The 144179-nt window shown below is 35.4% G+C and overlaps 1 protein-coding gene and 1 pseudogene across 1 annotated transcript; one reads left to right on the forward strand and one right to left on the reverse strand.

Annotated features, from left to right (window-relative positions):
* Positions 1–907: 907 nt before the first annotated feature.
* Positions 908–3412, reverse strand: LOC100733324 (oxidative stress-induced growth inhibitor 2-like; annotated as a pseudogene).
* Positions 3413–42163: 38751 nt separating this feature from the next.
* Sh3bgrl (SH3 domain binding glutamate rich protein like) lies at positions 42164–104104 on the forward strand. The gene is made up of 4 exons (XM_063246137.1): positions 42164–42403; positions 77193–77378; positions 92935–93015; positions 102460–104104. The coding sequence occupies exons 1-4, from the start codon at positions 42359–42361 to the stop codon at positions 102490–102492; spliced, it is 345 nt and encodes a 114-aa protein (XP_063102207.1). The 5' UTR covers positions 42164–42358; the 3' UTR covers positions 102493–104104.
* Positions 104105–144179: the final 40075 nt, after the last annotated feature.

The raw sequence follows: 144179 nt of genomic DNA on the forward strand, positions 1-144179 counted from the left end.
TGATTTTTACTATGTGCAAAGGTATCTGCAGCTATTTTAAAGACAACAAAAGGCATTATGGTAACTATTACTGATTTTGAAAAGTTTTGAAGTCCTGCATCACTTATACTAGTTTATTTTGATTGGTTTTATTCTGTTTCATTTTCCTTGTTTTTATCCTCTTTACAATAAAAGAAAGAAATGTTTAAATGATTAGAAGCTAAGAATATGAAGTAACTGTCAAGGTTTTGACAATAAAAATACTTTTAAAAGGCCATCATATTTGATAATAAATTAGATTTATACAAGTGATAATTTCAAAATAAATAAAACCTGAGTTGAAAATGACTCTTACCCTTATCCCACCCAAGTATATTTCATATTCCATTATCATTTAGATCACTGTGTCCCTAAAATTTTAAAGAGCAAACATAACCCTTGGGGATTTTTAAAGAATGAGTTTCTGATATTGTGGGGCCTGCAAAGTGTCTGCATTACTAACAAACTATGGATGAAATTGATGCTGCTGGTCTTTAGGTCACTTTTTGAGAAGTAAGGTGGCCTAATATGAAATAAGGACAATTTTGGCCCACTACCTATATTGTTATTATAGATTTCACACTTACTATTTTAGAATCAAAAATAATAGCAAAAAATAATCACAAAAGTAAGTCTTGGAAGAAAAAGTATGCGTAAGAGAAAGCTTAAAGTATACAGAGTTGGCAGTGTTTCTATTTGTCTGATACTGACACTTTTGATGCAAAATAAATCAGGAAAAGTTCTGATAACCTAAAGATTTGAAGTCACTATATTTTGAGACTCTCCTCCAGTTAATTCAAGTCCAGAAAATTTAAGCCAGTACACAGCAAAGCCACTATTAAAAATGTTTAATGGTAAACTGTTCATTTAAATTACTTGTAAACTTGCTTTACACTGTTCTATCTCCTCCTCCTCTTTCAACAAATAAATGCTGTTTTTTTCTTTTGTCTGATAGTTAAACAGCATGTGACACCCAATGTCCCATCCTTTGAACATCAAACAAAATCATCTCTGACCACAGGACCCAATGCAAAAAGGTTTGCTTCTTTAACACATTCATAAGTATATGCACCTATTTCCACAGGATTACTTTTTTGGGTCTTTTTGAGACAGGGTCTCTTTATGCATTTCAGGCTGGCCTTGATCTCACTTTCTAGCCTAGCTGGTCTCAAACTCACAATGACCCTCCTGCCTCAGCCTCCTGAGTGCTGTGATTATAGGTATGAGCCACCAAGCCTAGCTTCCACAGGAATACTTTTACAAGTGATTAATGGGCTTTAGTTATGGATGAGGTAGCACCCTTATTCTTTCAGAAAAGACAGATTAGGCTGAGAACCTATCAGTACTGCTCTTGCAGATAGTTTAAATATTTTCTTCAATCCAGAGACACCTTGAAGACATGTTTCATGCCCAACGTAAAGGAAAGCACATGGTGCTCAGGAAAACTGGTATAATCAGATAAAAGTTTGGAATTTGTAGAATATGACTCAGTACATATCATATGACAGACTTTATGATAATCAGGATAAAGCTTTTTTAGAAGTTGTTTTAAAATTGTTTGTATCAGTTACTCAACTGAAAAATATCTGGATCACAGGAATATTATTGCTCTAAGCACACAGTACTGCATCAGCTACAGTAAGCCCAGAACTCATAATTAACTCTGGATCCAGTTTGCCGTGAAATTTTTCTTTGCTTATAGCAGCTTCAAATTCAGGTATTGAGTGAAACACAAAAGAAAAATCCCCTTTATGTGGGAGGCCCTGTAATTGGCTGCCACCTTATACCTGCAGGCCAATCCCCTCTAGGAGTTAAGTTTGATAGTTAAGCAACTCCTTGCCTAGCTTGTTTGGCTCATTAAGGGATTGTGCTAATCAGCCCACCTTACGATCAAGCATGGGAAATTTGAAAATTTGAATTAACCTATAACCCTCGGTCTTGCCACTGTTGCTAAGTTACCTGCTGTCTCAGAACCCAACTCCCTCCTCTCCCAATACTCTGTGTATTTGTTACTTTTTCCTTGAATAAATGACTTGATTGGATTTCTGACGTCTCCATTCTTCGCATCTCTTGTCTCCTTTCATCCCCACTCCTCCTCTAGAGTCTCCGTGGACTTACCCACAGGCCAGGACACCTTTAACTTCCAGATGGGCAGGCAAATCCAATGTTACAGTTGCTAGAGCTACAGTCTCAGCAAAGAGACAAAATGTAACAGGAGAACCATCCACTATTTGCTGGTAACCTCTGATTTCCCAGTGTTTCTTGACAAATTTTGACTTCTTGATCTGTAAATGTTGTGTTGAAATATCCTTGACCATCACTGTCTCTTGCTCTTTGTAGAGTTTTGATACAGAAGTTACGTAAGTATTTTCTCTGAAATTCTTCTGAAGATTCATGACTTTTACATAATTTTTCTTCTGGCATAACTCAATCACCTTTTAGGTTCCTTCATTTGCTGGACACCCAAACTTTAAATTTCAGTCCAGGAAGCTCCATCCAATTTCCAAAGATGATTGTTCACATGGAGTCTTCCATATTACGCCAAGCCCCACCAGGTGGACTAAGTAAGGGATATGATAATATTGTTCTAATTTACAATGCAAAATGCATGGATAATCATACCCAAAGTCAGTATCTGAATAAAGAAGTGTATCAAAAAGGGCTATAACTGGATTGGATCATTGGCTCTCAAGGCCCTCAGGCAGGTATTCTAAGTCCTGATCAACAATGGAGAGACGTCTTGTTTCTTCTAATTTATTATGCAAGACACACTGTATTTGGGTGTTGTCTTAGTCACCTTTTACTCATTGCAGGGACAAAATATCCAACACTCAAAATGAAGGAAGGAAAAGTTTATTTCTTACAATTCTTGGAAGTTTCAATCCATACTCAGTTGGCTCCAAGGCAACATGGCATAGTGAGGCAGCCATTTATGGCTGCTACAAACAGCAAGGCATGAACTGGAAAGGGAGAGAGACACCTTTTCCCCACCCTTACATCGTATCCTGGCTCTACCCCTAGGTGGGTGTAACACTTACACCACCAATTCAAGAGCTAAACCATGAACCAGTAACAGATACTAGCATGAATCTTCAGGGCCACTGACATAAACCATCACAAGTGTATTGTTTTTGATGATAAATATGGTATTTAGCCTGATAACATGTATGAAAGGCTTATTCCTGAGGATCTGTTTCCTATTATCACCACAGACAGTCACTAGTGAATCTTCAAGTAAAGAATTTTCTTCAACTAATGGTATTCCTTTAATTTTTTGCACCAAATTATCATCAAAATATTGCCCTGAGGAATTAAAAATCTTTCCTTCAATTTCAGTCTCATGATAATTTCTGAGATTCTTGGCCAGGGAGCAATGGCAGCACCACACCGGCATTGGGTATGGTGTGAGGGACACTCCAGCATGGCTGCCATCATCTCTTTCTGCAGGGCTGCTTGCCCTGGGACCCTGTTCACTACAGGCAATAAGGTCTGCCAGCTGTCCCCTCTACACATCTCACCCTGGGGGCTGGGGATTTAGCTCAGTGGCATAAGTGCCTGCCTTGCAAGCAGGCAGTCATGAGTTTGATCCCTGGTACTGGTAAAAACGAAAAAGACAAAACAACAACAACAACAACAACAACAACAATATCTCACCCTGGCCACAGGGCCCAATGGAGCTCACAGCACTGCAATCCTGCTCAGCACAGCAGCTTCCGCTCCTTGCCTGTGAGTAACCCCGACCATTAAATTATTCAATGTTATAGTTTGTGTCTGGATATCCCCAAAATGCCTCATGTGGTCATGGGGAGAGGTGGGCTTTTTGGAAGCAGTTGAATAAAGAGTTTGTAATTGGTTCATTGTCTAGTGCTAGGATTGGTCATGTAACTGTTACACCCACTCTAGGTTGGGTAGACTGCAAACAATATAATGGAGGAAAAGAGGGTGCCTTCTCACCTTTTACTTTCTTTGCTTTTACAATCTACTGCTACCATGAACTGTTGCCTCCATGCCTCCATGTGCCATCATGCCTTAAAGCCAGAAGATTATGCACTGACATCTCTATAAACTGTGAGCTAAACCACATCTTTCCTCTTTTGGCTTTGGACGTCAGATATTTTATCTCAGGAATGAGAGAAAAGTAACCAAGATGCTTACCAATGTGGGATTATGTTCTTTTGTGGGTTCATATGTATATTAGGTTGGTATTTTTTAAATTTGTTCTTGCATTGGCTCTGATTCAGTAGGTGTCTATTGCCTCCTGCATCTCAGCTTTTTATGTAGTTTCTTCATGCCAAACCGTTGAACCAAAATTACTGGTATGCATCTTTTTCCAAACACATAAACTGCATGTCCAAAATTTTTAAATTTAACATACTTACCCCACATAGTCACTTCTACCTTTAATGGCATAATTTCTTGATCCTTAGCCCTTGGCTCTTCCAAAATGTCATCTCTATTGGCAAACTATAATTTCCACATAGTTTTTCTCAATCACAAGTTGAATCCCTGTTTCTCCATATCCCCCTCCCCTCCCATAAAATGTCCTGTGAAAACTCTCAGTACTAAACCTTCAACTCAACTAAAAGTACTCCAATAAAATCAAAACACACATCAGTCATTTCTTCTCATATATCACTAGTCTTCCTTTCATTTCTACCCTTAGAGTCTAACACAACTCATCCAAACAATCTTCATTATCCCCACGACACCTCACCTCCCTCACTGCAGACCAATTACAAATAAATAATTGCTGTAGGTATAGAGAACAGACAAAGGAGGGAAAATAACTTCTAGGACTATCATATAGAAGTATTGTAAGAGTGAATTGGTGGATGCTGCTATAAATAAAAGCAATTCTTTTGGCAAAACATAGAGACAGAGTCAAATCAATTAAAATAAATAAAAGAAGGAAGAAACATTAGCACTGGGCATAAAACCCTGAAAATTATTTACAGAAAGTTAACATCTTAGTATAAAGCTCCATAGAAGAAACAAAGTCGATCCTCCCTCCAGTAACCAGCATGGATGAGGAGATGAACACAGCCACAATTCTGCACATCTGCCAAATGCCATGTGGACTCTCCTGCTGGTGGCCAGTGTGGGTCAGCAGAAGCAGCCAGTTATGCCTTTATGAGCCCATCATTGGGGACCTTACATCTGGTAAGCAGTGAGGGCTGGGAGAAACATCCAGCCATGATTCTGCATGCTGTATTGCAAATATCATTGACCCTCTCACTGCTAGCCAGTGTGGGCTGGGAGAAATTACAACCCTGCGCTCCCATTGGTTGCCATCAGGAGCCTTCCCACCAGTAGCAAACACAGACCAGAAGAACTAGCTCAAACTCCACACACTCACGGCCATTGGGGAAGCCTTGGTGTAGCCTTGAGGGTCTGAAGAAGCCTGCCCCATTCCCCACTTCGTCTACAAGAAACTGGGTTCTGAGAAATCTAGATGCTTGACCCATTCCCCTACACCTTGGAGGAACACCCAAGGCAGGATGCACCTGGAACCCCACAACCAGCTGGCCTGGAAGAACCCAGGAAAATGTAAAGACTAAGGAGAAAAATGTAATCTCAGACCTCTTGGCCACACAGAACAAGTCCAGAAGACATATAAGGAAGTCATACACCTGAAATTTCTGAAGTGATAGGAACTGAAGCCAAGAAATAATTTCATTTGGCAGTAAAAGAAATCAGATCAGAAGTAATATCTCAGGCAAAAGAAGAAGTGGCAACCATAGTGACAGAATTGCTGAACATATCTAATGGAGTCACACATTTAAAAAAGAGGAGCAAAGGACAAAGATGGGAACTTTGAATGAAAATATAAAAAAATTAGAATTCATGAAACAAAGGAGCAAAAGAAAAAGATGGGAACCTTGAATGAAAATATAAAATAAATTAGAATGCATGAAACAGATTCAAAGATATAACCAAGAAATTAAAAACTTCATTGAAATCTGGCAAAACCACATGTACACAACTGAAGATAGACTTTCAGATCTTGAAGACAGCATTTCAGCTAGTGAGCATGAAAGGAAATATCTCTTATAAATAATATCTCATAAATAATAAGGTATCAAGAAATAAAAATTCAAAGATTGCAATAATACACAAAGAAAAATAATTTAAAACTGCCATGTGTCAGTAAGAAAGCAATAGTCAACAAAAATGACATAAAAGTCTATTTACAGAAACAATAGCTGAAAATTTTCCAAGCATGGGACAAAGACCTGACATTCAGATAAGCAAGGCATATAGAACTCCAAGTAACCATTACCAAAATAAATCTACACCCAGACATATAATGATCAAGATTCTAGAAATTCAGCACAGTAACAGAATATTAAAAATGGTTAGATGAAAGAAATAGATCATCTATATAGAAAAACCCATCAGAAACATGACAGACTTCTCAGTATAAATCATCAAGTCAAGAAAGCTTTGGTGTGAAATATTTCAAGTCCTGAAGGCAAACAACTTCCAACCTAGATTGATGTATGCTGCAAAACTCTTTCAAAATTAATGGAGAATTAAGATACTTCCACAAGAAGAGAAATTGACCACCAAACCAACCATAAAATAAATACTGAAGAATACTCTAGAGGGAGATAAAGATGATATAGATATATCAATGCACAAGTTAGATAATTATATTCCTCATCTCTGTTCGTTCAACAAAAAGAATGTTTCATGCTTTCATTGTTTGATCATTTTTTCATACATACGTCTGGAAATTCAAACAACCACCTTGAAAACAACAGTATGCAACACAATAACCATTGTTTATCACCAAATATTCTGTTTTGAAATTCTATATGATTGTTTCTACTGTTTTTTCTTTCTCTGCTTTAAAATAAAAGAAAAAACACAAACTCTCCTCATTTCTTTAGTTTTCAACTGGCAGTAACTGTCCCTCATAAAAGAGAGTAAAACACAGAGAAGAATGCATACACTCAAAAGATATAGATTACAGATATAGAGGTAGAGATAGAGATAGAGAGATACATAGATATGGACACAGAACAAAGTAGGAGAATGTGGAAACAAAGAAATAGGAGACCTCTAGAACCCTCCCAAACTTGCCCAAGTCAGAGCAAGGTGTCACAGAATAAGAAGAAAACAAAAACCAGATTTAATTCTATGAAAAGTTCTTAGAAAGGATGAAGAAAAGAAATGAGTTGCAAAAGGAATATTTTTTCTTTTTTTTTTATTTAAAGAAAAGGAAACAAAAAAAATACATGGAGATTAAAAAAAGGGTAGAAATAATACAAAATTACAGAAAAACAAATGGTAAGAAATTGCTGGTTGATAAGTTACATATTGTCATCTTAGAAATAGCTGCTCAGGTTACAGAAATAAAGTATTTAAAATGACATTCAAAAAGTGACACTACAAACAGTTCTGCTCAATGATCAAACAAAAGCTCAGTAATATGGTTATCAGTCCTACACATTTGTTTTACATCTCAAAGAGGATAAAATTAAACATATGAAAAAAGAACAAAACAGTTAAAAGAACAATTTAAAGAAATACAGTTTTCAAAGCAAGTCCACTGGAGATCTTCACTGTCTATCTAACTGTCTCCAGTTTCTTACAAATAGTTGTCCCCATCTTCACCCACTTTCTATACTAATTCATATTATAGAACTAATCAAATCATTACAGGATGATGAAGGCTTTTTAGGTCTTCAAGATCTAACATTAGGGAAGACAATGACAACCACCATTGCATCTCTCATTTTCTTTGTGATAGCTGTCCCCATCTCTACATATGCTGAAATTGAACTCAAGAAACCAGTCCAATGTCATTCTAATCAGTGAACAATAGTATTGCTAGAATTTATATCATAATGCTACAAAATTAGCCTCGGGTTTCTTAGCGTCTCTTTCTCAGAGTATCTGTTCATTACATCTTGCATTATATAATCTGTTCCCGTAAATAATTAAAAAAAAAACTCATGTGTGAATTTCTACATATATATCTATCCACTCTGTATTATAGGGAAAACCAAGTCGTAGCAAGACAGCAAAACAATTTCCTAGAAAAACACGCAATGGGTAAGACATATAAGACCACAATATAGATGATCTTCCCTAGTTACTATGTTTTCTCTTGTTATTTTCAATAGATTTGTCCACAACACCGGCTTATTATAGTTAAACATAGTATCACCTATTTTTATAAAAACTTAACTTTGACAGCATTGTATTTGAGAGCTGTTAATAGTTAATACCAGTATGGATATCTTTTACATCTTGTCATGTTCAGAATAGTTGCCTCTAGTTTTAGGGTTGATACTAACAAGCATACCAAATTCAAATAAAATCAGCCAAGGCCAACCCATAGTCTTATGATTCAGATTCAATTAAAATCAGTCATAGTAAGACAATGTAAGTAATACAGGATTTCAGTTTAAGTTAATAGGAAAGTAAGGATAGTTACCATGGTATAACCTGCTATTTTTGGGTCAAGATGTCTGTGCCCTCAAATCTGACATGAGTGGACAGACCAGAACAAATTAAATTCAAACTAAATATGGCGATAAGACTACTGTGTCTTTTAAATACTTATACACCATTAACAATGACTTCTGCCTTTTTTATAGTGTTTCAGAGCTGTCTATACTAAAGACTATAGCTTATCGTCTCTGCCTCATGTCTGCTACTCCACTTTTCTGCTATAATTTGTCCACCTTATTCCCTCATTCCACTGTCTGCCCTGTTCATTGACGCCTCTCTGCCACTGTTGCTGGAATCCTGGTATCCCTTCCTCTCTTTCTCTGTAATGTCCTTCAGCACTCTCTGTAGGGTTGGATTGGTGGACACAAACTCCCACAGTTCCTCCTTGTCTTGGAAGCATCTTATTTCTCCATTAATTTTGAGAAAGAGTTTTGATGGGTATATGAGCTTTGGTTGCATATTATTTTCTTTCAGGACTTGGAATATTTCTCCCCACTCCCTTCTTGACTTAAGAGTTTGTGTTGATAAGTCTGCTGTTATTTTGATAATTTTCCCATTGTAGGTAATCTGCATCTTTTCTCTGGCTGCTTTTCATATTCTGTTCTTTTGGTGGATTTCTGGAATCTTGATTATTGTATGTCTAGGTGTAAATCTGTTTTGGTTGTAGGTAGCTGGTGTTTGTAGCTGGTGTAGGTAGCTGTTTTATTTGGATATCATTTCTTTTTGCTCTACATGGGAAATTTTGCTTTAATATATCTGTGAATATTCTTTGTATTTCATTTTTGGTTGCTCCTGCTTCCTCACTCACATTCTTTATTCTTAAGTTATGTATCTTTTTGTCATCTTCTAGCATTTGAATTGTTTCTTTCTGGTTCCTTGTTATTTTTAAGAGGCTTTTTCTTTCACGATCATATGCCATAAATCTCTCTTCAAGTTTCAGAAGGTTGTCTTTAGTTTCTGTCAAGGCATTTTTCCAGTGTTCAATGGAGTTTTAGTTTCCAGGTAATCTCTTTGGATGTGTTTCATGTATTCTGAGTTATGCTTAAATTCTTCTTCAGAAGTTTCTCTTTCTTTTCTGATTTCCTCAGTTCTTCCATCTGTGTTCTCTTGGGTGGGGTTTATTTCTTTAATTAATCTCTTTATATCTTGCCTCACTTGGATCAGGAGTACAGCTTTAAATTCATCTATGAGGTCATGAAGGTATTTTTTAATTTCAGCTGATGCTGTGTCGAGCAATGGATGGTTACTGTGCTTGTTCTCTTCAGTGTTTACTTCTCCTGGGCTTACTTTCTCATGTTGGGCAGCTGGAGATTTTTTTTAAATTTTTATCTCTTGTCATGTTTCTGGTTTCTTTCAGACTGGAGTGTCCTGGGGGTCTCTGGCCCTCTCCATATTGCTTAGGGCCTTTCAGAAGCATGCTGACTTGAGTTTTTGCCATCCTCCCCAATTTGCTGTTATCTAGGTTAGGCTGGGATGCAGGGGTGGTACAGGCTAGCCTCCAACCTCTGTGCCAGTCAATCCGTAAATTAGGCTGTACTTTCTGGATGTCACTGAGTTGTGACTATTTTGTATCTGCTTATTGTGCCCCAAGCAGAGGCTTGGTTTAGCCCCAGTAGCTCCTGCCAGTTCTCTCTGTACCAGAAGCAGCTAACTAATGTCACTATGGCACAGGTTTCTGCCCAAATCCCAGCTGTTCTCTTCCAGACCTCTCTGTGACAGGAGCACCAGGACAGCAGGTCTGCCCAAATCCAAGATGCCTTCCACTAGTTCTCTGTATGTCACTGAAGCCAGCATGGCATCAGGCTCTGCCCAATTTCAAGATGTCTTCCACCAGACCTCCCTACAGGGGGACTCGGTGATGTCACCTAGCTGTAGGTTCTGCCCAACTCTAAGATGTCTGCCACAAGACTCTCTGTGTTATTGATGTCCCCGTGGTGGCGGGTACTGCCCCGTTCCAAGATGTTCTCTGGCCAACCCCAGCAGCTGCGAGGTCCCCAGTACTCACCAGGGTTCGGTTCAGGTCCTCCTCTTGGGTCTACTGCACACCATGCCACTCACCTCCCTGCGCTCTCAGCTCAGCGTGGAATGGTCAGAAAACTGCACAGCATTCGGCTTTGGAGCTCCAGAGCTTTTCAAAATCTCCTCTGGTGCAGCGGGGCAGTCCTGGCTGCTTCTCTGGGTCCCAAGTCACAGTTTCCAGCAGTCACCAAAAGCCAACACAGCTTTTCCTGTTGGGTCCATGGGTCAGTTTGCTGATTTAAAGGCGGGGGATTTGCAGCCTCCCGTTATCAGCCTTCAAAGTGTCAGCATTACTTTAAATCCTCCAGCTGCACTGTCTTGGTTAATAAGAATCATTTTCCATTTGTCTGGCCCTCTCCATGTTGTCATATTGTAGCTTCTAATATGATTTCTCCGGAGAGACTCTCTGCCCGATCCCCTAGCAAGCCGCCATTTTTCCCTCCTCCAAAAGGAATTGAATCAAACGTTTATGATGATTACACAAAATTTTCCCAAAGTGAGTTTTTGGGGAGATATAAAAACCTAGATGAGCTGAGCAAAACAGTTTAAATTTTGAATGACAGATTCAACCAGGAAATGGAATCCTTGAAAAGACGTCAGACAAAATACCTGAAATAGAAAAAAGAATAGAATTCATATGGTGCAGAAATGAACAATGTGAAGATACAGTTTGTAATATAGGGACAGGAGAGCTCAAAGAAGAAAAAAAAGATAAGAAAAGAAAGAAAATAAGAAACATATCCAGCAGCTACTAAATAACAACAAAAAAAATTGTAAGAGTAGTTGGATGTAGAAAAGTTCTAGAATATTGCACATATGAAATCAGTAACATGCTTATATAGATTGTATGAGAAATTTTACAAATATAAGAAAAGCTTTTAAAATACAGGTATGCAATTCTTATAGAACACCAATTATGATGCGAGAAGTTCACTAAGGTATTGCCTCATGAAATTCAGATATCCAACAGATAAAAAAAAACATAATTTTAAAGGTTTCCAGGTAAAATAAAAAATAATATTTAAAAACAAACCAATTAGAAACACAATAGACTTCAGAACAAACCCTGAAGGCAAGACCTTGAAGTCAAACATTTCAAGCCCCAAGAGCAAATAACATCCAATTTAGATTAACTTGACCAGCAAAATATCATTCAAAATAGATGGAGAAATAAGTTACTTCCAAGAAAAAGACCTGATTAAAAGATACAGGAATACTAGCAGATCGAGAGAAAGCACAGAATAACATTCCAGACAGAAAGAATGAAGTGGACACATCTGAAAATACAGAGGAAACTAGTAAGGATAGTGCATAAGCAGCAACAAAAATCATGAAAACTGAAACAAATGATAAAGAATGTAATGATAGTACATAACCAAAAGTGTCTTAGTAGTATTTCCTCAATGTTACTGGCCTCCACTCTCCAATCAAAAGGCACAGACTGGCATGCTGGATAAAAAAACAAAATTCAACAATCTGTTGCATTCAACAATCTCAACTAAACCAAAAAAAATATTCACAGACTAAAAAATAAAGAATGAAAAATAACATTTCATGAAGGAGCCAGAAAAAAAGAAGCAGCAGCAATCTACTACCAGACATGATAAACCTCAACTTAAAACTTTTTAAAACAGATGAATAAGGTCAATACATACTTGCTAAAAGAAAAAAATCAAACAAGAAAAGAACATTGATAAATATATGTGCACCAAATTTGGGAGCATATATCTTCATAGAGTTAAAAACTGCTGAAATTAAAAAGTTAAATGAACATTAATGACATCATGGTAAAAGATTTTAAAAATTCACTTTTGTAAAGAGACAGACCAACTGTGCAAAAACAAAGAAATTTCAGGTCTGGACCACACCTTTGAACATACTGACTTGATGTATATATACAGAGTATTCCAGCCCTATACAACAGTGTATACATTATTTTGAGCAATACAAAGTACTTTTTCCAAAATAGACCACATACTATTTCACATAACCCGCTTATTTAAGTATAAAAGAATTTAAATAACCCCATCCATACTATCTAACAACTGTGAAAATGTGCAACTGTGCAGTGGTCATCAGCAGACTGGGCAGGGCAGCAACCACGTGCCAGCACACTTCAGAGTAATTGTAGCCAATACAAGAAGTGTAGGGGACCCTCATAATCCACTTGTCTGGAAAAAAACCAGAAACATGACAAGAGGGAGAAACAAAAGGAAGTCTCCAGCCCCCAACACAAACAGCACTGACCTAGGAGAGGTAAACACAGAAAAGATCGGGAGATGCACTCTGTGGTTCCTGAAAAAGCAGCGCCTGACATAAAGAATTATCTTCATGACATTATAAAAGTACTCAAAACAAAAATACTAGTACAAGTAAAGGAAGATATAAGAAAAAATAATAAAACAAATGCTAAGTACCTCTCAAGAACCACAGATAGAAGAAGGGAGGAGCATAGAAAAAGGAGAGAAACCTTCGATGAAGAATATAAAAAAAATCTAGAATACATGAAACAGATTTAAAAGAGATTACCCAGAAATTAAAAATTCCATTGAAAGCTGGCAAAACTGCTTGAAAGAAACTGAAGATTATCAAACACTGAAGAGAGGTTTGCAATGTGTGATCATGAAAGAAAGATCTCTTAAAAATAGCAAGAAACCAGGAAGTAACAATACAAAGGCTAGAAGATGACAAGAGGATCTATAATTTAAGAATAAAAAATGTGAGTGAAGAAGCAGGGATAAACACAAATGAAATGAAGGCTATTTACAGAAATAATTAAAGAAAACTTCCCAAGCATAAGAAGAGAAAACGCTGTTCAGATAAGTGAGTCATACAGAACTCCAACTCACTATAATCAAAATGCATCTACACCCAGAAATATAATAATCAAGATCCCAGAAATTCAACACAAGAACAGAATATTAAATGTTGTCAGAGAAAAGAAACAGATCACCTATAAAGGAAAACCCATCAGAATCATGACAGACTTCTCAACACAAACCATCAAATCAAGAAGAGCTTGTAGTGAAGTAATCCAAACCCTGAAGGAAAATAACCTCCAACCCAGATTGATGTACCCTAAAAAACTATCTCTCAAAATTATTGGACAAACAAGATGCTTTCATGAAAAAGGGAAACTGAGGGAGTTCGTGACCACCAAGCCAACTCTACAAAAAATACTGAAAGACATTCGAGAGAGAGAAAAAAAATATCATGGCTTCAAGAACAGTGACAGAGTGGGATCATTGAATGGGGCAATGGAATGAAGAGAACAAGTAGACAACCAATGGCAGAAAAATAGCATGGCAGAGATGAGGCAGAGAAGTTTGGCCATAATCACTAACAAGGATGACCTTGATACACTAATAAAAAGAAACACAGGCAGAGTGGATCAGGAGATAAGGTCCATCAAGATGTTCTATGTATAAAAAAATATTTAACCTGAAAGAGGGTTTATTGACTGAAAGTCAAAGATTAGAAAATAATGCTTTATGTGACAGGGAACCAGAAAAAAGTGAGGCTAGCCCACCCATCAGCTACAGATTGACTGCAAAGATGTAACACTTGTATACAATGGAGAACTATCCAGCTATAAGTACAGAAAACCTTGAGGTTCTTGTAGGTAAATGGATACACCTTGAGACCAAGCTCAAGGGTAAAAAAGGTTCAGAACCATTTAGGTAAGTAGAAGGTTGCCTCCCTAATCTGAAAACTAAAGGAGTTAGTGGGATACAAAATGTACAATATACCCTGGGAAAGTGAAAGAGGAGGAGTTGTCTAAATAGGGAAGGTGGAGGGCATTGTTAGTTTTGTATCATGATTTGAAACCCATATTGTTTCATCACTCTGATTAGTTTGGTTATATTCTGTTCCATTTTGTCTACTTGTACTAAATTTGAGGGCATAGACAGCTATTCCAAAGGTAGCAGGATATACTATGGTAACCATCTTTAATTTCCTATCAACTTAATTGAAACCCTATATTCCTTTTTCATTTCCTTATTTTGACTGATTTTATTTGAATCTGTTTTGATTGCTATCTTGTCTTGACTGATTTTATTTGAATCTGTTATGTTTGATAGTATCAAGTCTGAGAGTATAGGCAACCACTCTGAAGACAGTAAGATTAACTATGATACCCCTTCTAATTTGACTATTACCTTCTTTTGAAGTCCTATAATGTCTCCAATGTTTTGTTTTTATTGACTTTGTTCTGTACTGCTATTTTCAATTGCATTGTACCTGATGATACGGGCAATTATATTGAAGATAACATGAGACATCATGGTAACCATTGTTGATCACTTTGTATTGTGGCTTTAAATCATGTACTACGTCCATCCTTTTGTTTTGAATGACCCCATTTTGGCTTTTTGTTTGTTTGTTTTTCTCATTTGGTTTTATTCATTTCAAAATAAAAATAAAGAAAGAAATTGAGACTAAATAGAGCTGTAAAAAGAAAAACAAATCAAAGATGTGGTTCTTCAAAAGAATAAATAAAATAGATATGCTCTGAGCCAGATTCACAGACTCACAGAAATAAAAAGACATTATTGCAGTTACAAATGCAAAGGATGGAATCACAACAGACATTTAAAATTAAGAATAGAGTATTTTTAAAAAAGATATATTCCAACAAATTAGTAAATTTTGAAGTAATGGACAGATTCCTAGACACACACAAAATGTGAAAACTAATCCAAGAAGACATAAGTATGGTAAACTATTGGAAACCCAAATATTGTAATCCTCACAATATTCCTCACAATCCAAACAGTTATATTTGTAATCCCATTGAGACATTATTAGAATCCCAGCTAGTCAATTCCAATCTATCACCACCAGTGCAATTCACGTCAAGAGTAAAATCACAAAGTTAGGGGCAGCTAAGGGGTCCTAAGTGCATTTACCATGAGGACATGTGGACAAAGGCCTTGATCCTAGGCCTCTCCCAGCATTTATTCTCTCGTGAAGAAAGTGGGGGGGACGGTCCCTCAGGGATGAGTGATAGTCAGGATATCGGGGATTACTGAGTAACTTGAGCTAGCTGGCTAGGTGCAAGGATGGCATCTCTTTAGTTTGCAGAGATAAAGACATGCAAAAGGATCAATTTACATAACCTGATTAAGGTAGCAGTGGAATTGTTTTGGAGGGTTATTGCTTTGGTTTTTGATATGCAAACCCTTGTGCCCTGAGGAGTCATAGTCTCCTATCTTGAGGCTCCTACCCAGTTGACATTCTCAGAGCTATTTGCTGTGCATCTCACCAGCTAAATCCTGTAATGTGAGGAGCATCATGCATGGAAACAGGACTGTCTGATGGCTAGACTGCACATTAACACCTCAGCTAGTCTTATTTGCAATGCTTAGAGCTAATTGAAGAGAGAAGGAAATATACTTTTCATGCCAGCCTTTCACGTAACAGTATAAGGAAATGAGTCATCAAGTAATCAAAGTTACAGCTATTGTTCTGGATCCAAAGGGAGTCACTGGAATTGTCTCCCACATCTCTGTGTTGGCTATAGACTTTGCACATTAGCACCTGGGTTGGCCTTGTTTGCCATGTTTGGAGGTAATTGAAGAGAAGGAAATACCCTAGCCACCCTTTTACATATCAGTATAAGGATAAGTCTCCAAATACTCAAAGTCACAGCAATTGTTTTGGATTCAAAGGGAGACCCTGGAGTTGCTTCCCACAGTAAACAACCTAATTGGAAACAGTGACATTAATACAGTAATAAAGAATATACCAACAAAAAAGCCTAGGGCCTGATGGATTGATGGCTGAATTGTACAAAATATTTTTAAAGGATGTTAAATCACCAATGCTCTTCAAACTTTTCGGAGAAATTGAGTGGGAGTGATTATTCCCAATTTCATTCATGGAAACTAATATAACTCTTATACCAACACTGGATAAAGGGACATTAAAAGGAGAACTGTAAGTGTGATAACTCGGACCCCGGTATAAAATCCAAGGAAGCAAGAGACTGAAATTTGGGGAGCAAAGGCTTTATTAGGCCAGGCCTGGTGACAAGTCTCCGGGAGCCAATTTGGAGACTGCTTACTTGACAGCTAAAAGTCAGGGCTTTTATCTTGTAAATCCACAAACAGCTGCTGGTCACACAATGGAAGGAGGGGGATGGGGGTGTGTGCACTACAAAACAGAAACTACGATTACTGGATTACTCATCTTGGGAAGAGTAAGATCAGGTAAGGGTTGTGCTAACAAGCAAGTCTCCCTGCATACAAGCAAGTTTAGATAAGAAGAAATCTTGTTTTTCTTAGCAAAGAATAGAGAAGTCTAACAGCAATTGACAACCTTAGTTACCTTACTTTAGCACCACAACTGTTATTTGTAGAAGGCAACAATGGTTATCAATTATTTAAGATTTTACAATTCTTTACAGAGGAGAGCATTGATTAACATATCAATTAGGTCACCCAAAGGGAAAAGGAAAACACACACAGTAAGCCTGCGTTACAGGTTTGCTATGATACAAATATAACGAAGCTATTTTTGTTAAGAATAGTACAATCTAATGCAATTAACACAGTTTGTGGTGCGCCACCAAGTAGGGAAGGGGACTGTCAGGTGCTATTACCTCAGGCCTTTGTTTTATGACCTTTCAGGAAGTTAAAACTTAACCTAGTTAGATGTGAAGGGGGAAGGGGAGGGGAAGCAGCAGGCGGCACTTATACAGAACAGGCTTCACGGCGCGATAGGGGGTCTTAGGTTATAACATAGGGAAATCTCCTTAGTAAACATAGATATGAAACTCCTCAAGAAGATATTAGCAAACACAGTGCTGCATATTATCAAAAATATAAAACATGATCAAGTAGCTTTCATCCCAGAGATGGTTCAACATATGTGTGTCAATAAATGTAACATGTAATACATTGCTTAAATAGGAGCAAGATTTAAAACCACATGATTATATCAATAGATGCAGAAAAGGTTTTGACAAAATACAACACATTTCATAGGGGCTGGGGATTTAGCTCAGCGGCATAAGTGCCTGCGTTGCAAGCAGGCAGTCGTGAGTTCAATCCCCAGTACCGGTAAAAAGGAAAAAGACAAAAAAAAAAAAAAAAAAAAAAAAATACAACACATTTCTTGATGAAAATGCTTGAAGAAAACAGATATAAATATCATACTTGAATATGATGAGGGCTGTTTATATTTATGGCAAAACAATAGCACATACAAATGGGGAAAACTAAAAGCATTCCCCATAAAATCAGAAACTACATAAGTATGTCCACCAATACCTCTACTACTCAGCATAGTACTTGAAACCTTAATCAAAGCATTTAGACAAGAGGAAGAAATAAAAGGGATACATACACAAAGGATAAAACTCAAATTACCAAGATTTGTATATTACATGATAGTCTATGTATAAGAATGGAATAACTCGACGAAAAACCATTTAGAATTACTAATCAAGTTCAACAAAGTATGAGTACACAATATCAACACACAGAAATCATTAGTATTTGTGTATATCAACAATGAACAGGATGAAAGGAAAATTTCAAAAACAATATCATTCACACTACCAGAAAAATTAAATATTTGGGAACTAACCTCACCAAAGAAATGAAAGACCTCTACAAAGAAAACTGCAATGCTCTGAAGAAGAAAATTGAAGAGGATATGAGGAAATGGAATGATATTTCTTACTCCTGGATAAGCAGCATCAATACTGCCAAAATGTCCATACTTTCAAAATTTTTGTACACATTCAATGCAATCCAAATAAAAACAGCATATTTTACAGACCCACAGCAAATAATTCTAATAGCATGCAACAGAGCAAAAGAAGACTATAAGCTATACTACAAGCAACAGTGATAAAAATGGTATGGTGTTGTAATAAAGCTGACAAGTTTATCAATGGAACAGAATTGAGGATACAGATACTCCCCAGACATATTAAACTATTTTAAATCTTTGACAAATGGACCAAAAACATATGTTGGAAGAAAGATAGACTATTCAACAACTGGTAGTGAGAAAACTGATTATGTATTTGTTGCAGAAAGAAATTGGACCTTATCTCTCAACATATACTAAACAAAAATAAAATGGATCAAAGATCCAACATTAAAGCAGAAACATTAAACTTTCTGGGAGAAAAAAATTGGTAACACATGATGATATGGTTGTAGGAAACGTTTTTCTAAAAAGTCTCAATAAAATAAATACCAGTAAAATTCAACAAATGGGATTGTATCAGACTAAAATAATACTGTGCATCAAAAGAATCAACCAGTAGGGGAAGAGACAACCTACAGAATAGTCAAAATTTTTGTGACCCACTCCTCCAGTAAAGGACTGAAATCAAGAATATATAAAAAACCTCCAAACCCAAACCACTTAAAATTAAAGACCTCAATAGGAAATAGAGTGGAGAAATGAACAGACACTTGACAGAGGAAGAAATAAAAATGGTCAACAAATACATGAAAAAATGTTCCACATCTCTAGTTATTAGAAAAATGGAAATTAAAACAATTCTAAGGTTCTATCTTATTCCAGAAAGAATGTAATTTATTAGGACATCAAACAATAGCAAGTATTGCCATGACTGTATGGAAAAATGAACTCTCTTGCATTGTTTGAGTGAAGTCAAACTAGTATTATCATAATGGAAATCAGTATGGAGACTTCTCAAAGAACTGAATTCACAAATTCTATGTGACCTAGATATCTTCTCCCATATATCTTCACCAAAGAGCTTAAGTCATCATATTACAGTGATGCATGCATATCAATGTTTATAGCAACACATTTTGTAATAACTAAATCTTGGAAGAAGCCTCTGTACCCATTAGCAGATAACTGGATAAAGAAGATGTGCTATGTACATAAAATGAATTACTACTTGGCTATAAGGAATGATGTACTTGAGACATTTGTGGGAAGATGGGTTCACGTGGAAAATAAAATACTGGATTACACAAATGAGACAAAGAACTTAGATACCATATGGCATTTCTCATTTGAGTAAGGCAATGTACAAAAGATGGAAAAGATAAAAGACAGAAAGAATTGAGGGGGTGGGTTTCCTGAAATAGGAAAACTATCCAAGGAACAAGGACTAAGTATGATGAAGAGGAGGAGGGAAAGTGCAAGAAATAAAAATATACAACAAACAGGAACCAAATAACCCAATTAATTTAGACACCACATGGTGTAACGTGAGCTAAGACAAATAATATCAGAATGCACCCAAAAAGGTGATAGAGAAATTCAGGAGTGGGTAGGTGTAGTGAATGGGAAAAGGATTTTTAAAAAGCTGTGGTATTGAGCTTGTTTGGGACCCTAGCACCTTCTGGTTGCAGTGGAACAGCTAGGCGGGTCTGGGGCGCCTGCATCTGCCGCCCCTTGTGCTTGGAGGACTGTGGAGTTCTAAGCAAGCAGGCGAGCACTAGTGGTTCCAGAGGCCCAGCGGCCTGGGGGAACTGGGTGCCAGAGTTCCAGGAGCTTTGGGCATAGAAGTCGATTTCCAACAGACCCTGAGGAAACTTTCGAAAAACACTTGAAACATTTGAAACACAGAAATATAGGAAAATGACAAAACGAAAGACCGAATTACAACCTCAAACATCCAGCCCACCCCAAGAAAACTTAGGAGTTTTATAGAAGAAAATATATGCCATACACCTGAAATATCAGACATAATAGCAACTGAAATAAACAAGCAAATCCGGGAAGCTTTGAAGGAACTCAAACTAGAAAGAATCTCACAGGTAAAAGAAGAAATGATACAATAAATGAAAGAGATGCTGAACATATCTAAGGAAAATACAGTAAAAAAATTGGAGGAATTAAACAAAAAGATAGAATGCCTAGATGAGCAATATAAGAAACAAACAAACAAACAAAAAACACATAAATCAGATGCACAGAGACATGCAGGAAATCCAAAACTCCACTGAAAGATGTAAAAGGGGCCTCAATGAAAGTGAGGATAGAATTTCAGACATTGAAGACAAGATTGCAACTAATGAACAGGAAAGTAAAGATCTTTTAAAAATAAAGAATCAGGAAATAACAATTCAACAACTACAAGATGACACAAAGAAAAACAACATGAGATTGATAGGGATTAATGAAAAAGAAGGGGACAACATAAAGGATGTCAAGAGGATATTTAGAGAAGTAATAGCTGAAAATTTCCCATGCATGAGATTGGAAACCGACATCAGGTTCAGGGAAGCATAAAATAGTCATAACCAAAATAAAACTACATCCAGACATATAATAATCACCATCCCAGAAACCCAACACAAGAATATATTATGAAAAGCTGTCAGAGAGAAAAGACAGATCACCTATAAAGGAAAACCTATCAGAATCACAGCAGTCTTCTCAGCACAAACAATAAAGTCAACAAGAGCACAGACTGAAGTATTTCAGATCCTAAAGGAAAATAATTTCCAACCTAGACTGATACACCCTGAAAAACTATCCTTCAAAATCACTGGTGAAATAAGATACTTGCATGAAAAAGAACAGCTGAAGAATTTCATGATCTCCAAGCCAACCCTGCAAAAATATTGAAAGACAGTTTAGATACACTTGGGGAAAAATCACTAAGCAAAGCAGATAATTAAATAGAACAGAAAGATAAAGATGCAACAGCAGAAAGATAACACATCAACAATAAACCAGCACATAACATTTATAACCATTAATGTAAATGGTCTCATTGCACAAATTAAAAGAAACAGACTCGCAGAATGGGTCAAGAAACAGAATCCAACCATATGCTCTCTACAAGAAACCCATCTAACCCAAAAGGATAGTCACAGACTGAAAGTCAAAGAATTGAAAACAATACTTCATGCAAAAGGAACCCCACCAAAAAAGTAGCAGTAGCCATTCTGTGTGCAGACACTGTGAACTTTAAACCAATAATGATCAGAAGAGACAAATACAGTCACTACATACTCATTAGGGGAAAACTTCAAGAGGAAGAGATAAGTACCTTAAATATATATGCACCAAATTCCAGAGCACCCATTTATATAAAACAAGTATTAACAGAAATGAAAAATCAAATTATCAGTAACACAGTTATAACAGGAGACCTTAACACACCATGGACACCAAGGGACAGATCAACCAGACAGAAAAGCAGAAAAGAAATAACAGAACTGAACCACATATATGAACAAATAGACTTGATAGACATATACAGAGTGTTCCATCCAACAACATCAGAATACACATTCTTCTAAGTAGTTTGTGGGTTATTCTCTAAAACAGAACATATATTAGCTCACATCACATATTTAAATAAATGCAAAAGGATTGAAATTATCCTTTGCATGTTATCGGATCGTAGCACTTTGAAATTAGAAATTAATGATAAAAGATAACAGCAAAAATCCCACAAACACATGGAAACCAAATAATACACTCGAAAAATCAGTGAGTCACAGGGGAAATTAAAGAAGAAATTAAACAATAACTACTAGAAAATGCAAATGCAAATGCAACTTACCAGAATCTGTGGGATGTAATGAAAGCCGTCCTGAGAGGAAAATTTATTGCACTGAGTTCCCACATCAGGAAAACAGAGTGAATACAAATAAATAACCTGATGCTACACCTCAAACAGCTAGAAAAAGAAGAGCTAGTCAAGCCCAAAGCCAAAAGGGAGGAAATTGTAAAAGTCAGAGCAGAAATTAATGCAATAAAGACTAAGAAAACAATCCAAAGAATCAATGAATCAAAGAGATGGTTCTTTGAAAGAATAAATAAAATTGATAAGCCCCTAGCCAACCTTATTTTAAAAAGGGAAGGAAAAGCTCAAATTCATGCAATAAGAAATGAAAAAGGTGAAATCACTACAGACTCTAGAGAAATACAGAAGTTTATCAACAACTATTTTGAAAACCTCTACTCACAAAGGTTTGATAATACAGATGAAATAGTTTCCTACAAACATATGAAGTATCAAAGCTAGGTCAAGAGGATGTAAAACTGCTGAATAACCCACTTTCTATTAAAGAGATTGAAAATGTAATTAAGCCCTTACCTACAAAGAAGAACCCAGGCCCAGACGGATTCACTGCAGAATTCTACAAGAAATATAAAGAAGACCTAATGCCGTCACTTCTCAAACTGTTCAATGAAATTGAAAGGGAAGCAATCCTTCCTAAGTCATTCCTGGAAGCAAATATTACTCTAGGACAAAAACCCGTGAAAGGCCCAACAAAGAAGAGAACTATAGACTAATCTCCCTAATGAACACAGATGCAAAAACCCTCAATAAAATATTGGTAAATAGGATGCAGCAAATCATCAAGAATATTTTACACCATGACCAAGTGGAATTCATCCCAGTCATGCAGGGATGGTTCAACATATATAAATCAATAAATGTAATCCACCATATCAATAAAGCCAAAAGTAAGAATAACATGATCATTTGTATTGATTCAGAAAAAGCTCTCAATAATGTCCAACATTCATTCATGATAAGAACTTTACAGAAAAATCAAATAGATAGTCTTTACCTCAATATAATAAAGGCCATCTACAACAATCCAACACCCAGTGTCACACTAAATGGCCAAAAATTGAAGGCTTTTACTTTAAAATTTGGCACAAGACAAAGATGTCCTTTTTCACCACTCCTATTTAATATAGTACTGGAAATACTAGCCAGAGCAGTTAGACAAGAGAGAAATAAAAGGCATAAAGATAGGAAAAGAAGTTAAATTATCATTGTTTACAGATGACGTGATGCTCTACATATTAGACCCTCTAAACTCCATTGAAAGACTCTTATATATAATAGATTCAGTAATGTAGCTGGATACAAAATCAATACTCAATAATCAATAGCATACCTATGCACTAACAACAAAATCACAGAGAGAGAAATAAGAGAAGACACAACCTTCACACTAACAACCAAAAAAGTGAAATATTTAGGAATTACTCTTACAAAAGAAGTGAAAGACCTATGCAGAGAATATTACACTGCACTGAAAAAAGAAATTGAAGATGATCTCAGAAAGTGGAAAGACATCCCTTGCTCATAGATACGAAGAATAAATATTTTGAAAATGGCCATTCTCCCAAAACTCTTATAAAGATTCAATGCAATCCCAATAAAAATACCATTCACCTACCTCATAGATTTAAAGAAACCACTCATAAAATTCATCTGGTTTGAGAAGAGACCTAGAATAACAAAGACAGCTCTAAGTAACAAAGGCAAAGTAGGCAGTATCACAATCCCTGACTTGAAGTTATACTACAAAGCAACCGTAGTAAAATCAACATGGTACTGGAATCAAAACAGAGCTGAAGATCATTGGAATAGATTAGAATATACAGCCATAACTACCAACACTCAACCACTTTATCTTTAATAAAGGGGCCAAACATGATCATCTTTAATAAAGGGGCCAAACATGTCTATAATAAATAGTGCTGGAAAAACTGGCTCTCCATAGGCCGAAAACTAAAACTAGACCCATGCCTATCACCATGTGCTAAATTAAAATCTAAGTGGATCAAAAATCTGAATATGAAAACAGAAATACTAAATCTATTAGAAGACAATTTTGGTTAAAACCTTGAAGACATAGGGGTAGGTAGAGACTTCATGAACAGGACTCAAACCACATGGGAAATACTTCCCAAAAATGTTTCTGCATGTCAAACGAAATCTCCAGCACAATGAAAAGAAAACCCACAAACTGGGAAAAATCTTAGTGAACTGTCCCTCAGACAAAGGACTTCTGTCTAAAACATATAAAGAATTAAAAAAAATGAGACCCCCAAAATTCAATGGTCCAATCCAAAAATGGGCATCTGAGATTAATAAACACTTCTTAGATGAAGATATACAAATGGCAAATAAATACGTGAAAAAATGTTCATCATCATTACTCACTAGAGAAATGCAAATTAAAACCACAGAGAGATTCCATCTCACTCCTGAAAGAATGGCCAGGATCAAGAAACCCATCACCAACCAATGCTGGAGATGCTGTGGGGGAAAAGGAACTTTCCTGCACAGTTGTTGGGAGTGTAGACTGGTGCAACCATTGTGGAGGTCAGTGGAGATTTCTCAAAAAGCTGGGATTGGAAGTCCCATTTGTTACAGCTATTCCACTTCTAGGCATATTCCCAGAATAACTGAAAGCATCATACCACAAATATATATGTGCACCTATGTTTACAGCAGCACCGTTTGTAATTGCCAGATCTTGGAAACAACCCAAGTGTCCATCAGCTGAGAAATGGATAAAAAAGCTGTGGTATTTTTATACAATGGAGTACTATTCAGCTATAAAGAAGGATCACATTGAGGGATATTTATATTTCACTAGCTATTATGTCTGATATTTGAAGTGTATGGCATATATTTTCTTCTATATACATCGCTCCTAGGGTTTCTTGAGATGGGCTGGAACTTTGAGTTTGTAATTGTGTCTTTTGTTTTGTCATTTTCCTATATTTCTGTGTTTTAAGTGTTATTGGAAAGCTTCCTCAGGGTCTGTTGGAAAGCTACTTCTATGTTCGCAGCTCCTGGGACTCTGGCACCCAGTTCCCCCAGCTGCTTGGCCTCTAGAACCAGTGGTCCTCTTCTGCCTGTTTAGAACTCCATAGTTCCAGATAACCTAGATTCCAGGGATACTGTGCGCCCGCCTGCTTGCTGGAAACTCCACAGTTCTCCAAGCACAGCCGGAATGGGGAGGTAGATGCTTGAAACCCACTTAGCTACTTCACTGCATCCGGAAGCGTAGAGGGTCCTGAACAGTCTGGGCTTGGGGCAGAGTACACTGGGCACTTACTGCAGGTTGCGGGGCCTCTGGAACTGGTGATGCTCGTCTACTTGCTGAGAAATCCACAGTCCTCCAGACACCCAGGGAGATGGATGCAGGCACCCCAGACCCTTCCAGCCCTTACTCTACACCCAGACGGTGCAAGAGTACCAAATGGGCTGGGCTCCATGGATAGTGCGGGCCCGCCCGCCTGCTTGCTGGAAACTCCACATTTCTGTGAGTGCAGCTGGAATCAAGATATTTATAAATAAATGGACGCAGCTTGAGCCATACTCATAAGTGAAATAAATCAAACACACATGTATGAATACCCAATAGTTTTCCTGTTGTAAGAAATGATTCAAATATATAAAAGTATGTGGTAATCATGATTCCCCATTATGTGGCTTTGTAGCCTTACAAAGTTTTCACTCATTAACTGCAATGGGTTTGTTTTGGGCTGTTTGATATTATTGCCTGTGATGAAATGAACAGCTATTTTGACGAAAACAAGACATCATAATAGCTAGTGTTGGTTTAATACCATCTTGTTTTGAAGTCCCACCAAACTGTTGCTCTTCTGTCTCCATTGGTTTTATCATGTTGTACTATTACTGGATTTTATTATATGTGATAGTATAAACAAAAATTTTTATAGGCAAAGAGATTATATAGAAACCATTTCTTTTTCCGTTAACTGGTTTTAAATACTGTCTAATATTTTCATCCACCTGAATGGTTTCACACTGTCTTGATATGTTTGATGCTATGGTATACAACGTTGTATTCAAATATTTCAAGGAAAGAGACAATGTGGTGAGTATTATTAAGTTGAATTATCTTGTGGTGAAGCATTAGGTTGCTGAAATTGTCATGCTTTTATCTGTATTTTTATGTTGCTATGTCCTCTTTTATCTCAATCTCCCCCTTATTGATAAAAATTTATTTTTTAATTAAGGGAAAAAAATCAAAAAATTTAGCAGGATATATTATAGTAACTTTTTTGATTTCCTATGAAATTGATCTGAAGCCCTGTATTACTCCCACTATCTTGTTTTGACTGATTTTAGTCTGTTCCATTCTGTTTGATAGCATCAAGTTTGACAGTATAGGTAACTACTTTGAAGGCAATATGATTCACTATGATGCCCATTCTGGTTTGCCTATTTTCTTCTTTTGAAGTCCTGTAATGTTTCCAGTGTTTAGGTTTTATTGGTCTTGTTCTGTACTGTTTTGTTCATTTTTGTTATACCTAATGATATAGGCAATTCTTTTTAAGGAAGCAAGAGGCATTATGGTAACCATTGTTGATAACCTTGTATTTTATTTTTACATCATGTGCTATGTCTATCCTTTGTTTTGACTGACTGCTTTGTTTTGCCATATTTGTTTTTATTCTCTTCCAAAAAAGTAATAAAAACTATGGGAGTAATAAAACCCAAAATGTGTACATTTTGTTGTAAAAAAGAGAAGAAAAAAAAGTGTTCTAAAGTATACAACTGCAAGTGTGTTTAGGTGTGTTGGGATAGATGACCATATTACTGAGTTTTTGTTGGATCATTGAGCACAACTGTTTTCAGTCTCACTGTTTGAATGTCCACTTTGTATGCTTTAATACTGTAACTTGAACAACAATTTATAAGATGACAATATGTAATCTATTAACTAGTGATTTCTTACCTTTTATTGGTAATTCTGTATTACTTGTACCCTTATACTGTTTTGTTTTTTTTTTCCTTTAAATAAAAAAGCTGTGGTATTTACATGCAAGTACTCCCCAAGATGACTCTAAATGGCATGAATTGCAAACATGTACTAAGAAAATAAGTAAAAACAAAAATATCTAATTAAAAAAGACACAATGACAAATCAAGAATGAATGACAATATTTTATCTAATAGCAACTCGCAAAAATACCAGGAATAACTATCTTAATTTCAAGCAATAACTGATTAAAAGAGTAAAAGTCACTGTCTTGGTTACTTTTCTCTCGTTGCTGGGACAAAATACTCAACAACCAATATGAAGGAAGTAGAAGTTTATTTAGCTCAATATTTGTGCAGGTTTCAATCCGGAATCTATTTGTTTCAAGACAGGATGGTGTGGCACCAGGGCAATGCTTAAAGGCAGCAGCCAGTAAAAACAACCAGAACAAAATGGGGGAGAACAAGTGTCTTCTCCTCCCTTATATTGTAAGCAGGCTACCTATCCCAACCAGGATGGGTGTAGCACTCACCCTACCTCGGTGCACTCCTGTTGTACAAACTGAGGATATTTACAAATTAAGGATTCTGGCTCCCCTGCTGAGTCTCTTAGTTAAATTTCTAAACTCCTCAAGTTAATACAATGTTTCATGCATAATAGTAACTTTATATTATTTAAAGGAAAAATTCAACAGGAAGAGTTAGCAATTATAAACATATTTACACCAAGTAAAGGCATAAAACACTTTCATAAATCACTAATAGACATGAAAAATCAGATAAACACAAACACAATTTTAATGGGGAGCTCAATATACTAGTGTCACAAATGGATAAGTCAACTAGGAAAAAATAAAAAAAAAACAATTGAGTCAAGACTGCACATAACTGGACTTAATAGATGAGTTTTCCATCTGACACCAACCAAATATACCTTCTCATAAGCACATAAAATCTTCTACAGAATAGACCATATACTAGTACATATAGCATGCTTAAGAAAATCCAAAAAACACCAAAATTATCCCCTTTATATTTGTACTATAGTGCAATTTAACTAGAAGTCAGTGATAAAAGAAACCACACAAACTATTCAAACACATGGGAATTATTATTTTCTTGAAAAATCAGTGGGTCAGAGATGAAATTAAAGAAGAAATTAAACAGTATTTTTTTTATTTTATGGAAACAATAAATCAAAATTTCAAAACAAAATAATAGCAGAATAATAATAGTTAATGCATTGCATATTGTTAACTTCAAATTAGTTACTCAGAGTATAAAATATGGTCATAAAAAATTCTCCAAATAATATAAGCACAAATCTTTCATTTTAATGAACTAAGAAAAACTAACAGTATAGCTAACTTGTGCTTCTTTGCCTTTTCCTTCTTTCCTTTTCCATTCCCCAACATAGCTCCTTTCTTTAACTTTTAATTTTGTATTGTAAAGAGGATAAAATAGAATAAAACAAATCAAAACAAATCAGTGCAAAAGATACAGGACTTCAAAACATTATGAAATCAACAACAGTTACCATAATGCCTTTTGTTGCCTTCAAAATAGCTGCAGATAACTTTCAATATGGTGAAAATCAAACAGAACAAAATAAAATAGAAACAATAAAAACAAAACAATGCGTGCAATAAAGGACTTCAAAACAAGTCTATAGTAAATCCAAAATGGCTACCATAATATATCTTGCTATCTTTGACAGAGACACTCCTGCCATTGGATTTGACATAATCAAACAAAACAAAAGAGGATCAAACCCAGTCCAACAAAACAGTGGAAATGATATAGGACTTCCAAAACAAGACCAAAGGGAATCAACAATGGTTGCAACCCTCAGAAGTAGATCCCCCTAGATGTCACACTGTGTATCACTATCTTCTGAACCTATGATCAGACCACTGTCCATAGATCTACAATGTTAGTATAATAGCAAAGCACCACAGGCATCCAGTTGCATTTCACCTCCATAATAATCATCACAGCTTGTGTTTCTCTGGATAAACTGGTCACTTATGGTGGGGGAGGGATGGGGATTGTTTCCAAGATTTAACTATTACAAATTGTGCTGCTACAAACATGGGTGAATGTATTTTACCATGGTATGATACTTTTAATTCTTCATTGCAAAATACCTAGAAGGGGAATAGCTGAGTTGAATGGGACCTCTAATCCTAGTTTTCTGAGGAATCTCCACACTGATTTCTGAAGTTGTTGCACCAGTATAAACTCCCACCAATGATGCCTCTAATATTTGTTTTTAGTTGATTTCATCACGATAGCCATCTCTGGGATGAGATGGAATCTCAGTGTTGTTTTAATTTGTTTCTCTTGAATGACCAATGATGTTTGGACATTTTTTCATATATTTATCTGTTGGCCATTTTTAAATTGGGTCTTTGAATTGGGGGGCTTATTTTTTTCAGTTCTTTGTATGTTCTAGGTATAATTCCTCTGGTCTGAGGAACAGTTGATGAAAATATTTTTCCCATCTGTGGGTTGTGTTTTCACTCTGTTGGTTATTTCTTTTGATGTGCAAAATCTCTTTAATAAGATAAGATCACAGTTGTTCATTCTGGGAAGGATTTCCAGTACAGACTTGGTTTGGTTGATGAACTCTCTACCTACACCTATATCTTCAAGATTTCTACCTACTTTCTCTTCCAGTGGATTTATTATTTATATTTTTAAATATTTAGATATTTGATCCTTTTAGACTTTAGTGCATGATGATAGCCATGGGTCTAGTTTTAATCTTTGGCTTGTGGAAAGCCAGTTTTTCCATCACAATTTATTAAAGGGGTGATATTTCTTCTAGTTAACATGTTTGGCCCCTTTGTCAAAGATAAGGTGGCTGTGTGTGATTGTAGTTGTGTCTGCATCTTATAATCTGTTACCCTGATCTTGATGCCTGTCTTTTTGCCCACACCATGGTGTTTTTTAAAAATCACAGTAGCTTTGCAGTATAGTTTCAGGTTAGGGATTGTGATGCTTCCAGTCTTGACTTTGGTGTCCAGAATTGCATTTATTATTCTAGTTCTCTTCTGGTTCCAAATGAATTTTAGGATTATTTTCTCTAGTTTTTTGAGGTACACTAACGCCAATGATAATTTTTTCAGGATTGCCCTAAATCTGCATAACACTTCTGAGAGTATGGACAGTTTACAATGTTGGCTCTTCCTATACATAAGCAAGGAACATATTTCCATTTCCTGATATCATCTTCAATCTCTTTTTTTCAGAATAATGTAATATTCAACTTGTAGATATTTTGTTTTCTTTGTTACATTCATTCCTAAGAATTTCATTATTTTGAATGCCATTGTGAAGAGTGTTGTTTCCCTAACCTCTCTATCAGTGATTTTGTTGTTTGTGTACAGAAATATTATTTATCTTTGAGTGCTGATTTTGTATCCAGATTTACTACTGAATTTGGTTATTAATTGTAAAAGTCTTTTGGTGGAGGTTTTTTTTTTTTTTTTTTTTTAATTTGGGATTGAACTCACAACTTCATGCTTGCAAAGCAGACACTTATGGTGCTAAGCTAAATCCCCAGCCCCGGTTTTGAGTTTTTCTATATAGACTGTCATGTGATCTACAAATATGATAATTTAACTTCTTTCTTTTATTTTCCTCATTTGTCTAGTTGCTCTGGCTAATGCTTCCAGATCTGTATTAAATAGGAAGAGTGATAATTTACATCTATGTTTTGTTCTTTATTTTAGAGTGAAATATTTCAATTTTTGTCCATTTGGTATGATGTTCACAGTTGTTTTATCATAGATGGCTTTTATCAAACTAAGGTAAAAGCCACATATTTAATTTTTCTGTAGGACTTTTATCATTACTGAACAATTCTGGGAAGCAAAGGTAAGCCAGGAGGCATGGCAATCCTGGACTTCAAGTTATATTATAAAGCTACAATGATAAAAAAGCATAGTAATGGGAAAAATCATACTCATTGATCAATGGAACAGAATAGAATATATGGAAATAACTCTAGGCACACTCAGATATGTTATTTTTGACAAAGCTTTCAAGTCCCTTTCCTGAAGAGCAGATATCCTCTTTTACTGATCTTGCTGGGAACATTAGCTATCCACATGCCAAATGTAGAACTCAGAACCAGATCTTTCATCATGCATTAAACTAAAACCAAAGTGGATCAACGATTTAAACATTTCAACAGATACACCTAGTCTGCTGGAAGACAAAATGGGTAACAATCTTAATGGCTTAGGTGTATGCAGTGACTTTCTGAATGAAATCCCAGTTGCATAAGATGTAATGCTAAGAATCAACAAATGGGATCCCATTAAAATAAAACCTTTCTTTCTTTTTTTTTTTTTATTTAAGAGGAAAAAGAGAAAAACACAAAACAAACCAAAGCGGTGTAAGGGTACACGCAATACAGAACTACAAAACAAAACAAAACAAAACAAAACAAAACAAAACAAAACAAAACAAAAAAACATAACAGTAAGAAATCACCTGCTAGTAGATTACACACTATCTTCTTGAAAATAGTTCCTCAAATCACAGTATCAAAGAACACAAGGTGGACATTCAAACAGGGAGACTGCAAACAGCTGTGTTCAATGTTCCAAAAACATTGATAAAGTCAGCTATTTAACACCCCCAAACACACTTGCTGTTATATCCGTTAGAGCTCTTTTTCTTTTTTTTTTTTCCCTCTCTTTTTTACAACAAAATTTACACATCTTGGATTTTATTACTCCTTAGTGCTTATTACTTTCTTTGGGGGGGGGGGAAGAATACAGTCAAATATGGCAAAACAAAGCTGTCAGTCAATACCAAGGATAGACATAGCACATGGTGTAGAACAGAGTACAAGTTTATCAACAATGGTTATCAGCGTTGTCCCTTGTTTCCTTAAAAAGAATTGTCTATCTTATTAGATATTATAAAGTTGGACAAAACAGTATAGAACAAGACTAATAAAACTTAGGCATTGTAAACATTACAGGACTTCCAAAGAAGACAATAGTCAAACCAGAATGGGTATCTTAGTGAATCTTATTGTCTTCAAAGTAGTTGCCTATGTCTTCAAACTTGATACTATCATATAGAATGGAACAGAGTCTAATCAGTCAAAACAAGATCGTGGGAGTACTACAGGACTTCAAAACAAGTTAATAGGAAATCGAAAAGAGTTACTATTTATATATCCTAATTTTTTTGAATTTTTTCTTTAATTAAGACAAACATGAGAAATGACTAAATAATTTTTTTGAAACAATAAGGGGGAGATTGAAATAAAACAGGACATAACAATATAACAATAGAGGTCACAGCATGACTGTTTCTTGCCTTCTTGTTAAAGGCCTCCCTCAGTGCAAGCCAGGAGGAGAGCCAGTCAGCAGCCCCAGGGATCCTGCCATGGCCATGGTGAAATCCAGGTGGCTGCACAAAGAAGCAATTTACCCACCCTCTTGCTAAGCACCTCCGGACCTAGTAAGCATCTCCTGTGAGCCTACCAGTTTGGGGGTTGGGAATTAAACATCCCAACCCTCCCTCCACCATTGGAAACTGGAGCAGATGTCTGAGCATCTTTTGGGAGGATTACTGTATGCAATACAGCAAATGTGGGGGATCTCCTTCTATCTTCTGTTTGAAAGCAAATGTTGTTTTCACTGTTTTGTTTCATTACGCTTAATTGTTTAACTGTATTCAATATTCTCTTTTGATTGGTTTTATAATGTTCTGTCTTTGGTTTGATTTCACTATACTTAATTGGCTAGACAACTATTGTGAAGATAACGAGATATACTATGGTACCTGTTACTGTTATCCCAAACCTGCTGTGAAGTTATGTACCAATTTCACTCCATGGTCTCAACTGGCTTTGTTCTGTCTTGTTCTGTTGTATTCCTACTACCTTCAAGATAAAAAAATAAAACCTTTCTGCACAGTAAAATGTGAAAAGACAGTATACATTATGGGAAAAAATTTGTCAGCTGTTCTTCAGGCAAAGTATTAATATCCAGAATAAAAATCATCATACCTCCAAAACTCAAAGATCCATTTAAAAATGGGCATCTATACTGAATAGGCTCTTCTCAGTTGAAGAATTTCACATGGATGATGAAGACAAGAAAAATGTTCAGCTTTGTTGACCAATTGAGAAATGCAAATCAAAACAACACTGAAATTCCATCCCACTCCAGAAAGTATGGCTACCATCAAGAAATGGACCAATACCAGATTCTGGAGAGGATACAGGGAGAAAGGAACACTTCTCCACTGTTGATGAAACTATAAACTGATACAACCACTATGGAAATAAGTCTGGAGAGAACTCAAAAAACTAAAACTATGAATTCCATTTGACTGAATTATTTCCATTTGACATTTTTGCAAAAGTGGTAAAGTCATTTTACCATAATAATGTATGCATACACGTTTATAGCAGTATAATCAATAATTTTTAAGATTTGGAAAGAGACAATATGTCCTTCATCAAATGAATGCACAAAAATTGTGGCATTTATACACAATGTAGTGCTACTCTGCATATAAAAAAGATAAATTTGAGTCATTTTTAAAATGTAATTATGTCTTTACCTACAAAGAAGAGCTCAGGCCCAGACGGATTTACTGCAGAATTCTACAAGAAATACAAAGAAGACCTAATGCCGACAGTCCTCAAACGCTTCAGTGAAACTGAAAGGGAAGTGATCCTTCCTAAGTCATTCCTGGAAGCAAATATTACTCTAGTACCAAAACCTGAGAAAGGCCCAACAAAAAAGAGTACTATAGACCAATCTCCCTAGTGAACACAGATATAAAAATCCTCAATAAAATATTCGCAAATAGGATGCAGCAAATCATCAAGAAGATTATACACCATGACCAAGTGGGATTCATCCCAGGCATGCAGGAATGGTTCAACATACGTAAATCAATAAATGTAATCCACCATATCAATAAAGCCAAAAGTAAGAATCACATGATCACTTCTATAGATTCAGAAAAAGCTTTTGATAAGGTACAACATTCATTCATGATAAGAACTTTACAGAAAATTTGAATAGATAGTCTCTACCTCAATATAATAAAGGCCATCTATGACAAATCAACACCCAGTATCATACAAAATGACCAAAAATTGAAGACCTATACTTTAAAATCAGGCACAAGACAAGTATGTCCTTTATCACCACTCCTATTTAATATAGTACTGGAAATACTAGCCAGAGCAATTAGACAAGAGAGAGAAATAAAAGGGGTAAAGATAGGAAAAGAAGAAGTTAAATTATCATTGTTTGCAGATGACATGCTACTCTACATAGAAGACCCCCTAAACTCAATTGAAAGACTCTTAGATATAATAAATAGATTCAGTAATGTAGCTGGATACAAAATCAGTACTCAAAAATCAATAGCATTCCTATACATTGACAACAAAATCACAGAGAGAGAAATGAGAGAAGCCACAATCTTCACACCAGCAACAAAAATTGAAATATTTAGGAATTACTATCATGCAGGAAGTGAAAGACCCATACAGGGAAAATTATAAAACATTGAAAAAAGAAATTGAAGACAATCTCAGAAAATGGAAAGACATCCCTTGCTCATGGATACGAAGAATAAATATTGTGAAAACGGCTGTTCTTCCAAAACTGTTATACAGATTCAGTGCAATTCCAATAAAAATACCATAAACATACCTCATAGATCTCGAGAAATCACTCCTAAAATTAATCTGGAGTGAGAAGAGACCTAGAATAGCAAAGACATTTCTAAGCAACAAAGACAAGGCAGGAGGCATTACAATCCCTGACTTGAAGTTATACTACAAAGCAACCGTACTAAAATCAACATGCTAGTGGAATCAAAACAGAGCCGAAGATCAATGGAATAGCTTAGAAGATACAACCACAACTACCAACACACTCAACCACCTTATCTTTGATAAAGGGGCCAAATAGGTTCACTGGAAGAAAGTCTCTTAAATAAATGGTATTGGAAAAACTGGCTCTCCATATGCCGAAGACTAAAACTAGACCCATGCCTATCACCATGTACTAAATTAAAATCTAAATGGATCAAAGATGTGAATACTAAAACAGAAACACTAAATCTATTGGAATACAAATTGGGTAAAATTCTTGAAGACATAGAGGTAGGTAGAGAATTCATGAACAGGACTCAAACCGCACGGGAAATACTTCCCAGAATCAATCACTGGGATCACATCTTATTAAAAAGCTTCTGCATGTCAAAAGAAATCTCCAGCATAGTGAAAAGAAGACCCACAAACTGGGAAAAAAATCTTAGTGAACTGTCCCTCAGACAAAGGACTCATGTCTAAAAAATATGACGAATTTAAAAAAATCAGACCCCTAAAATTCAAAGATCCAATCCAAAAATGGACATATGAGGTGAATATGTACTTCTCAGATGAAGAAATACAAATGGCAAATAAATACATGAAAAATGTTCATCATCATTACTCATTAGAGAAATGCAAATGAAAACCACATTGAGATTCCATCTCACTCCTGGGAGAATGGCAAGGATCAAGAAAACCAACAACAACACATGCTGGAGAGGCTGTGGGGGAAAAAGGAACTCTCCTGCACTGTGGTGGGAGTGTAGATTGGTGCAACCATTGTGGAGGTCAGTCTGGAGATTTCTCAAAAAGCTGGAATTGGAAGTCTCATTTTTCTAGCTATTCCTCTTCTAGGCATATTCTCAGAAGAGCTGAAAGCATCATACCACAGTGATATATGTGCACCCATCTTTATAGCAACACAATTTGTAATAGCCAGATCTTGGAAACAACCTAAGTGTTCATCAACTGAGGAATGGATAAAAAAGCTTTGGTATTTTTATACAATGGAATACTACTTAGATTTGAAGAAGTATCTAATTGAGATATTTATAAGTAAATGGGTACAGCTTGAGACCATACTCATAAGTGAAATAAATCAAACTTACCTGTATCAATACCAAATAGATTCCCTAGTGTAAGAAATGATATGAATACTTAAAATATGAGGTAATCATGATTCCCCATTATATGGCTTTAAAGCCTTATAAAGTTTTCACTCATTAATTGGAATGGTTTTATTCTGAGCTGTTTGATATTATTGTCTGTGATGATATGAATAGCTATTTTGAAGAAAACAAGACCTCATAATAGCTAGTGCTGATTTAATGTCATCTTGTTTTGAAGTTCCATCACACTGTTGTTCTTCTGTCTCCATTGCGTTTATCATGTTTTATCTTATTGGATTTTATTATATGACAGTATAAACAAAATTTTTATAGGCAAAGCGATAATATAGAAACCATTGTTCGTTTTCTGTTAGCTGGTTCTACCCTGTAATACTTTCATCCTCTTGAATGGTTTCACACTGTATTGGTATATTTGATGCTATAGTATATGAAGTTATACACAAATGTTTCAAGGAAAGGGACGCTACGGTAACTACTATTAATTCGGGTTATCTTGTGGTGAAATACTATGTTGCTTAAATTGTTCTGTTTTGACCTGTATTGTTATGTTGTTATGTCCTCTTTTATCTCTATCTCCCTCTTTTTAAGAAAATTTATTTATTTACTTATTATTACTTCTTTAATTAATGGAATTTTTTTAAATAGCAGGATATATTATAGTACCTTTTTGATTTCCTATTAACTTGATTTGAAGCCCTGTATTGCTCTCACCATCTTGTTTTGACTGATTTTACTCTATTCTGTTTTGTTTGATACTATCAAGTTTTGAGGGTATAGGCAACTGCTTTGAAGGCAATAAGATTCACTATGAGGCCCATTGTGGTTTGACTATTATTTTCTTTTGAAGTCCAGTAGTGTCTCCAATGTTTAGGTTTTATTGGTTTTGTTCTGTACTGTTTTGTTCAATTTTATTATACCTGATGACATAGGCAATTCTTTTTAAGGTAGCAAGAGACATTATGGTAACCATTGTTGATTTCCTTATATAGTGTTTTTACATCATGTACTATGTCCATCCTTTGTTTTCACTGACTGCTTTGTTTTGTCACATTTGTTTTTATTCTCTTCCAAAAAAAGCAATAAAAACTGTCAGTAATAAAAACCAAAATGTCTAAATGTTATTGTAAAAAAGAGAGGAAATGAAAGCAGGATACAACTGCAAGTGTGTTTAGGTGTGTAAGATAGATGACCATATTACTAGGTTTTTGTTGGATCATTGAACACAATTGTTTGCAGTCTCACTGTTTGAATGTCAACTTTGTTGCTTTAATTTTGTAACTTGAACAACTATTTCTAAGATGACAATATGTAATCTATTAACTAGTAATTTCTTGCTGTTTACTTTTTTTGAAATTCTGTATTACTTGTACCCTTTTACTGTTTTGATTTTTTTCTTTCTTTAAATAAAATTTTTAAAAAAATAGAGTAATGGGTGTAATTTGAGACCACAAATTTAAATGAAATAATTTAGACACGCAAGTTTAAATGTTATATGTTTTTTAAATTCCCAGTGGGGTGGGACTTTAGCTCAGTGGCACAAGTGTCGGCCTGGCAAGTGTGAGGTTGTGAGTTTGATCCCTGGTACCAAGAAAAAAATGTAAAATATAAATGAAAATTACATATATAAGTACGTGATAAAATAGAAACAATAGGAAAAACGAAAGAAAAAAACATATTGTAGTGCAGAACAGACAATGTATCTACAGGTGTTCTTTGTCTTAGTTTAGTTGTCTTACATAATTTATATATTTTTGAACTACCAGTCTGATTTTCAGTCTATGTATATGATAACTAACTTTTAAGTTCTTATACATAAATAAATCAGATGCTGAAAAGTGAAAGAGAGGTAGAGATAAAGTGAAGAAGAAGGGAGTTAAAATATGTTAGGTAAATATACCAATTCTCTGCAGTGAATATATACATTATGTACTGTAAACCTGTACTAGTAAAATTAAAAAAAAAAAGCAGGAACTTTTAAAAGAAAGTGATTCATGCCTTCTAGTGGCCATAAAAATTAACAGCATTTTTTTATGTGATCTGAATTCTGAACCCAATAATTCCAAGGTACCTGCTGGCACAGGGTTCTAAAATTCTTACTGTTTATGTCTATCACCATTTAGCAACTGGCTGAGATAGACTGAACATTCCTAAGCATATTGGTGTTATTTCTTCTATACTAACTCCACTGCATACTTCTGCTGACTGTTTAGGAAAGCAAAAAGAAGTCCTTCAAAATGCAGTATTTGTGTTTCTGGTTGTGATTTTTATATTTACATGATGGTGTGTTGTGTATGTTGATTGTCTTTGATCTTCCAGATCAGGTATAAATTTAAAATTATTGAGTCAGAAGCCATTCATTAAATTATGCTTAGCACTGATTTTTTCAGTAGCTACTATGTATACTTGGGAATTCTTTTGATGTGGAAAAAATCTAAACTATGAATTGTTTTCAAATGAAATGAAATTTTATGAATACTAAATTTAATATCAAATGAAGTTGATAAGTACTATTTTGTAATTATTTCATTAAACATTTCTTAATTGTAGCTTTCTAGTCTTTTTGTATCATGGAATAGATAATATTTTGACTTTCTCAAAATTTAAAACAGGAAAATTTTCTGCTTGTGACAGTGGTGTACTAGATGACCTGGAACTACTCCCTTACTGAAGGCAATTTAAAATGTTCAAAGGTAATTTACAAAGTCTTCTTCAAACTAGCAAAGATCTAAACAGGGAAGTGAGAAATTACCCAGTAAAGAAATGGGGAAAAATTGAAATTTCAAAGAACTGAGTGATGATTTAGAGCTGCTTCTGCCCAAGAGGGTATGAAATTTTTCTGTAGAGCAAGAGTATACAGCTTCTTTTGGCATGGAGATGAAGATTGTGGTTAACCCTGATTAGAATGTGAGAGCATGAGGGATCTTCATTTGAGAAAAGGAAATTTCCTCTGAGGAAACAATGATCAGTTAAGTTAATGAGGTGTAAAGAACATTTAGAGAGAAGGTTGAAGATAAAAGTTGAGTTTTCTTATCATGAAAGGAACTCCAAGCACAAGGTTGTGAGTTCTATTCCCAGTACAAAAAAAAAAAAAAAAAAAAAAAAAAAAAAGTAACTGCAAGCAAGTGTAGGAAAAACACTTATGGGTATGATGGAGATCAAAGCCTGAGGCAGCCGAGCATGGTGAATGCCTGTAATCTCAGCAATCTGGAGCATGAGGAAGGAGGATCACCTCAGTTTGTGGCTAGTTCATGGTACATAGTGAATTGAAGGCCAGCTTGAACTTCAAAATGAGACCCTGTTTCAGAAAACAAAAACAGAAACAAAAACAAAACCTCCAAACTCAAAGCAAAACAAAAGACCCCCACAAAAACTGCAGGTAACAGATGGTGTCTTCTAGTTCTTATTCTCAGCCTTGTGTATGAGTCATGTCTGCTAGAGGTTATTTGGATTCTATACAGTTCCATTCCAGAGACAGCCTCAGTTCTGCAGTCTCCATGTTGTCTGTTTACCTATGTCCATGCCATACACACCAATCCTAACACTGTAAGTCTAGCTTGCTGAAACTGTCTTATACCCTCTAACTCAACAACAGGTCCAACAATCCAAGACAGATAACCAAAATATGACTTTGGAGAATTTTGGAGAAGCATGAATATGCATTCCATTATAGGGGAAACAGGACAGAGAAATGCCACTTTCCACTTCTGAAAGTTGCAGAAAGTCTAACATCAAGAAATATGAGGAAGAGAACTAGCTTCACATTGTTCTCAAACATAGTGGACATAAACCATCAACCAAAACTATTATAAGCCAATTTTTGTGATTAGGATAACATCAACAGATCCTTCAATGAAATCAACATGCTTTTTCCATTCTAGATAAAGACGATAGTGAGCTTAACATATAGCATTTTAATAAAATATTAGAATTTGCCAGCAATTCCACATCAAAATTTTATTTCTAAGAAATAAGAAATTATTAGAGGTGTGTGCATAGAGAATGCTTTTATCTTGTAACTTTAAAATGTATTAATGTTGGAGAATAATTAAGGTTTTTTCATGGGAATAGGTCACAGTGCTGCACTTTGATCTATTTTACTTCATTCAGGCCTTATCCTTTCCAGCCAAAAACATATAAGCCCCAGAGGACTATTCTGTTAAAATTAAAGTGAAGAAACTACATTATCTTTTCTAGTAATGGTTGAATGTAGTGAGAAGTAAGAATGATACTATCTACATGGACATTCCTTGTTCAACACCCCAGTTCAGTTCCTGCAACTAGAGTGTTAAACGTATTTGTCACTAAATGAGGAATTGTATATAGTATGCACATGGCAATATTCAAGAAGAAATGGTCAAAGGAAATTCCAACTGGAAGACTTTCGTATTTATTTGTGTAACTCTTACATCAGAACTGTAATGTTTAACAGAACATGAAACCACAATATTGTACTGTACAGTACAATCAGAAAAAGTTATAGTATTATGTAAACAAGGTATACTGCACAAAAATCGAGCCTCTATAACAAGATCTACAGAAATGCACAAAAACAAGACAGGTTGCAAGTCTGAGTGGCAGGTCATAAGTCAGAACAGCATGACTCAGTCCTAAGTCTAAACAGTTGTTAAACAGGTGAGTCACCAAACAAGGAATATCTGTAATGTTAATGTCTAGGACAGAAATATTGATAAAGTTCCCTCCCTCAAAATCTATTCCAAATTCTGTCATTAAGGACCAGTAGACTTTATTTATAAATCAACTTATTGAGGACATTTTACACTTATATTTAAAACAAGTAAAATCAGAAATCACCCTTTTATTCCTCAAAGTTCCTGAAAAAGCCCTACTGACTCACTGCTAATTCTGTCACTCAGCTGTCTGGGGATAATTAATTTTATCTGGTATGTGTGTACAAAAAATGGAAGCATTTTTTTTTTCCTTCTGTTTATTTTTTCATCATTTTGAAAGAGGTCTATGATGGCTATGTGGAGAATCATGTACGGTGTAGGACCGGATCATATGACGTCTGGTGAGAAACATAATTTAGGTTTAGTTTGATAGTGAATACAGAACTATCATAAGTATTTCAGCCCATATTGTCTTACATAAAATCATTATTTTAGAACAAAATGTAGGTAACATTTTTATTATAATAATGATAGACAATAGAGTGGTCTTCGGAGAAGGAGGAACTTGAGGTCAAGCCCCAACTCTGGCGTTTGGTAGTTACTATAAAGGACTGAGGAAATTATTTTGCTAAGTTTCAGTTTCTTTTCTGTGAAAAATAGCGTACTATTACCTACCTCTCAAGATTGTTGCATAGATCACATATAATTTGGAGTTAGTATAAAAAGTAGTTTAGAGGAAACAGAATCTGAGTATGGGACACTTTTAGGAAACTGCTGTAATTTTCAAACCTCAATTTTTGTCCCTCCCTTGTACATTACCAACTGTTTGTTCATTTACCTAAACTATAAAGTCACCTGCTCTCTCTGTATCATTTCAACATCTCCTACAATTTATGCTCCAAATTCTTTTCTCAATCTGATAAAAAGTAAAGCAAAGCGCTTTGGTACGCATGGTTTTCAAGTTCAGTTTGCAATTTTCTCCTCCATTCTTGCGTTTGGCAATCAGGCCAGCTGCAAAATGCTTGCAAAAGATTTCCTATTTTAATAAAGAGCAAAACTCAAAAAGAAAACTAATTCAGTCTTTGCAGGGTTTAGGGAAACCTGAAACTTCTCCTGAACCCTGGCCGAGTACTTCAGTTCACTATTCCTGCAAACAGCAAACATCATAAAAATCATTATAGAAGTCTTACGATGTTAAAGTGCTGAGAACTTGAGACTTTTCTTAGTAGTGTCTGGATTTAGCACAGAATTTGCCGTTTCTAGGAAGGGGTATGTTCTAATTTATGTACATTTCTGAGCAGTAAGTTACAGGATTTTTTTTTTTTTTGGAAATAAAAGGTCCTTTCTTCCTTCAAATCTAGTTCAATTCATTGTTTGTTTTTTTCTTTTCTTTTTTTTTTTTCTCCTCCTCCCCCTCTTCTCGAAAAAGGAAGTCAAAAGGAATTGTTTCAACAGATCTCGCGGTGCTATTCGAGATTCTCTATTAAAAAAAAAAAAAAGAAATGATGCAAATGAGCCTGTGCCTTCCGGGGTTTGGGGCTGGACTGCAGTCTTCTGAGCCGGTTGAAAGCAGCTAAGGGCTGAGGCGGGGCCCTGGAGGGCTCCTTTTTTCCCTCCCCCAACCTGCTAATCTCTTTTGGGCCCCTAGCTCCTTTCCAGCCTTGCTGCAGCTGTTTTGCAGCCGTGTTCAGCATCCAAACAGCCGCAAGCCACTGTTCCCAGGATGGTGATCCGTGTATATATTGCATCTTCTTCTGGCTCCACGGCGGTAAGGATAGTGGGAGTCCACGTTTGTTATTCTTCTTACCTACTGGTCTCTTCTGCTCCAGAACCGTTAAATTACTGTTCAGTTGGTAGCTTTTTCTTCGGAACAGTACGCGTCCCTCACACTACTACCTTTCTACCTTTCTTTCTTTGTTGTATCGATTTTATTTTTCCAAGGAGTTTTAAGTGTGTTTGCCTTATGACACTGGGGCCACGTTTCTCCTAAGAAGGAAAAAGAAAGCTACAACGCTGTGGGAAATGGGAGCTGGTGTTACTGGTACTTTAGGTTTAGGTGAAGAAGTCAAATAAAATCCCACGCTGGTGAGTTTCAAGAATGAGGCATTTAGCAAATACGCTTTAAATAATGATGCAAGCAAAAGGAGAGAATTTCTGCAAAGGATGGAAGTACATGTGCTATGACTGATGGAGATTGAGTGGAGGCCTAACGACTGAGGTTCTAGTATTATGTTAAAAGATAAGACCCCTGTAATAAGATTTATTTTTAAGAGTACATAGGAAAAGGGTGTGTAACTTCAGTTTAAAAGCATGTTACAACTGAATAAAATGACAGAGGACACCATTTTTTTTAACTTTTTAACGTGACACATTGTTTCATTTTGAATTTTTCTTTCAAAAGGTTTTACACCTACCATTTCTTAACTGCTTTAAATATTTTGAGAACAGGAAAAGAAGCTAACAAGTAGCTTTTTCTGAAAAGGCAGGCTGAGTTGCTGTTTCTTCAAAAGGTAGGATTTCTTCCTGGATCCGTTTGCTAATTGTTAACTAAGGATAACACTTTTTCAGCAGTTCTGAGGAGGAAGAGAGGATGAACGGTGTGAAAGCTGAATATATCTGCTTTAAAGAAACTGCCTCTGTTCTTCACAACTGAAGAGAAGAGCAGGAGCAGATGTTTGGAGTTCAAGATGGAAGCTATAGGAAAATCTTTCCTTGAGTTTTACAGCAGTAATGATTATGGGTTCTTGGTTTCTTTTCTTTCTTTTTTATGTTTATAGCTATGAAGATTTTCAATAGAATTGAAGGTTATGTGGAATTTCAAGAATTTTGCATCTTGAGTTTTTGACTTTAGCTACTATGTGTGGGCATGTTTGGACAGTTTTGAGACAACCAAAAACTTAAATCTTTGGAGCAAGTTTCAGCTGCAAAAAGGAAAATTTTAAATTTCCTTTGAAATACCACAATATAAGTTATTTATTTTTCATATACATTCTGATATATGAAGGTAAAATTTGAGTTGCTCCGTTTCAATCTAATATAATAATTGTAGTATTTCAAAAACTAGCTCAGTGTATGTAATTATACTCCTAATGAGACTGCACAAGTAAGGTGGTTAGCTATTTTGGGGGGCCCTGAGGTTTCAGTACTGCTATTTATTATTTGCTTTCTCTCTCTTTTACTGCCCTTCCTCACTCGAAAATCATTCCTTTCAAATAGAACAAATGTACCTCTTTCTTTGTTAACATTTAAATTTTTAAAAGTCTTAAAAATTATTGAAACTTCTTTTAACTTCTTTATTGGACTTTGTTGTTAAAAATTACAAAAGGCAGATGTTTATTTTTAATTTTTTTCTTGTGGTTAAAGATTTGTCCACTGTTTCTGTTACTACAGTTAATATGAATGTGTTGTCAGTATTTATTGCTTATTACAGAGATAAATCCTTGCTTTATTATAATTTTCCAATACTTTTAAATGCTAAAACAGTACAAAATAAGCACAATTTAGAGATATCTCCTATATAACATACATAAATTGGGTAGTGATTATTTACTTCAGAAGGGACTCCTCAGTTTGTAATAATAAAATTCTACCTTAAAGTTGGACCAACATTGTTTTCAACAAATGACTTAGAACTTTGGCCTAAGATACCTGACAGAACACAACAATTGCACAAAAGAAGACATTTCTGTAAGTGACAAATTGTATTTGGTATAAAAATCTTTAAAAGTAGCTTTGAATTGGTGTAATATCTGAATGCTTTCAACTCAGTATTGGATGACATAAAAATAACCAGTGTTATATGTTTCACTAAGCAGAGGAGGGTCTGGTAAATAGTCTCTTTTATAACTGCTAAAATTGGAGATAGTTGTAGTATGAATTGTCCACATATTACAGTAAAAATAAATAACTTTTCTTTTTGGTGGTACTCAGTGCACATTACAAAAACAAATGAATAAAATGAAAACTTTTAATTGCCAAATTATGAGTTGCTAGTCACAGCATTTTCTTCATTTAGCTAATGTGGATATAGAATAGCAAACCACAATTCTTCATTTTGTGGTTCTCAACTAATTATATTTTAAGTGATAGAATATTTTGCTACTCTGCTTCTGTATTTATAAATTGAAATTTTATTTGATGTAGGTTTTAGTCCTTGTCATAGCTGCCAATCTTTATTTCAATGCTATTTAAAACTATTCATAAACTACTTGAAAGATCAAAATCAAAAACTATTCACCAAATGAATGGACATACTTTTTGGATGCCCCAAACAGTGAAAAATGGCAAGTTTAACATGACAAATGTAGAGACTGATCAATGTCTTCATTTTAGTGCCCAGCATTTGATGGGCAATTTCCTAAATTCCACAGCAATTAGGGCAAAGATACTGGAATTATTTAGCCCAGTTTAAAGAGGCTTGAGAAGCACATATCTCAATGCAAGTGATTCTTGAGTATTTAAAAATATTTAAAAGTTGCTTAATTATGAGGAAGAATGTATTGTGGATATTTATGAAAGTTTTATAATGTGACAAGAGAGCAGAGTATGTGGATTCATCTCAATACAGGGACTGTTGATAAAGGGTAATGTTCAATAAACCTTAAGATTAATCCTCCTTTGGGATTAGCTTGTGGAAAAATAAAACTCAGACATAATCAGGTTGAGTGTTTTAATACCCTGCAGCTAATATTGAATTTTTTTCTAAAGTACATATTACACAATCAACTATGCATCTTTATAGGGATATTCTTTTGCTTTAACTGAATTATCTAAGGTGAATTTTATGTTTCATTTTTTTACTGATAAAATTAAACACACCAAGAATCTATTGTGATTATCTGATAATCTGTTTGCTTTCAGTTCTACTGCCCTGCTGCCTATGAGATGTCGTAAACCTAGAAGTTAGTTATTTCCTGTAGTCCAGACCAAAATTAAACAAAAAAAACTGTTAGACTGAAGAGCAGATCGTTTATATTAGCTTTTTTTATTAATATGAGAGATAAATCAGAAATTTTACTCTTGGGAAGCAAAGAATGATTTTAAATACAAGAATTTCTTTTTAGCCCAAGTGGCTCACATTTGGGATGTATTAGTTTGGTTATAACTTTGTAGATTGCTCAGATATCTGGCCAAACTTCTTATAAGTTGAAAATGCAGTGTTCAAAAACTGTATAAGTGTTCAGTGCTGCTAGTTTTTTTGTTTGGTTAAACTATTTTATCTGCATGCCTAATCATGGTTTAACTGTAATAATAGTAAAGACTAACACTTGTTTATGCTTCATATACTGTATATCAGGCAGCATGTTCAATGCTTTATTTAAATTATTTAATATAATTCTTACAATAACACTTTGAGGTAAGTGCTACTATTAGTCCTATTTTATGGTATTAGAAAAAGACGCCTCTGAGATCCACAAGAAACGATAGGTATGATGCTTAAAATCAAAGAGCTAGAAATGGCAAACTTGGGAGTAAAATCCAGGTTGTTCTGACTTCAGAACTTGCTTATAAATGCTGTTATTTATAAATCTTCTGTATACAGGCTTTGGATAGATATTATGTCAAAAGAACATTAACACAATTACTGTTATTATTTGAATCTGGAATGTACCCCAAAACTCATATATTGAAGGCCTGATCTTCAGTGTACCAGTCTTGGAGTGGAGTTTTTGGGAAGTGATTAGATTATACTCTAACTTCCTCAATGAATTAACTACTGAAGAACTCATAGTTTGATGCACTACTTAAAAGTGTTAGAAACTATAAAAAGTTAACCTAATTGGAGGAATTATGTCATTGAGGGTGTGCCCTGAAAGGGTATTTATTTTTTCCCCTGCCCCTGATCTGCTTTCTTTGCTTCCTGACCTCCATGAGTTGAGCACCTTTATCTTGTCACATCCTCTCTGGCATGATAGTATGTGTCACTACAGGTCAACAAACAAGCAATGAATCCCCAAAAACTGAGCCAAAATAAATTTTTCTTACTTTAAGTTGAATGTATTTTGCTATAGTTATAGAAAATGCAATTGTCATTTAACTTGGGATGATGCTTGACTAGGCAAATGTTCTCATCCATAATCTGTACTTGAGTGTGAGTTGGGGGTGAATATGGAGAACAAAAAGGGAAGATAGTAGCACCATTTTAAACTTGTTTTTTGCATATAAAGTAGCATAATCAAGACCATATTTTTATTAGTGCCACATCTTACTATTTTTTACATTTAAAAAAGTTATGAGTACATGTTGACAGCACATAATTCCACTTCTAGGTACATTTCCAAGGCAACATTTTAAAATAATTCTTGTCTTTTGCATAATATCCTGTGCTGCATGTTGAATTTTTGTGACTTTCTCTTTTCTCAAAAGTGTCTTTGCAAGGGTATATATATATATATATATATATATATATATACCATCATGATTAAAGGGGGGCTTTTCATGATTTTATTAGTGCATGTTTGCAGTACATAATTCTACTTCTAGCTGTCTTCCCAAGACATTTTAAAATAATGCATGTCTTTTTTTATGATGGCCTGTGCTACATGTGGAACTTTTATGTATTCTCGTCTCTGGAAAGTGTCTTCGTGAAGCTATATACCATCATGATTAAAAGATGGCTTTTCATGAATCTTTAAACCTTCTAAATTGAGAGGCTTATTGCTATAATTTATAAACTCTGGTTTTAGACTCTATAGTTTTTGAGTTTTGTTCCTTCTTCTTAGTCTTTTCTGGAAATTAGTTCCACAAATGGTGGAACAACCATTTCTGCTTGGAGAATTTTCAACAATTAGTCAAGGCAAATAGAACTTCACCTTTTAAACACCAGAGGATAGTCATTTGAGGTAATAGCCACTACATGAGAAAATTTTACATGTTTATTTATGCATCACCGCTCAGGCAGTTAATTCTCAATATTAAAATGTTAACAGTAAACATGAATTATACTAGTGTGGTTTTCGGCACCATTCTCTAGTTTTATACTTGAAAGTTGATTTTGAAGGAAGACAAAGATAGGAAGTCATTTAATTTGTTAAAATATGATAAATTGTCTCACTTTAATCTCTCATGCAAGTATCAGGTTTAGGTGACAGTAATATTAAAGACTAATATTCATAGGGAATTTACAGTGTGCCAAGCATAGTGATAAGAACCTTATATGCATTTTAGCATATAATTCGTGTGTGACAGTTTGGTGAAGTCAATATACCTATTACCCACATTTTTAAAGAAGAAAATTAGCTAAGACAGTTATCAATGTCATAGATGTAGCAAAGCACCCCCAGATTTATCTGACAAACTTCATTATGGAAAAAATTGACTCTAGAAAATTTTGTTTGTACACATTAGTTTCATACTATGAAATGGATTTTTTTTAGTCATAAGAAAGTCATAACCGAAGTTTTTATAACTTATGGCAATAATACTTGGAGTAAACATGTTTGAAAGAAGAGCTATACTTCTGTTTTATAGTTAACTGGGTAATGCTTTTCAAATCCCCTAATTTCTATAAGGTCAAATTGGGAAGGAATATTTTTATGGTCAGTAGCCTACTCTGTCTTCATATTCATTAGGTGAATTAATTGAATGAATACCTGTGCACAATTGCAGTGGATTCATTATTAATATTAGAGCCAATTGTGGTAGAATGAATAATGGCCTTCTAAAGATATACACATACTAATCATTAGAATTTGTGATTGTATTGGCTTATAACAAGAGAGATTTTGCAGACGTTAATAATTTTGAGGTGAGAGAACATATCTGACTACCCAAGAAAGCCCAGTGTCATCCCAATTCATTATGAGTGAACAACAGAGTCAAGAGAGTCAGTATTACAGTGCTACTACATGAGAATGATTCCATCGGCATTTCTGGTCTGAAGATGGAAAAAGGAGATAAGTCAAGTAATTCAAGCACCTGCTAAAAGTTGGAAAAATCAACAACAACCCAAATTCTCCTTGGAGCCTCTGCAACGGAATCCAACCTTGTCAGTACCTTGATTTTGTCCTAAAGAGACCTGTATGCAATTTTTAAACTCCAGAAATTGAAGATAATAAATTTGGGTTGGTTTAAGCCATTAGGTTTGTGGTAACTTGTTCCAGAAATAACAGGGAATGAATATACCAGGGTTCACACAGTCTAAGTGCTCCCTGACATACTATAGGGAATTTAAGACAAGAAGTTCTAGAATATTACCACTAATGAAGAGGCAGTATGAGATTTCTATAGGAAACAATTGGGTATTTTTTTCCAGTGATTTCATTTCGAAGAATCTTGAGTGTTATGGATATCAAAGCTCTGAAATACCTAATCTGGCAAAAAATAATTACTCTTGTCTGCCTGTTTTTGTGACATATAACTTAGTAGAGTCAGCATTTTATGGATTTCCAGTATAATTTATGTCCTTATGAACAATTTCTGACAGTGCAATGTAAATAGCTGAAGAAACAGCTTGACAGAAGGAAAACCATTGCAAGTCTGTCTTGAATGTTTTTTACTTCAAGAAATTTTAAACAAGACTTATTTTTCTATACCTAATATCTTTGTGAGTAAGCTAGTGTTTCACATTTGACCTATGGCAATTAGCATTTTACATAGTATTTGTTTTATTAGCTCCTCTCACAGCTTATGAAGAGGGCAGTCCATAGGAAATTTAGTTTACATGGTGATAGTCATCAATGATAGGCAATCCTTTTGGAAGACATAGTATTAATTACTACTGAAATTTGGGAATCTTGAGTGTTATGGATAGAATTTGTAGTCATATTTTAAAAAATAAAACAACCAAATTGGTAACTCTTTTAGGGGAAGTTTGTGGTTTGTATTCATTTCTGCTGTCTAAAATTCATTTCTAAGAGCTATGGAGAAAGTGTCAGCAATTTGTTAACAAAGATTTACTAGTAATTAAGGAGTTTCTAGTACTGCGGTGTAGCACAAAGAATATTGGACTGGAAGTAAAACGTTCAGTTCCTAAGTTTCAGTTCCATAATTCGTAGCTGTGCTAGATTCTGCTAATCTCCATGATCTCAACTCAAAAAATGAGTGTACTGACCCTGATAACTACCTGTGCCATGAAATCATTGGAATGCTCAATACATATACACATATATGTATGTATATGCATGTGTATATATGTAAATGAAAATTATGTATAAATATTCACTTATTTATCAAGTATATTTTGAGCATTTTCTCTTTTCTTGGCTTTGTGCTAATCTCTGGGAATTTAGGAGTGAACTACATTTGACACAAGTTTTTTTTCTAGTATGTGTTTTTTTCCCTCCATGCTCATTAAAAACATTTAAAACAATGGTGTAGACTATACTTTCAAATAATTGTTTACTTTTCCACTTTAGATTTGTGGGACTTTTGTCAGAGGTTGAATAACTTATATTTTATGTCTTACCTGATTTCATCTGTACAAATTATTTCTTGTGAATTCAGAACAATTCTGTGCTTAATCGTTGTGAAGTGGAGGGTGAAGCAGGAGGATCACAAGTTTAAGCCCAACCTGAACTACTTAGCAACTTAGGATGACCCTGTCTCCAAAAATATAAAACAGAGTATGGAACTGGTGATGTAGACCAGTGAGAAAGCTCGGGGTTAAATGGGAGGAGGGTAAGAGAGAGAGAGAGAGAGGACATGAAGTTCTAGGTATGTTAAAACTCATCAATAAGAAACAATATCCTGCAGAAATCTACTCTTCTTTTAAAGAAATAAACTAGACAAAAAGGGGGAAATGACAGTAAATCTTGTGTTTTCTTTTATTTTCTTTATTTTGAAGGTACAAAGCCAATCGAGACAATGCAGTGAAATTGGTATAGAATTTTAGAGCAGGATACCAGGACAACAGTAATAGATACCATAGTATATCTTGTTATCTTCCCAGTAGTTGTCCATTCAATCAGGTATAGCAAAATCAAACCAAAAACAGAACATTATAAAACCTATCAAGACAGAATATTGAATAGAGAATGACAATTCATCAGAACAAAGCAAAACAGTGAAAACAATATTTGCCTTTGCAATATAGCAAATCCCCCGTATTTGCTTTATTGCAGAATCTACCCAAGAGATGCTCAGACTAGCCCCAGGTCAGCACAATCAACCCCACAATACAAGCATTTAGTTGCTTTATGTGCCTTAGTTGCTATCAAATCTGGCTGTCCTGGACACCATCCAGTTGCTAACTAGGGAAGGGAGACATGGACATTTGATTTTCAACCCACGCGCCAGTAGGCTCACTGGAGACACTGACTTGTTCTTTCCCTGGGTTGCCCGCGGCTCTATCGCGGCACTGTTTACCAGGAAGGAGGGCTTGTTGCTTCCTTGCCCTGTCCCCCAAGTTCAAACATGGCGGGATCTTGGGAGACACTGACTTGTTCTCTTGCTGGTGCACCCCTGCTCCATTGCACTGCCACCGTTTGACTAGAAAGAGGGCTTGTTGCTTTCTTGCTCTGCCTCCCAACATTGTTGAATCTCGGGAGATGCTGACATCTTATTTACATAGTTTCTTTTAATTAAACATGCATCGTAAAGAAAGTACGGACACTGAGTAAATGCATAAATAAATATACAATTTCTTCTTTTTTATGGTATGGAAAAAAGTAAAACAGACTGTCATAACAATATAGTAGGAGAATAACAATATTTAATATTTAATATATTGTTTAGTGTTATCTCTAAAGTAATTACTACGAGTACAACATATGGGCATAAAAAATTCTCCAAATGATAATAGCACAAACCTTTCTTTTAATTAAATGTAAGAAACTAGTAGTATAGCTATCTTGTATTTTTTCCTTTTCCCTTCCTTTCCCTTTTCTTCCATCCTAGTTCTTTTTTTTTCTTCTAAACAGCTTCTTCCCATTTCAATATCTATTGTGCACTTTGATCCTTATTTACACTTTTAGTTTCTCATACCTGAGAGACAATAAGATGTTTACATGTGTAAGTCTGATTTATTTCACTTATGGGTATGGTCTCAAGTTGTATGCATTTACCTGTAAAAATCTCAGGTTTATAGTTGAATAATACTCCATTGTGCAAGGAAACCACATCTTTTTTATCCATTCCTGGGTTGATGGACATCCGAATTGTTTCCAAGATTTAGCTACGGTGCTACACATGTATGAATGAGTGCTACAAAGGATGAGTACAAGGTTTAGTGTGAGAGTATAAAAAAGATTTACTTTACATAGTTTTGTCAAGGAAGGTCCATTATAGAGGTGATATTTTAGCCCAGTCCTGAGGGAAAGAAGAAAAAATCAGCTAAGTAATATACAAACAAAAGGACATGTGAGTAGAGGAGTAACAACTATAAAGAACTATGGGAGGAAATGAACTTGGTATATTTGAGGAATATAGGTATGGCTGGAGCTGATATAAAAATATGCAAGAGAATTTAAGTTGTAGTCATATAGAAGATGAGTAGAGCCTTGAAAACACGATTATAAACTTCACAAGTTCTAAAGCCCTCTACAAGTTTAAAGCAGAGATGTTATAATTGTCTCTGCTGTCATCAGTATAATATACATGCATTCTTTCATCTTTGCAATTTGTGGCCCTAACTCTTGAAAAATGGTGATAAATCTTTGGTTTCCTATATATCTATTTTGATTCTGAGGGAAAACTGAGTTTCCCTCACTTATTATGAGATCAGAAATATCCTAGGTTTCTTCCGTAGTTACTTTCTTCCAGAGGATGTTATTGACATTTCAGTATTTCTAACTAGGTCACCGAAGCTCAGTGCTCATTAGAACCAAATGGTGATTTGTTGAAGGCCAGAATATGTAGTAGTTGGTGGTCTGCAGCTCTTCAGGGAAAAAAGTCAGAAAAACCATGTTGAAGCACCCTTGGAAAATTCATGCAGAAATAGTCTGTCTCTGTCGTTCATCCTGTCTCCTTTTTCTATCTCCCTTTCTCTTTCTCTCCCTCCCTTCCTTTTCCTCTCTCAATGCTTTCACTCTTACTTTTTCTTGCAAATGGAAGCCTTTTTGAAAAAATGCCCGTGCAATGGATTAGCTCACTTTTCAGAAGCCCAGCTGCACATGCCAGTGAACGTTTCTTGTATTGTGAAATATGGTTCAGTCTTTCCTTCTGTTTAGGCTTGGGAGATTAAATCCTCAATATACTTATAAATTAGGATACAACCTTGCCCTATATGACTGATTTCTTACTTCATCTTAATTCTGGTTCTGTCAAAGCATATCTTTATTTAAAATTTTGTTGTTTTTTTCTCCATAATTTTTGCTTTAATGTGTAGTTTAAAAATACTTCTGCTATGGTTTATTTATCCTCTCCTGAACTCATGTTGAAATATAATTGCCATTGTGACACTATTGAGAGATATGACTTTTAGGAGGCCTTGGAGACTCTCCCCTCATGAATAGACTAATGCCATTGTTACTACAGTAGTGACTTCATTACTGTAGTAGTGAGTGCTTCATAAAAGATTGTTTGTCTGTCTGTGTCTCTCTTTTCTTCCATTCAGTAATTCCTGCCATGTGAGATGCTGAAATAATGAGAAGGCCTGCACCGGATTCCAGTACCTTGATCTTGTCCTTATCCACCAGAACTGTGGGGAAATAAATTTCTATTCCTCACTAATTATTCAGTTTGCCATATTTTGTTACAGGAGCAAAAAGATGATTATTCAAAATATTTAAAAATCTTTATGGCTAATGTTTCTGGTGCCTTTTTAAATTTTGTGCTCAAGTTGACTATCTTACTCCTCTCACTGGAGAATATCATAATCATGTGACCCACTTGTGGTAGTGAGATACAGTTTCTATGAGAGTGTGAATATAGAAATCTCCCATAGTAGTAGAATTTTTATTATATATTGAGACAATAAATAATAAAAAGTTATCATGCACTTGGTATACTTCAAAATCTCATATTAGAAAACTGGTTTTATGATCGATTACAAAAAGGTATTTATTCTGTGGACGATGTTTTGTATACAGAGAGCTTTGAGGGCTCCCTACAGTAACTTTGTTGCATACTCTGTATCATAGACTAGATATTGCTGCTAGAAGAATTCAGATAGTATAAAGAAAATTAGTGTGTCTAGAATATGGAAAGGTAAGACTGGTTTGGGTTAAAAGAATGAGTAGGATAAAGGAGTAGATGATGTGGAAAGGCACTGAATCCCAGCCTGAAAGCCAAGAATGATTTATTTTTTTCTCTTGTTTTATGCTTATATCTCTATGAAGTGCATATATTATAACCATTTTACATATAAAAATCTTAGGGGGGTTGATTAAATTGCCCAAAGTCTGATAGCCCAGCAAGAGTAGAGCTAAGATCTATATCCAAGATTTGACATTGCCATTATTCTAATATAAAAAGCAAAATTCAACTACCCTTAATGCTGATAATTAAACTGTAAGTTTACACTGGTAAGCCTGGAGTGCACAGAAACTATTGATGTTTGCTTTTGTGCTTCCTTATTTGGCGGGTTCCTAATGCTTAGAAGCTTTTGAATATCCTTTTGAAAAATTTTTTGTTTTCTCTAACCTATCAATCATTCAAACCATTATTTCATCTTTCACTCATTTTACTATTAATGTGTCTTCTTTACTCTCTTATAATTGTCCAGAATAATCTATTTTTCATAAGTCAGTCATCTCAAGCAAGTCACAAAAATGTAGGTCATCCATTGATTGGCCTTTTGAAATTCATCAGATTACATTTCCCATTACAATTGTGTTGAACCAATGTAGAAATAACTTAAATTTTTCACTTACGCAGAATAAGAAAATGAACATAAGATCAATTCTGCACTGTGTATTGAAAAAATACAGGTTAAGAATATTTTCCTCATTTACTGTTTTTTTTTTTTTTTTTTGGTACCAGGGATCAAACTCATGACCACATGCTTGCAAGGCAGGCACTTATGCCACTGAGCTAAATCCCCAGTCCTTTATTTACTCTTTAGTTTTCCCTCTTGCAAACTGCATGTATTACCAGTTTAGTATTTTCATTTTTAAGATTTAACTTATTAATTTTCATTGTTATTCTGAGTAGTTTGCACCTATATATTACCATTATATGTGATTGCTAATTATACTGCTTTATGATTTATGTTATAGTAAAATAGTCTCTATTGTGACAAGATATGTGATAATAAATAGCAATCATTCTTACAGAAGTTTCAAAGTTCTTAGATGAAGCATCATTGGAACTATACATCTTTTTAAATTTTATTTCCCTCTAAAATAAAGGTCCCTAAGTCTGTAGGCATATGATCACTTTATGAAGAATGCATGTGTCTGATCATACAGGTTTACCAGATATATTCAAATATCATGAAAGAATGTGATTCTGGGTTTTGGGCTCTGTCTCTTTTCTTTGTCATTTGGATTTTTGTGGTGATAAGTTAGACTCATGCTAGCAGTTGTGAATATTTATGAGCTGGCAAATCATCTTGAGACATCTAGGTTTCGAAAGACTATAGAGTAATTAATAGCAGAGACTTTGAACCAGTGATCACACTACAATTTACTGGTGCTTATCTTGAGTAGGTTACTTAACTTTTCCCTCTGATACTATTTCTTTACTTGTCAAATGAGGTTACTAATACCTTTTCTAGAGCTGGATGTGGTGGTGCATACCTTTAATGCCAGCACTCTAGAAGACTCACATGGGAGGATCTTAAGTACAAACCCAGCTAGGCAGTTTAGATTTACAGAAAGACCCTATCTTAAAAAATAAAGTTCTGGGAATGTAGCTCAATGTGAAGGCCTTGGTTTCAATCCTCAGTATTGCAAGTAGCAGTAATAATGAAAATACTAACCTTTCAAAATTTTTTGAAGAATAGGAGTTATTGTGATATGCTTCATGTTGTTTTTAGTGGTAACTCACTAAGTGGAAAAGTAACATCGTTATGATAATGATTATGTCTAACTTTAGCAAAGGAAAGTTCAAAACACCTTGAGAGTTTAGGATCTAGAATGAATGGCAGAAACTGCTAGTACCAAATTCAGAAAGGTAGTCACTTTACTCTCTTGGCAAGTTTTACAGGTATTCCTAGTTTTCAGAATCCAGATCCTGGAAAGGTATAAGAAAAAAGACAGAGGTTAGAGACTTAGAGACTTAGAGTTTAGAGACTTTTTAATGGTGGGCCTTGTTAAATTAAAGTAAATGGATGCTTCTGAAAGGCTGACATGAAAACTTGCCTAGTTGACAGAATTTACAGTGTAAACAAGGGGTACAAAATAGTGCATCAAGTGAATGGTGAATGGTGAATGGTGAAGTAATTCACTGTTTCTCAGTATGATTTACATACCGCTCTCTTTTACTTAGAGCTTTAAAAATACAAAGCCCAAGTGCTAGATTTATACTCCTAAATTATATTCCTTGTCATACTAAGTTTTAGACAACTTTTTGTGTGACAAAAACAGGTCAATTTGGATTTAAATCTTTGTTTTGCCACTTATCTGGCCCATAGTTGTCATTCTTATATTTTACTTCAAACTCAGTACTTGCTTTTTTAAGATAATTATATAACCCACAACAACTGTATATATCCAGTGAAGTAATTGCAATCACTCATTGTTTGCTTTTAGACTTTTAATTATCATTGACTCTCCGTTTCTATATTTGTATAGTTTTCTAGTGGATGACTATTTTTTATTCCTTTTCTTCTCCTCAATCTCTGGTCTTGTCTGACTACCAGTTTTATCCAGCTTCTATGTGGTCTAATTTACTATCCAAGTAACCAGATACTCAGTGCTATTTAATTTTTATTAGTATATCCAATGTAGGGCCTTTATGTTACACTTAACACCAGGTACAGACTAGAATACAAAACTTCATTTACTAAATCCTAGAGAATATTGACTTGTACCTTAGTGCTGATTATGTCCTATCTTTGTGTAGCATGAAACAGCACATGTGGCTGAGCATGGAAAAATTAGACACGAGGCTACATTTAAGGTAGAAATCTGGCAGTGATTTTCATAATCAAATAGGAAGGGACAGGGGATTTCTGAAAGCAGAACAGTAATAACAAATATATGACTGGGGAGCATCAAACAACTCAAGTAAGATGTATGGTAGTAAAGGAAAAATCAAAGGATTTTTATTCAGTTAATTTTTATTTGATTATAAAGCTGATTTAAACCTATTATATGTTTACACACTAATGGTCGTAAAAATCTGTGAAGGGAACTAGACTTCTAAATGTCTTTTGAACATTTAAAAACTGTTGCACAATTTAATGTCACACATATGACCAAATGTTTCATAAGTGGCATAGACAATTTTGAATGAAACTTACTGATTTGAAGACCACTACTGGCAATACACAATATAGCCTTTTTCACATATAGGATTCATAGTAATAGTAATGGCAACAACTAACATTGGATGATTCTATGTTTTAGATATTGTTTTAAGCATTAAACAACATCCATTAATTAATGGATTATTAATTAATTTAATCCATTCAGTTTTTTTTGTTGAAGTTTTTTATACTGCCAACAGTTGATTTTTCATCTGGACTTCTAAAATCCTTGCATCTAACATACTTGTTTCTTCTATACACATCTTCACAATTCATTATAGAATATGGACTGCTCCAACACACCCTTCTGCCATGGCCTTTCACCCTGATATTCATGCCTTAGATACTGCCAATCATGTACTGCATCCCCTGTAATGGTTAGCTAAATGAAACCTTACCTCAAGTTCTAGGAAAGCTGATGAATACTTGGGTAGTAGATCTCATAGGTACCAGAGATAGTCTGCTTTGTTTGAATTCTCTGTTGCACCATTTTTTAACTGTGTTCCCTTGGGCAAGAGATTTAATAGTTATGCATACTGTTTCCTCATCAATTAAAATGTTATGACACGTAAAATGCTTAGTGTGATGTAAAACATATTGTTTAAGTATTAAAAATATATAATTTCTATAAGTATTGTGTAAAATTAAGTTTAGAGTCCTACTGAAATGTTTTCAAAAAAGCAATGGCATACTCTTAAACTCCCTGAAGTCTTAGAGTATGAAATAAGAACTAAACTTGCAAGATTTGGAGGGTGGCTTTTTTTTTTTTGCTGGATATTTCATATAACATTAACTGAAGAAAACTTCAAAAACTATTAGTTTTGAATTTCTGTTTTAAATACCTATAGTAGTATAACCACAAATTTCTAAATTAGTTTTCAAAACTCACCTGTTTTTCCTCCAAGAACAATAGAATTTTTTTTTATAAATAATTCCCCACATTCTGAAAGGCTGTGAATATGTATTGGCTTCTCTATGTTCCCAAATAAATTTGGTCACTGAAGCGCTGGTGTTAAAAAGGCGTAGTATTCTTCAATGAGGAATTACTAATAAATATGCATCATGCATATCTTTATTCATAACTGTTAAAGAAAGCAAATAAATATTTTGCAACAAACATTCCTGAGATATTAATGTCTTGGTGGATATCAAAAAATTTATCAGTGATTTGTTTTTGTGCCTGGAGCTAGAATAATTCAGTCTGAGTTGATTAATTTTTGAAGAATCCAGGATTTAAATGTGTGATGGATTTGCTGTACAAGTTCTATAATATTTTGTTCAGCCGGGTGATGAAATACATATTTACATTACTCAGCACTACATTTGATGCTCAGATTAGCTTCCCTTTCAGAAAACTCTTAAGACAGGAATGGAGAGCTCTATAATAGCCAAAGTAAGTTGTAGATGATAGATGTTGGTAGAAGATTGTTTACGAACTCTTGCATTTGTGCACATCTTATGAGCAAAGGGACTGACTACCTTTGTTCTGTATCTTTTTTTTTTTTTTTGTCTTTTTTTGTGCTTATCGGTACCGGGGATCGAACTCACGACTGCCTGCTTGCAAGGCAGGTGCTTATGCCGCTGAGCTAAATCCCCAGCCCCAGTTCAGTATCTTTTTAAAAGATGCAAAAAACTTTTAAAGATATACCATTTTTCTCCAAAGCAAAGCACAAGTTTGGTCACTGTATACAGTATAAGTTTATGTTACCTAGCCTTAGCCTTCTGTCATCCTATAGAAATTGAGGATCAGGGAACAAATACATGAAAATACTGATACTCTCGCTACTGCTATGTCTGTAGCCTGAGAGTTTCATGTTTTCTGCCAGTATCCTTAGTATTATGACAGGCTTGCTTGTTAGTTTGGAAGTAATATAAAATCTCAAAATTCCTCAATATTTTTATTGTAGTTCTTTTTAAAAACTTTGGTGATCCTGGTTGTACTGTTTCTCAGATTGGCCTTGGACTCATTTTGTAGCCCAGGATGGCCTCAAACTAATGATGCTCCTGCCTCAACCTCCCATGTTGAGATTGCAGGCATGTCTTACCAATCCAGCTTTGTCCATAGTCTCATTTCTGGGCATTCTGTTGTTCTTGATAGGCATAGTCCAAATAACCATGATGGCAATTAAATTACACAGGAATTCGAATTATGTGAGCCAGATTTCAAAAACAATCTTTGTTTACTTCTTGCACCATTTGACTCTAATTTTTATTAGGTAATAAGTGGCAGTTGTCCTGAACGGGACTGTTCCCAGCATGCTTTATTGGCTTATACGTTCACAGTGTACTTTCAAACTGCTTTGGGGCACACTGCTTAGGTAACATTTCCAACCAGATTTTTTTTTTCAAGAGTTAAATGAATTTGTTTATACCAGGATGCAGTGTTTTTTGAGTTGTGGCATTTCCTTTAAAGCATAGTGTTAATTTTTTGTTCATGAAATATCACCTCACCAATATAAAGGATAAACAAAACAGAGCTACCTATAACTAAGGTAGTCAAAATACAGTATTTGTCTTTTGGTTTTGTGTGTTTTCTGCAGTAACTATAAGGTTTATGATACGAGCCCACTATTAGCTGAATATCTTTAACTGTTATTTTTCCAAAAAAGTTTAGGCACATGCAGGATTTTTTTTTTGTATAGGTAAAAGCAACAAATAAAGAATTATTTTCAACAAATTTGAAGAAGCACTGAAATAAACACATTTTCAGATTGTTAATGTTTATTACTATGCATTTCTTTCTGAAAATTTCTTATAAATTGCATTAAAAAGCATACAAATTGCAATCATATGCCTGCATTAAGTAACTTAAACTCATTATTTTGAATAGACTGCCTGAAGATTAGTTTTTAATTAGGTGGCTGTTTAACTTTTTAAGTATGCAATGTTAAAACTATGCCTATTATCTCTTCATATGTAGTTCATAAAACGTGTCTTTTTAGATAAGGTTTCCATTGTATATAGTGCTAACCTATCTAAAAATCTGAAAGAATTTTTTTGAAAATTAGCCACTTATACAATGTGTGTAAAGATTTGATATCACCTGCTATTGGGCATTTAATAGAATGATAATTATTCAAGATAAATTGAATTTACTTACGTTGAACTGAGACATGCAACATTTCTACAAATTTGTTCACTATGCCAAAATGTTCTAATCCTTGCTATATTTGATGATTTCCTTCGTAATAGTGGCTAGGTTGAGATTTTCTCTTGATCATTAGCTATAGGTCATGTTTTCCTGAATCTGTCTCTGTTTTGATTCCTTCCTGTTGCTAACATAAAGCCACTTTTGAATTTTAAAAAGCTATTGATTTAAATTATTTTTATTGTGAGAGAATTTGGTACTGAAAATGAGACATTTTACTAGACTAAAAATGCAGCAAGACATATGTAAAAACAGCTTCATCTCTCTCTCTCTCTTTGCAAAAATAGAGTGGATAATTTTCTCTCAACTTAAAAGCATTAGGAATTTGATTTTGAGAATGTGTGTCCTCTGTTATCAGCTTTCATAGAATGATAAGAGTGGCTTTCAAAGGTTAAATCAATGACTGACTCCTTATTGTTTTACAATACTTTTTGGTTTTCCTTTTTTTTCTCAAAAATAATTGGTGCTCACACAGAAGAAAAAATTTTAGCCAACTGTCCCTCAGACAAAGGAGTTATATCTAGAACACAAAAAGAATTGAAAAAAATCAAGCCCCCAAATTTAAAGATCCAATCCAAAAATGAACATCTGTGATGAATACACACTTCTCAGATGAAAAAATACAAATGGCAAATAAAATAAAACATGAAAAAATGTTCAGCATCGTCGGTCATCTGAGAAATGCAAATTAAAACTACACTGGATAAATAAATCAATAAGGAAAAAAGGAACCCTCTCCATTGTTGGTAGAAGCATAGACTTGTACAACACTGAAAATCAGTGTGGAGGAACCTTTGAAAACTAGAATTAGAGGTTCAGTTCGACCTAGCAGTTCCCCTTCTGGATATTTTCCCAGAACAGTTGAAAACATTGTGCCACAGTGATGTATGCATACCCATGTGTATACCTGCACAATTTGTAATAGTCAGAACTTGGAAACAAGCCAAATGGTTTTAAAAAAAGATGTGCTATTTTTATACATGGAGTATTACTCAGCTATAAAGAAGGAAAAACTAGAGGCTTTTATAGACAAATAGATGCAACTAGAGACCATACTCATAAGTGAAATAAATCAGATTCACATGTGTAAATATCATGCTGTCTTTCTAGTGTAAAAAAAGACTGAATAAGATCCAAAATGTACAATAGATATTGTGAAAATGAAAGAGAAACTGTTCAAAAGGAAATAACAAATGGAGTAGAGGAAAAGAGAAAAGAAAGAAGGGAAAAGATTATATATAAATATATGTGTATGTGTGTGTGCATAATTATATGAAAAATAAATAAGTATGCTAATAATCTCTGTTCATCAAAAAGAACAGTTGTGCTTTCATTATCTGATTTTTTGATCAATTTTTATGCCTAAATCTTGTAATCTGAACAACTATTTTCAAGGTAACAATATATAATATATTAACTAGCGTTAATTTCTTGTTTTTGAAATTCTGTACCATTTTTATCTTTTTTTGTTTGCTTGTTTTAAAAATGAAAACATAAAATTTAAAATTGATAGATTTTTACAATAAACATAAGTGGACTACTTGAATAGGAGTTGCTATTAAGATTGACTTAACTTTAAAACTTTTCTTCTGCTTCAGACTTATATGGATGCTGAGAACAACAATTCTTATGCTTTTGGAACAACTTAATAAGTGCCAGTTTAAGGAATATGATTCATGAAAGGGGGCAGTTTTGATGGAAGAAGCTCTGGCAGTCCCTGTGGTGGTGGTTATGAATTTGGTGGTGGAAGTAGTGAATGTAGTAGCTGACGGTTTTAAAAAACAACAGAAAAGGACTACAATTCTTAGCAAGAGAAAGGAGAGAGCGAGAGTGCAGATCTCAGGAAATCTGCAGGTTACTTTGAGATTGTCCAAAATGCATTAGAGGAATCATAAAAATCTCCCATAGAAGGAACAATGATCCATAGTCAGAAAAGTTTATATAGCTTAAGAAAGAAACCCTTCTGGTTCAACACTGTCAAAGTCACAGTTTGCAAAATGTTTTGCTATTGATTAATGCAATGTAGTGTCAATTAGATGTACATTCTTGAGGTCTCAGTTGCAACTTTGATGTTTTCTTTCTTTTCATTGCATAAGGTATATTGCACTCTACATTGTGGTAGTAGTACCAGGAATAAAAAATTAAGGGATTTTTAACTTTAAAAAAGTAAATATAACCATTTTAAAATGTGGCCAGATTTTTTTTTTTTTTTGGATGAGAATTATCTTTGCAGAGCAAAAAAATACATTGTTTAACAATAATATTTAACTGACAGACAACTTTCTAGTAGAATGTCTTGCATTTCAAGTAACATTATTATGGACCATTATAGAGATACAATTTTTTACTTAGGTCATATTTCTGAACACAACACTTTTGGAGTTTTATTGTAATATGATAGTTTCGTCTTCCTAAGTTTCTCAGGGAGAAATTTACAGTTTCCTGTTGATCCCTCAGACATTTTCTGGGCACACTAAGCATGTTTTGTTTCATTTTCAGAGTCCCATATATGTATTTGAAGACATTCACTCTCCTTTGTGAATACTCAGGCATCAGTCCAGCATATTACAAACTACTTGCTTTACGGCAACTGTCTCATGACTATATTGCTTTCTTTAAAGACCTCATCACCCTCATGTAGAGTTTTTTTGATACTGATAGCTGATTAAGAAAGGTTATATTGCTTTGTGCAGTTACAATTTTATTATATTTGATTTCAGAGTCTGATTCCTCACCTTCACTCTTAAATTGCTTCAGAGAGATTTTCCTTTATTCTAGTTGATGAACTTTAGTGTTATTCAACAGTTTTAATAACTTGAGGACAGGAATTCTATGTCATTTCTGTGTATTTATAGTTTGTTATGTATATTTACTGCAACAGAGCTTATATGCATGTATTCATTCACTACATATTTAATCTGTGTTATGAGAGCTTAATCACTTTGCTCAGTCACACATAATAAGTGAAGGATTTGAGAATCAATTTTGTTTTGTTTCAGTTTTCCTTGCTGTGTAATAGACTAATAGATGGTGACTAAAAAAAAAAAAAAATCCATGTACTATATTGCAGAGTCTGTGGGTAAGGAGTCTTGGTGTAACTTAGCTGAATTATTTGCAAAACCACAATGTAGATGTCCATTAAAACTGACTTATAATCTGCAGCTTTCACTACCACCATATCTACTTTCAAGTTAACCATATCTACTTTCAAGTTGATGTTTTATTTCATTTTGTTTTGTTCTGTTTGTATAGTTTTATTTTGTTTTCAGTAGAATTCGTTTTCTGGAATCTTTAGTTCTTGGGGCAGCTTACATCTTAATAGTAATCAAAGGAAAATCATATAGGAAGAAAATCCTGTATAATATAACATTATCACTAAAGTGACATTTCATGTTCTTTGTCATATTCAGTTCAGAACAACCAACACATCTTACATACACTCAAAATGAGTGAATTGTACAAGGAACTGACTATGAGGAGTTGGTGTTCATGGGGAGAGGTCACATTGTAGAGTGTCTGCGACAGATTCAACAGTCTATAGTCTTTCCACTATATCTTGAATTGATTAATTGTGTATAGCAATGTAACAGTACTGAAAAAGTTTGGGGTGACATTCCCACTTGATTTGGTTGCTTTCTTGAGCAAAGTAAGTACTAGTCCTTCTGTTGTCTCTCTGTTTGAATCTCTGCTGATCTTTTAAAAATACTGAAATTCTCCATTTCACAGTTGAAGTTAGAGAACATACAAGTTTGTGCCTGTTTCTCTAGATTTCATTTTTCACTTTCAATGTCATAAACATTTTTTCTTGTTACTACATAATCATATAGCAGTCACTTCCAGTATATGTGTAATATACTTACAGCTGGCCACATCACGAACTTTTACTTAACTAAGTTGGAATGATTAGATATGTAGGCAACTTTCAATCCTCCATTATTGAAAAAAATATCGCCAACAACACAACAAAATGTTGTATAACTTCCTCAAGCATTTACTGCTGATCTTTTTTGAATTACTTACTTGTCTAAAAAAACATGTGAAATTACTGGGATCAAGGACCTTGAAGACTTCCATCACTCTTAATGCATGGTATGAAAAATGTTCCTGATTATATTTGATTTTGACTCAATTTAGCAACCTTCAAAATTGCCAACATATATGATAATACAAATAAGAACTGATTAATGAAAATAAACACAGTGTCTTTACTTGTTTATAAATCTAAGCTTTTGACAAAACTCATGTAAATTATCTTCTCATGATGGCCGTGGGCCAGCTTTCAGGTTCTAGTTTAAGTAGTTCAATTAAGAGGGCATGGATACCCTCAGGACTTACTTGTTTTACCAAATGATGTCATATATGTGGATATTTTTCCTGGACACAGTGTGCTTTCCCTATATTGGAACAGAAATTATTCTCAGGGGGTGTTTTGAAAATTTGTACAGTATTTCCTATAGTACAAGATTACTGGACTAATTTAAATTACTCAAATAACAGTACTCTGTTTTACATATTCTCATTAGCAGCACATTTCACAATACTTTGTCTTGCAGAAGAAAGTGAGAAGGATTTATTCCTGATACCAAAATAAGAAAGAAAAAAAGAAAACACAAATAAAAAGGAGAAAAAGAGAGCTACAGTAACACAGTAGACTGTCTCATATTTATCTTCTGGTTAACATTAATTAAACAATAAATTATTTTTAATTCAAGAACTAATAGTTTAGAGTTAGTAGTTACAGCCCCCCCCCCCGTGCTTTTTTTTTTTTTTAAGATTCTGCTGTGAGCTGGAGAATCTAGTTACCATATTTAGTTCGCATATGCCTGCCCTGTGACCTCACATCAGCCTGTTTGAAGATTTGTGTTTTTGCTTATCCTTATATGGGAAAGCTGCCTGCAGAAGCTATCTGACCAGAATTAGAGGCCCCGTAGCACTTGCAGGAAGTGTGGCTTAGGGATGTGATCTGTGCAATTGAGAGTTTTCTTAATATGAAAATGTGTTGCACAGAGAAGGTGGTGGATTGCAGAACATTTTTATTGCCTATAAAATCAACATCAGGTTGTAGTGTTCAGTGGTCCATATAACAAATCTAAACAAGATTGAAATCTGTACAGGAACTCATTGCATTAAGTTTATAACAAGAGTGGTTGAGGCAATAAGGTGAGTGCTGGAGTGAATTAATTTATTTTTAAATTCTTAGTGGAACATTAGTCTCAAATTATTGAAAGAGAATGTTGACATATGTTAAGCAGCACTTGTCAGAATACTTACTTGTGGTACTTGTTTATGACCACATGATTTGTTTCAAGGAAGTTGTTTTATTTAAGGGTACTCTTAGTGCTGCCAACACAACATAAGGCACTTGTTAATGCTGTTTTCCTGTTATCTCTGTTTTCTCTAGCTACCTATAATCACATATCACTGACGCTGTGGCCACACTTTGCAGTATTCTTAATTTTGCACTTTTATTTGTTCAAATACATGAAAATAGTTTCAAAAGGATGTAATGTAACTGTTTTCTTAAAAGTCAGTGTAATTCATATGAGTCATTGCTTATTCATATGACCTTTACTTACCATATGGTAAACTTCTGGGGGCCTTTTTTGCTTCTAGAATGTTTATTATCAGAAGTCAGGTGCTCAAAAGAGAGGAATCATCTAGAAAATTTTCTCCCTCATATATAAAACTCATTAAGTAATAAACAGGTTTTCTTGTTCTAACTTTAAGCCAGATTTTGGAATTTAAAAAGGGAAAATCTGTTATGGGCCACATCTGTACTTAACAAGACTTCATGGTAGTACATTATTTTGTTATTTGCTGTGCGTAGTGTTGAAGTGTTGCTTTTTACTCTGGTAGAGCCTGAACAAATACGTGATTTGAAGCATGTTCCTTAATCCATATGAACGTTAATTACTTTTCATCTGGGATAAAGATACTAACAGGTGTCTCGTAAGATTCTCATAAGAATTAAATAACATAAGCAGCTTGGATAATTTAAGACAAAATTGTAAAATCAATCAGTATTTCATATCTATTTTGTATCCGACGTTCTTGAATAATATATGAGAGAGAAGCAAAATATATTGCCCCTACATCCAGGTGGCTCATTAATTGTCTAATGAAATGTAACTTTGAATGTGGAACAAATTAACAAGCACTATTATTAATAGTTCTCCTTTATTCATGGTTTCAGTTATCTGTGGTCACCTGTGGTCCAAAAATATAATGGAAATTTCCAGAAGTAAATGAGTTTTAAATTGCTATTCTGAGTGGTAGTGTGATAAAATCTCATGGCATCCTGTTCGTCCCATGAGGGATGTGAGTCATCCCTTTTTCCAGCATATACAGTGAATCTTTTCTGTGTACTATGTGCCCTATGGCAGGAGGTAGAGAAAGAATATTCACATAAATTTTATTATAGAATATTGTTGCTATTGTTTCATTACTATTGTTATTCATCTTTTACTGTTCCTAATTTATAAGTTAAAATTTATGGGATGTGTGTACAGAAACAAAACATGTAGGATTTTATACTGCCCATGATTTCAGTCATCTACAGGGGGCCTTGAAACTTGCCTAGTGGATAAACTGTTGTATTATTTGATTGACATGTTTTTGCCAGCCTATACTGCATGACTGCCATCTGGTGGCTTGTATGACTGGTGGTAAAAACAGATACAATCACATTTTAAAAAATTCGTTTTATTGGTATGCTTTTGATATACACGGTGATCACATTCATCATAGGGAATTTATATCTGTACATAATATATATTGATTATTTTTCATTTCCCTAATCTTCTCCCTTCTCTTCAACCCTTCTTTCTCTCCTGATCTACAAAAGCTTTATTTCCATTTTTTCTTATATTTTCTTCTTCTCCTTTTCTTTTTCGTCTCTCTTTTCCCCTTATTCCCATTTAAGCATTTTCTTCCTACTTCACAATATCTGTTACCGTTTTGGCCCTTACTTATGCTTTCAGTTTCTCACACAAGAGAAACAATGTGATATTTAAGCTTGTGTGTTCAGTTTATTTCACTTAAAAGCATGGTCTCAAGGCTTGCCCATTTACCTAAAAATGTCTCAAACTTATCCTTCTTAACAGTGTAGTAATACTTTGTTATAAATAAAACCTCATTTTCTTTACCTGTTCATGTGTCCATAGGCATTTGGGTTTTTCCAACCTGAATCTATTACAAACTGCTGCTATAAACATGGGTGGTCATATATCACTGTGAAATGATACTTGTAACTCTTTTGGAGTGATACCACGAAAGGGAATAGCTGGGTCAAATGAAACCTTTAGGTTTTTGAAGGTTTTTGTTTTTAGGTTTTTGAAGAATCTCCATTTTGATTTCCATACAAATGTACACTCCTACCAACAGTGGAAAAAAAATCTTTTTTCCCCATAGCTCTGCCAGCATTTGTTATTGGTTGATTTATTGATGATAGCCATTTTTTTCGGGAGTGAGACAGAATCTCATTGTCGTTTTAATTTGTACCTCTTGAATGACCTCAATGTTGAACAATTTTTCATATATTTATTTGCTGTTTGTACTTTGAATGAGAAGCATGTATTCATTTTAGGTGCTCATTTTTAAATTGGGCGGATCTGAGTTTTTTCAGTTCTTTACTAATAAAATTAATAAAAAACCACCAGATGGGACAGACATGCAGGCACCACAAACAGTTCATGCCACCAGGCTTCAAGGCATACAAATTATGGCCCTATTGTGAATATGTTAAATTTTAACTAGATAACAGACTGCAGATAGTCAGAGGGAAAGGATAAAGTACGGGACAGAGGACTTCACAGTACTAATCTCCCTTTATCTATACATGTCTTTTTTTCTTTCACTTACTGTTAATCTTTTTTTACCAGTACATGTTTGCAGTATACTGTGATTGCACTGATTATGGGGTGTTGATACATATACATGATGCATTATAATTCTTTTTTTTTATCCCTTTCTCTTCCTCTTTAGGTTGGCTGCCATTTGCAAAAGATCTTTTTCCTTGTTTCTTGCTATCTTTTATTTTTCTCTTTAAATTATTTATCTTTCGAGTTTCTTATATAAGAGAAATATTTGCTATTTAAACTTGTGTGTCTGATTTATTTTACTTAATATTATGATATCAAAATGCATCCATTTTTCTACAAATGACTAAAGTTCTAAAAATCTTCTTGAAAGAGTTATCACATTAGTGATACACAAATACCTATGTTTATAGCAGCACAAATTGTAATAGCTAAAACTTGAAAGCGGCCTATATGTTCATAAACAGAGAACGGGTAAAGAAAATGTATTACTTACTCAGAATGTACACTACTCTGTCATAAAGAATAAATTTTAGTCACCTTACACATCTCTACTCTGTGCAAAGCTTAACTCAGCACTAACATGAGAAGGTTGGAAATTTTCTCTTGTGATTACCTGAGGAGGTCTGTCCCTGTCAGTGTATCAAGATGATTTTCTTATCATCTCACAGAATACATACAGGACAACTCTAGGTAAAATTCCAAAGCTTACAAAGTGACTCCATTCTCTTTCTTACCTGCTTCTCTCTAGGCAGTGCCACATTTTACTACAAATATCTATGCTGTCTACCTACCATTTATGTAAAGATTAAAATCATGAATCAACGATTGTAGTTTTTCAGGCATCAAGAGAAAAACTGTTTTATGATAAATTTATTCTCCCAGTTTTCTTTACAGTTCCCTTCATCTACAGATTAAGCCACTTGTACAGAATTTATAACTACACTAACTTTTTATGTTACTGGAAAAATGTATGGACAGGTTAGCTTCATGTAAGAAATGGCTAGTTGGGTGAGATAGTTTAGGACTGATATCTCATAATTAAAAAAGCCTTTTAACCAGAAACTGGGCATGAGTTGTACTTTCTTTACTGTGACCACCTTATGAACACAGCCTGCTTCTTTTTCTATTTTTTTAGAAAAGGAAAATATTTTAAATTCATGCTTTTTCTTTTTTCTTTTTTTTTAATTTTGAAGAGAGTAATATCAAATAAGACGAAACAGAGAGTCAATCAAAACAAAAGGATGAACATGATACATGACTTAAAAACAAAATACAAAGAGATCAATAATGGTTACCATAATGCCTCTTGTTATCTACAAAAGAATTGCCCATATCATCAGGCACAATAAATTTGAACAAAACAGTACAGAACAAAACCAATAAAAAAACAAAGGAGACATTACAGGACTTCAAAAGAAGATAATAGTCAAACCACGATGGGTATCATAGTGCATCTTATTGTCTTCAAAGTAGTTACGTGTACCATCAGACTTGATACTATAAAACAAAACAGAAGAGAATAAAATCAGTTAAAACAATACATTGAAAGCAATACAGAGCAAAATCCAACTAAACCGAACAATGCAAACAATATGGTTTTCAAATCAGGATAATAGATTAACAATGACCACTGCCTTTCTTTTTTAGACAATTCCACCCCTTTCACTTTCACAGGATGTATTCTACATTTTGGATCCCACTAACTCCTTTAGTTTTTATATTAGGGAGGCAACCTGCTATTCACCTATGTGACTCTGAAACTTTTTACCCATGATCATGATCTCAAGTTGTATCCATTTATCTACAAGAGCCTCAAGGTTATTTTTCTTTATAGCTGAATAATTTTCCATTGAATAAAAGTGTCATGCCTTCCTCACCAATCTGCAGCTGATGGGCAAGTTACCCCATCAGCTGGTTCCCTGTCAAATATAGCATTGTTTTCTCATCTTTGACTTACAGTTTATAAACCCCCTTTCAGGTTAAATGTATTTTTTATATATAGTGTATTCATGGACCCTATCTCCTGATCCACTCTGCCTCTGTTTCTTTTTATTGGTGAAATGAGGTCATATATATTAGTGATTATGGTCAATCTTCTCTGCCTCATCTCTGCCATGCTATTTTTCTGCCATTGGTTGTCTAGTTTTCCCCTTCATTCCACTGTCAGTGAGCCCCCTCTTCCTCTGTTCCGGAAACCATGGTCTTTTTTTGTTTCTCTCTAGAATGTCCTTCAGTACTTTGTATAGGTTTGCTGTGCTGGTCATGAATTCCTTCACTTGGTCTTTGTCATGGAAGTATTTTGTTTCTCCACTAATTCTGAAAGATAGTTTTGGCAGGATACATCAAACTGGGTTGAGGTTATTTTCTTTCAGAACTTGGAATACCTCACTGTAAGCTCTTCTTGATTTGCTGGTTTGTGTCGAGAAGTCTGTCCTGATTCTGATGGGTTTTCTTTTATAGATGACCTGTTTATTTTCTCTGACAGCTTTTAATACTCTATTCTTGTGCTGAATTTCTAGAATCTTGATTATTATATGTCTGGTTGCAGATCTATTTTGGTTATAGCTGGCTGGAGTTCTGTATGCCTCACTTATCTGAACATCATTTCTTTTTCCTATTCTTGGGAAGTTTTCTTTAACTATTTTTGTAAATAGCCTTTGTATTTCACTTGTTTACCCCTGCTTTTTCACTCACATTTTTAATTCTTAAATTGTACTTCCTCATGTCATCTTGTAGCCTTTGTCTTGTTACTTCCTGGTTCCTTGTTATTTTTAAGAGATCTTTCCTTTCATGATTCCAAGCTGCAAACCTATCTGTGAAGTCTGATAGTCTATCTTTAGTTTCTATCAAGCAGTTTTGCCTGCTTTCAATAGAGTTTTTCATTTCCTAGTAATCTTTTTGAATCTGTTTCATGTACTCAGCATTCATTCTTATATTCTTCATTGAAGGTTTTCCTCATTTTTCTATGCTCCTCTATTCATCCATCTGTGTCTTCTTTAGAGGTGCTTAGCAATTCTTTTATGTTTATCATTTCTTCTCTTACCTGAGATAGCATTTCTGTCCTAAGTTCTTTTATAGCCTCTTGATGTTGTTTCTTTATTTCAGTTGCTGTTGCTTCAGAAACTTCAGGTTTGCGACTCCAGATCTCTTCTGTGTTTACATTTCCTGAACCAGTACTGCTTGTGTTGGAGGTCAGAGACTGCCTTTTGCTTCTTCTTCTTGTCATGTTCCTTGTTTCTTCCAGACAAGTGGGTAGTGGGGTCCCTGACACTTCCTGTGTTGGTTACAATTTCTCTGAATAGAGACTTTTTGCTTTTTCTAGCCCATGCTGGCTAGGGATATCTGACGGTGACCACTGGATGTGTTAGTGTAGAGCTACTAGGGGCTCCTGAAGTGCATGCAGGGGCAGGTCAAGCTGCCACCTCCCTCCTGGGACTGGTTAACTGCAGGGAGCCCTCACCACACAGTATGCACTGGTTGGGGATAGGTTTAGGGAAATGGTTGTGGCTGTTGAAATGCCTACAGGTTTGGACTCAGCCCAAGCAAATTCCACCCGTCTGCTCCAAGCTAGGAGAGGCTGAATAAAACCAGCTGCAGTTCTGTATCCAGGCTTATCCTGCCCAACTCAAAAATTTTCCTGAGCCAATTGCCCACTCCAACGGGAGGACTGAGTCCCCCACACTCATTGCCAGTCAGTGCAGTTCTCCAGTCTGGTGTTCCCGTCTGCCACTGCATCTCCCAACAGAGGCCTTTGGGCTTGCCAGCCACTACACCACCTTCACTGTGACCATGCGTCCCCAGATTTCAACAACTTTTCTCACACAGTGGTCCTCCTAGTGAAAGCACTGCCAGCTACTGCCTTCTTCTGTTTAAGTTTTCTTTTTTTTTAGTCTCCCTGAGGGCTTTAATTCTTACTTTAGGTTCTTCCTTGGTCAAGGGGACCCACTTCCTTCTTTCTTGTGTTCCCCATAATGCTATATTTCAGCTTCTGGGCTGTTTCTCTCAAAGAGGCTGCTTATTCTGCTGCTTATTCTTCTGCCATCTTTGTTGGACTCTTTATTTATTTGTTTATTTATTTGGTACTGGAGATTGAACTCATAACTGCATGCTTGCAAGGCTGGCGCTTATGCCACTGAGCTAAATCTTCAGCCTGTGGTTTTTTTTTTTCATAGTAGTAATATAGGGGAATAAAACTCCTTGACTTACTATATGTCTGATGTAAGTTTGTGTTCTCTAAAATTGAAGAATGAATTTTAGGAACAATTGTGGTTAAGAATGGAATATATTAATTGAGAAAAAGAAAACTTCTTTCTGAGCAACAGAAGGGGTCCCAAGTGAGTTTCCAGGGACTGTGTCTTTTTTAGGGACTTTTACAGAGTAAAATCATAGGGTTAGATAGATGAGTCAAAGTTGGGGAAAAATGGGAATTTGCAAGGTGGGCATAATGCAGGCCAGAACTGATGTCAACCAAGAAGATTAATTATTCAGGTAAAATTGATTAAATTAGGGACAAATAAGGGAGCCAGTCACATAGAAGAAGGCATGGTTAATAGCAGTGACTCTTCCTGTAGGGGTGTGGGATGTTGACTCTTTACTTCCTCAGGGTGATAGAGAACTATTTGGACTGTGGATCCTTAGGAGGTGATTGTATTTGCTTTGCCTTTTGTCTTGAGATCTGGCCCACAGCAGGAGGTGATTGTCTCTTCCAAGGCTGCAAGGTGTCTGAACTTTTGTCCTGGCTCTTTTGAGAGCCCAGCCCTTTCTGGCTGCTTATATTTCTAACTCAGCTGCCTATAACAGTAGAGCCTATTTTTGAAGTTATGCAGACCTTAACATCACTTTAGAAGTGGTACTGCTGATATAATTATGGCAGATTTGTAATTAAATAGACAATAATAATGACGGAGGTTTTCTTTTTTTTCTTTTGAGAGTAGTAGAATTAGCAACTGAGTTCTCACACTATCACAATTTGGCATATTAGGATAACTCGGGAGAGCCAGGAGCCAAGAGAAGAGAGAAGAGATGAATAGAAAAATTCTTAATGGCCCTCTTAACTAAAACTTGTTAGTAAAGAAATACAAAGTACAGGTTTTACATGGTTGAAAACCATTTTGTAAGATATTAACAAGGGCCTCTTATTATGGTTATGCTTAGATTAGCAATGGGAAGTTGGTGGTTTAACAACTCATGACAATATTTATTTGAAAATGTGCGTGTGAGAGAGAATCCTTATGGTGGTCTAGAGGCACTCAGGAGACGGTTGGAAGATGTTCATCAAGAGCCACAGGTGCAAGGAAATGGGGCAAGCTAGAGACACACAAAAACCCAAATGCAGGAAAGCTATTCAAAGTGTAACTCAACAGTCTAGTTCCAGATTAATTTCAGTATCAGTTTTTTTTTTTTAGGAGCCAAGGTCAACTCAATCCCAGCACTGGTTACACCCTGGGCCTGGTGAACATTCCATTTTGAGAAAAAAAATCTAACCCTCTGAGGGAAGAATACATGTGTAGCACAGCTGCCAGGCTGTGATTGCCACTGGTCTAGCCAGCACCTCCCAGTACCTACTTGTCCTAACTCTCGTCCCACTGGGAGACAGAGACAACCAGGGAGATGTTTAAAAGACAGCACTTCCTCAGATCAGAACACTAAGCAAAATATAAGCCAGAGAATCACAGGGCAGTGACTGAATTAAGACTAGTGAGCCCCTAACTAAGAAGAATAAAGGGTATGGTGTGAGGCAGTGAGAGAGACTCAGGGGTATACAGTGGCCATGACAGGTGTGGAGAAAAGATGCAAGCTGTGCCAGAATAGGCATCCTTCACAGCTCCCCCAAATGTTACCAAGTTCTGTGCTTGTGTGGGATTCCTTCTGCCATTTGCCCTCCAAATATCAAAGAATTTAGCACCCAACACAGGATCTCTCCCACTCTCCACCAAAAGCTCGTGAGCTCTTCTCTAATAAAGAAACACCTCAGAAATATAATGCTAAGTCCAATTTCTGATTATCTTTTAGATTTCAGTGTTTTGTAGCCATAAACTCTATCAATGTTCATTAGAATGTCAGTTAAAAAAGTGTGACAAGAGTTGACTATGAAACAAAGCAAAACCCTCACCTTGATTAAGTGGGTGGGTTGGCACTCTTCTTTCATGATGATCTTGTGTTTTTCCACTTGAATTACTATTAGTCAAATTTTGTACTTCCTTTAATATTGGAACATTCATACGGATACTTTCTAAAGTAGAAATCATGTTAATCTCTTTTCTTAAAAACAAACGACTCTTGCCCTGAATCTAAGAACTGTACTGAAACTTATTTCATCCAGGCAACACTTGTTCAATATTCCTCCTCTCTATCTTTAGTGGGAATAATACTTTGAGTCTCCAACTTTTGACATAAATGCAGAAGTGACTCGACACTTTTTGGTTTAAGGTAGAGGGTGTGGTTTATTCTTTGAAAATAATGAGTTAGATTCTCATACCATGCCATTGTCATACGTAAATGAATTTTTGTGGCAAAAGAGTTTTCAGAATTTTTTTTTCTTTTTTGGTACCAGAGATTGAACTCATGATCTCATACTTGCCAGGAGGCACTTGTGCCACTGAGCTAAATTCCTTGTCCCTTTAGTAATTTTTAACTCCATCATTTTTGTAGGAATTTTAAATTATATCCTTTAGTGAACAATTAGAACATGAATTTTTTATTTATTCATTGGATGTTTTTAGTTATGTCTGCTCATTATTTTGCTTCACTTTAAGTTCCAGTAGGGCAACTGAAAAATTAATACAATCACATGCCTCCTGTCAGGGTGAATCGTAGAGAACTTGTGCCTGTAGACATGTAAGTGGAGCAATATATATATATATATATATATATATATATATATTACTCTATTTTTGAAATAAACTTCATACTGAAGTTTGGGACTTAGATACATGATCAAATTAGGAAACAACTTTTTACATTTCCAGAATATTCAAAGCTGAACATTATCTTTGACTGACTGAATCGAACATGTTAGATGAATATTATTATAACACATAGTATATAGTCTGAAAAACTGTAGAGCACTATAGGAAGCATGTGATTTTTCTCAGACAGTTCTTAGAGCAAGGAAAAAGTACTTGTGGTCCAGAACTGAAGGCTGGAGGGTAAAATTATCAGTAAAAGTAAACACTATTTTGCTTAAATGGTTATGCTTTGACCTGCGCTGTTTTGTTGTTATGCTCTCTTTTATCTCAATCTCCTTTTTAAAAATTATTTACTTTTTTATTTTTATCTTTTTAATTAAGGGAAAAATAAAAATAGCAGGATACATTATAGTAACCCATTTTGATTTCTTATTAACTTGATTTGAAACCCTGTATTGACCTTACCATCTTGTTTTGACTGATTTTCCTCTGTTCTGCTTTGCTTGATAGTACCAAGTTCGAAAGTATAGGCAAAACCGTGAAGACAATAAGATTCACTATAGTGCCCATTCTGGTTGACTATTATCTTCTTTTAAAGTCCTTTAATGTCTCCAATGTTTTGATTTTATTACTTACTATTTTGCTCAATTTTATTATAACTGATGATATAGGCAATTCTTTTTTTAAGTTAGCAAGAGGCAGTATGGTAACCATTGTTGATCACCTTGTATTTTGTTTTTACATTATCTATTATGTCCATCCTTTTGATATGACTGACTCTGTTATGTCACATTTGGTTTTACTCTCTTCAAAAAAAAGTAATAAGAACTGTGGGAGTAATAAAACCCAAAATGTGTAATTGTCATTGTACAAAAGAAAGGAAAAGAGGCTGGGGATTTAGCTCAACGGCATAAGCACGTGCCTTGCAAGCAGACGGTTGTGAGTTCGATCCCTGGTACCGATTTAAAAAAAAAAAAAAAAACAAAAGAAAGGAAAAGAAAGAGCTCTAAAGAATATAACTGCGGGGTTGGAGGTTTAGCTCAGTGGCATAAGCACCTGCCTTGCAAGCAGGTGGTCGTGAGTTCGATCCCCCGTACCGATAAAAATGAAAAAGACCAAAAAAAAAAAAAAAAAAAAAAAGAATATAACTGCATGTATATTTAAGTGTATAAGATAGATAACCATATTACTGAGTTTTGTTGGATCATTGAACAAAACTGTTTGCAGTCCCACTGTTTGAAAGTCCACTTTACATGCTTTAATTTTGTAACTTGAACAACTATTTCTAAGATAACAATATGTAATCTAGTGATTTCCTACTGTTTATTCTTTCTGAAATTCTGTATAACTTATACCCTTTTTCTGTTTTTTTTCTTTTTCTCCTTAAATAAAATTTAAAAAAAATATACTATCGTGCCCAGTGATACCAGTCCAGGCATTTTAACTCGCCATAGTGTTCTCAATGTAACAAACTTTGCATTCAATAATGTGGAAAAGACTGCAATTTGCCATTTCTTATAAAAGTCCTCTGCCCTTTGTTGACACAAATGTAACAGATGATATTCTCCCAAGATCATGTGTAATTCTTGTTGTATTAGATTTGTTAACTCTTAATTCATTTAAATCTGTTGGAATGCTTGGTTTCAGAAAGTCCCATATTAATAGAACATCTGTCTGTATATCTACTCAGATTTGTGTGTTAATGATTAATAAATTACTTGCCATACTTCACATTACCTTACTCTGTTACAAATGTTGAAAATCACTGATTTAATTGAACCTTCTATCATTTGCATTACAAACTTCTATGTATTGAGTTTTACAAGGGTACTCCACTTGTTAAGGACTAATTAATGAATGGTATAGGTATATTCTAAGTTTAGTATACAGGTAAGCTTGTCTTCTCATTCAGTTTGTCTTAACAATGAAAACAGATTAGAATGATTTTGAGCTTTGTTTCACTCTCAAGTAAAAGTACATTTCTGGTGACTATAAGCTGCTTGTTAAGATGATAAGTCATTTGGAAAGACTTTGAACAAGGTTTGAAACTGAGGTTTATAAATCATCATAGCTTCCTATACACATCCTTTTGAATTACTATATTTCTTTGTGTTATTGCATGCATCAGGTAATCTTGCTTCAGCATTACTAGACATGGGTCTTTTCAGTGAAAAAAATGATAAAAACGAATTATAAGCCATTCTTCAACTCACTTATGAAACATCATTAGCAAGACAATTATAAAGAATTAAAGTAATATCTGTTTTAAAACCATACATTTTTACCCATTCATTTCTGTTGCCTCACAAACACTGAATTTTGTTGGATTTAAAAAATACAAAAGCTGCTTGCTCAGCTATATTATTTCTTGTCATTTGGGTCCTACTTAGATTAAGAAGAAACAGCAAGATGTGCTTGGTTTCTTAGAAGCCAACAAAATAGGATTTGAAGAAAAAGATATTGCAGCCAATGAAGAGAATCGGAAGTGGATGAGAGAAAATGTACCTGAAAACAGTCGACCAGCCACAGGATATCCCTTGCCACCTCAGATTTTCAATGAAAGCCAGTACCGTGGGGTAAGGAAAGAATTTTCATTCTTGTTTCTTGTTTTGTTTTGTTTTAATAGATTGTTCTAAATCTGTCCTATTTTTTTGCCTGACCTACAAACTTGCACATAGTCATTTTTCCTCTGTACTGTAATTTGATCTCTGCTCTTACCCTAAGGAGCTGGAATATTTTACTTCTACTAGGAAGCAAATGGATGAGTCATTGGTAAAAAGAGTATTCATAAATGTGTAAGTACAAACCTAAACAGAAAGTCAACTTTCCATTTCATCTTGATGTCAACCAGAACAATTGTTGTGCCTGATGTGTCTACTGAGAAGCCTCTGAAAAGAAGTCACGTGATTTAGCTATTTAAATTAAAATTAGTTAAAAAGAATATGTTTCCTTTTGAAACTAGTAATATATCCATATTGGTATCATTAAAAGACCTTCTTAAGTTAGCTAATTGAACTCATTTCAAGGAGTGAGGGAAGCAATAATTTGAGTTTTTGCTCTGTGACAGAAGCTTTTAATATACAATCTCAACTCATTGAATCTTCATTTTTAACCAAGTAGTTTCATTCATTCTTAATTTTTCATTCACTATATATTGAAGTGAATTCTTATAGCCTATGTGCATTCCAGGCACCATACCCTACAAGGATAAATAAAAGCTTTTCAATGCTGAGTGGAAATGAGATATGTGAAGAATCATAAATATCTTCAATAATTAGAGGGAGGGTACAGTAGGTATATACAAAAGCTATAGGGATTTGGAGTAAAAGAATGCTTGTACTGCTGGGTCCTCAAGTTTAGCATGATGGAAGAACAAATATTTATAGAGGTACCAGTCCAAATCCTCTGTCTCATAGGTTTATATAAAAAGATCACATTTTGATATTAAGTCTATATATACCAATTCAGAGCAATTAAGGGATGAATATGACAGAAACAGGAAAGTTCATTGGTACAAAATCTTTTCTCCATTAGTGTATTTGTCAGTTACAAAGAAGAACCTGGAAATTTCAACTGTTACTGCCAACAGTGTAGTATGCAAGGATATATTCTACATACAAAGTAAAGGAGCTAAGGCCATTTCAAATTTTTGAACTTCAGTATCCATATATTTGAAATTTCTAGAAATTGTGAATCTTGGGAGCTGGGAGAAGCATCTAAAATCATCCAGTCCAATTTATGTCTACATATGTTGTTGTGACCTTTATTTTTACAAATTTTATTTTTTAAAACTGATACACATATTTGTACATATTGAGGAGCTACCTATTGATGTTTTGATATATGTATATAGTGTTTAATGTGCAACGCAAGGCAAATATAGCTATCTCCTCAAAAACTGTCATGTCTTTGTCATAAAAAACATTCAAAATATAAGAAAATGTGTTATTTGTACACAATGAAGGTCTACTCTACCATAAAGAAGGATAAATGAGTCATTTGTAGGAAAATGGATGCACTTTAAAGTCATAATGTTAAATGAAATATATGACATACACAAGCTTAAACACCACATTTTTTCTCTTATAGGAGCATTACAAAGTTTAAATAAAGTGCAAAATACATAGATAATAGGAAGCAGGCAGTATAGTAGGTAGATAGTAAGAAGTAGGGAGGAAGATCTTTCTCAGATGAGAAGAGAATCAAGAGATGGAGGGAGGGGATGGTAAAAGGGGATAGAAGGAGAATTAAGATGTGTTACAAACATGTAGGAACTCTCCACAAGGGTTGTAATCATTATGTATCACAAACATCTACTAATGAAAAATAAAAATTAGAAAAAATCTTGGCTTCTAGCTTTTTGGAAATAAATAGTACGTTATAATCTCCTTTTTGAAGCAGTAATTTCAGTTACTTGACTTTTGAAAGCAAATACATTTGAATTTAAGTGTTCATTTGAGAAACCATATTTATCTAGTTTACTTGTCCATTGGAAACCACACTGCTGGTGAATGGAATGTATTATATAATAATGCAAGTATCACTGAGCAATAAGAAGATCAAACTGAAGGTGTGGAAAAGAGATTTAAGTAATCAAGACAATGAAGTGTTGGGGATCTTCTATGTAGAGTATCATGTTATCTGCAAATAATGATAATTTAACTTCTTCCTTTCCTATCCCTTCCTTTTATTTCTGTCTCTGATTTAAATACTCTGGCTAATGTTTTCAACACCATATTGAAGAAGTGGTGATAGTGGACAGCCTTGTCTTGTTACTGATTATAGAATGAAAGCTTTCAGTTTTTGGCCACTTAATATGATGCTGGCTGTTAGTTTGTCATAGATGGCTTTTATCAGATTGAGGTAATGACCATCTATTCCAGTTTTCCATAGGATTCTTATCATGAATGAATGTTGGAGTTTTTAAAAACTCTTCTGCATATATTGAGGTGATCATGTTATTCTTATTTCTACTGATATGATGTGTTACATTTATTGATTTGCATATGTTGAACTATTTCTGCATTCCTGGGGTGAAATCCACTTGGTTGTGGTGGACAATTTTATTGAGGATTTTTACATTGATGTTCATTAGGAAGATTGGCCTATAGTTCTCTTTTTTTGGTTGAGTCTTTCTCTGGTTTTGGTATTAGCGTAAACTTGCTTCCAGGAATAAGTTGGGGAAAATTGCTTCCCTTTCAATTTCATTGAAGAATTTGAAGAGTGTTGGCATTGTCTTCCTTCAATTTCTTGCAGAATTCTGCTGTGAATCCATCAGGGATTTCCTATGTTGGTAAGGTTCTTAACTACATTTTCAGTTTCATTAACTGAAATTGGGTTATTCATCAGTTTTACATCTTATTCATTCAGCTTCTGTAATTCATATGTTTCTAGGAATCTAGAATCATTCTTTGAGTGTTATCAAACCTATGTGAGTAAAGCTTTTCAAAGTAGGTATTGATGATCTTCTATATTTCCACAGAGTCTGTAGTGACTTCAACCTTTTCATTCCTTATTGCATGAATTTGAGTTTTTTCCTTTCCTTTTTTAAGTAAGATTGGCTTGTGACTTGTCAATTTTATTAATTCTTTCAAAGAACCGACTCTTTGATTCATTAATTCTTTGTATTGTTTTCTTAGTATCTATTACATTGATTTCCACTCTGATCTTCATAATTCCCTCACTTCTTTTGGCTTTGAGCTTGACTTGCTCCTCTTTTTCTAGAGGCTTGAGATGTACCATCAGGTTATTTATTTATGTTCATTCCCTTTTCCTGATGTGCAAATTCACCACAATGAATTTTACTCTGAATACTGCTTTCATTGCATATTACAGGTTCCCATAAGTTGTATTTATATTTTTGTTTGCTTGTAGATACTGTTTAATTTCTTCTATTACCCATTGATTGTTCAGGAGTGGATTATTTAATTTCCATATGTTTATGGAGATTTTGCAGTTTGTTTTATCATTAATTTCCAGTTTTATAGCACTATGATCAGATAATGCAGATGAGATAATTTCAATTCTTTTGCATTTACTTAAGCATGTTCTATGGGCTAGTATATGGTCTATTTTAGAGAATGTTCCATGTGAAGCTGAGAAAAATTTATATTCTGATGTTGTTAAATGGAAACTGTACATGTCTACTGAGTCCATTCGTTCACAAGTTTGAGTCAGTTCTTTTATTTCTTTGCTGATTTTCTGCCTCATTGATCAATCTCTGTGTCAAGGGGGTGTTAAGGTCTCCTGTTATTATTCTCTCATTGCTTATTTGATTTTTCATTTTTATTAATATTTGTTTTATATAGCTGGGTGCTCCTATATTTGGTGCTTATATATTTAATATTGTCATCTCTTCCTCTTGAAAATTTCACCTATCAAAGATGTAATGACCTCTTTTATTTCTTTTGATCAGTCTTAGTTTGTGTGCAAACAGAGTAGCTATCCCTGCTTTCTTTGGGTTCCTGTTGCACCAAGTATTGTTTTCTATCCTTTGACTTTTAGTCTATGAATTTTCTTTTGGGTTAGATGGGTTTCTTGCATATAGCACATGGTCGCATGTTGTTTCTTGATCCATTCTGCCAGTTTGTTTCTTTCAATTGGTGAATTGAGGCCATTTACATTAATGGTTGTGAGTGGTATATGTTGGGTTAACTTTGTCATGTTATCTTTCTCCTGTTGGTTCTTTACCTTTCCCCTTTGTTTAATTGTTTACTTTGTTTAGTGTTTTTTTTTTTTTTCTGTTGGTGTTCTTGTAGTCATAGTTATTTTTGTGTCTATCTAGAATGTCTTTCAATATTCTTTTTTGGGGGAGTTCCAGTCTCATGAAGTATTGTTTTCCATCCTTTGACTTTCAGTCTATGAATTTCCTTTTGGGTTAGATGGCTTTCATATTACATACCACATATGGCTAAATGTTGTTTCATAATCCAATCTGCCAGTCTGTTTCCTTTTTTTTTTTTTTGGTCTTTTTCGTTTTTTTCGGTACCAGGAATCGAATTCATGACTGCTTGGTTGCAAGGCAGGCGCTTATGCCACTGAGCTAAATCTCCAGCCCCTAGTCTGTTTCTTTTAATTGATGACTTGAGGCCATTTACGTTAATGATTATAAGTGATAGATACTGGCTTCTTTTTGTCATATTATCTTTCTGCTGGTGGTTCTTTACCTTTCCCCTCTGTTTAATTGTTTGCCTTGCTTAGTGTTTTTTCTGTTGATGTTCTTGAAGTCGTAGTTACTTTTATGTCTGTCTAGGATACCTTTAAGTAATTTCTACAAGGTTGGTTTGGTGTTCATGAAGTTCTTCAGCTGTTCTTTGCCTTGGAAATATCTTATTTGTCCATCAGTTTTCAAGGACAGTTTTTCAGCGTACATCAATCTGGGTTGGATGCTGTTATACTTTAGGATTTGAAGTACTTCACTCCATGCTCTTCTTGACTTGATTGTTTGTGTTGAGAAGTCTGCTGTATTTCTGATGGGCTTTCCTTTATAGGTGATCTGTCTATTCTATCTAGCAGCTTTTGATATTCTGTTCTTACGTTGAATTTCTGGAATCTTGATTATTATATGTCTGGGTGTAGATTTATTTTGATTATGGCTAGTTAGAGTTTGATATGCTTCACTTATCTGCATGTTTGGGAAATTTTCATCTGTTACTTCTGTAATAGTCCTATGATATCATGTTATATCTATCCTTGGTTTTGACTGACAGCTTTGTTTTATCATGTTTGATTTTATTCTCTTACAAAAAATGTAATAAGATCTATGGGAGCAATAAAACCCAAAATATGTAAATTTTGCTATAATAAAGAGAGGGAAAAAAAGTGCCCAAAAGGATACAACAGCAAGTGTGTTTAGGTATGTTAAATAGATGACCATATTAATATTTTTGATTGGATCATTGAACACAACTATTTGCAGTCTCACTATTTGAATGTTCACTTTGTATGCTTTGATCCTGTGACCTGAATCACTGTTTCAAAGATGATAGTGTGTAATCTATTAATTGGTGATATCTTACTGTTTTTTTTTCTTTTGTAGTTCTGTATTACTTGTACCCTTACACTGTTTTGCTTTGTTCTGTTTTTTTCTCTTTTTGCTTTTAAATAAAAAAAATAGTCCTATGATATAATTTGTGTTGTGACCTTTTTTGGTTATACCTTTCAATCCTTTATTGTTTTTCTTTGCATCATCTTGCAAATTTTGAATTACTTCCTGATTCCTTGTTATTTTTCAAAGGTCTTTCCTTTATTTTCACTAACTGAAATCTTGTCTTTGAGGTCTGAAAGTCTATCTTCACTTTCATTTAGGCAATTTTCCCAGCTTTTGATTTCCTGGATTCCTTTTTGAATCTGAGTGGACCTTCAGCATGCCCCATATGACATACAGATGCTCCCCAGCTGATTGAGGTGACCTGATAGATACTACCAGGTCTGTAGTGTCCTCCAGGGCTGCATGGCTAGGTGGAGTATGCTGTACAGCCCTTCAGCTTGCACTACATTGCACACCAATGCTCCCCAGAGCTTGGGGTCCCTGGTTGCAGCCCTACCAGAACCCAAGTTGTGCACTATGACTGCATGGCTAGGTGGAATACGCTATGCAAGCCTTCAGCTCATGCCTTGTGATGCACTGAAGTTCACCCCAGATGCATTTATCTTAAAAGTCTTTATTCATCTTTGTGTTTTCTTTAATCTATTTCTGCTATTTTGATATTGATTTACTCATAATTTTGGTTTCTCATATAAAAGAAACTACAGTATTTATGTGTGATTTATTTAATTTAAAACTATGACTTAAAAGCACATACATTTTTCCATAAATGACTCAAGGTTATCCATCTGTATAGTGGAGTAGTACTCCATTGTGTATAAATGTCACACTTTTTTCATCCATGTATCTGTTGATGGATATATAGGCTACTTTCAAGACTTAGCTATTTTTTTAGAGCAGGATGTATTTATTGAGAGAAAGAAAGCTTCTGTCTGAGAAAGACAGAAAGACAGAAGAGGTCCCAAGTTGATTGTCAAAGACCCTGCCTTTTGTATGGATTTTATAGAGCAAAACCACAAGCTGAGGTGCATCAAAGTTGGAGAAAATGGGAAATCACAAGGTGGGCCTGAGGTGGGACAGAACTATGGTCAATCAATAAGATTACAAGTATAAATGCTCATATAAAATTTATTAAATCAGGATCAAATGGGTAAGTAAATCACATAGTAAGCGGGCATGAATAGGGGAACAAGACCTCTTCTTGTAGGTCAGTTTAGTGACTCCTTCTGGCTTCCTCAAGATGATCTGATATGTATTTAGGATATCAACCCCTCAAGTTTATCATTAGGAAGTATGTAGGTGTATTTGTTTTTTGTTTTGTCTTGAGGTCTGACCCACAGCAAAAGGTGTCTGTTTCCCCAATTTAAGGTATCTGGGTGTTCTGCATTGGCTCCTTTGATGACCTAGCCCTATCTGACTGCCTGTAGTATTTCTATCTAACTTAGCTGCCTTTAACATTCTCTCCTCTGAAGAAGTATTCAGAATGGCCATGAGGGAAGTAATGGACAGTGGCCAGTCTGGCTTCTTTGAGCTGAAAGCGGTTGCAGTTGTTGAACAGCAATCAGAGATACTCTACAGAGGGTCTGTCAAAGGGATTTCGATAGACATCATACATTTTCGTCTTGGATAGGACTACAGTTTTAAATCTGGAAGAGTAAAAGGCAAAGAAACAATCAAGTATGAATGGATCAAATAATAGAATCGATGGGTAATTCTCAGTACAGTTAACAAAGATTTCCACCAAGAGGACCTAGTGCTACCCCTATGGGGGATAAGGTCCAGGGAATTTTACAAGTCTGACATGTCACTGATTTGTTGTCTAATAATATCTTGAACAGCTATTGAGACAATAACAGAAGGATCAGGAATGTACACACAACATTTAGTTCTTAAAATTGTGCAAATACCTTCCTGCGCTGCTGTTAGATTATCTAAATGCCATCCCATTTTGGAGAATGGCCTGTCTCATTAATCCTACTTCTTCATTTAGGAGAGAGACTAGCTGTTGTGCCATTTAAGGCTCACTGAGTATAGTTAGTTAAGCCTTTGATATGTTACATGACATCCTCTAACCCTAGAAAAGGGATAAAGATAGAGACTGAGTGATCATACCAGTGAAACTTATGCTGCTATAAACATGGGATGTGCATACATATGTATCTGTAATGTAGTGTCTTTCACTCTTTTGGGAAAATATCTAGAAGGGAAATAGCTAGATCAACTGTGATTTCTTGTCTTCTTTTTTGAGGGATCTCCATGTTGATTTTCATAGTGCTTGTGCTAGATTATATTTGTACCAACAATGAAGAAGGATATTTTTTTACCCCGCAGCCTTGCCAGCATTTATTATTTGGTTTCTTGATAATAGCCATTGTTTATGGGATAAGGTGAAACCTTAGTGTTCTTTTTTAATTTGTATTTCTCTAATGGCCAGACATGCTGAACATTTTCATGTATTTATCTTTTATAAGAAGTGTTCCTTCATTTCACTTTCCAATTTTCATTTAGGTCTTTTATTTTGAGGGAGGGTAATTCTTTTCTTTTTACATTCTAAATATTAGTCACCTAAAGAATAGCTAACAACCTTTTTCCCATTTTTAGGTTGTCTCACTTCACTCTGTTGGTTGTTTCTTTTGTGGTACAGTAGCTTTTTCAGACTATGAGACTGATTTGCCCAATGTGCTAAGGAAGCAATGGCTGTGCAGAAGTTTTTCAACTTGGTGCAATCCCATTTATAGATTCTTGATATTATTTCTTTTACAATCAGGGGTATTTTCACAAAATCCTTGCTTATGCCTATGTTGCCAGAGTTTTTCCTCTTTTTTGTGTAGCAGGTTGAGTATTTATGTGTTAATACATAGGTCTTTGATCTATTTTGATTTTATTTTAGCACATGATGAGAGATATGCATCTAGATTCAGTCTTCTGTATGTTGATAGGCAATTTTGCCATCACTGTTTTTAAAGAGGCCTTCTTAATTGCTATGCATGGTTTTTTTTGGCTCCTTTATCAAAAATCAGACAGCTAAATGTATCTAGACCTGCTTTTGCATTAGTTGTTCGGTTCCACTGACTCGTACACGTCTATTTTCACACCAGTACCATGCTGTTTCTTACTACTGTAGCATTGTAACTTTGAAATCCAGGATTACACTACCTCTTGCTTTGTTCTTGTTATTCACGTTTCCTCTTATTATTCTCAATATCTTTCAGCTTTAATTTTGTGATTTTTTTTCTAGTTCTATGAGGTATGTTGTTGATATTTTCACTGGGATTACATTACATCTGCACAGCTTTGGAAGTGTGGCCATTTTGAAAGTATTTATTCTGCCTATCCAGGAACAGGAGACATCGTTCCATTTTCTGATGTCCTCTTCAATTTCTTTTTTCACAGTACTATAGTTTTTGTTAAACTCTTGCACTTTGTTTGTTAGGTTAATTTCTAAGTATTTAACTTTTTATTTTTCTTTTCTTTTCTTTTTTTTTTTTTTTTTTGTACCAGGTATCAAACTCATGACCTCATGCTTGCCAGGCAGGTGCTTATGCCATTGAACTAAATCCCTGGCCCAGTATTTAACTTTTCTTGAAGTTATTATCAGCAGTTTTATTTCCTAATTTCTTTCTCCATGGGTTCATTATTATTGTTGTTATAATTTTGGTACCAGGGATCAAACTCATGATCTTAAGCTTGCTAAGCAGGCAATTACACCACTAACCTAAATCCCCAGCCTCTCCATGGGTTCATTATGTCCAGGAACACTAGTTTCTATCCTGATTTGATACCTTACTGAATTTATCAGTTTTGGGGGTCTTCAGTGAAATGTTTTGGGAGTTCTATATAAAGGGTCATGTCTGTGAATAACGATAGTTTCAATTCTGCCTTTCTTGTATGTATCCTTTCTTATTTCATGCTCTTGTCTAGTAACTCTAGTTAAAGTTTCACGTATTCTATTAAACAGGAGTGGTGATTGTGTATATCTTTGCCTTGTTCCTGATTTTAAAGGAAAAGCTTTCAGTTTTCCCCCACTTACTATGATGTTGGCAGTAGCTTTGTAATAACTGGCTTTCATCAGATTGAGATAAGGTACTTCTGTACTTATTTTCTTCAGGTTTATTATCAAAAAGAGTTGTTAGATTTTGCTGAAGACTTTTTCTGCATCCATTGAGATGATCATGTGATTTCTGTCTTATGTTGTATATTGCATTTATTGATTTGCTTATTTTCAGTCATCTTTGTGTCCATGAGATGAAACCTATTTGGAATGATGGATGATCTTTTTGATGAATTGTTCCATTCTGTATGCTAGTGTCTCATTAAGGATTTTTTGCATCTCTGTTCATTAAAGAGATTAGCCATTAGTTTTCTTTGTTAGTTGAGTCTTTGTTTAGTGTTGAAATCAAAGTCATTTTAGCTTCCCGAAATGAGTTTTGAAGTACTCCTTCCTTTTTAATTTAAAGAGTTCGAGGCTTATTGATATTATAGTTTTTACTAAAGTTCTTGTAGAATTCAATAGTGAATCTCGAAGGGTCCTAGACTTTTCTCAGTTGGTACGTTTTTTATTACTGCCTCAATTTTATTGCCTATTATTGTTTATTCAGGGTTTTTATCTTCACAGTTATGTTCTGTTAATTTATATCTATCAAGGAATGTATTTTTTCTGGACTTTCCAAATTACTGGAGTACAGGTTTTCTACATGACTGTTGTGATTTCCCCTTTCTTGTTTCTAATTGCAGCAATATGGATCTTTTCTTCTCTGTTTTTGGTAAGATTGTCTAATGGCTTATTTTCTTCATTCTTTGAAAGAAGTAGCTTATTAATTGATCAATACTTTGTTTATAAATCTAAATTTCATTAGTTTTTGCTCAGATCTTTATAATTTCCTTCCTTGTACTTGATCTGGATTCTTGTTTTTGTACATTTTATTTATGCATCATTAGTTTGTTTGTTCAGACTTACTCTGCTTTTCTGATGTGGGATTTCACATTAGAACTTATGATTGCTTTCTTTATGTCCCATAGGTTCTGGCATGTTGTATAATCATTTGATACTAAGAACAGTCTAATTTGAATTTTTGTGACCCACTGATTATTCAAGTTTGGATAATTTAATCTCTAGGGGTTTGCATAACTTCTGTGGCTTCTTTTGCCATTTATTTCTAATCTTATTCTGTTATGAACTAATATTAACCATGGAGAATTTTCAGTTTTTCTTCACTTGTTTAAGAATGCTTTATGAACTAGTCTGTGGTTTGTTTTCGAGAAAGTTCTGTGTGCTGCTGAGAAGAATATTATTCTGTTGTTAGCTAGAGCACTATAGAAATCTGTTAAGTCCATTTGTTTGATTTTATGCCTTAACACTGATACTTCTTTTTCAGATTTGTGTCTAGTTGATCTATTTAGCATAGTGGCATATGGATATACTCCACCATAGTTGTGTTGATGTTTATCTTATCTTTTATGACCAGCTGTGTTTGTTTCATGAAGCTGAGTGAATTTTTGTTTAGTGCATATACATTTGTAATTTTTATGTTTTCTGTTGAATTGCTCCTTTAACCAAGAGGCACTGACCTTGTGTGACTTTTCTGATAATTTTTGTCCAGAAGTGTACTTTGTCTGAAACTAGTGTGACCATTACTCCTTGTTTTCAGGTTCTTGTTTCATAAAATATTTTCCTTCCTTTTCATTTTAGTCCATGAATTACTTTTTGGACTGGTGGTAACCAATTAATAGCAACAACTATGCCATCCTTAAACTATCAATAATAACAAGGTAAAAAAATAACTGGATACTACAATATCATAAGAACCTATGAAATCTACTATTGTGTCACCTTTAGCAAAAGAAAAGAAATCTGTATTTATAATACAAAAACAAACACAAACCAAATACAGTAAATTCTCAACTTATGAATGAGTTCCATTCTTGGAGAACGTTCATAAATCATTTCTGTTTGTAAACTTGGCAAAGTGAGTCTTCCATACTTTTGACAGAAATAAACAATATTGCCTTGTGCTTCCTGGCAGTTCCTTCCTCATCATTATTCCTTTTTCCCCTACTTCCAGACATTCTGGGTTCTGATTGAGCTACTGTGTACTATCGCACTGTACAGTAAGCACAAAGCAGCACAACTGTGACAGTATCCAGCAAACACATGAGCTACTTCTGCAATTTGTTTTTATCAATTAATGTTTATAATGTGAGGTCTGTTCATATCTGTGAAAGTTCATAAATCAAATGTTCCTAAGTCAGGGATTCACTATATTGGCATATAGTGAATGTTTACTCAATGCAGGAACTATATTTTCATTAACAATACAAAAAAAGCCAACAATAATAAAATAGAATCAAGTAAGATGATTAATAGTAACACTAGTATGTTTGAATGATTTCTTCCTGGTTTCTGTGTTTCCTTGTGTGTGCCAAGTCAGGGTTTTCTGTGCCTTCTTTTTGTTCTGTGGGATTGTGAGGTGCCCACTCTGGTTCCAGAGGGCCATCTTTATGTGCATGCCATGTGTGGCAGCCATCTCAGTCAAGGTATGTCCCCGATGACGGTGGCAGACAGGGAAAGCAAACAGACCATGGAGCTCTGTTTTGGATGCAAGCAATGGAGTGAAAGAAGGGCATCAACTAGTTTTCTAGACTTATTGTCCACACTTTTGAATGCAGCCTTGTCCAGAATCCACACATGACTTGCCTGGCTTCTCATTTCAGAGGCAGGTACTCTGTATCTTTTCCAGTTTGAGCTTCAGCTCTCAGGGAGTATATATAGCCCACAGACTCTCCATGATTGTCCATTGTGGCTGTCTCTCATCCACTCACTATGGTAAGTAACCCCAAAAACTTTGAAGTGTAGTTGTTCTGTAACTTTTCTATAGCTCAGTCTTAAACAGTTATCCCCTTCCTCAAATTTCTGTTGATTAAACACTCAAATATCATGGGCTCTACACTGAATTTGTTCACCAACTGTAACTTGCTGTGTGGAAGAAGTCACTGTCAGATATTTCCGCAGTTCATAATAACTGTGGGCTTTTAATGGAAATAGCAGATCTGGCTTGGTCTAGTTATTTCTCCTTGAAGATGCCAACCCTTTTTGTGCTTACTTTATGTTAATAGAAACCAGTCCTTCTCCCAGGGAGCCAGGCGTAGCTTTCCGGTTTCCTTCATTCTTTTCTCTATATCAGCCAAATTCTTTTTAGTTTCTAATTTTCTTGTCAACTTCCTCTTCATACTTAGACATACAATTCTTTTTTTTTTTTTTTTTGATCACAAAATTGTTGTTTTCCAGATGTGCTGATACCTGATCCCAGAGAGGCTGTATTTAAACTTTGGCTTAGGATCTTATTTCCTGAGTGAAACATGATAGAACGTATTACCTTACCTACATATATGAGGTCTAGCTATTGAAGATACAAATTTTTAAAAAATGATCATTGTTCTGAAAGAGCTCATGCTATGTATATGAGGAAGTGAAATACATTTTTGTAAAGTGATAATTAATATACTAGTACATGGTAAAATATATTCTGAATTAATGTCACTGGAATGCCTTAGATGGAAGTGATTTTTTTCTGAAAAGTAATTCTTAGAAAAAATGAAAGCTATATCATAGTCTGCTTTGTTTACCCTTATATTTCCAACATCATAAACAGTGCTAGTATATAATATGTACTCAATAAATATTTGTGAAATATGTGAATTAATTAGGCTTAATTATAAAACATGTTTTGTTCACTGAGATTTACAAACTTGTTTGTGTTTCCTAGGGTGGGAGTCAGTGAATGATCATAGAACCTGACTGCAAAGTACTTGAAATAAATGCAACTAGACTGTCCTGTATAGAATTATATATGATCAGATTTAAATCCCGTTGAAGTCTTACTTTCTCTCATACGAATCAAATGACTGACATAAGTTATTTTAATTGTTTTGTGATAATAAAAATGCTTCCCGTTTGACTCCATGATTCTTTTAACTAGAATTCTGAGGTTATTTCTAAGTGTAGAGTGTAAATCTTGCTACGTATGATTTATTTACATTGATTCATTTATCAGTCATATGCTTCAGTACAGAATTGGTATCTAGATCCAGTTTTACTTTTGAATAGTGAATTCAAGTGAAGGAAGAAGACACTTTGGTATTACAAATCTATGCTTTACTTCTATGAGCTTAATTTTGTTAGATTACATGTGTGAGTGAGAATATATGTGTTTCTGTGACTGGCATATTTCCTTAAATTTCAGGTTTATGTTGTCACAACTGATAAGATTGCTTTTCAGGGTTGAATAATATTCCATTGCATATACATACAACATTTTCCTTATACTTAGCTTATTTTTCTTGGCTACTGTGAATAATAATGCTTCAGTGAAAATGGGAGTACAGATTTGTCTTCAATAGTATGATTTCATTTCCTTTGGATATGTACTCAGAAATGAGATTGTTGGGTCATAGAGTAGTTCTATTTTTAATGTTCTAAAGCACTTCTTTCTGTTCTAATGTGTAAATGTATGATGGTTGCCCTGATTTGTATTCCCCCCAATAGCACAAAAGATGTTTTTAAAAGTTTTCCACATCTTTATTAGCACTTGTTATCTTTGTCTTTTTAAGAAAGATTCATTTTTGTATGCCTATTGACCCTCTATGAATAGTGTCTTCTTTGGGAGAATATCTTTCCAAATCTTTTGGTAAAGTTTTTAATTGGTTAAGTCTCATTTTCCTTTTATTTGCATTTTTTTTCAAAAATAGTTTTGCCTATTCCTTTTTCTGTCTTTAACCTGCCAGAATCAGTTTGGTGAAATATAAAAATAAACATTTTATTTAGTGGGTAATTTTCCTGATTTATGTATTTTAAGTTATTCTTACCTCATCGTCTAAAATATGCATAGAGTCCGCATGGCATTTTAAATACAATGTTTTAATTCTTAGCCCATACAGGTAAACTGTAACCAATGCCATAATTAAGATACACCATCATTCAAGAGACTTTTTCACGTACACTCTACTCATACTTACCCCTTAGCAAAAACTGATTGGTTCCCCTCAGTATAAATTTATCTTTTTGAGAAGGTAGTATAAATGGATTAATATAGCATTTAACATTTTGAAATTGGCCTTGTTCATTGAGTTTAATATACTTGATCCATACAAGTTGCTGCATATATTAATAATCTGTTCTTCCAATTCTCAAACATTATAACCTTGCAAATATGTGGCACAGTTTGACTACTGTGCATTGATAAACATTTTATTGGTTCCAGAATTTGGTAATTATGACTCTAACTACTTTAAACATTTGCATTCAGGTTTTTAATGAACACTAATTCTCATTTCTTGAGGGTAAATATCAAGGAGACTGATTACTACATCATAGGGTAAATTATATTTTAAATTTATAAGAAAATGCCCAATGGTTTCCAAATGACTTGTCATTTTATATACTTATACATGAGCACTCCTGATACTCAGTATCCTTTTTAGCTCTTGGTATTGTCAGCTTTTGTTACTTTCTCTTTTTCACTACTGAGTACCCAGGACCTTTAACATGCTGGGCATATGCTGTGCCACTGAGCTATATTCCCAGCCCTCTTGTTTAAATAAATAGTATAAAGATGTGTCCTGTTTTACTTTGCAGTTTTAATTTGCATTTGCTTAATGGCTAATGATGCTGAACACTGTTCATGAATATTTCCCATGCTTGCAACCTGTTTAAATATCTTTGTAGTTATTCCGTCACTTTTATTTGAATTGTCTATTTTTCATCTATTATTGTTTTGTGAGATTTATTTATTCTGAATGCATGTTCTTTGCCATATATGTATTTTGCAAATACTTTTTTCCAACATGTAACTCATTTTTAAAATTTCTTTAACAGAATCCTCCACAAAGGCCATTTCATGGCAGAATAGCATACTTTCTAACCCGAATTAAATGCTGCTATCCAGGGGCCTTGTCTTTAGACTACTTCTGGAATTTTAGTACTATTGAAACTAATCTTTCCATTCTCAGTGAAACAACTTACTTGTCTACCATCATCTTGTCCTATGTTGGTTGCGTATTTCTAACTCTTTTGCCTTCTTTTCATCAAGGACTATGATGCCTTCTTTGAAGCTCGAGAAAATAATGCCGTGTATGCCTTTTTAGGCTTGAAGGCACCACCTGGTTCGAAGGTATGATTCTATTTCCTTGCATTATAGATCACTTTAATCAATAAAATTTCTACCTTTATTAAGTATTCAGATTATATCAAAGGCAGTAGATCATAGCTAAGAATTCTGTTCTACATACACTTAATCTCTACTAGGCTAGACCGATGTGCATAATCACAATAAAGTTATAATGTATATGTGTGGGAAGTAAGTGATAGATGAACTGATTTCTTCATCAAGCAGCCCAACATTGCTGATTTATTACTCTCTATTCATAAATAAGTGATTAGTAGCACTAGAGATTATTATTTCAGTTGTAATACACAGTTCTACATGGGTAACAAGCATCTTAGACTATAGTAATCTGCTTATCAATATTTACTATCTTTGTGTGAGAGCAAATGATAGATTCACTTGTTCAAGTTAACTAAGAACATTTTGAGTTACAAACTGGTCACCAAATTGCTAGTCAAATTTGAAGAATATTTGCTACCAACATGAAATTTCAAGTGTTGATGTTCCCATGGGAGATCAAAAGAAGAAAGCAAGCAAAAATGAAATTTCTTATTTAGTGAAATGTCTTAAAACTATGAATTTAAGTATGCCTTTACCTTTTATAATAGATATTCTCCAGCCAGGAGTGGTGGCACACACCTGTAATCCCAGCACTCAGTAGGATTGCTCTAAGTTGAAGACTAGTCTGAGCTACATAGTGAGTTCAAGTCCAACCTGGACTACATAGCAAGGCATTGTGTATATATATATATATATATATATATATATATATATAAAATAGATCTCCATACAAGCTAACTTCGTGTATGTTTCCTGCTGTATGCTCTTAACATCTGCTTTTATGTTAGATAGATGTCTTGGTTACTTTTCTCTCATTGCTGGAACAAAACACCCAAAACACAAAATTAAGGAAGCAAAGGTTTATTTAGCTTACAGTTTTTGGAGGTTTTAGTCCGTAATCAGCTGTCTGCAAGCCAGGTTAGCGTGGCACTGGGGCAACACTTCAAAACAGCAGCCAGAGAAAAAGTGGGGAGGAAAAGAGTCTTTTCCTCCCTTGTATAGTATACAAGCCACCTACCCCCGTTCCAGGGGGGGTGTGTGGCCCTCACACCTTCTCTGTGTGCTGGTCTTGCACCAGCTCAGGTTATTAGCAAAGTAAGATTCCTTGCTCCCTGCTGAGTTTCTTAGTTAAGCTTCTAGACTTCTCAAGTTTACGCAATGTATCAACCATAGCAATAGACTATTCAAACTCCATCTCCTTCAGTTTTGATACCCTATGGTTTTACTAGATGCAATGTGCTAACATTGTATTTGTGTCACTGTGAAATTATTCTTGGGAAACTTTCTTTTCCCAAGGATAAAATGCTATGTTTTATGTTTTGTATAATTTGACTCATAATAAAAGTTAGTTAAAATACCTTTATTTAAATAAAAAAGCATCTTTATTTAAATAAGATACGATGACAGAAATTGTTACTGCATTTAACACGGATTAAAGGAAATATGAAAGAAATAAGCGAGACACTTATTTTTTGTCACTTATGACTCCCTTTTAGTTAAAATTTGGATTCACTCATTCAACAACAATTTATTAAGTGTCAGGTTTTAATATTTTTTTATTTAAGGAGAAAAAGAAAAAAACAGAAAAAGGGTACAAGTAATACAAAATTTAAAAAATAAACAGCAAGAAATCACTAGTTAATAGATTTCATATTCTCATCTTAGAAATAGTTGTTCAAGTTACAAAACTGAAGCATATAAAGTAGACTTTCAAACAGTGAGAGTGCAAACAGTTTTGTTCAATGATCCAAAAAACACTCAGTAATATGGTTATCTATCTTATACACTTAAACATATATGCAGTTATAACCTATAGAGCACTTTCTTTTCTTTTCTTTTGTACAATGAAAATTACACATTTTGGGTTTTATTACTCCCACATTTCTTATTACTTTTTTTGAAGAGAGTAAAACCAAATGAGACATATAAGAACAGAGTCAGTCAAATCAAAAGGATGGACATAATAGATAATGTAAAAACAAAATATAAGTTGATCAACAATGGTTACCATATTGCCTCTTGCTATTTTAAGAAGAATTGCCAGTTATAATAAAATTTAACTAAGCAGTAAAGAATAAAACCAAAGCGTTGGAGACATTACAGGACTTTAAAAGAAAATAATAGTCAACTGGAATGGGCGTCATAATGAATCTTATTGTCTTCAGAGTTTTGCCTGTACTTTCGAACTTGGTATTATCAAGCAAAGCAGAATAGAGGAAAATCAGTCAAAACAAGATGGTGAGGGCAATACAGGATTTCAAATCAAGTTAGTAGGAAATCAAAGTAGGTTACTATAATGTATCCTGCTATTTTTTATTTATTTTTCCCTTAATTAAAAAGATAAAGAGAGAAAAGTAAATAATTAAAAAAAGGGAATTGAGATAAAAGAGGGCATAACAACAGAACAGTGCAGGTCAAAACATAGCCATTTAAGCAAAATAGTGTTTCACCACAGGATATCCTGACATAAAAATAGTTACCATAATGTCTCTTTCCTTTAAATCTTTGAGTATAACTTCGTATACTGTAGCACCAAACATATCAAGACACTATAAAACCATTCAAGAGAATGACATTATTACAGAGTATTCAGAACCAGCTAACAGAAAATGAACAATGGTTTCTGTATTATCTCCTTGTCTATAAAAGTTTTTGCTTATATTATGATATATAATAAAATCCAGTAAGATACAACCTTTTAAGACCGATGGAGACAGAAGAATACAAGTTTGATGGGACTTCAAAGCAAGATGATACTAAATTAACACTAGCTATTATGATGTTTTGTTTTCTCCAAAATAGCTGTTCCTACCATCCGATCTTCTCTGCCTCATTCCTGTTGAGCTCTTTTTCTGTCGTTTGTGGTCAGTTTGTCTTCTTCATTTCGTTTTCTGCTCCATTCATTGTGGCCTCTCTGCCACTATTTCTGGAATCTTGGTATTTTCCTTTTTTAGAATATCCTGCAGTATTCTCTGTAGAGTTGAATTGGTGGTTGCAAATTCCCCTAGTTCCTCTTTATCCTGGAAGCATCTTGTATTCCCATCAATTTCTAGGGACAGTTGTGCAGGATATATCAATCTTGGCTGGAGGTTATTACCTTTCAAAGCTTGAATTATTCTGTTCTTATATTGGATTTTTGGAATTTTGATTATTATATGCCTGTGTGTAGCTCTGTTTGGGTTGTAGGTAGCTGGAGTCCTGTATGCTTCATATATCTGAGTATCTTTACCATTTGCTAAATTAGGGAAATTCTCTTGGATTATTTCTGTGAATAGCTTTTGTAGTTCATTTGTTTGTGTCCCCACTTCTTTTATGTTCTTAATTCTTAAGTTATAGACCCTCTTATCATCTTCTATCCTTTGTATTTGTGCTGTTTTTTTTTTGTTATTTTAAGAAGTTTTTCATTTCATGTTCCCATATTATAAATCTGCCCTCCAGTGCAGATAATCTATCCTTAATTTCTTTCAAGCTGTTATGCAAGTTTTTGATAGAGTTTTTAGTTTCCTGGTAATCTCTTTGAACCTTCTTCATGTATTTTATGTTTACCCTGTTTTCTCCATCAAACAATTCTCCCCTTTTTTTCTGTTCTTCCATTCCACCAGAGTTTTTTCTTGGGTGGTGCTTAGCATTTCTCTAACTATTCTGCTTATGTCTTGCTTCAGGTCATTAATAACTTCATTCCTGAACTCGTCTATGAGGCTCTGGAGACAGCGCTTTATGTCTATTGGTGCCATGTCTGTTACTGCGTGTTTCTTAGGATTGGGGGCCAAGGACCCTTTCTTGTTGCTCCCTCTTCCCATATTCTTTGTTCCTTATATACAAGCATATATAGGAGGCCCAGCTTCCTTCCCTGTTGGCCACAGTCTGTTTGAATTGCGCCGGCTAGGTGTTCCCACCCCCTGCAGCTCACCAGGGAGCGGGCACCCCCTCCAGGTCAACCTACTAAAAGCTTCACCACTAGGGTGCATCCCCAGGCTGCTGGGACCTGGGTTGGGCTAGCCTACTGGGTTTCAGCCAGCAGCATCACGCAGGCCAGGCACTCCCCACCAATCCCGCTTGAGAGGGGGATATGTGACTGAAGTCACTGCAACAGCTCATTCCGGGTAGTCTGCCTGGTCCAAGTATGTCCTCCACTGAAGCCTCCTTCTATGGAAGGGTCCCAGTCCGCTCACTCACCGCAGGTCGATGCAGGGCACCCGGCCAGTCCCGCTCCCAACTCCATTCAATGCTTCCCACTCTCAGAGCTTTCACGCCTCGCTCCCCACCTTGCCGACCAGGATGCAACAGTGGCTGCAGGAAATTCAAATTGAAGCTTCCAGTGGCGCCGGGTCCAGCTTCCACGCTAAGATCTTAATCTGTTCCTGCTGTATCACCCGGATTGCGTTTCCAGTTGGTTTCTCTTAATTTAGTTCATTCCTGGGTCGGCAAAGAATATCCCCCTTGTCTAGGATTTCCTGCCCAGCACCTTCCTGGATTTTAAGTGTGGTTTCTCAGAGAGCCTCTGAAGCTGTTGCTATCTATCTGCCATGTTCTCCTGGAAGTCTCCAGGTTTTAATATTAATGGTGGGGTAAATACACAGCTTGCAGTATATTCCTTACATTCATAGTGTTTATAACCTTGTGAAGATGTGTATGCAAATATTTAACAAATACAGCTATAAATAATGCTAATTTAAGACATACTGTAGTAAGTTTTATAAGATAGTGTAAATAAAGACCTGTAGGAGTTCAGAAGAGCTAGTCATAAATTCCTACTAAAGAGATTGTGAAGTTTCACAGATTAATGTCATTTGAGCTGTTGGAGATTCCTAAATAATGAAGTGACATGAAGGCATGTTTCACAGAGACAGCGACAGAAACTATTGCCTTGGAGTATAGCTCTACATGATGATATATTCAAGGTACAGAGTGTAATACAATGTGACTTTGAAACTGGAGATATTAATAGAAAAGGTGAAATTAGCTAGCTATGTGAGAGCCAGATTATGATTTTTCTGGGTAGTTTTAACTTTAGCCTACAGGCATACAAAAGCCATGATGGGGAATAGGGAAATACAACAATATATTTATTTAAGTATTTTATTTTTTTATTTTTTTTTCTTTTTCGTTTTTATCGGTACCAGGGATCGAACTCACGACTGCCTGCTTTCAAGGCAGGCGCTTATGCCGCTGAGCTAAATCCCCAGCCCCTATTTAAGTATTTTAAATTGTGGTTTAATCCAAAAGAACAGTGGATATTATGAAGGACTGGATAAAGAGGAGCTGATAGATACAGCTAACTAGACAGGTCTGGAAATGGCAATGGATAGGAAGAATGGATTGATAATAGGAGAAACTTTTTTTGTGCAGGGGACTGAACTCTTGACCTTATGCTTGCCAACCAGGTGCTTAGGCCATGGAGCTAAATCCTCAGGCCTAGGAGAGACTTTGAAGCTTAATGTTTAATATGGTTTTTCTAAAACTAACAGGAACAAATTTGATGTCAGATATTATTAATTGTTCAGCTCAATTTTCAGTTTTCCCCCTTTAATGGGACAGTAAGCTAACAAAAAGAACTAACTGAATGGAGTGCATCAAATAAGAAATACAACTATGTAATTCACATTGAAAAACTATGCTGATGATAAAAGAAATGTGATAAACTGGAATCCAATTTTCATCTGTAAATTAATAGAAGTAAAACAAAGTAATGCTTGGTGCTCAGAGGAGTACTCTGAAACATGCATGAATATAGTCCTGGGGGTAGTATAAATTAGTAGTCTATCTTGGAAGCAGAAGAACTATCAAGAATTTCAAAAATATTTATACTTTTTCATCCACTAATTTCATATTTGGTACTATATTTTAATGAAAGTATCCTACATATGAAAAAAGCCTTATCAACAAAAACATAAATAAAATGTAATTTATAAGCCTAAATAATAAATAAGTTAAAGTTAAGTCCTTAATAGAAATGTCAACTAAATAAAATCGCCAACTAAATGAATTTAATAGGCAAAATAATGCATCAAAGCATTATGCATATTGTGGACTTTGGAAAGAATTAAATGTCTAATGCTATGCTCAACACAAAGTGGTTTATCTACTCAATGAATTCATAGTATCATAGAATGATACATCACCGTAAACTCCCTTTATCAATGGTCTTACTTTATAGCTTCTGTCACCTGTGCTTAGCTATGCTCTTATAATGTTACTCTAAAATTTCAGAATTAATATTTTAAATTGCCATTTTGAGTTGTACAATAAATTATCTCACCATCTCCTACTATCCTGTCCTGGACATGAGTCATTGTTTTGTTTAGCTAGTCTATTCTGGATATACTAACTGAATCATGGCAGTAGAAAGAGATGAACTACATTTACATAATTTTGTTAGTGTATTTTCATTATTGTTTAATCATTAGTTATTGTTGTTAATCTTTATATAGGATGTTGTACTATCTGTACTTTCAGGCATTCACTAGGAATATACACTCTGGCTAAGAAACAACTAGTGTAGTTTGTGAAAGAAGATATTAAATAGAGTTACAAAACTGTTCCTACATACAGTTTTCTAATTATATTTAAAATTCATTCACAAAACAAAAAGGAGTCTGAAAGGAACCATGGCCAATATACATGTTCTCCCATTCATTTTCCAAATTGCAATGTATAGTCATTACATTTAAATGAATAAAAAACCCAAACCACAGGAGAGCTTGATATTTATTTATTTATTTATTTAGGGATCAGGCATGGGACTCATGAACACGTGCTTTCCAGACAGGCACTTATGCCACTGAGCTAACTCCCTGGTTAGGCTAAGATTGATATTTAAAAGCAAATATTTCCATAAATTAAAGACTGTGGAAGTCAAATAATTTTTATAACTTTTAAAAAGATATAAAATTATTTATTGCTCTATTTTAGCAATGAAAATATAGTATGTTCAGTGCTATAGTGAGGGAACAATGACCACTGGTTAGAGAATCGTTTTCATTAACTTCATTGGAAGTCTGCCTCTTCTGTAAGATTTAATGGAATCCACCAAATTCATTTTATTCACATTGTACCTCTAGGTTTTGTTTTAATTACTAGACAAAAACAGAGGACAGAGTGAGTGAGAAGGAAGAAGATTAAGGAATGCAATTTGTGGCCAATGCACTGAGTCACACACTTCACATCTCATTCTTGTATCATCTCTATTAGCTAAACACCATTATTGCATTTCTACAGAGGAGGAAACTGATACTCAGATTTCTTAAGTCATTTGCCCAGTGATATTCAGTTGTAGAGCTAGAATTTGAGACCAGGATTACATGACTCAAAACCATTGGATATATTGAATAATTTTTACAATAGGAGAAGAGGAAAGCAAACTTCCTATTGTTGTTTCTAAAATCCTCTGATTGATTAGATGACCCATGGTGCTATAAATATTGACTGCTTACTTTCAAGAAATATTAAAGGTTAAGATTTATTTAAATACTTAATAAAATAATTAGTAAGGTAAATAATTTATTTAAATATGAATTCTAAAGACATTACAAAGCATTGTTTTGTATGTTTGTAGTAATAATCTCTTTTATTTGGAAGGATAACTGAAAGCTATTTAATTTATAATAAACTATAGTAAAAATATTTTAGGTGTGACTTAGAGATCTAGTCTGCTTTGAAAATATGAATACTCAGGAGTGCATGCTCATAGAAACAAAGATTTTGCATTAGTGCTTATTGTTATTACTGTACAACTGCTTCTCAATTATATAGGTTAAGCATTTTGTGAGTTTTAGCATAAAATATGTTTTACTGTGTGGGAATTGTTGAAGGTATATACCTTTTTCATAAAATTATGTAACGTAGGAGCAAGATGAATTTATGTTCATAGCCACATTTGTGTCAGAAACATTAAAAAATTTAGAAATGTTCTCTCTCCCTTCTTCCTACCCCTCCTCCTTCTCTCCGTTATTTTTTCCTTCTTTCCTATAAACATTTTAGAAAGTTGTAATGCATTTTATCTGTTCTATTAAGGATATATGAACAATGAAGTATTATCTGTATGAGCTAAGCATCATTAAGAATATATGAACAATGAAGTGTTCTCTTTTTTCTTCCTTTTCTTTTTTTCTTTCTTTCTTTCTCTTTCTCTCTCTCTTTTCTTTCTTTCTTTCTTTCTTTCTTTCTTTCTTTCTTTCTTTCTTTCTCTTTCTTTTGAATCTACTATTTTAGGCTAATTTTAGAATACTCAGCTGATTTTGACTCTTTGTAAGATTGTCACAACTCAACTACTGACTGGTATTTCCCATGTTAATACCTGAAATATTTGATTTCTACAATTTAAGTCTTGTGTTTCTTTAACCAGGTCACTTTTATGACATATCTTTAATTCATAAAACTTATGTTTGAAGATTATTTTGTGTAAAGAATTATGTTGTGAGCCAAAACAGATATGTAGTTCAGAATTCCTATGCTACATTACTCACTGTCCGAAGCAAAAAAGACAACCTAATTTATTTTCCTGCCTACTGTCATGCTACATAAAAACCACAGTATTTTAATGAATAACACATTGTCTAACTTAAAGTTAATGAAATTCAGTTAACTATAAACATTAGGTAACATTATAGACTCTCAGTTTTCTTGTAAAATATCACCTGAGAGAGAAACAAGCTGACTATTTAAAATACCAATTTTACACTCTAAGGCACCTAGCTTTATGGAATAATTTTAAATCATTAGTAATGATTAGACAATCTTTGATTATGTACTGGCTTTCCTGGCAATGAGATACAATATCTGATATCCACAATTTAAATTAAGATAGGTTTAATTTACCTTAGGGTTTCAAAATTCAGTGCATGATCAGCTGGTTTCAAGGCAGAAACATTATGGAAGAAGGGTGTGGTAGAGAAAGGATGCTCATGAGAGTTCATGGGACTAGAGAAGTAGAACGGGGGCAGTAGCACAGAGAAAATGGAGAAAGGCCATATTAGTACCCAAGATCATGCCTCCACGATCCACTCACAAACACCAGGGGGTTTACTAGTGTACTAGGTGTTTCTTTATCCAATAAAGTTGACTTACAATGGTTTCTATATTATGAATTTTCTATTAAAAACTTTAAGCAGTCTTTTCTAGATTTAATCACTCCTCTTTTGAACATTTCTCAGGAGGTTGTTCTTATGTAGTCTAAATACAATAATCTATGGGGCTGGGGATTTAGCTCAGCGTCATAAGCACCTGCCTTGCAAACAAGCGGTTGTGAGCTCGATCCCCAGTACTTATTAAGAAAAAAATATATATATATTTATATATGTATATATATATATATATATATATATATATATATATATATATATCTACTTTGCAATACTTACATTTAACATTTGTTTATTTGTTTGTTTTCAGGAAGCAGAAGCCCAGGAAAAGCAGCAAGCATGAAGGTTAAGCTCTCTGCATTATACATTCTGCCTTAAACATCTTGAAAAATAACTCCCTTTTGCTTTTATACAATGTTTCTCAAATAGCAAAATTATCTTGGTTTCAAAAGAAATTGCTTGAAGTTAAGATAGTCAAGTAGTGTTTTCATGTACAATAAAATGAATGCATAATTAAAATATGAGCATTATGTTGATAATAGCAAATTATGATAAAATTTTAAATAAATATCATGAGATAGTATTACGTGCCAAGACATTTTTTGTACTTTAATGATTTTTTACAAAGAAAACACCTTTTTTGATATTGTTGCAACTTAAATCTATCTGCAGCTCACCAGTAAGAAATTGAGTCTCCATCTCTTGTTCTCAAATTGCTTCATTAGTTTCAATGTATAACAATGTGTATGTTTTTGAACTGAAGTTATCATCAAAAAGTACATGGTTCTGATATGTGAAACATTGTCATTTTATGTGGTAATTATAACATTCCCATTCTTTTGTAGAAGGAACTGCTGTGTTCTGATCTACAAGCTTTCAAGGATTCTTAATGTAGCCTTTCATGCAACATTATGTGATTGAATTCATGACACCCCCGTCAAAACAATACATACATTCAATTGAAAAATTCCTTATTTTACTGCGTTCTCATCAAGTAATGTTTCTGGGTTGCTTATTTCAGTGAAATATGCGTGTTTGTCATGGAATTGGGACAGCACGTAAGCTTAAAAGGGCATCCTCTTAAAAGAAGCTCAGATTTTAATTAACTATTAAAAAGTATATTGGAATTTATTGGCCAAGATTTATTTCCACAGATTTTTGCTAAAATAAATTTTAGTGATTTTCCCCTTTGTAAGAAAGGATGTGATTATGAATGCTACTGTCTCTTGATACTGGACCTTTTCGTTACAGTTCAGTCATAAATTGTTTGAATAAGTTAATACAGAGATAATATTTTCTATGCCCCTGTTACATGAAAAAGTACAAATATCAAGCAAAAGAGATGCGTTATTCAGTATTGTATTGTTGTGAGAAAAATATCTGAGAAACAATTTTACAGAAGAAAAGATTCCATTTGGCTCATGATTTTGGAGGTCCATGTAGCTTGGCCTGCAGAGACCAGAGCATTAACATGCTGGGGTGAACACAGTAGAGCAAAGGTGCTCACTTCATAGTGGTGTGGAGACAAAGACAGAAAACTCATTTTTGAAACAAAGCTCCTTCCCCCAAACACATTCCAAAATGTGTTCATCAATAGATTAATGTAAGTTAATTTGTTGATGAGGTTAGAACCCCTGTTACCCAATCATTCTCAAAGGTTCACCTTCACCTACGGTGGCAATAGTGACCAAACCTTCAACATACAAACTTTTGAGGGACACTGCAGATACAAATCATAACAAAGAATATTTATAAAAATATTATTAAATACTTTCAGATTCAGAAAAAAATTTTCCTATTTTAGTTCCATACTAATTATCTCAAAAACTAACACCTTCTTTATCCTATTTCTTGTTTGCCAGTCTATACTCTATAAAAATCCACATATAATGTAAGCTTTGTTTATTGATAATCAAATAATGTGATGCTTAAAATAAACTCAATACTTTCAGAAACATATGTGTTCCTGGAATTTGTTAATGTAATAACAGTTTTAGATGAGCAGTGTGATTTTTAGAGCATTTGATGTCCTGAAGTTTGGGATATACACTGGAGTCAAACAAACTATTATATATTTTATTTACAAAACTATGCCCTAGAGAACTTTGTAGAAAACAGAAACACTAATCTGTTACAAAACAAATTAGGCAAAAATCCTGAAGACATTGCAGTAGGTAGAGAATTCATGAATCAAACCACACGGGAAATACTTTCCAGAATCAATAATTGGGATCACATCTTATTAGAAAGTTTCTGCATGTCAAAAGAAATCTCCAGCATAGTGAAAAGAAAACCCAAAAACTGGGAAAAAATCTTAGTGAACTGTCCCTCAGACAAAGGACTTCTGTCTAAAACATATAAAGAATTAAAAAAAAAATCAGACCCTGGAAATTCAAAGACCCAGTCAAAAATGAGCATCTGAGATGAATACACAATTCTCAGATGAAGAAATACAAATGGCAAATAAATACATGAAAAAAATGTTCATCATCATTACTCATTAGGAGAAATGCAAATTAAAACAACACTGAGATTCCATTTCACTCCAGAAAGAATAACCAGAATCAAGAAAACTAGCAACAACAAATGCTGGAGAAGCTGTGGGGAAAAAGGAACTCTCCTGTACTGTTGGTGGGAGTGTAGACTGGTGCAATCACTATGGCAATCAGTCTGGAGACTCCTCAAAAACCTGGGAATGGAAGTCCCATTAGACCCAGCTATTCTGCTTCTCAGCATATTCCCAGAAGAACCGAAAACATCATACCAGAGACATATACCAGTGCACCCATGTTTATAGCAGCACAATTTGTAATAGCCAGATCTTGGAAACAACCAAAGTGTCTGTCAACTGAGGAATAGATAAAAAAAGCTGTGGTATTTTTATACAATGGAGTACTACTCAGCTATAAAGAATGATCACGTTGAGACATTTATAAATAAATGGGCGCAGCTTGAGACCCTACTCATAAGTGAAATAAGTCAAACTCACATGTATAAATATATAGTTTCCCTTGTGTAAGAAATGGTAAGAGTATATAAAAGTTTATGGTAATCATTATTCCTCATTACATTGCTTTGAAGACTTACAATGTTTCCATTCATTAGTTAGAATGGTTTTATCCTGGTTTATTTGACTTTATTGTCTGTAGTAGTATGAACAGCTATTTTGAAGAAAACAAGACATTATAATAGCCACTGCTGATTTAATATCATCATACTCTGAAGTCCTACTATGCTTTTGTTCTTCTGTTGCCATTGGTTCTATCATATTATATCTTACTGGATTTTATTATGTGTGATAGTATAAACAAATTTTATAAGGAAAATGATATAATATAGTAGCTATTGTTCATTCTCTGTTATTTGGTTCTTAATGCCCTGTAATGATTTTATTCTCTTGAATGGTTTTATATTGTTTTGTTATGTTTGATATGATCATATATGAAGTTATACACAACTATTTCAAAGAAAGAGACATTATGGTAGTTACTGTTAATTATGGGTTGTCTTGTGGTAAAATGCTGTGTTGCTTGCATTTTTCTGATCTGATCTGCTGTGTTATTTCCTCTTTTGTCTTAATCTCTTTAAAATAAAAAAAGAAAAAACAGATTAATTGATAATAGAGTCTGGAAAATGCTGAAAAATATTAGAATTTTCTCCCAAGCTTTATTAAATGTTTCAGATGGTACATTTGGTATCCTATATGGATGGACATTTTTAATTTTATTTTTGTGTCAAGTAATTTTACATTATCAAAAATTGATGCATTGGGAATGTTTTTATCTACTAAGTGTAACCTTAAGTTAATATCTGTAGTTAAAGTAAGATTTGATTGAGCCTTCTTCAGTTGAAATATTTTAGCCTGTAACCATATACATGATTTGAAAATACATTCTTCCATTATATGACTTGTATATTCATTCTTTAGAAGATATTCTTTGAAGTACACAGTTGTTAATTTTGAAAGTCACATTATGTATTTCTTTTATTGATTATGCTTTTACTGTAACATAGGAAAATGCTTAATTCAAGGTAATTAAGATTTACTCCTAGTTTTCCCTAATAGTTTAGCTTGTATACATGCATATACATGGACACATGTATATACAGACACACAGATATATGTATGTGTATATGATCTTCTTTGAGTCTCCGCATAAGATATAAGGTAGGGATTCAAGCACATCATTTTTTAGTACATGTTTGCAATGCATACAGTTTACCGTCACCTTGGGGAGAAGCATGTACTTGCTACAGCTCGTTTCTTTTTAAACCCCATTCCCTTCTGCCTCACACCTTTCTTCAATTCCCCTTTCCGAATTTTCATTCTTGTTGATATTATTAGTCTTAGCACATATTTATGACATGGAATATCTACATTAAATTAAAATTATGAAGTTCTTGTATATGTCCTAAATTTATCGTACTTACTTCTCCTTAAATTCCCATCAATTCTCCCCCTTGTTCCCTTTTCCATTTGCAAGACATCCAGTCCTTTATTTCCTACACATTTTTAAAATTGTCTTTGTACTTTGCCTTACTCAAATGTAGGATACTGTATGGTATTTAAGTTGATGTGTCTGGGCTATTTCCTAAATATGCTTTTCAGGTACATTGATTTTCCTATAAATGACTCAAGTTTTTTTTTTTTTTTCCTTTATAGTTGAGTAGTGCTTCGTTATATATAAATACTGCATTTTCTTTCTCCAATCTTGTTAACTGGTATATAGACTGCTTCCAGGATTTAGCTGTTAGGACTTGTGCTGCTGTAAACATTGGTGTATGCATGTATCACTATAGTATGAAGTCTTAAGCTCTTTGGAAAAGATAGCTAGCAGGGGGATAACTGGGTTATATGGAATTTGTAAATGTTCTTTGAGAAATCTCTATACAGATTTCCATAACAGTTGTAATAGTGTATAGTCTCACCAAACAATGTAGAAAGTTTCTTTTTCTACCACGAGTTTGCCAGCATTTATTATTTTGTTTTTATTTCTTGATTGCCATTCTTTCTGGTGTAAGATGAAATCTTACTGTTATTTTATTTTGCATTTTTCAAATGACCAGAGCTGGCAAGCATTTTTTGTTTTTATTTTGCTTTGCTTTTCCACATATTTGTTGGCTATTTGAAACTGTTGCTCTGGGAAGTGTCTGCTCATTTCACATGCCCATTTCTTGACTGTTTCCTTTATTTTTAGTATTCTGCTATTTTGAGTTATTTATATATTCTAGATATTAGCCCTCTGTGGAATGGTTAATAATTTTTAAAATTTGATAGATTATTTCTTTGTCTAATTGATTCTTTTGCTGTAAAGAAGCTTTTCAATTTGATATGACCTCATTTATTGATTCTTGCTGTTATTTCTGATAGAACTGTGGAGGGGAGAAAGGGGAGGAGGACTGGCAGTGGCTGAAAAGATAAGAAGTATAAAATATAAGTAACCTTTATTTTGGGAATGCGGGGAGAAACACCCCTGACCCCCTGGGGTATGGCATCTCCACCCCAGGCTGGCGATCTCTCCGGGGAACACGTGGAGTGAGGCACATAAGTAGCCTCGGCCTGGGGTGGAACCTAAAGGGGCATTTTAGGGATGCTCAGGTAGCCCATTGGTCTTAGTTTGGTGCCAGAGGTAATTCCTAAGGGTGGGGGGAGATAGGAGCTCCTTGGCTTTACCGGCTACAGTGTCCGGCCTGGGCTAGCAACCCTTTCATATCTCGTCTTATGATTATTATGAAAAGGGGCAAAGATTTCTCTGTTTAACTACTTCCTGCTGGCTGAGGGCACTGTACTAGGGTCTAGGGGAGTCAATGGGATGATGGTTGATGTCTAGGTAGAAGCTGGTGCCAGGAGTTTTAACCAGGACAACTTCACTGGTGAATGGATGTATGTTAGACTGAAAAAACAAAGAGACAAGATGTTATGAGGAGACATGGCACTGTCATGTTTAAGGACCCAAGTGAGGTAGAGGGAAAGGTATCTTTGATTTAGACATGTTATTCTATTAGGATGACATTGAGGTAGGAACATTTTTATGGCAAGGCAGAATTCTGAAAAAATTAAATGTGGGATTAGGAGGAGTGAAGTTATGAGAGGTGCTTATTCTCCCATATGAAAGCATAAAAGTTAAAAGGCAGGTAGGTAAGGCTTGTCTCTGGTATATATGACGTTGGAGTCTGTATGCAATCCTGTTAAAGAGTCCTGCTATAAAAATGATCATTAATAGAATGTAAGAAATTAAGAACCAAAGTGGATAACAAAACATGAAAACCTGTGAGTCGTAAGGCAGAGATGAGTATCAAAAGGATGGTTAGATATAGGGCCTGAGTGATGTGAAACCAGGATGGCAGTTTAAAAGGGAATAGAAGCATTTTTAAAAAATTTTATTTAAGGAGAAAAGAAAAAAACAGTGAAAGTGTACAAGTTATACAGATTTACAGAAAAAAAAATGAACAGTAGGAAATCACTAGTTAATGGATTACATATTGCCATCTTAGAAATAATTGTTCAAGTCACAAAATTAAAGCTTGTAGAGTGGACATTCCAACAATGATACTGCAAACAGTTCTGTTCAATGATCCAATAAAACTCTGTGATATCATTTTCTATCATATACACTTAAATATACATGCAGTTATATAGTTTAGAGCACTTTCTTTTCCTCTCTTTTGTACAATGACTATTACACATTTTGGGTTTCATTGCTCCCACGGTTCTTATTGCTTTTTTGGAAGAGAGTAAAGCCAAATGTGACATAACAGAACAGAATCGGTCAAGTCAAAAGGGTGGACATAATAGATAATGTAAAAACATAATACAAGGTGGTCAACAATGGTTACCATAATGCCTCCCGCTATCTCTAATAGAATTGCCTATATCATTAGTTATAATATAATTGAACAAAACAGTAAAGAACAAAACTGACAAAACCAAAACATTGGAGACATTGTAGGTCTTCAGAAGTAGATAAAAGTCAATGAGAATGGGTGTTATAATGAATCTCATTATCTTCACAGCTGATGCCTAAACTTTCGAACCTGATACTATCCAGCAAAACAGAATAGGGGAACATCAGTCAAGAACAAGATGGTGAGAGTAATACAGGGCTTCAAATCGAGATAATAGAAAGTCAAAGTGGGTTACTATAATATATCCTGCTATTTTTTCCCTTTAATTAAACAGATAAAAATAAAAAAGTAAATAATGGAGTGGAGATTGAGATAAAAGAGGGCATAACAGCGAAAAAGCACAGATCAAGACATAACCATTTAAGCAGAATAGTGTTTCACCACCAGATAATCCCGACCCAAAAGTAGTTACCATATTGACTCTTTCCTTGAAATCCTTGAGTACAACTTTGTATACTGTAGCATTAAGTATATCAAAACAATGTAAAACCATTTAAGAGAATGACAGCATTAGAGTATTTAGAATCGACTAACAGAAAATGAACAATGGTTTCTGTATAATCTCCTTGTCTTTAAAAGGTTTTTGCTTATACTATCATACATAATAAGATCCAATAAGATACAATCTATTTAGACCATTGGAGACAGAAGAACAAAAGCTAGATGAGACTTCAAAACAAGATGATACTAAATCAGTATTACCTATTAAGATGTCATTTTCTCCAAAATAGCTATTCCCATCATCCAATCTTCTCTGTCTCATTTCTGTTGAGCTCTTTTTCTGTCAGTAGCTGTCAGTTTTTCTTCTTCATTTTGTTCTCTGCTCCATTCGTTGTGGCCTCCCCGCCACTATTTCTGGGTTCTTTGTATTTTTCTTTTTTTTTAGAATATCCTGCAATACTTTCTGTAGAGTTGAACTGGTGGTTGCAAATTCCCCCAGTTCCTCTTTATCCTGGCAGCACCTTGTTTTCCCATCAATTTCCAGGGACAGTTGTGCAGGATATCTCAATCTTGGCTGGAGATTATTATCATTCAAAGCTTAAATTATTTCCCCCCACACTCTTCATGATTTGATGGTTTGTGCAGAGAAATCTGCTGTAATTCTGATGGGTGTTCCCTTGTAAGTGGTCTGTTTCTTGTCTCTGACAGCTTTTAATATTCTGTTCTTACATTGAATTTCTGGAATTTTTATTATTATATGCCTGGGTGTTTCTCTGTTTGGGTTGTAGGTACCTGGGGTCCTGTATGCCTCATACATCTGAGTATCTTTACCTTTTGCTAAATTAGGAAAATTCTCCTGGATTATTTCTGTGAGTAGCTTTTGTAGTTCACTTGTTTGTGTCCCTACTTCTTCTTTTACGTTCTTAATCCTTAAGTTATGGATCCTCTTATCATCTTCTTGTCTTTGTATTATTGCTGTTTGTTTCTTTGCTATTTTTAAGAAGTTTTTCATTTCATTCTCCCATATTACAAGTCTTCCCTCCAGTTCAGATAGTCTGTCCTTAGTTTCTTTCAAGTTGTTATACCAGTCTTGGATAGACTTCTTAGTTTCTTGGTAGTCCCTTTGAACCTGCTTCACGTATTCTATGCTTTCTCTGTTTTCTCCATCAAACAATTCTCCCCTCTTTTTCTGTTCTTCCATTCCACCATCTATTTTTTCCTGGGTGGTGCTTAGCATTTCTCTAACTATTCTGCATACTTCTAGCTTCAGGTCATTGATAACTTCATTCCTGAATTGGTCTATGAGGCTCTCTATATGGTGCTTTATGTCTATTGGTGCGGTGTCCGCTATTGCCTGTTTCTCAGAATTGGGGGCTGAGGAGCCTTTCTTGTTGCTGCCTCTTCCCATACTCTCAGTTCCTTATATATGCAAGCTTACATAGGAGACCCAGCTTCTCTCCCTGTCAGCCACAGCCTGATCGAATTGCTCCGGTTAGGTGTTCCCACCCACCGCAGTACACCAGGAAGTTGCAGATCAGGCAGCCTACGCGGGGCCAGCCCCTCCTGGCCACCGTCAGGCTCTGGGATCTGGGTTGGGCCAGCCTACCGGGTCCACCAGCAGTGTCACGCTGGCCAGGCACTTTTCACCAATCCCATCCGAGAGGGAGATATGTGGCTGGAGTCGCCACCACGCCCTGCTCCCTCAGGACTGCCCGGGCCCAGAAAGTCCTCTGCTGGAGTCAAACTGTGGTAGAGTGTCAGTTTCTCTCACTCACCTCACCACAATTCAGTGTACGCCTCCCTGCCCATCCTGTTTTCGACTCCGTTCGCAGACTCCCATTCTCAGAGCTTCCACGTGTCTCTCTCCTTGCCAAGCCGATGTAGAGGCAGCCAGCCACCACGCAGCGGGAAACCCAAATCGCAGCTTCCAATGGCGCAGGGTCTAGCCTCCACAGCGAGGCTTTTCTGTTCCTGTTTTAGCGCCAGGACTGCATTCCAAGTTGGTTTCTCTCAGCCCAGTTCGTTCCTGAGTCAGCAGAGCATATCTCCACTGACTTATGTCTCCTTAGTCTACACCATTCCTGACTTCTGAACCAAGCCTTTCAGAGAGCCTCCATATTATCTGCTATCTGTCCGCCATGTTCTCCCGGAAGTCCGGGAATAGAAGCATTTTAAGATTTAGGACTGGGACCTGTATAAAATAGGCCCTGGTTGTAACTGGCATAGGTTGACCTTTAATACTCCATGAGACATTGAGGATTTATTAGCCTGAAAACTCAGTAAGAACTCTGTATATGTGGCCTCTTATGTCCACAAATATAGAGAATGTCTTACCTTGAGAGTGTTAATGTGACTTGGACTCTGAGACAGACACCCACCAAGGCGATTGGTCCCTGTGACCTGTGAGGGCTAGAAGTTAGGATGGCCCTGCCACTGATTGGTGGTTAGGATAGCCCCACAGTCCTGGAGTAAGCTCCCAAAGAATGCCAGGATGGGACATTTTGTCTGATGTCTTCTGCTGCATTTGAGTGTGGCCCATGGCGGGGGGGGGGCAGGTAGCTTTACCTTGTGTAGATTTGTCTGTCTCAGAACTGTAAGTGTTATTTAAAATATGAAAAACCATATCAAGGTCTCTGTGGAGCTTGAAGGTCAAGTTTTGCCTTGTTGCTTGAGATCTGGACTATAGTAAAAGTTATCTGTAGAATTAAGTAAGTATGTAGGAGCTTAATATAAAAAATAGCCTCTCTTGAGTGGAACTGAATTGTAAAAAAAATAAAATGTTTGAGCAGAGCCGCGAGACTTTGGAAACGCGCAGTGCTTAAGGCAGTTGGAAACTCTGAGATAGATTGCGCCTGTAGGGAGAAAGCAGAGTTGTGCATGGGGAGGGGTGAGTGCCACCATACAGCGCGCAGGGGTGGGCTGACATGGAACAAGCAGAGTGGGTGGGGCGAACGCTGGGACATAGCGTGTAGGGGCAGGCAGAGATCCCACCTAGAAGCTGCTATGATGGCGCTAAGACGGCACATAGGGAAATAGTGTATTTCAGCTGCGACCGCGCATGGGGGGGGGGCTTGGAGGCCTGCAGTAGTGGCGAGAGGTGGCGCCTGGCACCATGGAGGGACGGCGGTGGTGGTGTGTGCCCGGCGCCGTGGGGGGCAGCAGCAGCAGCATGTGCCCGGCACCATGGGGGGGGGCGGCGTGTTCCTGGCGCCGTGGAGGGACGCTGGTGGCAGTGCTTGCCTGGCGCGAAGGGCTGTGGGGGCAGAGGGCAGGAGCTGCAGCAGTGGTGGGGCTGCGAGACGCATAGCCTGATGTCAAGTGGGCTCTGCTCCCAGAGGTGCAAGACCGGCAGCTGGCGAGTGGCAACCTGTAGGAGCCAGCATGTTTGTGAGGGACGTTTGGCCCAGGATGCTGCACCAAAAGCTGAACCCGTGGTGTGGACAGTCTCGCACATATCTTTCAGCAGCGGAATGGGCCAGCACCGACATGAATGAGTTGGTGCAGTGTGGAACAGGTTGGATGAGGAGCTGAAACTGTGGGGCCCACAGAATTGGAGCACGATGTGAAAGCAAAAATTTAAAAAGCTGTTTAAAATCTAAAGCAGTTTTATGTGAATCTCTTATCATCTGGTCTCATTTTAATCTCAGAGGTGGGGGATGGGTTGGCATGCACGGGAAACAAAAGGAAGCTGGCAGCATGATGGGGGGAGAGGAAGCGCGCACTAGGAAACAAAGAGACGCTGGCAGCATGGTTGGGGGTTAGCAGGAGAAAAGGAGGCACTGAGAAAAACTCTTAAAGACTGTAAGGGAAAAGCTGTTATCTCTTTAAGTGCGGGGAGGGGGAGGGATCTTGGAGGAGACAAAGGGACAGGGAAGCTGGTGGGAAAGGGGCACACTTTTAAAACAAAGATAAGAGTTTTGTAAGCTTATTTTCAGTGTGATAAGCCATAAATAGTTGTGGTTTTGGGGGGGACAGGAAGTAGTCCCGAGATAAAATCTGGTGTGGAGTCTAGCCCACGGGGCTACAATCAGATGTTGCAATGGACCGTGGTCTGTCAGGATTTAGAGTCGTCACACTGTACCCCAGACCGACGGATTGGCTATATAAAAAGCTTTAAAGTGAGGGTCTCTCAGTGTGGGCTGTCCAGAGTGGGTGATGTCCAGAGTGGACATCAGCTTGCCCAGAAAACCCCAAAAGCTCGGGAAAAAAACATGAGGGCCTAGGTTTGGGCTGTCTAAAAGACATTTCTGGGTCACGAACACACTCAAAGAGGGGAGAAAATTCTATGTGAGCCTGGCTCAGTGGCTGTCTCCGGGGAGTTGTTCACCTGTGGTAAATTGGTGGGTGTTGTTTGAGAAGCAGAAGTGAAGCATACAATTTTTGAGTGTAGAAGTGAGGAATTACAGGATGAAGTCCAGTGGGTCTTGAACAGCAGGGGACTCAAAACTGGGAACCAGGCCCAGGAGTCTCTCACCTGCTATTCCCGGTCACGGCACCATCTGATAGAACTGTGGAGGGGAGAAAGAGGAGGAGGACTGGCAGTGGCTGAAAAGATAAGAAGTATAAAATATAAGTAACCTTTATTTTGGGAATGCGGGGAGAGACACCCCCAACCCCCTGGGGCATGGCATCTCCACCCCGGGGTCAGCGATCTCTCCGTGGAACACGTGGAGTGAGGCACATAAGTAGCCTCGGCCTGTGGTGGAACCTAAGGGGGCATTTTAGGGATGCACAGGTAGCCCACTGGTCTTAGTTTGGTGCCAGAGGTAATTCCTAAGGGTGGGGGGAGATAGGAGCTCCTTGGATTTACCAGCTACAGTATCCGGCCTGGGCCAGCAACCCTTTCAATTTCTTATGCAATTGTGGTTCTGTTTAGAAAATCCTTTCCTCATCCAAGACTTCAAATGTTTTACCTATTTTAAGCTCCAGTAGGTTCAATGTTTCCATTTTAGTTTTTATATATTTTATCCATTTTGATTTTAACTTAGTACATAGTGAGAGATATAGGTCATATTTCAACTTTTGGCAAGGAGTTACTCTGTCTTTGCAGGATCATTTGTTTAATAGGCTTTCTCTCTTTCAAGGTATGCTTTAAACAATTTTTTATTAGTACATACAGTATTTGCTATACATAATGATCACATTCAGATCTAGTTTCACTGTACAGTTGTTGTATCCAAGGGCATGCACTGCAGCTATAGCTCCACTGCTCTTCCTAGAACTGCTCACTAGGATTGTAAATTCAATATCAGTTAAAAATTAAAGATACAAATTTTGAGACATGGGAGACATTTATTGGATACTTCATTGGAAAGTGAGAAAAATGAGAAGGTAGATATCTACCTTGACAAGTCAGTGTAGGGAGCTCCGAAAAGATGGAGCTTCCATTGGTTTTTGTTCCTGGTTGCTTCTATTGGATGACAAGTGTCTTCTCACCCTGGAATTTGTCATAACATGATTGGCATCCTTGGCTATCCTAGATGGATCCCAGGCCTCAAGAACCTTAACTTTCTGGACCATCATTTATATGCACACTCTTAAGTGGTTATTACTTGATTTTCTCTTGCTTTGTTGGGATTCTATCTAGAATTTATGGGTTGGTTAGAAGACACATTATATAAAAGTTTGAGCTAGCAATTAAATTTAAGGGATGCATGTATTTTTATATACTAAGTAAGAGCTATTTTTTTTAAAGTGGCCACATCTTGACTTTTTGGCATTTTATTGAAGGCAGGGAATCTAGATCTGTCTTTCTGGTTTGTCAGCTTTCCTCTTAATTGCTTCCTTTAGTGAGGGTTTAGCTTTTTCTAGTCAGGATTTGCCAGAGGCTTACTATGGCCATATCCTACTCTCCTGTCTCCTGGCCCCTTTTCCCTACACTATGATATGATGGTATCCATGAGATAATTTCAATTCTTTTGTATTTACTTAAGCATTGATATAGAGGAATTAAGTTCCAGACCTACTATATGTGGTATGAGTTATGTTCTCTAAAATTGAAGAATGAATTTTAGGAAAAATGCAGGTTAAGAGTACAATATATTTATTGAGAGAAAGAAAGGTTCTGTCTGAAGAGAGACAGAAGGGATCCCAAACAGGTTACCAGAGACTTTGTCTTTTCTAGGGACTTTTATAGAGCAAAATCATGGGGCAAGACAGGTTCAAGGTGGAGGAAAATTGGGAAATCACAAGGCAGATGGGCATAAGGTGGGACGTAACTATAGTTAGCCAATACAATTAGTAGCTTAAGTTATATTGATTAAATTTGGGACAAATGGGGAAATGAGTCACATAGAAAGCAGGAATTCTTAAGGAGCAGTGATTCTTCCCTAGGTGGTTAGAATGGAACCCTAGCTTCCTCAGGGTGATAGGGAGCTATTTACAATATCAATCCTCAGGATATGGGAGTATTTGTTTGGTCTTTGTCTTGTGGCCTGGCCCACAGCAGGAGGTGTATGTCTTCCCCTCAGTTGCCAGGTATCTGGGCTTATGTACTGACTCATTTGAGCACATAGCCTTGTCTCACTGCCTATAATATTTCTAACTAACTCAGCTGCCTACAACTGCATGATCTTTGCCTATGATGTTATCTATTTTAGTAAAAGTCTGATGCTGAGAAAATATGTATTTTGTTGCTGGATGAAAAATTCTATACATATTAAGTCTTTCTGTTTGATGGTGTAGCATAACTCAGCTCTGATTTTTTTGGTCTGGTTGTCCTATTTGTGAAAATAAAATGTCTGCTAATAAATCTGAGATTTCTAAACAAAAGTAAATTACCCTGTGTTTCAGTTAAAATGAAGCTGAATGTCTAATCAAAAACAAAGAATTGCCAAGGAATTGACTGTGAAGGTTTCTGGGCATGGAAAGCTTTACTAAATTTGAAATTATAATTTTGAACTTTCAGTCAAAATACTCTGAAATGGCTGGATTTAATGCTATTTCCTTTTCCCTTTTCTTTCACAGCTTATTTCTGTAAACAATTAGAACATTAAATGAATGGACACTCTGATTTTGAGAATTTAAAACCACTTGTGTTATTTTACAAGTGGCAAAAATGTTTATTTTGGGACCATCTATTATGGTACTTAGACACTGCCAAGTAGTGACTTTATTAGAACAAAAAGAATAATACTGGATTCGTGAAGTATTGCTGCATAAATAAGCAAGTACCAGTTTATTTTCTTGGACAAAACAAACATTGTCTTATAATTTACCACAAAATTAAGCCAAGCTCCTGTTCTCCCAAAAATCAAAGGTGACTTTGATTTAGTACTTAAAGTTAAGGTACAAGAAATTAAAAATAAGCAGAAAGTGTTGTACACTAGAAAAAAGATCTTCATTATATTTTTTATACCAAAATACCTGTCATGTGACCCTGACTATTCTGTATACATTTTTCTTCTCCCTTCTCCCTCTGAGTGACCTAATTGATACGTTAACCATTGCTGCCCACTACAAATAACAGATGTGGTGCTAAAATAAGGTAACAAAAGGTTGTTAATTACTGCTAGACTCCTCTGTTCTCTGCTGAGGAAAACAGGATCTTCCCCACTAGCCTATCTCCTGATCCATGCCCAAACCCCTTACTCTCTAAACAGTGATATATATATAAAAGCTGCAAGTATGGGGGGTGGGACACCCACAGCTTTTGCGTTCTCCAACTGCACTGTGTCGCTGGGCCCAGGATAAGATAAATCAGTGCTGCTTTTTAAAATATATTTTTGCCTCATCTTTTGAACTTGATCTTGGGGGCTCATTTGTGGATTCCAAGATTTGGGGGCTCACTTGGGATTAATGGGGGACCCTCCCAAATTATTTTCTCACTAATTGATTGGCTAAACATCTGTAAGTATCTGGTTTTTTTTTTTTTTTTTTTTTTTTTTGGCCTGTTTGTAATCTGAGTGCACACATTTGTAACTGCAGATAAAATGAGACAGCTTCTGGGGGCCTTTTTTCCCCTTTAGTATTTTAGGGCTTTTGGGGCCCATTTATAACTTTGTTTGGGCTTCGGCCCACATGGGGTTTTTTGCTCGTTTGTAATTGGATGTGTGCAATGACTGCAGACGAGCTAGGGTTTCTTCTGCACCAGAATCCGGGGGTTATTGCCTGTTTGTAATGTGGGGCTTCGGCCCATGTGTGTGGCTTCGGCCTGTTTGGGGCTTTGGCCCATGTGTGTGTTGTTTAGGCCATTTGGGGCTTTGGCCCATCCATAACTTTGGGGCCTTTTGCCCGTGTGTATTTATGTTCAGTGTTTTTGTACTTTAAAATTGTCTGCCTGTTTGAATCTGTTACTAACTTTGTTTTTTTTTTTTTTCCCAGTTGAACTTGTTAAATTTGTTACTAACTTAGGGGCTCATTGCCCATTTCTGTTGCAGGATCCATGTGGTTCACTGGACTCAAGGTTCATAATGAAAATTATTTCTTTTAGCTCACCACACTGTGCACAAAACAACCTTTGTTTGTGCCTTTAATGTTGGTCTTGTCTTTTGTGGCACCTTGTTTAATGTTTTAGTCCTCAACTGATTACTTGCAACCTCAGCATGCCTTTTTTAAAAAAAGTATTTTTCTTTTGTAAGACCAGTGTCATGAAGAAGACCCCAAGGACTCAGCTCTCATGTAAGAACAAAGGGGTTTTATTTTCCGTGCGCACGGGGTCCTCCAAACAGGTGGGAATGGAGAACCCCTTACTTGAGCAGGGCTGTGCCTTTTAAGGCCTAAAACTGCAAAGCAAGCAAGCGTTGTTACAAAAGCCAATCATAGTGATTAGAGCTGAGCTGATTGTGAGCTGTCCTTAAGAGATTGGGTGTCTTTTTGGGGCGAGGGGGTCGTCTCGCAAGAAGTGGTGGCTCTTCTTAGGAACAGGCATTTGTCCCATGACTGAGAAAACAGCCTGTTTATCTCAAATGGCCCGGAAACACTGGGTCCTGTGGGGGTGGAGCTGCACATAGTTTCGAAACTTGCACCACAAGGCCTCCTGAATAGAAAGGTCTAACAGCAATTAACACCCTTAATTACCTTACTTTAGCACCACAACCATTCTATTTGTAGAGGGCAACAATGGTTAGCATATCAATTAGGTAAGATTTTACAGTTCTTTACAGAGGAGAGCATTGATTAACATATCAATCCTTTGCTCAGAGGAAAAGGAAGACACACATTTACAGTAAGGCCAAGTTACAGGTATTGCTATGATATAAACAAAGCTATTTTTGTGAAGACTGTACAATCTAATACAATCTGATGCAATTAACACAATTTGTGACGGGGCTACCGGGTAGGGAAAACCCGGGTTGTCAGGAGCTATTACCTCAGGCCTTTGTTTTATGGCCTTTAGGAAGTTAAAACTTAACCTGGTTTAGATTTGCAGGGAGAAGGGGAGGGGAAGCAGCGGATGGAACGAGCCTTCTTGGTCTCTTCACTTTCTGGTTAAAATGTGAACATATGTGCACATATATATGTATATTTAGGTTTTTAAAAATCATATTAACTTTACCAAGTAAAAAACAAGTCACTGTAATTGAGCCAGTTAAAAAGGTTACAATTTTTAAAAATACAGCATTTTAATGTGGTAAAAAGACATAAAATGATTAAATATGTTTTAGACTACTAAAAAAGATTACTTCAAGGATTTTGTTAAAGGTTTTAATGTTGTCTAAAAGGCAAGAGAAAAAGTAATTGACTGGTAATAAATAAAAAAAAAGCTGATTTTGTCTTAAAGTAAAAATGTAAAAAAAAAATGCTTTCTGTAGCATGGCTATTGTTGGGAGCTCTTAGCCAGCTTTATGTTGCAAATCAAGAGGAAAGAGCCCAACAGGATAATTTGCAATACTGTGAGTTTGGGGGAGGGGAATTTCCAGAAATGTTATGGATTGTAAAGACAGAGTTAAGATTTTGATTGTGGAAAAAAAAAAAAAAAAAAGAAAGAAAGAAAAAAAAAAAAAAACCCGAATTCTATTGTACTGGGAAAAGCTGATCTAAATTTAAGAGAAATAACTATTGTGCTAATATGACTGGTGGTTATAGAGATAAGATACAAGTTCTTACATGTGCTGTAGACATCTGAGAGATTATATGACACAATTACTTTTGTTACCTATAAAAAAGCCCTTTTTTGTTAATCTAGTTTTTTACCGAACAAAGGACTATATGTAAAGACTTTTAAAAACTCAGACCACTCCCCTTTAAAAACCCATTCCAAAAATGGGCATCTGAGATGAACACACACTTCTCAGATGAATAAGTTGAAAGAGCAAGGAAATATATGAAAAAAAGTTCAAAATCATTGGTCATTTGAGAGCTGCAAATTTAAACAATGCTGAAATTCCATCTCCAGAAAGAATAGCAGTTATTGAGAAATTAAAAACTGGTGTCAGAGCTGTGGGCACAAAGGAACCTTCACTATTGGTGGAAGTGGAGACTGGTGCAACCACTGTGGAAATCTGTGTGGAGATTCTTCAAAGACTAGCACTGGATGTTTGATTTGACCCAGCTATTCTCCTTGGGAGTATTTTCCCAGAACTAAAAGCATCATACCACAGCAATATATGTTCACTCATGTTTATAGTAGCACAGTTTATAATAGCTAAATCTTGGAAACAATTCAATCTCCGTCAACTGGTGAATCAATAAAAAGTTCTTTTTTGTTTTAAACAATGTGGTACTACTAAGCTATAAATTAGTATTAACATGACACATTTATTGCTAAATGAATGACCCTTAACCATACTCTTAAATGAAATAAATAGGACATATGTAAGTAGTGCATTGTGTCTCTGGTTTTGAGAAGGTGAAAGTGTAAATAAGAACTAAACTCATAATAGATAAGGTGAAACAGGAAACAAATTATTTCAAAGGAAATGGTAATTAGGGAGAGGGAGAGGAAGAAAGGGAAAAGGAAAAATGAGAAAACAAAGATAAAATGGAAGCAAAGCGTTGTAAATAAGGAGGGGAAGAGAAATTGAAGGGAGGGGACAGGAAACATATTTGCCCAATAAGCCCTTCCTGTGCCACTTACAGACACATCCTGAAAATTCTTATTCCACCAAGTGAGTTAGCAAATCTGCAAGAATTCTTTGTTTAGGAGGGAATGAATTCCACATTTTAGCTGTGGGATCCTTTTAGACCTAGTCCAGTGATATTTTCTCTTGGTGAGTCATTCAGGAGATAAAAAGAGGTGCTATGTTTGCAACTTTGGTAAGTCTAACCAAAAACTTTCAGTTTTTCTTCCTCACTTCCCTCAGCTTCTCCTCAGATACATAGTTTCTGAAGACCTCTGAAAGTTTTCTGTCAACCTCTTGCCCTCTGAACCACAGTTTAGCTCTTTTTTCCTCTCTTCCTGTCTACAAATTTCTGCAACCTTAGGATTTTTGTCTTCCAGTGGTTGGAGACTCCTAAATATCTACAAAATGAATACTTGCATGTAAAAGCTCTGAAGGCAAGTGTCTTCAACGAGGAGTGGCATGGAAGAGGATGATCACAGAGTAGACATAGTTCATGGTGGGCAGAAGATAGGAAGACAGCAGAGCAGTGAATCAGTGAGGAACTAAGTTGCAACAGGTTCTCTCATTCAGTCCCTTATAATCTATTCAAGTTGCATCCCCTGAGAGCATTCATATACAGAGGGGAACTATCTATTATCCACCACTATAACGGTGCCAAAATAGTCAGTGGGATAATTTAGTAATCACAAACCCTTTATACTAGAATCACGTGCTCTAGTGTCAGTCACTTTTGAAAAGTCTCACCTGTCTCTTCATGGGTTTTGGGGGAGATATCTAAACACAAACCATAAAACTAGTTCATTTATATAGTTATAAACATAAAATTATTTAAAAAGTTTATAATTCAGCATTGTCAATGCATTTTATCTTCATTTTTTATATCTTCTGATCTTAGAAATAGCCTCTCATAACATGCCATATAATAAAATCAACCAAAAGAAAATAAATCAAACAAAATGGAACAATGAAAACAATAGAGGGCTTCAAAACAAGATAATACGAAGTCAACAATGGCTACCATATTCTAATTTTAGCCATTTTATCCCTTTTTACTTTCTTAATATCTACTGTACATTTTGGAGCCCACAGATACCTTTTTTTATAGTATGGAGATAACATGATGTTCACCCATCTGAATTTTTAACTATTTCACCCATGAGCATTATCTTCAAATTGCATGCATTTACCTACAAGAGCCCCATGCCTATCCTTCTTTAAAACTGAGCAGTCTTCCACTGTACAAAAATGCCATTTTTTTCTTGTCCATTCTGTGATTGATGGGCAAGCTTCCCCACTTTTTTGTGGTTTCTTGTCACATGGAGCATTGTTTCCTCTTCTTTGACTTTCAATCTATAAATTCCTTTTTTGAGTAAAACATTTCTTGTACATTGCACACTGATGGATCTTGTTTCTTGATCTATTCTGTTTCTTTTTATTGGTGAAGTGAGGCCATCTACATTAATGGTTATGGCCAACATACACTGGCTTATCCCTGTCTTGCTAGTTTCCTACTATTGGATCCCTACTTTTCCCCTCCTTGAAATTGCCTGCCCTGCTTGGTGATCCCCCTCTACTCCTGTTGCTGGAACTGTGGTCACTGTTATCTCTCTCTAGAATGGCCTTCACTAGTCTCTGTAGGTTTGATTTGACAGTCATGAATTTCTGCGATTGTTCTTTGTCAGGGAAGTATCTTGTTTTCCATTAATTTTGAAAGATAGCTTTCCAGGGTACATCAATTGGGGTTGGAAGTTGTTTTGTTTGTTTAAATTTTTTATTAAAAAATAAAGGAGACAACACAAGTCAGAACAGGACAATTTATCAGCATAGTACTTCACCAAAAGATAATCTGACATAACAGTAGTTACCATAGTGTCTCTTTCCTTGAAATATTTCAATATAACTTCATATACTCTACCATCAAACATAACAAGAAAAGTGTAAAAACATTCAAGAGGATGAAAGTATTACAGGGTATTTAGAACCAAACAACAGAAAACAAACAATGGTTTCTATATGATCTCCTTGTCTATAAAAATTTTTGTTTATATTATCACATATAATAAAATTCAGTAAGATACAACATGATAAAAGGGATGGAGACAGAAGAACAAAAGCTTGATGAGACTTCAAAATAAGCTGATATTAAATCAGCACTAGCCATCATAATGTTTTGTTTTCTTCAAATAGCTGTTCATGCCATCACAGAAAATAAAATCAAGCACCCCAGAATAAAACCATTCCAATTAAAGAAAGAAAATATTATAAGGCTTCAATATAATATGGGGAATCATTATTACCACATATTTTATATATCTGTACCATTTCTTACACAAGGGAAACTATTTGGTATTTATACATGTGAGTTTGATTTATTTCACTTGTGAGTATGGTCTCAAGCTGCGCCCATTTATTTATAAATATCTCAATGTGATCACTTTTTGTAGCTGAGTTTTACTACATTGCATAAAAATACTACAATTTTTTTTTTATCCATTCCTCAGCTGATGGACACTTAGGTTGTTTCCAAGATCTGGCTATGACAAATTGTGCTGCTATAAACATGGGTGCACATATTTCACTGTGGTATGATGCTTTCAGTTCTTGGGGGAATATGCTGAGAAGTGGAATAGCTGGAACAAATGGGACTTCTAATCCCAGCTTTTCAAGAAATTTTCAAACTGCCATCCAAATGGTTGCACCAGTGTACACTTCCACCAATAGTGCAGGAGACTTATTTTTCCCCAAAGCCTCTCCAGTATTTGTTGTTTGTAGTTTTCTTGATCCTGGCCATTCTTTCAGGAGTGAGATGGAATCTCAGTGTGGTTTTGATTTACAGTTCTCTAATGAGAAATGATGCTGAACATTTTTTCATGCATTTATTTGCCGTTTGTATTTCTTCATCTGAGAAGTGTGTATTCATCTCAGATGCTGATTTTTGGATTGTATCTTTGAATTTTGCGGGTTTGATTTTTAAAAATTCTTTATATGTTTTAGAGAGAAATACTTTGTCTGAGGGACAGTTCACTAAGATTTTTTTCCAGTTTGTGGGTTTTCTTTTCAATATGCTGGAGATTTATTTTGACATGCAGAAACTTTTTAATAAGGGGTGGTCCCAATTATTGATTCTTGGAAGTATTTTCCATGTGGTTTGATTCCTGTTCATGAATTCTCTACCTACCCCTATGTCTTCAAGGTTTTGACCCTATTTGACTTCCAATATATGCAGTGTTTCTGGTTTAATATTCAGATCTTTGATCCACTTGGATTTTAATTTAATACATGGTGATAGACATGAGTCTAGTTTAAGTTTTCAGCATATGGAGAGCCAGTTTTTCCAACACCATTTATTAAATAGATTATATTCTTCCAGTGAACATGTTTGGCCCCTTTATCAAAGATAAGGTGGTTGAGTATGTTTGTAGTTGTGGTTGTATCTTCTAATCTATTCCATTAATATTCAGCTCTGTTTTGATTTCAGTACCATGTTGATTTTACTACAATTGCTTTGTAGTATAGCTTTAAGTCAGGGATTGTAATACCACCTGCCTTGCCTTTGCTGCTTAGAACTGTATTTGCTATTCTAGGTCTCTTCTGGTTCCAGATGAATTTTAGGAGTGATTTCTCTGTATCTATGAGGTATGTTGATGGAATTTTTTATTGGGACTGCGTTGAACCTGTATGACAGTTTTGGGAAAATGACCATTTTCACAATATGTATTCTTCCTATCCATGAGCAAGGGATGTCTTTTGATTTTCTGTGATCCTTTTCAATTTTTTTAAGTGTATTATAATTTTCCCTATATAGATCTTTCACTTCTTTCATGAGAATAATTCTTAAATATTTCATTTTTTTTTTGCTAGTGTGAAGGGTGTGGCTTCTCTTATTTCTCTCTCTGTGATCTTGTTGTTAGTGTGTAGAAGTGCTATTGATTTTTGAGTACTGATTTCGTATCCAGCTACATTGATGAATCTATTTATTATATCTAGGAGTCTTTCAATGGAGTTTTGGGGGTCTTCCATGTAGAATATCATGTCATCAGCAAATAATGATAATTTAACTTATTCTTTTCCTATCATTACTCCTTTTATTTCTCTCTCTTGTCTAGTTGCTCTGGCTAGTATTTCTAGTGCTATATTAAATGGGAGCAGTGATAAGTAACATCCTTATCTTGTGCCTGATTTTAAGGGAAAGACCTTCAGTCTTTGGCCATTTAGTATGATACTGGCCATTGGTTTGTCATAGATGGCCTTTAACATATTGAGTTAAAGACCATGTGTTCCAATTTTCTGTAAGGTTCTTTTCATAAATGAATGCTGGACCTAATCAAAAGCATTTTCTGCATTTATAGAGATGATCATGTGATTCTTACTTTTGGCTTTATTGATATGGTGGATTACATTTATTAATTTACATATGTTGAACCATTCCTGCATGCCTGGGATTAATCCCACTTGGTCATGTTGTATAATCTTCTTGATGATTTCATGTATTCTATTTGGCAATATTTTATTGAGGATTTTTGCATCTGTGTTCATTAGGGAGACTGGGCTATAGTTCTCTTTTTTAGCTGGGCCTTTCTAAGGTTTGGTACTAGAGTAATATTTGCTTCCAGGAATGACTTAGGAAGGATTGCTTCCCTTTCAATTTCATTGAAGAGTTTGAGGTGTGTCAGCATTAAGTCTTTTTTGTACTTCTTGTTGAATTTTACGGTGAATCTGTCTGGGCCTAGGCTCTTCTTTGTAGGTAAGGACTTAATTACATTTTCAATTTCATCAGTAGAAATTGGGTTATTCATCAGTTTTACATCTTCTTGACCTAGCCTTGGCACTTCATGTGTTTGTAGGAACCTCTCTACTTCTTCTGTATTATCAAATCTATGAGAGTAGAGGTTTTCAAAATAGGTGTTGATGATATCCTGCATTTAAACAGAGTCTGTAGTGATTTTGCCTTTTTCATTCCTTATTACATGAATTTGAGCTTTTTCTTCCCTTTGTTTATAAGGTTGGCTAGGGGCTTATCAATTTTATTTATTCTTTCAAAGAACCAACTCTTTGATTCATTGGTTCATCGGGTTGTTTCCTTAGTCTCTATTGCATTAATTTCTGCTCTGATTTTTATGATTTCCTCCCTTCTTTTGGCTTTGGGCTTGACTTGCTCTCTTTTTCTAAATGTTTGAGGTGTAACATCAGGTTATTTATTTGTATTTATTCTGTTTTCCTGATGTGGGAAGTCAGTGCGATAAATTTTCCTCTAAGGACAGATTTCATAGCATCCCACAGATTCTGGTAAGTTGTATTTGTATTTTCATTTTCTTGTAGGTATTGTTTAATTTTTTCTTTAATTTCCCCTGTGACCCACTGATTACTTAAGAGTTTTTTATTCAGATTCCATGTGTTTGTGAGATTTTTGCAGTATCTTTTAACATTAATTTCTAATTTCCTGTCGCTATAATGTGATAACAAGCATGGGATAATTTCAACTGTTTTGCATTCATTTAAGTATGTTCTGTGGGTTAGTATATGGTGTATTTTAGAGAATGTCCCATGTACTGCTGAGAAGAATCTGTATTCTGATTTTGTTGGATGAAACACTCTGTATATGTCTATCAAGTCCATTTGCTCACAGGTGTGATTCAGTTCTGTTATTTCTTTGCTAATTTTCTGTTTGGTTGGTCTGTCCCTTGGTGTCAATCATGTGTTAACATCTCTTGTAATTGTGTTACTGCTAATTTGGTTTTTCATTTCTGTTAATACTTGCTTTATATAACTGGATGCTTTGGAATTTGTTGCATATGTATTTAAGATTGTTATCTCTTCCTCTTGAAGTTTTTCCCTAACCAGTATGTAATGATGTTCTTTATGTCTTCTGATCATTCTTGGTTTAAAGTTCACATTGTCTGCACACAAAATAGCTACCCCTTCATTTTATGGAAGTTCTTGTTGCATGAAATGTTGTTTTTCATCCTTTGATTTTCAGTCTGTAAGTTTCCTTTTGGGTTAGATGCATTTCTTGTAGACACCATATTGTTGGATTTTGTTTCTTGATCCATTCTGCCAGTCTGCTTCTTTTAATAGGTGCACTGAAACCATTTATATTAATGGTTATAACTGGTATATATTATTTATTGTTGACAATATTGCTGCTGTTGCCTCTTTATCTTTTCATTCTGTATAATTGTGTTGCTTGGTGTTTTTTTCCTAAGTGTATCTAATCTGTCTTTCAGTCCTCTTTGCAGGGTTGGCTTGGTGATCATGAAGCTCCTCAGCTGTTCTTTGTCATGGAAGTATCTTATTTCTCCATTGATTTTAAAGGACCATTTTTCAGGGTACATCAGTCTAGGTTGGAAATCATTTTGCTTTAGGATCTGAAATACTTCACTCCATGCTCTTCTTGACTTTATTGTTTGGGCTGAGAAATCTGCTGTGATTCTGTTAGGTTTTCCTTTATATGTGATCTGTCTTTTCTCTCTGACAGCTTTTAATATTCTATTCTTTTGGTGGATTTCTGGGATGGTGATTATTATATGTCTGGGTGTAGTTTTATTTTGGTTATGACTATTTGGAGTTCTATGTGCTTCACTGATCCTGATGTCAGTTTCCATTCTCATGTTTTGGAAATTTCAGCTATTTCTTCTCTAAATATCCTCTTGAAGCCCTTTATGTTGTCCCCTTCTTTTTCATTTATCCCTATCAATCATATATTGTTTTTCTTTGCATCATCTTGCAGCTGTTGGTTTGTTATTTCCTGATACCTTGTTATTTTTAAAAGATCTTTCCTTCCTTGTTCACTAGCTTCAGTCTTGTCTTTGAGGTCTGAAATTCTATCTTCACTTTCATTGAGTCGGTTTTTACAGCTTTCAATGGAGTTTTTGGTTTCCTGTGTATCTCTTTGCATCTACTTCATGTATTCTGTTTGTTTCTTATATTATTCATCCAGGGATTCTACTTTTTTGTTTATTTCTTCCAAGTTTTTAAATTGTGTCTTCTTTAGATATGTTCAGCATCTTTTTCAATTCTTTTATCATATGTTCTTTTACTTGAGAGATCATTTCTAGTTTGAATTTCTTTAAAGCTTCCTGGAGTTGCTTCTTTATTTCCGTTGCTGTTATGTCAGTTATTTCAGGTGTATGACATATATTTTCATCTGTTTACATAGCTCCCAAGGTTTTTTGGGATGGCTGGAGTTTTGAGATTATATTTCACTTTTTAGTTTTGTCATTTTCCTATATTTCTGTGTTTCAAGTGTTATCCCAAGGCTTTCCCAGGGCCTGTTGGAAATCCTCTTCTATGCCCTCAGCTCCTGTGACTCTCGCCACCCAAAGACAGTGTAAGTGACATAGGATTTTTAAACAAGGTAACAGGAAATCAACAATGATTACCATAATCCCTCTTGTTTTCTTCAGAATAACTTCTCATATCTTCAGACATATTAAAATGAAGTAAAATAGAAACAGAATCAAGTACTGAAAACAAAACAGTGAAAGCAATACAGGAATTCAACACAAGATAATAGTAAATTCAAAATGATGATCATAATATATATTGTGACTTTTGAAATAGCTGTACCTGCCATCAGATACAACAAAATCAAACAAAATCAAACAGAATAAAATCCAGCCAAATAAAACAATGAGACTGATGCAGGATTTTAAATAATATAATGGGGAATTAACAATAGCCTCCACCTTTGAAAGGAGATACCCATATATACAACACTGAGCATTGTTATCCCCTTAACAGATGTCAGACTACCAGGTTTAGGCCTACAAAGTCAATGAAACACTAAACATTGCAAATAGTTGAATTTTACTTCATTAGCTATCATCACAGCCTGTGTTTCTCTGGGTCAGCCTGTTGCTTATGGGAGGTGGGAAACACAATTTTTTTTTTTTGTTTCCTTGCTTGCACACTGGAAAGGGCTGGCATCTGTCTCTCTCCCAATGTACCTGCACCTGCAGCCAACTCACTGGAGTTCTTAGCTTCTTGTTGATTTCTTGCTTTCCTGAGAATAGCACAAACTACAGGAGAGTGCTGGTGTCTCACTGTCCTGTAGTTAGCCCTTACATGCTGTCCTCTCACAGGAGGGCTTAGCTTCTCTTTGACTTCTTGCTCTCCTCCCCTGAAGCCATAAAGGGCACAGAATCACAGGAGAGGGCTGGAATCCCCCCATCTTTTTTTCTAACAGCTTTTATGATTCTTTCTTGTGCTGAATTTCTGTGATTTTGATCATTATATGTCTGAGTGTAAGTTTATTTTTGTTATGGCTAGTTGAAGTTCTATATGCCTAACTTTTCTTTATGTCAGGTCTTTTCCCTATGCTATGAATGTTCTTTGCTGTTACTTCTGTAAATAATCTTTTTATGTTATGTGTGTTGACTACTTCACTGAACTCTATCAGTCTTAAACTATTTTTCTATGCATACTTATGCTGCAATTGAATCTATATTTCTTGGTTCCTTGTTATTTTTAAGAGATCTTTTCTTTCATTATCACTAGCTGCTATCCTGTGTTCAAAGTCTGAGAGTCTATCTTTAGTTTTTTTCAAGTGGTTTTGCCAGATATCAATGGAGTTTCTAATTTCATGGATATCTCTTTGAACTGGTTTCATGCATTTTAATTCTTCTCTATATTGCTCAAAGTGTTACTCATTTTCCTATGCTACTCTGTTTTTGTCTATCTCTTCTTTATATATGCTCAGTAGCACTTTTATTATGTTTGTCATTTCTTCTTTTACCTGAGATATTATTTCTGATCTGAATTTTTTATAGTCCCACAAAGTAGTTTCTTTACTTCAGTTGCCACCATCCCAGAAATTTCAGGTGTGCACCTTCCAATTTATTTCATATCTATTTCTCCTAGATTTGTCATTTGGGCTGGAGGCCAGAGATTGACTTTTTTGCTCTTTTGTCTTCACATGCAATTACATTTTAAAGAGCACTTTGATTTAATGCAGATGTTTTATGTGTTCTATATATTTTCTTGTCTACTTCTATGTCCATTAATCTGTTTTAATAGTTGTTTAAAATATTGGCAGATTTTTTTAAAAAACGGATTCATGTCAGTTATAGTTTTAAAAATTATTTATACTTTTCCCTTTACAGAGTTCTAGCTCAGTTAGGGCTTTCCATTAAATAATTTTTATACCATGTTTTCTTCAGTATAAGACGTAACTTATTACCAAACTGATCATTACTACAGGATGTCCAATATCATGCTGAAGATTTTATCTCACTGTTCTTTCTCAATGTCTATCCTAAAATGACATTTAAGAGAATGATAAGATGATTGGGGATCGATGTCTAGTTTTATTATTTTATTTTAAAAAGCAAATCACAACTGGAACAGCTGGGGGGGGGGGTCCAGGGCACCAGAATCCATCTCCCTGCTCTCGGCTGTGCTTGGTGGGCTGTGGAGTTCTAAGCAAGCAGGCAGGTGCCACCAGTTGCAGAGGCCTGCTGGCCTGGGGTAAGTGCCCCATGCACCACCCCCCGACTCCAGCTTGTTTGGGACCCTCACAGCTTCCAGGTGCACTGGAACAGCTCAGCGGGAGTGGGGCACCTGCATCAGCCTCCATGTTCCTGGCTGTGCTTGGAGGACTGTGGAGTTCTAAGCAAGCAGGCAGGTGCTACTGATTCCAGAGGTCCAGTGGCCTGGCATAAGTGCCCCGTGCACTTTCTCCCGAGTCCAGCTTCTTTGGGACCCTCTATCAACCCCAGCCAGGGAACCTCATGGATTCTGGGTGCACTGGAGCAGCACAGCAGGTCTTGGGAGCAGGCTTCAGCCTCCCCTCTCCTTGCTGTGCTTGGCACACTATGGAGTGCTAAGCATGCAGGCAGGCACCATCAGCTACAGAGGCTGGGTTTGAGCCAGCCTACTCCACCCCCAGTGACCCTCTATCAATCCAGGGAACTGGTTGCCAGAGTCCCAGGAGATGAGGGCATAGAAGAGGATTTCCAACAGACCCCGTGGAAGCCTTAGAATAACACTGAAAACACTTGAAACACAGGAATATAGGAAAACTATAAAACGAAATACCAAATTACAATCTCAAAACTCCAGCCCATCCAAAGAAACCTTAGGAGTGATGTATATAGAAGAAAATATTTGCCATACACCTCAAATATTGGACATAATAGCAACTGAAATAAACAAGCAACTCTGGGAAGCTTTACAGGAATTTAAACTAGAAATAACCTCCCAGGTAAAAGAAGAAATGAAAGAGATGCTGAATATATCTAAAGAAAACACAGTTAAGAAATTGGAGGAACTAAACAAAAAGATAGAATCTCTAGATGAGCAATATAAGAAATAAATAGAATACATAAAGCAGATGCACAGAGATACACAGGAAATCAAAAATTCCACTGCAACTGGTGGCACCTGCCTGCTTGCTTAGAACTCCACAGCCCACCAAGCACACCTCAATCAAAGAGAAGATAGAATTTCAGACCTAGAAGACAAGATTGCAGCTGGTGAACAGGAAAAGAAAGATCTTTAAAAAAACCAAAGAATCAAGAAATAACAATTCAACAACTGCAAGATGACACACAAAAAAAACCAACATAAGATTTATAGGGATTAATGAAAAAGAAGGGGATGATATAAAGGATGTCAAGAGGATATTTAGAGAAGTAATAGCGGAAAATTTCCCAAACATGAGATCGGAAACCGACATCAGGATCAGTGAAGCAGATAGAACTCCAAATAGTCATAACGAAAATAAAACTACACCCAGACATATAATAATCACCATCTCAGAAATTCAACACAAGAATAGATTAAAAGCTGTCAGAGAGAAAAGACAGACCACTTATAAAGGAAAACCTATCATATCACAGCAGACTTGTCAGCACAAACAATAAAGTCAAGAAGAGCATGAGGTATTCTAGATCCTAAAGGAAAATGATTTCCAACCTAGACTGACGTACCCTGGAAAAACTGTCCTTCAAAATTTATGGGGCAATAAGATCCATGACAAAGCACAGCTGAAAAACTTACTGATCACCAAGCCAACCCTGCAAAAAATATTGAAAGACAGTTTAGATACAGTGAGGAAAAAAACCACTAAGCAAAGCAGATAATTAAACAGAACAGAAAGATAAAGATGCAACGGCAGAAAGATAACATGACAACAATAAACCAACATATAACAGTTATAACCATTAATGTAAAAAGCCTCAATTCACCAATTAAAAGAAACAGATTGGCAGAAAGGATCAAGAAACAAAATCCAGCCAAATGCTGTCTACAAGAAACCCATCTAACCCAAAAGGATACTCACAGACTGAAAGTCAAAGGATGGAAAACAAAACTTCACACAACAGGAACCAATAGCCATTCTGCTTGCAGACAATGTGAACTTGAAACCAATAATGATCAGAAGAGACAAAGAAGTTCACTAGATACTTGTTAGGGGAAAACTTCAAGAGGAAGAAATAACAAATTTAAAGATATATGCAGCAAATTCCAGAGCAGCCAGTTATATAAAACAAGTATTAACAGAAATGAAAAATCAAATTATCAGTAATGCAATTATAACAGGAGACCTTAACACACCATTGACACCAAGGGACCAGAAAGAAAAACAGCAAACAAATAACAGAACTGAATCACACCTATGAACTAAATGGACTTGATAGAGATATACAGAGTGTTTCATCCAACAACATCAGAATACACATTCTTCTAAGCAGTACATGGATCATTCCCTAAAATACACAATATATTAGCTCACAGAACATATTCAAATAAATGCAAAAGAATTGAAATTATCCCTTGCATGTTATCGGATCACAGCGCTTTGAAATTAGAAATTAATGATAAAAGATACTGCAAATATCCCACAAACAAATGGAAACTGAATAACACACTCTTGAGCAATCAGTGGGTCACAGGAAAATTAAAGAAGACTTTAAACAATACCTACAAGAAAATGAAAATTCAAATACAACTTACTGGAATCTGTAGGATGCAATGAAAGCTGTCCTCAGAGGGAAATTTATTGCACTGAATTTCCACATCAGGAAAACAGAATGAATACAAATAAATAACCTGATGCTACACCTCAAACATTTAGAAAAAAAAGAGCAAGTCAAGCCCAAAGCCAGAAGAAGAGAGGAAATTATAAAAATTAGAGCAGAAATCAATTCATTAGAGACTAAGAAAAAAATCCAAAGAGTCAATGAATCAAAGAGTTGGTTCTTTGAAAGAATAAATAAAATGGATAAGCCACTAGACAAAGTTATAAAAAAAGGGAAGAAAAAGCTCAAATTCATGCAGTAAGAAATGAAAAATGTGAAAGCATTACAGATTCTATAGAAATGCAGAAGATCATCATCACCTATTTCAAAAACCTCTACATTCAAAAGTTTGATAATACAGAAGAAATAGACAGATTCCTAGAAACATATAAGGTACCAAAGCTAGGTCAAGAGGATGTAAAACTGCTAAACAACCCAATCTCTATTAATGAAACTGAAAATGTAATTAAGTCCTTATCTACAAGGAGAGCCCAGGCCCAGACGGATTCACTGCAGAATTCTACAAGAAATACAAAAAGACCTAATGCCGACACTCCTCAAATTCCTGAATGAAATTGAAAGGGAAGCGATCCTTCTTAAGTCATTCATGGAAGCAAATATTACTCTAGTAGAAAAACCTGAAAAAGACCCAAATAAAAAAGAGAACTATAGACCAATCTCCCTAATAAAAACGGATGCAAAAATCCTCAATAAAATATTGGCAAATAGGATGCAGCAAATCACCAAGAATATTATACACCATGACCAAGTGGTATTCATCCCAGGCATGCAGGGATGGTTCAACATACATAAATCAAAAAATGTAAACCACCATATCAATAAAGCCAAAAGTAAGAATCACATGATCATTTTTTTAAAAAAATTTTTTTGGTCTTTTTCATTTTTTATCGCTACCGGGGATTGAACTCACGACTGCCTGCTTGCAAGGCAGGTGCTTATGCTGCTGAGCTAAATCCCCAGCCCCTCACATGATCATTTTTATAGATGCAGAAAAAGCTTTTGATAAGGCCCAACATTCATTCATGATAAGAACTTTACAGAAAATTGGAATAGATTGTCTTTACCTCAATATAATGAAGGCCATCTATGACAAACTGACAGCCAGTACCATCCTAAATTGCCCAAAACTGAAGGCCTTTACTTTAAAATCAGGCACAAGACAAGGATGTCCTTTGCCACAAGTCCTATTTACTATAGTACTGGAAATACTAGTCAGAGCAATTAGATAAGAGAGAGAAATAGAAGGGTTAAATATAAGAAAAGAAGATTTTAAATTGTCATTGTTTGCATATGACATGATACTCCACATAGAAGACCCCCTAAACTCCATTGAAAGACTCTTAGATATAATAAATAAATTCAGTAATGTAATTGGATACAAAACAAATACTCAAAAATCAATAGCATTCCTATACACTAACATGAAAATCACAGAGAGAGAAATAAGGGAAGCCACACCCTTCATCCTCACAACCAAATAAATGAAATATTTAATAATAACTCTTGGGAAAGTACTGAAAGAACCTATACAGGGAAAATTATAATACACTGAAGAAAGAAATTGAAGATGATCTCGGATAAGGTAAACACATCCCTTGCTCATGAATAGGAAGAATAAATATTGTGAAAATGACCATTCTCCCAAAACTCTTATACAGATTGAATACAATCCTAATAAAAATACCATCCACATACCTCATACATCTAAAGAAATCCCTCCTAAAATTCATCTAGAGTGAGAAGAGAACTAGAATAGCAAACACAGTTCTAAGTAGCAAAGGCAAGGCAGGAGGTATCACAATCTCTGACTTGAAATTATACTACAAAGCAACCATAGTAAAATCAACATGGTACTGGAATCAAAACAGAGCCGAAGATCAATGGAATAGATTAGAAGATACAGCCACAACTACAAACACACTCAACCACCTTATCTTTGGTAAAGGGGCCAAACAGATTTACTGGAAGAAGGACAGTCTCTTTAATAAATGGTATTGGAAAAACAGTCTCTCCATATGCTGAAAACTAAAACGAGACCCATGCCCATCACCATATCCTAAATTAAAACCTATATGGATCAAAGATCTGAGTATTAAAATAGAAACACTACATATATTGGAATACAAATAGGGTCGAAACCTTGAAGACGTACAGGTAGGTAGAAAATTCATGAACAGAACTTAAACCACATGGGAAATATTTCCCAGAATCAATAACTGGGACCACCTCTTATTAAAAAGTTTCTGCATGTCAAAATATATCTCTAGTATAGTGAAAAGAAAACCCACAAACTGGGAAAAAATCATAGTGAAGTGACCCTCAGACAAAGGACTTCTCTCTTAAACATATAAAGAATTAAAAAAATCAGACCCCCCAAAATCAAAGGTCCAATCCAAAAATGGGCATTTGAGATGAATACACACATCTCAGATGAAGAAATACAAATGCAAATAAATATATGAAAAAATGTTCATCATTGCAGAAAAAATGTTCTGCATTAGAGAAACGCAAATTAAAACCACACTGAGATTCCATCTCATTCCTGAAAGAATGACCAGGATCAAGAAAACCATCAAAAACAAATGCTGGAGAGGCTGTGGTGAAAAAGGAACTCTTCTGCGCTATTGGTGGGAGTGTAGACTGGTGCAACCATTTTGGAGGTCAGTCTGGAGATTTCTCAAAAAGCTGTGATAGGAAGTCCTATTTGTTCCAGCTATCCCTCTTCTAGGCATATTGCCAGAAGACCTGAAAGCATCATACCACAGTGATATATGTGCACCCATGTTCATAGCAGCACAATTTGTAATCGCCAGATCATGGAAACAACCTAAGTGTCCATTACCGGAGGAATGCATAAAAAAGTTGTTGTATTTTTATACAATGGAGTACTACTCAGCTATAAAGAAGGATCACATTAAGAGATTTACAAATAAATGGACACAGCTTGAGACCATACTCATAAGTGAAATAAATCAAACTCACATGTATGAATACCGAAGTTTCCCTATTTTAAGAAATGATTAAAATATATGAATGTATGCGGTAATCATGATTCCCCATTATGTGGCTTTGAAGACTTATAAAATTTTCACTCAATGGGTTTGTTCTGGGCTGTTTGATATCATTACCTGTGATGATATCAAGAGCTATTTTGAAGAAAACAAGGCATCATAATTGCTAGTGTTGATTTAATATCATCTTGTTTTGAAGTCCCACCAAATTGTTGTTCCTCGGTCTCTGTTGGTTTTATCATGTTGTATCTTACTGGATTTTATTATATGTGATAGTATAAACAAAAATTTTTGTAGGCAAAGAGATAATATACAATCCACTGTTCGTTTTCTGTTAGCTGGTTCTAAATACCCTTTAATACTTTCATCCTCTTGAATGGTTTCACACTGCCTTGATATGTTTGAAGCCATGGTATACGAAGTTATACTCAAATATTTCAAGGAAAGACACACTATGGTAACTACTATTCAGTCGGGTTATCTTGTGGAGAAGCACTAGGTTGCTGAAATTGTTATGCTCTGACCTGTATTGTTATGTTGTTATGCCCTCTTTTATCTCAATTTCCCCCTTTTTAAAAAAAATATTTATTTTTTAATTAAGGGAAAATTAAAAAAGGATATATATTTTAACTTTATTTCCTATTAACTTGATTTGAAGCCCTGTATTACTCCCACCATCTTGTTTTGACTGATTTTACTCTGTACTGTTCTGTTTGAAAGTATCAAGTTTGAGGGTATAGGCAACTACTTTGAAGGCAATAAGATTCACTATGATGCCCATTATGATTTGACTATTATCTTCTTTGGAAGTCCTGCAAAGTTTAGGTTTTATTGGTCTTGTTCTGTAGTGTTTTGTTCAATTTTATTATACCTGATGATATAGACAATTCTTTTTAAGGTAGCAAGAGGCATCATGGTAAACATTGTTGATTACCTTGTATTCTGTTTTTGTCTTTTTCATTTTTTATAGGTACCAGGGATCGAACTCATGACCGCCTGCTTGCAACGCAGGTTCTTATGCTGCTGAGCTAAATCCCCAGCCCCTGTATTCTGTTTTTACATCATGTACTATGTCCATCCTTTGGTTTGACTGACTGCTTTGTTTTGTCATATTTGGTTTTATTCTCTTCCAAAAAAAGTAATAAAAACTATGGGAGTAATAAAGCCCAAAATGTGTAAATGTTGTTGTAAAAAAAGGAAAAAGTAAGTGCTCTAAAGGATACAACTGCAAGTGTGTTTAGGTGTGTTAAGATAGATGACCATATTACTAAGTTTTTGTTGGATCATTGAACACAACTATTTGCAGTCTCACTGTTTGAATGTCCACTTTGTATGCTTTAATCCTGTAACTTGAACAACTGTTTCTAAGATGACAATATGTAATCTATTAATTAGAGATTTCTTACTGTTTTTTTGAAATTCTGTATTACTTGTACCCTTATACTGGTTTGTTTTTTTCTCCTTTAAATAAAAAAACAAATCACAAAAAAGGAGTAGAAATACCACAGAATTTTAAAAAATCAGTTAGAAGCCAACACTAGATAATATATTACAAGTTGTTATCATAAAAGTAGTTGTTCAAGTTACTGGATCTAGGCATAGAAAATGAACAGAAAATCAAACAATGATAACACAAACTTTTCTTTTTGATGAACTAGCAGAGAATTAGTAGTATAGTTATCTATCTTGCATACTTAACATACATAGAGTCATGTATGTACACCTACATACATAGTGTCTTTTCCTTTCTTCCATTTCTCCTTTCCTGTATCCCAATTTTTCTTTCCTTTTGAGCATTTTCTTTCCATTTCATTATCACGATATCTGTTGTGTATTTGGAATCTTATTGGTCTTTCATTTATTTATTATTTTTATTTAGTTTTTACACTAGGGAGACACTACAATATTTACAAATGTGAGTCATTTATTTCACTTATGAAGAGAGTCTTAAGTTACCTCCATCTAACTTTAAAAGCCTCAAGATCATCCTTTTTATAGTTGAATAATATTATATTGTATAAAATTACCATATCTTTTTCATCCATTCTACAGTTGTTGGTTGTTTTCAAGATTAAGCTAGTAAAAATGGTGCTGTAATAAACATGGGTGCACATGTATCTCTGTGACAAAATCTTTTCAATTTTTCTGGGAAAATACCCAGAAGGGGAATAGCTAGATTGAATGGAACTTCCAATACTAGTTTTCTGAGGAATATTCACACTGATTTCCACAGTGGCTGTACCAGTCTACACTCCCACCAACAGTGATGAAGTGTTCATTTTCCCCAGAGTCCCACCAACATTTGTTATTGGTTGATTTCTTGATGGCAGCCATTCATTCTGGAATCTCAATGTTGTTTTAATTTGCATTTCTGAATGACAAGTGATGTTGAGCATTTCTTCATGTATTTGTTTGCCATTTGTATTTTTTCATCTGAGAAGTGTTTGCTCATCTCAGATGCCCATTTTTAGATTGGGTCTTTGAATTTTGGGGGCCTGATGTTTTTCAATTCTTTATATGTTCCAGATATAAATACTTTATCTGAGGAACAGCTGGCTAAAATTCTTTCCCATTCTGTGGATTTTGTTTTCACTTTGTTGGTGCTTTCTTTTGAGGTGCAAAAAACATTTTAATAAGATGAGATCCCAGTTGATACTTCCTGTACAATTGAGGTTTTGTTTATGAAGTATTTGCTTACTCTTATGTCTTCAAGACTTCTACTTATCTTGTCTGTAGTAGATCCAGTGTTTTTATTTTAATACATCAGTCTTTGATCCATCTTTACTTCAGTTTAGTGCATGGCAATTGACATGGGTCTAGTTTTAGTCTTTGGCATGTAAAAAGCCAGTTTTTCCTGTACCATTTATTAAAGAGGCTATCCTTCCAGTGAACATGTTTAGTGTAAGGTGGCTGAGTGTCTTTGTAGTTGTGTATGCATCTTATTGTCTGTTCCATTAATCCTTATGTCTATTTCTTTGCCAGCACCATGTTGATTTTACCACTGTAGTTTTGTAGTATAATTTCAAGTCAAGGATTGAGATGCCTCCTACCTTGCTTTTGTTGCCCAGAATTGTTTTTGCTATTCTGGGTTTCTTCTGTTTCCGAATGAATTTGACCTTGCAAATATATAGTTGGGTGCTCCTGTATTTTGTGCACATATATTTTTGGTTGTTAGCTCTTCCTTTTGTATTTTTTCCCTAACAATTATGTAGTGACCTTCTTTATCTCTTTTGATCATTTTTGTTTGAAGTTTACATGGTCTACAAACAGAATACTTACACCTGCTTTTTTCTGGGTTCCTGTTACATGGAGTATTCTTTTCTGTCTTTTGCCTTTTAGTCTATGAGTTTACTTTTAAGTCAGATGTGTTTCTTGCACATAGCATATTGTTGGATCCTGCTTCTTGATCAATTCTGTCAGCCTATTTGTTTTAACTGGTGAGTTGAGGCCATTTACTTCGATGAGTATAACTGATAGGCACAAGTTTAAATGTGTCATGTTGTTTACCTGTTGTTGGTTTCCTGGTTTTCCTTCTTATTTAATTGTTTGTCCTGGCTGGTGGTTTCACTCTGTTGTTATTGTGGGAATTATAGCCATTTTGTCTCTCTCTAGTATGTCTTATTGTATTGTTCCTAGAGTTGACTTGGTAGACATAAATTTCTTCAGCTGTTCTTTGTCATGGAAAAATCTTATTTCTCCTTCAGTTTTGAAAGAAAGTTTTGCAAGGTACATCAATCTGGGTGTGAAAGTTGTTTTCTTTCAGGATTTGAGATATTTTGTTCCAAGATCATCTTAATTTGAGGGTTTTTGACGAAGAGTCTCCCATGATTCTAATGGATTTTCTTTGATAGTGAATTATCTTTTCTTTAACAGCATTTGGTATTCTGTTTTTATGCTGAATTTTTGGGGTCTTAATTATCATACGTCTGGGTGTAGATTTATTTTGATTATGACTGTTTTCGCATTCAACATGCCTTACTTATCTGTAAGGCATGTAATTCTTTTCCTCAGTTTAGGAAATTTTCCACTCTTACTTCTTTCTAAGGTTTCTTTAAGTCATTTGCATTGACTCCTGCATTTTCATTGATGCCTATCCATCTTGTATTACTTCTTTTTGCATTGTTGAACTGTTAATTCATCTCTCTTATTATTTTTAAAAGTTCTTTCCTTTGATGATTGCTAGCTGCAATGTTGTCTTTGGGGTCAGAAAGTCTATTCTCAACTTCATTCAAATGGTTTTGTCAGTTTTCAATGGAGTTTTTTATTTCCTACTTATCTCTTTGAATTTGTTTCATGCATTCCATTTCTTTCCTAAATTATTCATTCAAAGTTTCCACCATTTTCCCATGCTTCTGTACTTTTTAAAATCTATGTCTTCTCTAGCTGTGCTGAACAATTCTTTCATTAAGGTTGTCATTTCTTTCTTTATTTGAGAGTTTGCTTACAATCTGATTTCCTTTATAGCCTTATGGATTTGCTTTTTTATTTCACTTGCTATCTTTTCAAAAATTCCAGGTTTATGACTTCTAATGTCCTCTATTTCAATGTCTCCTGTACTTGTTCCCAATAGACTGGACATTTGAGGTCACATTTTGCTTTTTCATTTTATCATTTTCACCTCTTGGTTAATATCTTGGCCTTTCCAATCTTACTAGTCTCATGTGGCCATCGTTTGTGCCTTAGCGTCCTACTGTATGAGTGATGCTTGTCCAATTGCTGGGTCTCACAATGATGGAGTGGAGCATGTCACCTGAATTCCTCTTGGAGGTCCTGTTGGGTGAGTTTTATATTCTCCATAGGCTGACTAGCTTAAGAGTATTGATGCAATTCAATCCTTAGCTCCTATTATTACTATGTCTTCGGGGTGTTCTAGGCTGTCATATTTCCCTGGCTATATTGTGCACCTAATCTGAGATCCTACTGTGTCTTTGGGGTATCCTAGGCTCTTTCAAGTCCCTCCGGGCTGGGGAGGCCTTATTGGCATTCTCCTCAACCCATTCTTTGTTATCTGCATGGAAAAAGGACTCATGCTCATAACTTTTCTGGGCTTGCCAAAGTCTTACAGCCGGAAGGGAGGGTTGACTGCTGCTCCTGTTGACCTACTGAGTCCTCTATTTGAGGAGAAAACTCACCATAGGCCTGATGATGTCCTCTGCGTGGATAAGGGGTTGCTGAGACTTCCACCAGTCACTAGGGCTCTGCAGGTGGTGAACAGGGTTGCTTATATTCCCTGGGTTGTTGAGGTCTCTGGGGTGAAGGGGTAGGAGCTGCCAAGAATCAGTCATCTTCAGAGGTCTCCTGGGTAAAGGAGGAGGTGTTGCTAATGATCCCACCACTTACAGGGGTCTCTGAGGTGGAGGAGGAGTTTCTGCCATGATCCTTTGGCTGCAGGCGTCTTGGGTGAAGGGGGAGGTGCTGTTGACAATCTTGCAGCTTCAGTGGTTTCCAAGGTGAAGGGGGAGGTGCTGCCAAAGATCCCACATCTTCAGAGGTCTCCTCAATGTTTAGTTTTTAAGAATGATTATTTTTGGATATGTCTTGTTTTGTGGGAAAATGGTACAAGTATTCAAGGGAAAGCAAATTTATTTAAAACATCAGTGAGTAAAAACTACTAGGCTCAAAGCTTACATAAAACTAAAAAAGACCCCTAAGACTTTGATACCATAAAGTGTATGCATTATTTGCTTAATATGTACATTTGTATGTGTTAGTTAAATTGGCTTATGAACATTCTTGATGTTAACCCACATGCTTTTTCACATGTCTTTAAAATCAGGTGATTTAAATTGGCTGGAAAGATTAGAGTAAAGCTGTCTTTGAAGTTGGTGACATGTTACAGGTTGTTAATCAGCCAAGATAATATTTATCTCAAAAATTTGGTTTTATAACTGTAAGATTCATTGTTTTCTGTGTGCAATGATTTAAGAGTTCTTCCTTGGTTAAAAAAGATTGTCTTGATTGGAGCTTACCTCAGTTACTTTTCTCTTACTGCTAAGACAAAATACCCAACTCCCAAAGTTAAAGGAGGAAAGGATTATTTACCTTATAGTTTGTAGTGTTTTCAGTGCATAATTGGCTGGCTCCAAGGGAAGGTGTCACACAGCAGAGGGTAACACTTCATGGCCATGGAAGACAGCAAATGCACCAAGATGGGACAAAGGGAAAAGCCTCTTTTGGTCCCTTACATTATATCCACTCTATTTGGATTAGGATGGCACTAATTTAGCCAGGGAAATTATACAGCTAACATCCACCCTTAATCACAGCATTGCACCAAAAATTAATCACAAAATTTAGACTCACCCACCTCTGAGAAAGCACTATGACCACGTGAGGCTTTGGGGGAACATATAGACACAAACCCTAACATTCCGCTCTTGGACCTTCAAAGATTCATGTGCATTCCTTTATGAAAAAGGAATTAAATTCATTCCCAAAATCGTCAAATCCTAACAGTTTTACAATTTCTGAAAAGTTCAAATCAAAAGTCTCTGATATATAAGTCAAATTTTTATCTGTTAGCCTGTATACAGATGAAAAGAATGTTAAACATTTCCCAGCTTTCAGTGTCACAAGATAGACTTTTCCATCCCAAAAGTTTCAAACAAGGGAATAAAAAGGAATGGGACCAAAGCAAGTCTAAAATTCAACAGGGCAAACAGTAAGGCCTGTAGTTTTATGTGTAGCATCAAAGGAAATTGTGGCAAGATTTGAACACTAAAGGGCTTAGGGGCCTCTGCCCCATGACACGCCTGGCATTTGTAGCTCTCATGGCTTGTCTCTTGGGTCTTCTGTGTTTCCTCTTTGCAGTTTTCCTCAGACAACTCATGTTCCTGGCATCTCCAAAATTCTGTGGTCTCCACTGTAACTTTGGGTTAACACTTAAAGCTTCACACATTGCTCTCTCAGGGGGCATACTGCCTGGCCTCCCAGGCCATCCTCTTAAATCTGAGTGAAAACCCTCCTGATGCTGCAAATATTGCATTCTCAATGTGCTTAAAACCTATGCCATGTGGATGATGCCAAAGTCTTCTGCCAGTTGGAGCAAGAGTTAGACTTTCTTCCCTTTTAGATGTAAGGATCCTTTAATGTTAGCAAAGTTTTTGATTACTTCTCTAATAAGAGTCTCTGAAAGACTTCTCCTTTTTGTTTTATAATTTACATTACACAAGGCAGTGAGTTTAGAGTAGAGAGGGACTGGGGTTGTTATAGAAAGTTTATTGTGACTTCAGCATGGATGGTCTGTTGTAACAGCACACCAAACACTCAGACTGCAACAAAGTGCAGAAAAAAGATTATTTCTTTAGCTGTAAGAATCCAAATGCAAATTTTGAATCAAAAGAATTAGTTCCTAGGATTGAGTGAGTAGATGATATCATTGAGAGGATCTAAAGTAACGTTATGAGCTTCTAGTTAAATTTTATACAATAGAGAATGTATTTAGCCTTGGAGAGTGAAAATATCTGCTGTTATCAGTATGAAAACACCATTGAGCACATGCTGGATATCATCCCAGGATTCAGAATGTTTAAAAGGAATCAAACTGAAGCCCATGATATAGTAACTATTATCACAGTTGAGTCTACTATGTATCAAACAAACTTTTTAATGTTTACTGAATCATAATACTGTGGCTTTTGATCAAAAGGCCCCAGTTCCATGGTTCTGTGGTGCAGCCCAGTCAGTCAGTTGGTGGATCTTGGAGGCTCTAAACTCTGCCCAAACAGGAGCAAAGCTCAAGTACCATATGTTGTGGATGTGCTCTGGATAGTGCATAATCTATAGGCTCTCAACTCCTCCCAGTCAGAGAGAAGGTCCAGGCAGTGCCACACAGGGTCACAGTGACACACTTGGGATCATGCTCTGTCTAACCACGTGGGTCCCAGAGGTGCTGAAATCCACCCAGCCAGGCATAAGGCCCCAGCACTGCACTCCAGGGGTGTGTCCTTACAGCCACACAAAGGATCCAAACTCTACCCTGCCCAGTGACCCAGCACAATCCATCAGGGGAGCTCCAGGCCAGCCTCACTGGTCACAGAGGTACTGACCCTAGCACAGCCTATAGCTCCAGAGCCACCCATCAGGGTGCTACAAGGGGTCTTGGAGAATTTGAGCTCTGCCTATCAGAGCACAAGGCCCCAGCTCTATAGTGCATCTGTGAGCACAGTTAGTCACTTGGAAGCTCCCAGAGATTCTGAACTCTTCCAAGCCAGTAACAAGGCCCCAGCACCACAGGCTGTGGACACACTCTGGTTAGCTGTAGGTTTCAATGGCTCTGATCTCTTCCCATCCAGAGGCAAGATCCAGGCAGTGCCACACTTGGGATTGTGCTCTGCCTAGTCACCTGGGTCCTGGAAGTCCTGAACTCCATCCAGCCAGGCATAAGGCCCTGGCACTATGCTTCAGCGGTGTGTCCTCACTCACTGCACAGAGAATCCAAACTCTGCCCAGCCCAGTGAGTCAGTGTAATCTATAAGAATGAAAGCCTAGCCAGCCTCGCTGGTCATAGTAGTACCGAGCCCAGCACAGCTCAGAGTGCCAGAGCTGCCCATCAGGGAGCTAAAATGGGTCTTGGAGAATTTGAACTCCGCCCATCAGGGCACAAGATCTCAGCTCTGCGCTTCAGCT

This window comes from Cavia porcellus, unplaced genomic scaffold (assembly GCF_034190915.1).
Source record: "Cavia porcellus strain 051 isolate PalLab524CR breed Dunkin Hartley unplaced genomic scaffold, mCavPor4.1 scaffold_3, whole genome shotgun sequence".
In the NCBI taxonomy this organism is placed as follows: Eukaryota; Metazoa; Chordata; class Mammalia; order Rodentia; family Caviidae; genus Cavia; species Cavia porcellus.

Coding starts and splice junctions, on each gene's coding strand:
- Sh3bgrl (XM_063246137.1), top strand. CDS start 42,359: ATGGTGATCCGTGTATATATTGCATCTTCTTCTGGCTCCACGGCG. Junction 77,379..92,934: donor ATGAAAGCCAGTACCGTGGG/GTAAGGAAAGAA, acceptor CTTTTCATCAAG/GACTATGATGCCTTCTTTGA. Junction 93,016..102,459: donor AGGCACCACCTGGTTCGAAG/GTATGATTCTAT, acceptor GTTTGTTTTCAG/GAAGCAGAAGCCCAGGAAAA.